The sequence below is a fragment of the Callorhinus ursinus genome, unplaced genomic scaffold, assembly GCF_003265705.2.
Source record: "Callorhinus ursinus isolate GAN/ISIS: 27379988/994484 unplaced genomic scaffold, GSC_fseal_2.0 scaffold69, whole genome shotgun sequence".
Lineage (NCBI taxonomy): Eukaryota > Metazoa > Chordata > Mammalia > Carnivora > Otariidae > Callorhinus > Callorhinus ursinus.
This window is the reverse complement of record NW_027397131.1, coordinates 3,062,546-3,174,726: the sequence shown is the minus strand read 5'-3', so window position 1 is coordinate 3,174,726 and position 112,181 is coordinate 3,062,546. Positions and strand designations below refer to the sequence as shown.

General features: G+C 37.4%; 1 protein-coding gene across 2 annotated transcripts; it reads right to left on the bottom strand.

Annotated features, from left to right (window-relative positions):
* Window positions 1-25,218: 25,218 nt before the first annotated feature.
* TMEM26 (transmembrane protein 26) lies at window positions 25,219-74,515 on the bottom strand. Of its 2 annotated transcripts, XM_073886200.1 has the most exons (8): window positions 74,478-74,515; window positions 73,478-73,595; window positions 72,772-73,393; window positions 57,587-57,665; window positions 49,942-50,055; window positions 47,819-48,039; window positions 32,245-32,321; window positions 25,219-29,301 (listed from the first exon to the last, which is right to left on the bottom strand). In XM_073886200.1, the coding sequence occupies exons 3-8, from the start codon at window positions 72,960-72,962 to the stop codon at window positions 28,877-28,879; spliced, it is 1,107 nt and encodes a 368-aa protein (XP_073742301.1). In that variant the 5' UTR covers window positions 72,963-73,393; window positions 73,478-73,595; window positions 74,478-74,515; the 3' UTR covers window positions 25,219-28,876. The 2 variants fall into 2 exon arrangements, with proteins under 2 accessions (XP_073742301.1, XP_025706051.1); XM_025850266.2 differs by having other exon boundaries at window positions 72,772-73,595.
* Window positions 74,516-112,181: the final 37,666 nt, after the last annotated feature.

The following is a 112,181-nucleotide window of genomic DNA, read 5'->3' as shown; positions in this document are numbered from 1 at the left end:
AGAGATGTATCAACTACCAAAATTGAACCAGGAAGAAATAGAAAACCTGAACAGACCTATAACCACTAAGGAAATTGAAGCAGTCATCAAAAATCTCCCAACAAACAAGAGCCCAGGGCCAGATGGCCTCCCAGGGGAATTCTAACAAACATTTAAAGAAGAACTAATACCTATTCTTCTGAAACTGTTCCAAAAAAATAGAAATGGAAGGAAAACTTCCAAACTCGTTTTATGAGGCCACCATTACCTTGATCCCCAAACCAGACAAAGACCCCATCAAAAAGGAGAATTACAGACCAATATCCTTGATGAACATGGATGCAAAAATTCTCACCAAAATACTAGCCAATAGGATCCAACAGTACACTAAAAGGATTATTCACCACGACCAAGTGGGATTTATCCCTGGGCTGCAAGATTGGTTCAACATCCACAAATCAATCAATGTGATACAATACATTAACAAAAGAAAGAACAAGAACCATATGATCCTCTCAAGAGATGCAGAAAAAGCATTTGACAAAGTACAGCATCCTTTCTTCATCAAAACTCTCCAGAGTATAGGGTTAGAGGGTACTTACTTCAATATCATAAAAGCTATCTATGAAAAACCCACAGCGAATATCATTCTCAATGGGGAAAAACTGAGAGCTTTCCCCCTAGGTCAGGAATGTGGCAGGGATGTCCACTATCACCACTACTATTCAACATCGTATTAGAAGTCCTAGCCACAGCAATCAGAAAACAAAAAGAAAGAAAAGGCATCCAAATTGGTAAAGAAGAAGTCAAACTCTCACTGTTTGCAGATGATATGATACTTTATGTGGAAAACCCAAAAGACTCCACCCCAAAACTGCTAGAACTCATACAGGAATTCAGTAAAGTGGCAGGATATAAAGTCAATTCACAGAAATTAGTTGCATTCCTATACACCAACAACAAGACAAAAGAAATTGAAATTAAGGAGTCGATCCCATATACAATGGCATCCAAAACCATAAGATACCTAGGAATAAATCTAACCAAAGAAGCAAAGAATCTGTACTCAGAAAAGTATAAAATACTCATGAAAGGAATTGAAGAAGACACAAGAAATGTTAAAATGTTCCATGCTCATGGATTGGAAGAACAAATATTGTGAAGATGTCAATGTTACCTAGAGCAATCTACACATTCAATGCAATCCCTATCAAAATACCATCCACTTTTTTCAAAGAAATGAAACAAATAATCCTAAAATTTGTATGGAATCAGAAAAGACCTCGAATAGCCAGAGGAATGTTGAAAAAGAAAAGCAAATCTGGTGGCATCACAATTCTGAACTGCAAGCTCTATTACAAAGCTGTCATCATCAAGACAGTATGGTACTGGCACAAAAACAGACATATAGATCAACGGAATGGAATAGGGAGCTCAGAAATGGACCCTCAACTCTATGGTCAACTAATCTTTGACAAAGCAGGAAAGAATGTCCAGTGGAAAAAAGGCAATCTCTTCATCAAATGGTGTTTGGAAAATTGGACAGCCACATGCAGAAGAATGAAACTGGACCATTTCCTTCCACCACACACAAAAATAGACTCAAAATGGTGAAAAACCTAAACGTGAGACAGGAGTCCATCAAAATCCTAAAGGAGAACACAGGCAGCAACCTCTTCGACCTCTGCTTCAGCAACCTCTTCCTAGAAACATTGCCAAAGGTAAGGGAAGCAAGGGCAAAAATGAACTATTGGGACCTCATCAAGATAAAAACCTTTTGCGCAGCAAAGGAAACATTCAACAAAACCAAAATACAACCTATAGAATTGGAGAAGATATTTGCAAAAGACATATCAGATAAAAGGGTAGTATCCAAAATCTATAAGGAACTTATCAAACTCAACACCCAAAGAACAAATAATCCAATCAAGAAATGGGCAGAAGACATGAACAGACATTTTTCCAAAGAAGACATCCAAATGGCCAACAGACACATGAAAAAGTGCTCAACATCACTCGGCATCAGGGAAATCCAAATCAAAACCTCAATGAGATATCACCTAACACCAGTCAGAATGGCTAAAATTAACAAGTCAGGAAATGACATATGTTGGTGGGGGTGTGGAGAAAGGGGGACCCTCCTACACTGCTGGAGGGAATGCAAGCTGGTGCAGCCACTCTGGAAAACAGTATGAAGGTTCTTCAAAAAGTTGAACATAAAACTACCATACGATCCAGCAATTGCACTACTGGGTATTTACCCCAAAGATACAAATGTAGGGATCCGAAGGGGTACGTGCGCCCCAATGTTCATAGCAGTAATGTCTACAAGAGCCAAACTGTGGAAAGAGCCAAGATGAATGGGTATAGAAGAAGTGGTTTATATATACAATGGAATATTATGCAGCCATCAAAAAGAATGATATCTTGCCATTTGCAATGACGTGGATGGAACTGGAGGGCATTATCTGAGCGAAATAAGTCAATCAGAGAAAGACATATATCATATGACCTCACTGATACGAGAATTCTTAATCTCAGGAAACAAACTAAGGGTTGCTGGAGTGGTGGGGGGTGGGAGCGATGGGGTAGCTGGGTGATAGGCACTGGGGAGGGTATGTGCTATGGTGAGTGATGTGAAGTGTGCAAGACTTGAATCTGGGATCTGTACCTCTGAAGCAAATAATACATTATGTGTTAAAAAAAAAAAGAAGATAGCAGGAGAGGAAGAATGAAGGGGGGGAAATCGGAGGGGGAAATGAACCATGAGAGACTATGGACTCTTAAAAACAAACTGAGGGTTCTAGAGGGGAAGGTATGGGAGGATGGGTTAGCCTGGTGATGGGTATTAAATAGGGCACGTTCTGCATGGAGCACTGGGTGTTATATGCAAACAATGAATCATGGAACACTACATCAAAAACTAATGATGTAATGTATGGTGATTAACATAACATAATTTAAAAAATGAAAAAAAAAAGCTTTTTATCTGGATGAAGTCCCAATAGTTCATTTTTGCCCTTGCTTCCCTTGCTTTGGAGATGTGTCTAGGAAGAAGTTGTTGTGGCTGAGGTCGAAAAGGTTGCTGCCTGTGTTCTCCTCCAGGATTTTGATTGATTTCTGTCTCACATTGAGGTCTTTCATCCATTTTGAGTCTATTTTTGTGTGTGGTGTAAGAGAATGGTCCAGTTTCATTCTTCTGCATGTGGCTGTCCAATTTTCCCAACACTATTTGTTGAAGAGACTGTCTTTTTCTACTGGATATTCTTTCCTGCTTTGTTGAAGATTAGTTGGCCATTGAGTTGAGTGTCCATTTCTGGGCTCTCTATTCTGTTCCATTGATCTATGTGTCTGTTTTTTGCCAGTACCATAGACAATTTTGAAGAAATGGATGCTTTCTTAAGATACATATAAACTACCAAAACTGAACGAGGGAGAAATATAAAACCTGAACGACCCAAAACCTCTAAGAAAATTGAAGCGGTCATCAAAAATCTCCCAACAAACAAGAGCCCAGGGCCAGATGGGTTCCCAAGGGAATTCTAACAAACATTTAATGAAGAATTAATACCTATCCTTCTGAAACTGTTCCAAAAAATAGAAATGGAAGGAAAAATTCTGAACTCATTTTATGAGGCCACCATTACCTTAATCCCAAAAGCAGACAAAGACCCCATCAAAAAGGAGAATTACAGACCAATGTCCCTGATGAACATGGATGCAAAAATTTTCACCAAATACTAGCCAATAGGATCCAACAGTACACTAAAAGGATTATTCACCTTGACCAAGTGGGTTTTATTCCTGGGCTGCAAGGTTGGTTCAACATCCACAAATCAATCAGTGTGATACAATACATTAATAAAAGAAAGAACAAGAATCATATGATCCTCTCAAGAGATGCAGAAAAACCATTTGACAAAATACAGCATCCTTTCTTGATTAAAACTCTTCACAGTGTAGGGATAGAAGGTACATACCTCAATATCATAAAAGCCATCTATGAAAAACCTGCAGTGAATATCATTCTCAAACAGGAAAAACTGAGAGCTTTACCCCTAAGGTCAGGAACAGGGCAGGGATGTCCACTATCACCACTTGGAAAACCGAAAAGACGCCACCACAAAATTGCTAGAACTCATACAGGAATTCAGTAAAGGGGCAGGATATAACGTCAATGCTCATAAATCAGTTGCATTTCTATACACCAATAAGACAGAAGAAAGAGAAAGTAAGGAGTCGATCCCATTTACAATTGCACCCAAAATCATAAGATACCTAGGAATAAATCTAAAGAAAGAGGCAAAGGATCTGTACTCAGAAAACTATGAAATATTCATGAGAGAAATTGAGGAAGACACAAAGAATTGGAGAAACTTTCCATGCTTGTGGTATAGAAGAATGAATATTGTGAAAATGTCTATGCTTCCTAGACCAATCTACACATTTAATCCAATCCCTATCAAAATACTATCCACTTTTTTCAAAGAAATGGAACAATTAATCCTTAAATATGTATGGAACCAGAAAAGACCCTGTATAGCCAGAAGAATGTTGAAAAAGAAAAGCAAAGCTGGTGGCATCACAATTCCAGACTTCAGGCTCTATTACAAAGCTGTAATCATCAAGAAAATGTTTTCATTTTGCTTTCACTCTTATAGTTTAACTGGGTATAAAATTCTAGGTCACAGTTATTGTCCCCAGCCCCTTAAACATTTAACTCCACCATCTTCTGGGGAAAAGAGAAATCTGACTGTTTAAATGCCATTTTCTACAGATAATATTTTGCCTCCGGCTTTTAGGATTATTATTTAGGATTAGGATTCTTCAATATTTCAGTTCTAGCTTTATGCTTATCTTGCACACTTCTCAAACTTAACAGTTTGCTATGAACATGTTTGTCTTTCTTACCTTTTTGAAAATTCATAGCTATATCTGTTCAGATATTGTTTTTTCCCACTCCTTCTATTCACATATTCTGGAGCCTCTCAAATGAGCCATCCACATTTCTTATCTGCTCTTTCTTATTATTCAGAAGTTTGGTTGCTCTTTGTGATATATTCTTTGTGAATTATCAGTATAACTGTCAAATTCATTAATTCTCTCTTTCTCCCCAGTGTTGCTTCATCTTTAGAATTGTTTCATCTCATGGATGTTGTTTTAGTCTTAATTTTAATGGTTATATTTTTCATTTACAGTCTGTGGTTCAGTCTGTTTCATCTCCCCTTGGGCTTATATCACTTATATATATTTATGTTTTATAGATTCTTGGTAGATAGGAATTATTCCTTCATTTGAAAGTGTGTCATTGTCTTCCCTCATTCCTATATGCTATAGTTCCAGGTATAAGTCTGCATTACTTGTCTACTCCTCCCTCTCAGCCTCAATGCCCAGCTTTATTTTTTGATGAGCAGGGTCACTCTACCCTAGCTCTGTTTTCAGGTAATGATTCTCATTTTGGTATTAATATCTAGAATTCAAATTTTAACTTTTTATCAGTAACGGCTACATACAACCTGAATCTGGACTCATAGATTCAGTTTTGCTTACCCATTTGCTTCTCTATTCTTTTTCTCATCTCTATGAGGTTTTATCTTGGCAAGCCTTATAATGACATTTGTAATGCCTACTATTATATTTTACCTCTTATTACTATGATTTTGGAACTCTTCATGTGGTAAAAATGTAAGCTTTGCTCTATTTTGCTTGAATTTGGAAATTTGTTATTAGATTGAGTTATAACTATGCACCTATTCCAAATCTGGTAGAAAGTACATTGTGCCTTCAGATAAAGTAGTGGAGAATATCTCTGAGCAAGTAACCAAGAATTCTTCGTAACAAAGAGATGATTTAGAATGGAAATAAGGAAACCTTATTGCCACTTAGAGTTCTGCAAGTGGAGTAAGCCAGTCTTGGAATGATATCCATGACCCTCAAGTTATCCATCAAATGGGATTTGTTGTAGATATAAAATGAATAAATTTTGAACACTGTGGACTCTAAAATTCTGATTTAATATCTCTTATTTCTAAAATTGTGGAATTCCATGGAATAGCAATGTATTTTATAAAAATAAACCTTCCTTGATCAGATAAGCTTGATTATTCTGGTTAAATAAATAATTGCTAGAATTCTTGAACTTTTAATTTGCTAATGATTAGGAGTCTTCTTGAGTGAGCCATCCATGCAACTTTTCAAATATTGACCTTGAAATGTAAAGTCAACATGAAACATGCAAGTGTTAGTCTAGGAGCCTCCCTTCCTTTGTTTTTCAAGGAATCCTTTTTTGAGAATTGGTATTCTATGAGACAAATGTTTAAAATTCAGTCTTTGAATTTCTGTTTTTAAGTTAGAATGTATTTTTTAGAAGAGAACTTATAAACTACAACTGACCATCATCTTAATTTTGATGGAATTAACTGGGTCAAGGCATGAACTCACAGAACAATAACAATAATGAAAAATCTGCCCAGGACTTCAGGCCATTATTTAACCTCATTAGCAACTTACTCTAAACACTTACAGAATTGAAGGTAAAAGGAAACTTGAATGGGACCTACCACATATTCAGGGTCAGGATCCTTAGGCTTGGAAAGAGAAAAATCAGCCAGCTAAGGAGAACAGCTTCATGGGGCGATGCTAATGGGCCCTGAAGTGCTAGCTCCCATTTTTATGGATGGCTACTCTAACCAGTTAATTAGGTTTGATGAAGCCAGGAACTCTATTTCTTAAAAGGGAACAGATGTCATTTGCCTATTTTTATCCAACATGATGATAAGTAACCTGGACTACAAAGACTTTTCAAATAGCACTAGTCAGCAATCTCTGTAATTATAGGATTTGGGGAATGATTTTTTAAATGGAAATGTACCAGATCAAAAATATGTGTATTAGTGAATATATAGTCATAGACTCAGACACATCGTACAAAGCACTAATGAGGTGTAGTTAATATATTTGCTTATATATCTATCCTTATATACTGAGAGTAAACATGGTTGTATTACTTAAATTAATATTTTTATGTCATTTGCATCTTTCTTATAAGCTTTTGTCTGGCTGATCTCCTGAATTCTATAATGTACTTTCCTGGAATTTGAAATCATTTCTGAGAAGCCCACTGTTTGCTATGAAGTAAGCTCTAAGAACAAAGAGATGTTGCAACACAAGCTGAGACTTGAGTTCTTAATTCCTCCTTTAGAGATACTTCCCTTCTGGCAATTCCTCAGACATGAGAAAAAAGAAAAAAAAAAGCAAGGTCATAATATTGGAATTTTGCAACTGTTACAAGAGACCCCAGAGGTCATTGACTTAATATTTATGCTTTCTGATTGTAATCTCTAATAATTATTTCAAAGATGCTTATAGCATGTATCATTATTTCTCATGACTTCTAAATACAACAAGTAATATCCTAATTAATTAATTTCCATAATATTTATTTTCCTGGCTTTTGCATCATTTCTCTCCAGGCATCAGGAAAACGGTAAAAAAAAAGAAGCCTCTACAGTTGAATAAAATCATTTATTTAGTTCTTGGTTGTTTGACATGCTCTGCCCACCCCTGCCCCCTTCCAAAAAAAAAAAAGGAATTTAAGTTGACTTAGGGAAGAATGGCTCCCTAGCGAGAGCAGAATTAAGTTCACACATCAAGCCCCCATGACTGGGCTGTAGCCTATCCCCCCAACTGCAACTCTCATGATTTGCTGTCTCAAAATTTATATTCTAACAACACTTAATCTCATGGAACTGGCTCATTGTTGTTTCTTATTCCTCCATCTAACAGGAATGATCTTCCTTCCAGCCCATGACCTTCCTGTCCCTTGGCCCAGTGAACTCCTACTTTTCCTCTAAGACTCCCTAAGCAAGACTTCACCAACCCTCTTGGATTGATAAGTGCCTTTTTTTCCTGGGCTTTCATAATATCTCATGCAAAAATTCATCTTTACAATTTCTGTAATGTATTATGTGTATATGGTTCTCCATGCTTGAAGAGAATGGCTGCATGTTGTTCTTTGTCTTACTAGTGTGTAGCACAGTTGGTGTCCAATTAGTGTTTACTGGGCTCCCGAGTGCCATGTGTGATAATTATACATTAAAATATTTTGGAGTTGGGTAGGTAAACCCCATGAAAATAAGGATTAAAAAAAAGCTGCATAAAGTAATGAAGAAGGTTTGAAAGATTGAAGATAGAAATTTCTGAGACTTTGGTGTGGGATAATTGCTCTCTTGCTTCAATGAGGTATTGAAGTATTCTATATAAATGAATTTATCGTATATGACACAGTGGATAAGTTACCTGCTAAGTGGGATTAGGTAGTTGGCTCTTTTTTTGTGTTCTTTACACCAAACTGCATTGCTTTCATGGTTTTCAGTTATATTCCACATCTCAAATATAAGTTCTTTTTGCTTGCATATATTTTCAGGGTATGCCCTGCTACACAATTTCTCTGGCTTACACATTGGTTTGGAAAGTGGATGTGCAATAAGGATAAATTAAATTCTGAATATGGTGGTGGAAAAGGACCAACAACAGATTTTGCAAACTTAACCATTTGCTCTCAGTTGACCTTAGGAATATGCCAGATTTCAGGCTCTCTGCTCTAAGCCCCTTCAAGGCAGGGACTGAATTTTATTAGTCTTAGCCTTATTAGGCTGTTCTAAGCATAAATGTTCAATGACTGATATGCTCTTCCAACAATTCATGCATCAAAGAATAATTTGTTAAATATTATTACAATGATCTCTATATTTATTTTCTGACTCAGAAGTTCCAAATGTTTTCAATAAACATATTTATAGATATAAAATGTTTTCCTGCTGATAGTATTTTATTCAAAGATAAAAGATATGTTCACCCAAATTAATTACAGAAAGCCAAGAAAGTCAATTGGGGCTTTAAAAAATTCTCTTGCTTCCTTTCCAAACCCTTTGATATTAAAGTATCATGCTATCTATAATCATAATTCTTAATCCACTAACTGAAAACATCAATCTTTTAGTAGGCCCAAGTGGGAAGCTCCTCTGGAGGTGAAAAGGGGTTGGGGGATAGAGAAGTCAGGAATATAAACCAGATCTCCAGTCTAGAAGTCTCTCCAAACTCTCATATCTTAGTCCTTACTTCTTAATTCACTTTTCTACTTAGATGTCTAATTGTTGTTTAAATTTTACCATATCCAAAATGAAACGCTTCTTTTTCCCCACTTCAGTAACTTCTGATCCTGTAATCTTCCCCCAGCTCATCAGCAACAGCTCCATTGGTTGATTTGGCCAAAATCTTTACTCTTTCTTTACCCCATCTTCTCTCAAACCCATTTCTAAGCCATCAGCAAGCCCTGCAGCATCTGCCTTCAAATCAAATGAAAATCTGGCACTTCTTTATTCCCCTATAGCCACCGTTCTTATCTGAGCCACCCAAATCACTCCTCTGGACCACTGCAGTGGCTCCAGGTAAGTTTCCTTGCTTCACTTTTCCCTTGACTCTCTGTTCTTCATGCAGCATCCTGAGAATCCTTTCAAAATGGAAGTCAAATCATGTCAAGTCTTTCTTCAAAACCTCTGTTTTCCACTTCACTCAGAATAAAGTTAGAAGTTTTTACCATAGTATAGCACACTCTCCTGGATCCCGTCTTCTACCATGTCACTCTGGTCTTCTTTCTGTTCCCCAAGTGCAATACATCAACACCTTCCTCTGGGCTTTTGCATTTCTTTCCCCTCTTCCAGAATGCTGTTCTCCAGATGGCTCCCTATTTCACTCCCTAATTTGCCTCATGTCTCAGATGTTATTGCATTATTGAGGCTTTTTCTAACCAATCTACCTAAAATAACAACCCTTCACCTCCATCACTCCTGGCCACCTTTACACTACTTTTTAAAATGTCCTTTTATTACTTGTCATACAATATATTTACTTGCTTTTTAAATTTTCACTTTATATTTGCCTCCTCCAGAATATATATTCCATTTGGCAATGCTTTATTTTATTTTATTTTATTTTATTTTATTTTTTATTTTATTTATTTATTTTTTTGCTCAGTGCTCTGCCCTTATGTCTAGGTTAGTGCCAGATACATGGTGGATGCCCAGTAAATACTTGTTGGCCAAAGGAATGAGCTTGTAAATGGTTAACAACAAAGAATGTTGTCATGAACTCACTTTCCCTTTCCACAAACCCATGATGAGAGTGGGTCAGGAATTTTAGTTCCGTGGTAGAAAAAGAAAAGTCAAGACTTCAAAGAGTGTCTTAGGACTTTTGTGGTCACAGGTCACAAAGACCCACAAAAATCTAGAAAAACAATAGAAAATGCTCCAGCACTAAGACATAGGGTGTCTCATAGAACCAGAGGGGAAGTGTGCAGCCAAATCTCAGGTAAGATCTAAATGAAGACTGTGGGATAGGAATGCTGCCAAGATGATTTTCCCTCCTTCCCTATGTTAGGTTAAGAAGCATTAAGATTCCGTCTTCCTTTCCTTATTTGCTCTTTTCTTCCTTTCTACCATGTTATTTTCTTCCTGCAGATCAGCTTTTCCTGCTTTGCTCACATGGCAGAAAGAAGCTTTTCACAGCTTACCTTTTATCAACTTTGCTGGGGGAGAAAATCTGATGGATAAAATCCAATTAGTTATGGGTAAGGAGTATGCAGACAAGACAGGCATGGCTTCCCAGAGAACTGGGAATTATTTTGAGCTGGGCAGATACCCTTAAAACTATCTACTAAAAAAGTAGGAAAGATATTTTTCTCAAGTAGGACATCTAAGGAGGGGCAGAAGCTGGGCTTGACTGGAGTCTTATATTCTATATCTTCTATTCTATATCTATATCTTGGGCTTCTTAAATTTCCCCACATGTATGCTTTAGTCAGTTACCTGTGAAGCTTTTATATCCCGTTGCTGACTGTAAGCAAGAGCAGTTAGGTTTAGAGAAAGGATAAAATAAAATTAAAAGGGCTTAGGGGAAGAAAAAAATCAGCATATAAAGAGGGGGACTTTGATGTACTGAGAACCCAATCCCAACGGCCATGCTGCTGGAAAGATGGCTGCCACAGCCAGGCAGTCTGCTCAGACTGCTTACTCATATCCGTGGTACTGGAGAGTCTGGGGCTAGGGAAGTATTTGCTTCATACATCATTCCAGAGATTGTGCCCAGCAGAGCATCAAGGGCATTGATCTGGCATAATTCCACCACTGGTGAGCATAGGCCTGCTCTGTAAAATATTTATTTTGTCAAATTTATTTCTACTTTATTCATTTCTGAAAAAGGAACGGAGGTAGCTCAGTGCTGCTATTGGTTTATAAAAAATGTAATTTACTTTACTTTCTGCCCACAGTTTATTTAGCCCCATTGTGTCCTTGCCCCAAGTTCATGGAAATGTGACTTCACTAGGGAAGAATCAATGTAAAGACTGTACATTATACTTTAATGTCCAAAAGGTGGGTGAGTTGACATCGTATAATGGAGAGTGTATCACCCTTTTACTAAGAGATGTAAGAGTAGAAACAGTCTTGACTGTGGAACTGCCATAATAATGCTATGCTCATTTTTTATTGATGATGGATAAAAATTCTCATAATACTGAAGCACAGTAACTTGCTGAAATATAGCTTCAGGCTGCCCCTGGGGCAGACTTTATTTATGCATTCCTACTTTCACTATTTGTAATGATAATGTTAATAATAATATTAACATTACTAATAATAAATATTAGGACTTTCTGAATTACAACAGGAACTAGAAGTTTCAGCTATTTCCCCCTCGACCTATCCTGCTGAATCTTCTTTTAAAGATGTAATGCACAAAAAACCATTATAACCCTCACCATTGTTCTGGTTGTTAATAGACCTATGCTAGCAATTTGGAACAGAAAGTGAAATCTGCCCACTCCGGGTTTTGCTGGTTTTGCAACTATTATTGTAGGCTTTTTAAAAATTATTAATTTATAAAGTGCCTTGAGCCTTACAGAATAGAAGCAACTGAGCAGGCTTGGCAAATAAAGTTACATAAATTGCTATGAAGTTAGTAGCACAAACCATAGTGACCCTACGATGGCTCAATATAGTAGCTTCGGGAGAACAGGCACAACCAGGAATTTTCAAAACTTAAAAAAGAAAGTACATTTGAAAATAAGTTTATTTGTCTGAATATTTATAATAGGGGTGTCAAATGGAAATTAATGAAGATTCCGAAGAATCCGGAAAAAAATACAATCAGGTCGGGATCATGTATAAAGTTCTTATATACTTAGATATTTTGATGACTCTAGATTTCTTCATGAGAGAGAATCAAAATATAGTCAGCATAAAAAGGACAACGCATAATTGACAGCATGCTTTCCTGAACTGGGCTTCCCCAGATTTCTTGTTGGAATGCTGATGAGGATGCCATTCAAAACACTGTGCACCAAGTAACTTTGACAAGCATGATGGGAGAGATTCCTGTCTGATCTTAGCACCAAAAACAGTGTACTTCCTCTGTGTAATGGGTTTGTTTTTCTCTAATGGGCCCTCAGAACTGTGTAGCTGACCAAGCTTCCATTGAGAGAGAGCCAATTTCTCATGTATAGTCTTCTCATGGCAACGTGTGTGTCCTTCTAGGATGTATTTTGTTATCATTTCTGAATCCATCTTATGTTCCCACAAGGTTTTATTATATATTATAACTATAATATATTATATTATAGTTAGTTAGCTTTATACATCCCATTAGGTGTCTTACCTAAATCCTTACTGGAAAAAATGTGAGGGTGTGAGGGGTTAGAGAGGAAAGAGAAAGGAAGAAATTGAAAAATTGTTAGAATTTTTTAAATTCTAGGGCGCCTGGGTGGCTCAGATGGTTAAGCATCTGCCTTCGGCTCAGGTCATGATCCCAGGGTCCTGGGATCGAGTCCCGCCATTGGGCTCCCTGCTCCTTGGGAGCCTGCTTCTCCCTCTGCTTCTCTCTCTCTCTCTCTGTCTCTCATGAATAAATAAATAAAATCTTTAAAAAAAAGAATTTTTCAAATTCTAAAATTGTTAAAACTTAGACATAAATATAATCTTCTAATGACAAATTACAAATTCTAATTTTTTTTGTATTTGCAAAAGAGGTAACTAAATTCCTCTTAAGAGATCCATATCCCTAATGCTAAGTAGCTTTGACAGTAGTTTTAATTTGTATCATGCTCATGCATGTAACCATATTAATCCACATTGAATATCACCTCAGAGTTTAATACTATGAGATCCTTGTTAGCTTTCTCAGTGTCTGTTTCAACTTATTCATCTATAACGTGGTGGTAATTTCACATACCTTGAACAAATCTTAACCTTCTTGCACCTCAGTTTTCTCATCTGTCAAATGGGTATAAAATAGTACTTATATTACAAGTAGGTTGTGAAGATTAAACAAGCAGGCATATCTAACACATTTAGGAAAATTCTCTGCACAGTATAAATGTAATTATACTATTATTATTCCTTATATGTTTATTTTACAAAGGTTTTATAAATACCCAACATTAATTTCCCCAACTTAAGGGCTGGAAATACAGGTTTACTAAAACCAGTACTGTAGTAGACTTCTTAATTGGGCTGAAAATGACCATTAAAAAATTACGTGGTCTGCCATTGCCTCCACAGGATTCTTTGTTCGTATTGATCCTAAGTACCACAAAAATTAACTGCTGTAGAGCAGTAGTTCTCAACCAGGTGATTTTGCACTCCCTCACTCCCAGGGACATTTGGTGATATCTAGAGTTATTTTTGGTTGTCACAACTAGGGAAGAGTGTGCTAATGACATCTAGTGAACAGAGGGCAGAGAGGCTACTAAACATCCTACAATGCACAGGATAGGCTCTGCAACAAAGAATGCTCTAGCCCCATTGTACCCTGGTTGCAAAATCCTGATGTAGAGTTTCATGACCAAAAGGGGAGTAACAGAAGGAATTGTCATAAGGCTGTTGGAAATAAAAATCTTTTTTACTCAGTTACTGCTCTTTCTGTATATTTTTTAATTTTGGTTTCCACTTTTGTCAGAAGCTTAATAAATATGGTAAAAAAAATAAGGAAATATGACATCATATAGTTTAAAGAGTCCCAGAGACTGCATTACTCACCTGCCTCTTAATTCACAAATAATTCTATTTTCAAAAAACCACCTAGACCCAAATTAAGAATCTTAAAAAGATCCATTAGAGTCTACATCTAACATACATCCTAGAGAAACTCTTGTGCAAATGAGTCTATAGAGCTGTGCAGAACAACATCATTGATAATGGTGAAATGTTAGACACAACCTAAATATCCATGGGGAAAAAAGTGGGTGGAAAAATAAATTTAAAAGTAAATAAACTATATATTTGTATCAAGTGGATAGAAGTCAAACATAATTTGAGTGAAAAAACAGGTTGTTAAAATGATCCAGATGAAGCGGTTCCAAGGTGCCATCAGTCAAATCCCACAAAGAGAGAGATGGGACAATTAACCAGGTCTGATCCAGAAGGGGAACAGGGTATATATGTGTCTAAATATGTTTAATTAGTCCACCTTTGTTGGAGGATTCGAAAAATTTTCAGAGGGGCTCAAACCTGCAGTCAGTATTTTTTTTTCAAGGCTTGTTGCTCCTTCTATCTCCATCTCTTCCATCCCCAAGATGACAAGATGGTAGCTTCCATGTCACATATTGCATCCATGCCTCAGATATGAATTTGAATATATCCGCTTTTACCAAGAAAACAGTAGTTTTCCTAGACACCTCACTTTCTAACCTTCTGTATAATACTTCTTGACCCAAACTAGGTCACATTCTTTCCTACCTGTCCCTCTACTCCTTAGCTGCACCAGACATTGGTGTGTGTGTGTGTGTGTGTGGTGTGTATGTGTGTGTGTGTGTGTGTGTGTGTGTGTGTGTGTGTGTAGACCTCCCTGACCCACTGCTTCCTGGATAGGACCAGGGTTCTGATAGAATGGTAGGAGGCAAAGTGACAATGATTAGGTGGGGAGTCAGAATTATCTAATTCAAGTATTATATAATGTTTTAAAGATAGTAAATATACTATGGAATATTATGCAGCCATCAAAAGGAAAGAAATCTTGCCATTTGCAATGTGGATGGAACTGGAGGGTATTGTGCTGAGCAAAATAAGTCAATCAGAGAAAAGAAGACATTTATCATATGTTCTCACTGATATGAGGAATTCTTAATCTCAGGAAACAAACTGAGGGTTGCTGGAGTGGTGGGAGGTGGGAGGGAGGGATGGGGTGGCTGGGTGATAGACACTGGGGAGGGTATGTGCTATGGTGAGCGCTGTGAATTGTGGAAGACTGTTGAATCACAGACCTGTACTTCTGAAACAAATAATACATTATATGTTAAGAAAAAAAAAAAAGAAGATAGCAGGAAGGGAAAAATGAAGGGGGGGAAATCGGAGGGGTAGTTGAACCATGAGAGACTATGGACTCTGAGAAACAAACTGGAAGTTCTACAGGTGAGTGGGCTGGGGGGATGAATTAGCCTGGTGATGGGTATTAAAGAGGGCACATACTGGATGGAGCACTGGGTGTTACATGCAAACAATGAATCATGGAACACTACATCAAAAACTAATGATGTAATGTATGGTGATTATCATAACATAATAACATTTAAAAAAATAAAAAAAGATAGTAAAGGTATAAAAATGTGGACTGGGAGATTATATCCCAAATTTCTGAAAGTGTGTGCCTCTAGAGCAAGAGAAAGAAGAATACAATTGAGTAGGAGTAAAAAAGAGGATTTTTACTTAATCCCAACTTTATTCATGTATTTAACATGAAAAAATCTAAAGCAAATATTGCAAAATCTTAAAATCATTTTGAGCTGGGTGCTAGATGCATGCATTTTATCCTTGGTTGTTTTATGTAATTTTTCTAAATTAAGTAAAAATCTTAAAGAACTTTTGTTAACCTTCAACATACTGAGGCTAGTGGTCAGTATTATTTTACCTTGGGAGAAGAGAGACATTAAAGTATCTGCCCAAATAATGAGACAGGAGAGTTCTGAGATGAAATTTCCAGGGAATTACATTCCCACTGGCCACTAAGCTGGACAACTTTTGGAAGCTCCAACTCCCAAACCCATATTGTATACAGCATCTCCCAGGTGAATACTCCGAAACAATTAAACTAGGATTCAAGCAGGACCATGGGGAAAGAATTTTAAGTATTCATGATTCATCTTGTTCTCACTGAAAGTCAGCATAAAAGCTTTCAAGCACAATGTTTCTAAATAGCTGACTGTCTTAACATTTTCTTTCATAAGAGATAGGTCATGGAGGATACTCATGCAAGAGGTGCTTTTATGAAACGTACTTTGTCCACCCCACCACCAAAAAAAAAAAAAAAGTATAATGAATTATTTTCTAAAGCTGATGATTTTGGAGCATTCATTTTCATGAAAGTCAAAGTCACCCCCACTCAGTAATGAATTCCTTTTGGATGCAATTCAGACTTTCCAAGGTTACCAATTCAGGTTTCACAGAAAGAAAAAAAAATCCTACTAGTCTGACAAGAGATATCTATGAGAAGTTGAGGGACAAAACGGAAACCGAAAACAGGATGAGATGACTGGGCATTTAATGAGTACTTGAAGAACTTACTTTCATGCCAAAGGAAAGAAGCCACTTTAGGATGGGTTTTAATTTATGCAAATGAAGAAGTCAGAGAAAGAGAAAGGAAGACTTACTGTCTTCGTTCTACTTTTACCTGCTGCAGAGTACTGTCCTCTCCACCTAAAGTGCTCTTATGAAAGGGAAGAGCCTGGAAGGGAAGGGGAGTGGAGGGAAGGGAGAAATCTGTCAAGGAGACTCAAAAGGTCTTTTGTATAAAACCCCACATCTTCCCTGACACTGTGCTTTTCTTTTATTATCTTACTTGTTTCAGAAAATGTGGAAAGGGTTTCTGTGAGGGAAAAAGGAAAATTGAGTTTTATTTTTCCCAGCTCCATTAAATATAGAAAAGGAGACAATCAAAAGAAAACACTCCAACGTAATTAATTCCAGTACCGCAGAAACAACAGCAACAGTTGTCTTTGAACAAATATGCACAATACCAATCTCCCTCTGGGAAGAGGCAGTCATATTACTTGAATACTCCTGAGGATGGAAGCTGCTGGGAGCAAACCAGTTTAGGGAACAAAAAAATAGAGTAGTAATTTAATCCCATGCTGATTATGCTGACAGATGTTGCCATTTTATGGATGCATGGCTTTGGACCCACTTCTAGGGACATTAGGACAATATTGCTGGTTAAGCTAAGTTTGGAAAATTTCAAACCAACTGGAAAAGCAAATCTATTTAGATTTTTAAGTTAGTTTGTGGGCAGTGCTGCTTACTGTTGGAATAGAATCATTTCACAAAGCAAAGTTTCTGGGAATCAGAAACTTCAGACATGAGTCCCTGTGCAGACCCCAAATCTTGACCTTTGCAAGTGTTCTGGCCACTCTGAGTGCTCATTTCCTCATTTGTTTAGGACAAAAAAATTGTTTCCAGAGCAGTTGTGAGGATTGAAACAACTGATGTGAAAACATTGTGTAAACTCTAAAATGTTGGGCAGGTGAGATTATTTTTAAATTATTATAGATATTAAGTGTTATTAGATAACTAAAGATGCTTAATTTTTTGTTTTGTTGTATATTTTTGTTTGCATTTTGCTTTTTTGTACAGGTCATTTTGGTCTCAAATTTCCCATTCATTAGAGTGTATCTAGGATGACCCTGCTCTTTTCCAGCTTTTATTTCTTCACTTTCAAAGAAGTAAGGAGATCTAACAATGTTTCAAGCTCAAACACTCCAAAGGTATGTGACTCAAAGTACAAATATAGAGCAGAATCTATCTTGAGAAAAATCCTGTGTGGACAACATCTGAAAGGAAGTCAACAGGACGACACTAAGTGAGGCACTTGAAGCTAAAATATAGAAATTATAATAGTTGATGTTTGCTTTGGTTTCTCCAAGAAGTTGGAGAAGTGAGATCTGCATTCTTTGGAAGATTCTGATTGAAAACAGAATTTTTATTAAGTTTTAGAAAAGCCATAAGACAAGGATGAATTCTCTGATAGTCGTTCAAATATTTCCTGAACATTATCCCTTTCGAGGGATTGGAGCTTTGATGAATGTGGCTGTCACCCACAGAGATGACATGTGCTGTATAATAAATGGATCAGCACCTGGGTGTTTAGTCTTCTATGGAAGAACACAGAATGCAAAGATTTGAGGGTAAGCTTATTTTGCTTGGTGCTGATTTTACATCTGTGCAGGTAGGTGTGCAATTTTAAAACACAAATTACCAGGATGCTATAGATCACCAGCAGTTGGGCCATGAAGAGGCACATGTGTGCAGCAGAATCAGAGATGTCTGTAAGTTCAGTCAGGTCTGACTCAACAGTCTCTAAAGTAGAAGCAACAGCAGATCCAGAAATACCAGCCATTGCCCACTCATGGCTGCTGACTCTCAAGCCAAAATAAACTGGGCTGACTGAACTTTTTTGTCACATCTGATTCAGCAGCATGCGGCTTAATGGGCTGCTTCCCCCAAAGAAAGAAGTGGTGGACATCTGCTCTTAAAAATGACTGACATGTTCTCCAAGCTAGCATTTTCTCTAAGGCTTTCATGCCATATATTGCTTCAGTAAAATTTTAAACTTTTTGAAAAGTATTTGCAAAAACTTAAGGAGAGATTATGATCTTCGAGTGCAGAACAGGCATGTCTTTCGTCTAAGACTGTTTTGCTGTAATGGAGATCGCTAGAATGTGATGGCCCCAAGTGTTCTTTCAGGCCAGTGAATGTGTAAAAATAAGCCTCACTGCTCCCTGACATGTAACAAATGAGCATCTTCTGCCTTGGACATCTGCTAGGAATACACTTTAGATTATCCTGAAGGTCCACATGATGCTTTTAAGTCTCCCATGGTGCTTTCACATGAATGGTGTCCCACCACTTTGAGCCTAGAAATATGGCTGAGATCAGACAGAAGCCTCTGCAGAATAGCTGAATCCTTTGAAAAGAAGGCAGCACATTATAGCCAAAATCATTATATGACCAAGATGAGCTCTTGCAATGTTTGAGGGATCCCATGGTGGCCATCCTACAGTGATCAAGAGCCATCAACCTACAAAACATGTTTTAAAAAAACAAACAATGTTCGTTCCTTTTAAATCAGTTCTCCCAGATCTCCTTTCTTTTTTGCATCTCCTCTCATATTTCAAAGTGCATGTTGGGAGCAAGACCAGGGACTTTAGGTTCTACACAAAACCCATAGAGAACCAAAAGGAACCCCTCACATGCATGAAGATAGGTGGGAGGGAGTGAAGTTTATGGAGGTTATAGTGACATTTTTTGGGAAAGATTATGGATATAAATTTCCTCAAAAGCAAGGGGAATGTCTTATTCATGTGTGTATCTCTCATATAGCTAGCAGTGGCTTGTGTATAGTAGGTATTAAAAGATATTTGTTGATGCCATTGATCATTCACAGAGCAAAAAATTGCTCCACATGTACCATGAGAGTCTCCATGGGGCATAAAAAGATGAATAAAATAAGGTCCCAATTCCTGAGTTTACCACAGGGGCACCATTTGGTCCAGGCTTCAAATTCACAAAAGGCCTAAAACGTAGGACATTTTTCATTTTGCACATGAGATTATATATATATATATATAGAGAGAGAGAGAGAGAGAGAGAGAGAGGTAAGACTGACAAGACTGAGGGCTGAAGTTGTTTGTCATACGAATTTAAATGAAGCCACAATTTTTGCAACTCTCTATGGTTTTTATTTTTAAGATTTAATTAGCCTATTATCTTATTTATGTAAAATTATTTATCTATCCAGATATTGTCCATCATTTTTCTATCTGAAATAAAAGATTCACAAAATATTAGCTTCCAAATTATTAATAATGAACATTGTAGTTAGAGGGTTGGGGTTCCTTGTGAAATTTTTACCCTCTTCCTTTTAGTTTTCTGAATGTTTGAATCATTACATGGAACACATATGACTTACATAATCAGAGAAAAGCAATAAAATTATATTCATTATGCAAAACAAAAAAAAGATTTAGCAAATGTGTGAATGAGGAAAGTCAATCAAAGATGACAACTTAGTTTGAGCTACAATGGCTGGAAGGATCGTGGTTTTATTAACAGAAATAGAAGGTTCAAGAAAAGGAACTGATTTGGAAGAGGACATGTTTTGAATCCAATTGTGGGCATATTGATCTGGAAGTGACAGAAAAGCATCTACATGGAAATGTGGAAGAGAAGCTTGTGGAAAAGCTGGCAATAGAGACCTAAGGGATCAATGATGAGAGCGAAATTGCAAAAGGAGGGACAAGCCCAGATGGACAAGATAGAACTTATACATTTAAAGAGTGCAAGAGTCAACAGACACATGGATGGAGAAGGAACCAACAATGAGAGAATATGAGAATCAGAGGTGAGGGTCTCACTTCACCACGGGAGTGGAGGAAGCCAAAAGAAGAGGCATTCCACAGCACCAAAGGCAGAGTGTCAAGAAGGAGGATGGCTGGGAAAGCCTATCGTGTTTGGTGATTAGGTTTTTTCTTTTTTTAAGATTTTATTCACTTATTTGAGAGAGAGAGTGTGCGCATGAGTGGGGAGTGGGGAGGGGAAGAGGGAGAGGGATAAGCAGACTCTCGGCTGAGCAGGGAGCCCGATGCGGGGCTCAATTCCAGGACCTTGGGATCATGACCTGAGCAAATGCTTGACGGACTGAGCCACCCAGGTGCCCCAGATGAGTAGGTTTATTTCTACGTTCACACAGGAGTAGATAAGCATTATGTTCTCAAAGAATAGTTAACTTTAGGAAAAGCTCAAGAAATGATAATAAATGAACAAAGAATGTGTACATAAATAGTATGATTTTAGTTTCGTAAAAGAATTAAACACATAAATAAGCACAGAAAAAATAACTCACTCAACAGTAGTTTCTGAGTTGCTACTATGTACTAACCACTGGGACACAGAGGTGAACAAAACAGATACACTGCACCTTTATATTTCCATTATAGGTAGGATAGATAGTAAATAAACTTTAAAGTAAAGATAATTTTGCCTACTGAAAAATGCTAGGAAAAAAATAAACATGTGTTGTGATGTGATGAAGATTATTGAGGAAGGCAAAAAGTGATGGGCTCTCTGAGGACCTTGCATTTAAGCTAGAATCCAAATAAGAAGAAAGAGCCAGGGTGAGGGTTGCTGGAAGCACCAGCAAGAACAAAGTCCCCAAGACAGAAAAAAAAGAACTTGTTTTCTGGGAACAGACAAAATTTCAGTATGTCTGGAGCTAGGTGGTTTTATGATAGAATATAAGACATGGTCTATGCCCTCATACAGCTCACAGGCTGTATGGGAGAGACAGACACATAAACAAATCATTACATATATTATGATAAACCTTGGGACAGAAACAAGTACAAAGTGCTATGAATACACAGTAAGGAAGGAGAGTCACTCAGTTCTGGAAGATGAGAAGATTTGAGAAGAAGAGAGGAAAACTTCTGAGAATCGCTGACCGGCTGCTTCTCCTGTAGCCTCTAGTCTGAGACCATGATAAACGACGAATCTCCCAGTTCTACGTAGCGTTGTTTCTTTGAAGGAAATCCTAGAAATCAGAGACCTGAGACTAGAGCATTCTCTACTCTCAGACAATCCCTGTGCTCACTCTCCTAGGGTTCCTATAGGGTGCAGAACAATCTTGGCCGATGGATTTTTCTTTCTCCCTAGAGCCATCAATTCTGGATGGTGAAATGGGCCACCCAAGAGGTGAGGGCTGAGTAGACAAAGAATCACTAATAGAGTGGTACTTGGGTAGGAAGGAAAAGAAAGAAGAGCTGAGGGTCAAGGATATCTCCAATTTTAGTGTGGGTGCCTGTGTGGCTGGTGTTGCTGTTAGCTATTATATGGAATACAGGGAGGGGAGTCTATTGGGAGTGGGCTGTGGTCAGATATGATTCTATATAGCCTGAGTGTGAGATGTTTGCAGAGCAACTGGAGGAGATGCAAATCCAGGCATGGAGTCCAGGAAAGGTTGAAGTTAGATATCAAAAAACTCCACAAGTTATAGAAGTTGTTTGAAACCAAGAGAGGATGAAATAATTATAGCTTTTGACCCAGCTGTTAGCTGTCATTCAGGTCATATGGGAACTTTTGAATAATAGGGAAGAACATTCTTTGCCAGAAGGTAGAAACAATCCCCAAGATCCCAGAACCACAACCATCTGAATTCTCCAACTATGCACTTGGCAGACGCTGAACAACAGCATCCACAGAGAAAACATATTTTGTCTTGTAGATTCAAGTTTCCTTGGCCAAAATTCTTAGTTTGGATACAAAGACTATATGATATCTGACATATGGTTGGTTTAGGAATTTTTGTTTTCCTCAATAATGTGATCAGATTTGCATATGATCCATTTGATCACTTACACAATCAATTGTAAGTTTAGTAAATATTTGACAAAAATCTAAAAAGCTTATATACACAAGTTAGATGGACTATGAATGTGGACTTGGGAACAGATGCACAGATTCTTTCTGACTTTTCTTTTAGGGCTCCTTCAGCTCTCTATCTCTCCTGGGAAAATCAGTTTGACTCTGTAATTCAAGTGTGAAATTCCTCTGTGGTTTTTTTGGTGCCTTCATAAATATAAGGGGGTGTAAAAGTATCAGACTGGCCATTGCAAAGTAGTCTCCGTGGTACTCATCAAGACCCAGTGAATCATTTTGGTCAGGCTGATTTTTCTGTGGTCTTATAGATCTATTCATTATTTAATTTAGCAAGGTTTGACGCTTCATAAGGCAAGCAGAATCTGACATGGGTTTTAATATTGATTCACCTAAAGCATCTAAAGATTGTTCTTAGTTATAATGGCAAAGTCTACATTTTCTTGGTGAAAATGACTGATACGTTTTTGCTTTATTTGCAAAATGGTATCAGTGTCTGTACATGGCAGAAGGCTCTGTAAATTGGTGAGTTTTCTTTTTATTAATAGTTATTTTTAAAATCACTAAAGTAATGAATACTTAAGACTTTCAAACTATGAAAAGTATAAAAGCCTAAAAAAAGCCCAGAAAAGGTGGGAATGTCTTTGATCATCAGAAACTTGGGGATCATTTTGTAGGTTTACCAGCCACTTGTAAAGGTATGAATAACATTTTTAAAAAGAGCAACACACTAACCTCAGTTTCCTCCCTTAGTTTTACCTAACAAAATATTGAAGTGATTGTTCCTTATCAGCACTTATGGATCTACTTCATTCCCTTAAAAAGTTACACAGTATTATGTAGTATGGATATTTCATAATTTAATAATGACCCTGTGGATGGACACTATGCTGCCACTATAGAAAATACTGCTTTGAACAGTCTTATACGTACATTTCTATGCACATTATCTGTAGGATACTTCCTTAGAAGTTGAGTTGCTGGGTATTTTTAATTCTGACTGATACTGCCAAATCATCTTCCAATTTATATCCTCACTAGCAATGAGTAAGAAGTCCTGCTTCCTTTGAGCCCCTCTAATGCAGCATCCTAAAACATTTTTGAATCTTTGCCAAGCTGATAATTGAAAAATGGTATCTTGTGGTTTCGTCTGCGTTTGAAAAATGGTATTTCATTGTGGTTTGATTTGCATTTCCTTGACTATTCCTTTTGCATTGAATCATATATCTTTTGTTTATTTTTACAGAGGATTTTTTTTATTTGTAAAAGCTGTTTGCTCATTAAGAAAACTAATGCTTTGTTACATTTGTTGCGAGACTATTTACCCAGTTCGTTGTTCAATTTTTGAATCCAGGGTTACGGTATTTTTATGATTCTAAAACTTTAATTTTACAAGTAGAAATGTATTCATTTCTGATGGTTTCTGGTTTTGTATCTTGCTTAGTTAACATCCTCATCATTGCAATTATGTTTTTCTTTTTTAACTTTGAATGTTTAATTCTTTGATCCATCTGGAAATGTTTTGGACATAAGGATTGAGGTAGGTATTTAATTTGATATTTTAAAAACCTTAAGCCACTTATAAAACTTTATCACCCCCCACTCATGATTTATCATATATCAAAATCCTATGTATTTCAGTCTATTTCTTGACCTTATTCTGTTCTATTTTTCTGCCTGACAGAATTGAATTCTCTTGGTTCTTGTAGCTCTGTAATATATTTAAATATACTAAAAGCTCTTTCTCATTTTTTCCTTATTTTAATATTTTCCAGGTATTCTTTCATGCTTATTTTATCATAAAATCTTTAGAATTAGCATGGGTAGTCATTAAAAATTAAAATCTGATTGCTGTCATTGTGGAGATTGTATTAAATTTATAGATCAATTAAGGAGAAATTAATGCCTTTTAAAACACCAAGGCATCTAACCACTTTCCAATAGAAATATAACCTTTAATTTGTTAAATTATCCACTGATCGTCTTCAAAATCATTTTGAAGTTTTCTTTACATGGATCTTGTACATTTACTAAATTTATTCCTATGTATTTTATGGTTCTAATTTATATCACAATGGAAATCTCCTTCAAATACATGTCTTATGTAATGTTTGTTTATATATAGAAAAGCATTGATTTTGGCATGATTTTAGATTATTACTTTTAATAGTTCTTATGTTTTTATATGCTTTCCTTGGATGTTCAAGATTCAGTCTTCTACAATTAAATGATAAATTTGACTCCTTTCTAACTTCTATAACTCTCATTGCTCTTGTATAACTGCACTGACACCTTTCTCCAGAAAGGAGGATAATTGTGATGTATTTCTGACACCTCTGGCCATTCAGAAATTTTAAACCTTTACGTAGGAAAATCTGTCCATCTTTTCTGTCAGAGCTTCTGGGTTTCATGTCTTGCTTTGGAGGATCTTTCCCATTCCCCAAATGCTAAAGACACATCCCGTATTTTCTTCTAATATTTTATAGTTTTCACTTTTATATTTAGTTCTTTAATCCATCTGGAATTTATTTCTATATATTGCGTGAGATAAAAATCTAACTTTATTTTTTCCAGATGGTTCACAAAATTCCCCAACATCATTTATAAAATTGGTCAGTCTTTCCTCGCTAGTTTGAAATGCCACTTTAGTCACATTCTAAATAGATCTGTTTTTTAAAATCAAAGCTTAAAAACGAAATGAAACGAATGACAGTAGAGAACAAAGACAAGAAATGCAGACAAAAAACAGACATCAAGATAACGTTGTACACAAACTCTTTAATGTATATAATAAAATACAAAGGTCATTCTGAGCAAAATAGTATTGATATAAATAATTCAGAGAAAATATTCTCACAAAATATTCTAGAAAGGATTTAGAGGATGGACACGCATAAAATATAAGGCTGCAGCAGTTGATTATTTGAACATTGTTTAAAGTTCCTCCCATCATATGGAATGTTATTTGAAGCCTCAGGGCTATAAACATCCTCCAGCTGCCTAGTTTTACCCCCAAATCAGAAATTTGCAAGAATGGATCAGAATGGCCAAAAGTAAAAAGAAATTAGAACAAAACAAAACAAAAAACCCAACAATCCCCCAAAACAAAACAAAACAACATAGCAATCTCTTCTTATAATTCAAGATTGTTTGTTTTTTTATGTATGTCTTTAAGGCTCTGCAATAAATTTCAGCATTTCACTTTCCGAGGGCCAAAGTAGAGTGAAGGTGGACAGACGCTCGACCTTCTGCAATTCTTTTTCTCTGTCAACAAGAGACTGGATTAAGAATCATTGAAATTAAGTGCCAAAGGGAATAGGGGTCCGTGTTGCAATCTGAAACTTGGGAGGAAACCTAAACCATGTGCACCTACAATGCATGCCTTTCCGGGGCTTTGGAAGCTTTCTATTAAATCACGAATTCACAATTAATATTACAGTAGTGAACCCAGTGCTTCTTGGCTGTGTCTTTCTGGTCTTACAGGGCCTGAAGTGCTGCGACATATTAGTGGAAGCACGACAAGCCCAACTGGTAAATTTGTGTAAGATTCTTCATTTTGGAAGGTTAGCTAGAATGTTATTGGACAATACAAATTTTTATTTTCCTATGTTAGCAGTTCCAGCTTAAATAAAAATTCACAGACTAATGAAAGATAAAGACAGTTTACGGATCTTGTAATGGGAAGTCATGTCCTTTGGGACTCATGCAGTCAGGGTCAGAAGAAAACCCATGCCATGGTTATAAGGTATGTTTCCATGCAGCATCATTAAAACATGTACTCTGTGTTTCCTCACAAGTAGAATAATATGTTTTGAGGAAGGACATTTGATTGAGCTGCCATCAAGCATTTAGGTAACAACAATAATGACATCACCACAAACGTGTTGTGGGTCTGTGAGCGTAGAGAGGTATGGCCTGCGACATGTCGTACATATGATCTGAACAGTTATCTGATTACACATACCATGGAAGCAGGTCCCGGGACATCAATATACATATGGTAACTGCTGTTCTAACCACTTTATAGCAAACGCTGGGCTGTTTTCAAACACTGCAGTGTTTAGCAATCCAGAATAAAAACAGACAATTAACTGAATACAAGTTTAACTCTTTTCATCTGGGGTCCTAGAGACACAACCTGGATTTAGGTTTTGTTTTTAAATAAACTAAATGACTATAGATTTTTTTTTTCCTGCTATAAAAATAGTCCTAAAGAGTAGAGGTACCAGCAGTTAGGTTAATGAATGATGCCCTTTGCAGATTTTCCTGGAAAACCTTGTCGAGCATGTGTCTATTTCTGCCACCATTCATTGCTGAGATGGTCCTCCGTGCTCTTTGCCTTCCTGGAACACTAAGTAAAGCCAGACTCTGGACTTCCCATTTCCCAGGCCTTTGGAGGAGTGCTAATTACAAAATACTTTACTGAAACACTAGGAACTCATTCACGAAGCCAAGCCAAGTCTCAGATTTGAAAATGTTTAAAAATACCCTTGCAACAGCCGTACTACTTTATAGTTTATCTATTTTTAGATGTTCAATGTTTGTTTTGCTGGGGAAAAAAAATTAAAACATGAAAAGTATGCCATGAGCAAATCTGCAATAATAAGCAGCACATACATGTTGTGGAGGAAAACATTAAACATAAAATAGTCAACAGAAAAACAGATTCTGTTGAGGCATTTTTATAAATAGTAGCACTTATTATTTTTTGCTTCCAATTGCTAAGCATTTTAAATAACATGCCCTTAAAAGTTGTCAAGTTCTTTACTTTATATAAATATAATTTCCTGATCTTAGCATTCATAAAATTATTATGAAAATTATAAATGTATTCCACTCATCTCATGTGTAATTTTACAATCATCATATTGTTGAAATTAGGAACACAAGGAAGAAACGGAAGAAATAGAAACATGCTATCAGATGCTGAAAAAGCCAGGGAGTAGAAAATATTAATTTCTCTGTATAAAAATAGCATTTGCCTATGAAACTTTGAATCAAATATTTTGAACAGATATCCTGTCACACAGATTTATAGATAAAATTGTCCCCATTGGTTGTCAAATGGTCACACCCAATTTAAGGTCTTACTCGGTCTTACCTTTCAATGTCCTTTTGAATTCCTCAGCATAATAACAAGGAGGAATTATGCTTTGAACCCTGAAAAAACAGCTTCAGTACTGCTTGTCTCAACTCAAATGTAATCACTGCTATACAGTCAGGTAAATTTTCACACTGTATCTTTAACAGCAAAAATCATTTTAAAATGTTCTGAATGACCTCCATCTGGAAAGTACAGAGGTATGTAAGGGGAAATTATGGCTGTTTCAACACTGGGGAGGTGAAGTCTTAATGCAGGAAAGAAAAGTAAATTTCCTGATTTCCACAATGCCATGGAGTGTTCTGCGCCCCGTCACCAGTCAAGGGCTGTTGGCTGCGTGTCGGGCTGATGCAAGCCTCCATCCCCGACACCTTCCCGGAGACCAAAGGCCGACTCAGTCTCCCATAGTGGCAGTTTGGAGGAGTTCCTTCTACTGCTGGCCAGCTCCAGAAACTAGGGTAACACTTAAAGCGCTTGAAACACCTTTACTCCCTGCTTTGTTGCTTCCTTGCATCAGCCCACATAATTTGACTTGGCAATATAGAAAATGGTAAAGAAAAATTCTGACGAATACCGCAAATCATGTTTCAGAGTGGAAATTGTGACTTTGTTAGCATTACCAGTATTTCCTGCCTCACAACCAAAATGGCTTGCTGTGAATTTTGCAGTGCCCAAGCCAAAAGCAGTAAAATTTCTGTAAGAGCATACGCACCATGACAGAATACCACATCAGCCCAGAAAAATGATTTTCCTGGGAAGGTCTGTGCAGCGATGGAGAGAGCTCTCAATGCTATGGAAGCTGGGCAGAGATCTTCACTGCTTCCAGCTCACAGTGAGGTAATTTTAAAAGCACTTTTCCCTTCATTTGTTCTGCATTCACTGAATGTACATTTTTTGATGTCAGAGACATGGCAGAAAAGATCAGATGAGATAGTCTGACAATGGAGCCAAAGTTCAAAGCTTCTCTATTTTCAGGTAACAGCCGTGACAGTTTGTCTGCACTAAATCTTTTGAGGGCATGTCACTGTAACCCTGTCCATAGCTCTTCAAACAGTTCAAGACAAACAAATCACTTCGTCGTTGAACAACTATAACATCTGATACAATCGCGCAGAAGTTGTAGCGATAGCCACTAATCAAAGTTCTTTCCATTCAGTTGAAAAAAAGAAAATTCCTCAGCTTTGGTTTAAGATCACTTTTTATGTTGTTCTTTGGAAAATTATTATATGCCAAAGTTAAAAAAAGAGGGAGAGAGAGGAGATTCTGTCTGTAAGAAGGACCAGAAAGTCAAACGTTCTAGCTGCCGGCCGCAGTCAGTAAGGAGCTACGGGGTGGATTGAGAGTCCTCGGGGGTGACTGGCAAGGCCTGCAAGGGTACCCCCAAGTCCCCCTTAGAGCCGCTCCCCGGATCTCCTGTTGAGAGCCCACTGGCGATGCGTTCACACGGGCAGAGGTGCTTTGCTTTCAGGCTTCCCGGCTGACGTAGCAAGGAAGTACGTACATCCATCGCCAACACTACCAGGCGGTAGAGTTGTAACACCACCACAAGGAAATTCTTGGCAGCAAAGAACACCAGCATCTGGTTTATCACTTTGAAGTAAGTCATCAATATGAGACGCACGACGAGGAAGGGGCCGTCTTGTATGAAGATGCTGATTCCAATGTTCCACAGATCTGCGCTGTATTGGCAAAAGAAGAAGCTGGGGAACCCCCTCATTGCCACCGACAAGGGGCAGACGACATGCTGTACTGAGAACACAAGACAGACCAATTAGCGCCCCTCTGAAATGTGTAAGACAGTATGAAATGTGGACAACTCATCAACCATGGGTGTTGTGCTACTTAACAGTTGGGAGTGATTCTATAATTTAATTCTGGGGAGGGGGGAAATGAGACCACCCTTAACATTGAACACCACCCTTAGCCACCCCTTAACCACTTAACATCCCTGGTCATTTTATGTTTAAAATCAATATTCTGTTGTAATTTCAATAAAACACACCAAAGAAAGCCAGTCCTCGGGTTTCCCTCCATGTCACAAATTTTAGATCACCTTCTAGTCCCCATCCTGAGGAAAGCACAAGCAACTGGGCTAGAGAGAACGAAGAACCAGAGAAACCACCTTGGCTGTCCCTGGGTTCTGCGGTGTAGAGAGAGAGCACAGCAGGGCATTTTAGGCCTCAAGCCAGGTAGCCTGGCTGCCTCGTTTTTTTGTTTTGTTTTGTTTTTTGTTTTGCTTGTTTGTTTTTTTAGCAAGATGCTGGCCAAGTTACTTAACCTTCCTGGGCCCCGGTTTCTTTCTTTGAAAACCAAGGTAACAATGATGTCTGTGAGGAGAGGGGCCCCTATTCACTGGCTCTTTTTGTTTCCATTAGAGTAACACCCCTGGCTCCTCTCTGATTTCTCCCTTCTCTCTTTCCCTTGGGATAGTGAATGACTTAGCTGACTGCTGAGTTGGGAAGATGGAACAGAGTATAGATACGTGGCCCAGATCCTTCTGAATCCTCCTTTTGGGATCTACCTGTTTCCTGGTTGACTCACTCAGCCATATGTGTAAATTATGTTGTGGAAATGCAAGTGTTTATAATTCAAATTCAAACTTAATTCATGTTAAACATCTTTTTCTAATGGTGGGGGGATAAAAGCCCAAAATAAATGCCATTGTTATTTTATTTTGCCTAATGCCTTATGGTTTTGTTTCACAGTTTACAAGAAACACTGGATATAATTACTGATTTTCCAGTTGAACAAAAGGAGGCCCAATCAACAGATAAACCTTTTTGTTTTAATTTCTAAAATGCTAATTTAATTCAAGGTCAAGGGCATAAAATAATCCTTTATAATAATGAAGCTTTCCATTTGGAATTTTCAAACAAAGAATGCCTTCGTCTACTGGAGCCTGCAAATATTATGAAGTTGCTTTGATATGGGTGAACATAATGTACTATTTTTTTTGAAAATACAATAGTGATTTAGTCAGAAGTAACATTTGGTCTTTGTTTTTCAAACAGCTGCATAACATTAGCACCCCTGAAAGTTTACAAAATTTCTTTCCCAAATAAAAATTTTCTTAGCAAGGCTATAAACCACAAGATATAAGAGGGTGAGGATCAGCAGAGTGAATTACAAAAGAAAAACCAACATAAGTGGCCTCTCTTTTTTTAAAAAGAAAAGATTTATTTATTTATTTTGTGGGGGGGGAGGAAATGGTGAGACAGAATCTCAAGGAGACTCCACGCTGAAGGCAGAACCCTACACAGGGCTTGATCCCACAACCCTGAGATCATGACCTGAGCCGAAACCAAGAGTCAGATGCTTAGCTGACTGAGACACCCAGGTGCCTCAAGAGTGGCCTCTCTTAAGAAGTTAGGGTCAGGAAATAGTTCCAAGGGGACCTCCTAAGACTGTTCTTCAACATTTAAAGTGATGGTACCTAATACTCTGTCAGGAAACACCACCTGATCAAGAGGTATAGATTGGGCACATTTCGACAAAATTGTGTGTGTGTGTGTGTGTGTGTGTGTGTGTGTGTGTGTGATTGGCATACATTTGTTTGTAATTATTAACTAGTAATTAAATTTTGGGTATTTCTAAAAAACCACAGCCACTCTTTCCATCAATTCTGGTGACAATTTTGTTTCAGAGAGTGTTTGCTAAATTCTAAAATTACCTCTGAAAGCTCTGGGTCTATTAAAGTAAGCCAAAAGAAGATGCAGAAAAGATTAAATCCTGAGTCCATTGAGGAGGGTGCCATAAAAAAAAGAAGTCAGGCTTAAGGAAAATGTAATTATTAAATCCTAGAATTTCTTTGGAGTAAAGTGGCATACTGGAGAATTCTCAAGTCAGAATTCAGGTATCTTTCCTAGAAGTTAAGGAATGACTCCAGATCAATGTTGTTCAATTGAACTTCCTGTGATGGTAAAAACATTCTGCCTACTACAGTAGCCATATGTGGCAGTTGAGCACTTGAATTGTGGCTAGTGTGACTGAGGAACTGAACTTTTATTTCATTTAATTTCAATTAATTTAAATTTAAACGGCCACATGTGGCTAGTGAATACTGTATTGGACAATGCAGCTCTAGATCATCACTAGTATGATATGCTTGGAAAACAGTTTCTTCTTACAAAGTCTTAGAAGTGTATCTATTTATTAATAGGACCAATGGAATATCAAGGGCCACTACTGAGGAAAATTTTAATTTTCCATGTGGCCCTAAAACTGCTCTTACTCCCTGTGATGATCTAATACATGGGTCTGACAAAAGAATGAAATTGAACCCCCCAAAATATCAAGAGCTAACATTTGTATCCCAGCAACTGTGCTAAGCACTTTACAAACTCTATCTTATTTCGTCATCACAAGAACCCATTTCACCGGCGAAAATTGAAGCACAAAGGTCTTAACTAATTAGTGGGAGATTTTACAATGCATATGTGATGGAGCCACGTTTTGAAGTGAATGTAAAGCTGTGCTCCAGTACATTCAACTATCTCAGGCTCACCATGTACCAGAATGGAGCCACTAGCAGCTTTTCTGTTTCAGTCGACTTTTCTTCTAAATTGAACTGGAACTAACACTGGGATATCAAAATGATAAAAATGATAATCTTCTCAAATGCCTCCTTAACTTCATTATAGTTTATAATCAAGAGTTATAATTTTCTGTTTGAGCAAATACTGAGACATTTACCTGCCAGGTCAAGTGGAAATTGCAGCATGCTCCAGGTCCATATAACAAGGATGGCATAGACTAGGGCAGGACTATTCCTAGAATGCAGACAAAATTTTAAATTAGTAATAAAAATATGATCATTTTTAAAGAAATATTTTCTCTTTTTTCTCATATTTGAGTATACCCTAATAAACTTTTCAAGAGTTGTCAAAATATCTTGGTGATATACGAAATCCATGAAAAAAATCCATTCACGATTATAATGGAATAATGTAGAAGTAAAAAAAAACTCCGAGACTTAAAATCCAACTTTCACATGGGCCAACATCTGTGTAAATTATGGCCAAGCCTCTTTGTCCCATATTGTTGTTCTTAGTTTTACAAAATCATGGAAACATTATTGGAGATAGATGCTAGGGAAAATGTTAGACTTTGACGAAGAAATTCAGAGGGCTGATTTCAAGAATTTTCAAGGAGAAAAAATAAAATTTTTTTTCTAAGATCATGAGACTCTAAATTAAAAATATATCTCAAAAGGACTACATGATGCCCCCAAATTAAAAGTTCAGCATGTAAAAGAAAACTACCTTAAGTCAGGAGAAAAAGGTGGGAAGATAAATCCAATAATAAAAAAATTTACACCACTTACTAGGATGTAAGTCAAGGAATATGACAGTTTCATTCACTATTGTATTCCCAGTGCCTAGAACAGCAAATAGTAGACCCTCAACAATTATTTGTGGAAGGAATTATTGAATGTACAAAAGAAGGGCCATACTTGGCAAATATACAAATATACAAATGTCATCGACCTAGGAGAATGGTCTTGAAGACTGAAGTCAGAAAGAATAGATGTTATACAAATACAAAGGATATAAAAGAAATATCAAAGTTATTTTTTTAGCAAAAATACAAAGGAAGTTAGCAATTTGAGATCAGTGGTATAATAGCAGATTTTATTGCCAACTTCTCTGTCAAGAGGGATTTTCAGATTGGAAAGGGATAGAAAGGCATCAGGGAGGAGAAGTTGAAACCAAAATAAATGAGGTGGTTGTAAGGGATATCTTTAAATGCTTCAAGTATTGAGGTCCTGAAAAATTAGATCTCAAAAACTATGAGAGAAATAATAAATGATATTTCTAAGCCATCATTATCTTGGCAATTAGTGGCAGAGACAAGGGTGATGACAAAATAAATAAACAAAGTCTTAATTTTCAAAATGAAGCAGAAGTGTATCTTAAAGTACAAAAGGCACATTTACTATTAATCCCTAGTTAGGTTATATAAGTGATTATTTAGAAGATTTCCGAAAGCTCTTATAGAAGACAGTAATTACTAGGAATTAGCACAGGTTACTTGGGACAATTACACTCAGCATACTAAGATTTTTTTTTCTCTCTCTCTCCTCAATAGAGTTAGGATTACCAAGCAAGTAATGATATATAAATTAATATTAGACATTTGGGTTTAAATAAGGCTGGATGATTGGCCGGCGAATAGTGGTTCTCTTTTCCTCCCTGGCTGCTTGAAGCTTGGCCGCCATCATGAACGACACAGTAACTATATGGACTAGTTCATGACTAACCAACTACTTCAGCGGAAACAGGTGGTCATTGATGTTCTTCACCCCAGAAAGGCAACAGTACCTAAGACAAAAATTCGGGAAAAACTAGCCAAAATGTAAAAGACCACACCAGATGTCATATCTGTGTTTGGATTCAGAACCCATTTTGGTGGTGGCAAGACAATCAGTTTTGGCATGATTTATGATTCCTTGGATTATGCAAAGAAAAATGAACCCAAACACAGACTTGCAAGACATGGCCTGTATGAGAAGAAAAAGACATCAAGAAAACAGTGAAAGGAACACAAGAACAGAATGAAGAAAGTCAGGGGGACTGCAAATGCCAGTGTTGGTGCTGGCAAAAAGTGAGCTGGAGATTGGACAACAGAAGGAGTAAAGATGCTGCAGTGGCTTTATCTGTGGTGGTTGTGCAGACTTTTCATGAGAGGATCAATAAACTAAGAATGTTAATGTGAAAAAAAAAATAAAGCTGGTGAAAAAGCCTCCTGCAGTGTTCTTATTAACAAGATTAAGAAATGTTCTGGGTGTAAGCACAGTTAGGTGGATTCCTAACTGTGTAAATGACTCCCCAAAGGGAGCTCTCTAAGGGTTGCTGCAGGCTCTGCCCTTGATTCTATTCCACTTCACATTTCACCAATGACTTGGTTGCCACATCGATGGAAGGCTTCTCATATGCACATATGACATGGAGGTTGGATGGGAAAACATTACCCCCGAAGACACAATCAGGATCTCAAAAGATCTTGACAAGATGTAACTGGATAACCTAGAATAGGACAAAGAGGTATCATTTCATAGCAGCTGCCGTAAAAAAGGCTCAAGGATTTTCCCTTACTATTATCTAATTTTAAGTCCACAGTATGACATGGATTTATGATTTTCTAAAATCAAATGCAATCATAGGTCATTTCATAAGAAGTATAAAGTCTAGAATTTTAAGTAGAGATACCTAGGAAATGCAGTCTATAACTTTTTTCCATCTTTGCAGTATCTTACATAATAGATCTTCAGTAAATGCCTGAATTTTTAAATAATTTTACCTACAGTTTCTGAATTCATACTGTTTCAAGAAGTTTTCTAATGGTTTAATTATGATCACACTTAATCCTCATACCAATTTTACAAAATAGTTATACTTATCCCTATTTGACCAGTGAGGAAACTGAGGCATAGAGTTGTAGAAACTCTAGTTGTCCAAAGTAATGTGGTTGTAAATGTTGGAAGCAAAAGTCAGAACTAGATAGCTTGTTTCAGCATCCACCCTTTTAACCACAGTACTATACTATTTCCATAAAGGAAGCGGAAAGTTTTAGCCCTGCTGTATTCTGTAATATTCAGAATATATCAGAAATATTATGTACTGTGCTTAATGTTTTAGGAGGAAAATTTATAAAGTTTTTGGTCCAAAGGAGAGAGGCTAGGATAGAGATATCAGAGCCATGTTATATGTGGGATAGCTCAAGAAGTTTTATATATTTAAAAGGCTATCATGTGGAAAAGAAATTAAACTTCTTTCTTGTGACTTCAGAAGTCCAATTCAGAGTGAAAGAATTTTAATGGTACCTATAAGAACACAAATTTTATCACAATAGAGATAAGTACTCTCTAATAATATCAACTCAAAATGGAGTGAGTTGCCCTGGGGTTAGTATAGTCTCTATTAGTGAAAATTTTCAAAGAAAGTCTGGACAAAAACTTGTTGAGAAAATTCTAGAGAGGATTTTGCAACAGATGTAAAATAGATTATTAAATAGATGGCTAAGGGCGCCTGGGTGGCTCAGTTGGTTGGGCGACTGCTTTTGGCTCGGGTCATGATCCTGGAGTCTCAGGATCGAGTCCCGCATCGGGCTCCCTGCTCAGCAGGGAGTTTGCTTCTCCCTCTGACCCTTCCCCCTCTCATGTGCTCTCTCTCTCTCAAATAAATAAATAAATAAAATTTAAAAAAAATTTAAAAAATTAAAAAATTAATAAATAGATGGCTAATTTGAAGTTTCTTCTAATCCCAAACCTCAATAATTCTACCAAAAACTCATGTGCAATTCGTCTGCAAGGCAGCAGAAATCAGTGGTAAAGCATAAGGTCTGGTGGTAGGTTGCCGGAGTTCAAATACCAGCTCCAACCTTCACCAGAGAGCTAGGATGTGGGCCTCCAATCCCAGATTGATATTTACTGACTACATGAACATGAACAAGTAATTTCACATCTATATGCTTTAGTTTACCCCTATTCAATATGCGGATAACAATAATAATTTAATAGCTACTAGATTTTATATGATAATTATATTAAGTACATTATAAAAATATATTAAGCATATAAAGTTCTTAGAACAGCACTCAAAACAGACTAATTATGCAAATTAGGTGTTGTTTTTTATTACCATGTAACTTTGAGATTTTCTCAACTTCTCTTGCCTGCCACAGTTCAGCTTATAAAATGGTGATAATGATAGTATCTACTTCATAGTGTATTGTAAAGTCTAAATAACTTAGCACAACTAAAACCCTTATAACAGTACTTGGAGCACAACAAGAGATGAATAACCATTACCTGGTAGTAGTAGTGGCAGCCGCAGCAACAGTAATGGTAGCAGTGGTATTTTTACTATGTGAACATATTTCTTAAATACTTTGTGTTTTAATTCTATCATTATACAAAATAAGAATAAATAATAACAATCCCTAGCCCTAAGTAAGCCAGATTCTAACACTACAATAATGAACATATATCTTTTGCACATGCAAATATCTGAGCATGCACAAAACATAGGAAAATGTGAGTGTTGAGAAACATATGAGTAAATTTATCAAAAATAACTTTGAAAAAAAACGGCCAGAAAATTTTTGAAGCAGACAAATTTGTACTAAGTCAGATAGTAAAAGTTACTTGGGAAGGTTAAAAGGAAAGTAAATGAATCACCGAGCTTAAACGGCAATTACTCAAAATGTGAAGGAAATTTGGAGTGAATTTATCCAACATTATCTCCATTGTGAAACTGTCTCCCCTAATTGTCTCACCCCATTTTCTCATGTGTAATGTCTTCATAAATGTCAACTGAGAAGCATGTAAGCAGACAATGGACTCTATTCATAAAGAGACAAAAGATCTTGACAAATATAATTATATATGTGAGTATCATTTCTCTACTTGGAAAATTAGGAGGATAAAAGACTGAATTTGGTAGATCAGTGCACCAAATTTATTGGGTGTAAAGTAAAAATAAAGTCATACATTGCTAATTTGCTTAACTATTTCTTTTTGGACATGTAAATGTTCCTGTAGATAAGAGATAATCAGTGGATAGAATTCACCTCATTTTTGTTTATTTTTTAAAAGATTTATTTATTTATTTTAGGGAGAGAGTGTGTGTGAGTATGGGGAGAGGGGCAGAGGGAGAGGGAGAGAGAAACTCAAGCAGACTCCACACTGAGTTGCAGAGCCCTGAAATAGGACTCAATCTCACAACCCTGAAATCATGACCTGAGCTGAAACCAAGAGTTGGAAGTTTAACTGATTGCACCACTCAGACTCCCCTAATACACCTAGTTTTTAGAAAACCATCCAACAAACCTCTTCAGAGAAGGAAAAAAGATAGAGGAGAGAGAGAGAAAGAAAATAAGAAAATGAAGTATTAACCTACCCTAGAAGAAAAGCAAAAAGAGTTAAATGAAAAGCAAACAGTGTAAACATAGGAAAATTCTCCTTTGTGTGGTCAAATACAGTGAGATAACAGTAATGTTATGAGAACAGATTTTTTTCTCTTTAATAAATGATCTGTGTTCAAAAAAAGACTGCACATTAAAGATTATCCCTAAATGTGTGACTAACCAGTTGGCTCTTCCTGGCAATGATACTGAAATTCAGAATTGTTAAAAATGTTGGAGGATGGCTGTAGCAGAATGAAAAGTTCAGCAAAACCTCTCTGTAACAAACATACTTGACAAATTGTCAAAAATAACTGCTTCAGATCTCTGAAAATCAATCAAAGGCAAATAACAAACCAAGTAACATTTATTTATGAGAAACTGGTAGAACTTCAATTAAGAGGAGTGGGAGTTTGAGGCATTCTTGTCCATGGGATATTTTCACACCCCTCCAGCTTGGCTATGTTAAAGAAAAATTGCATCAGAGTTAAACAGGCAAGGAAGACTTTATTAAAGACTATTGCAAAAGGAGAGAAATATTGAGTTCACCCCTACTGAAACAAAAGGCAAGAGAGTTTTGAAGCCCTGGAGTGAGCTAGTGCAAAAGTACTAGAGGACATTAGAGGGGGAGATTGGTCAACATGATTAGACCATTTTTTTTGTGTGTTTGCTAATTGGCACCAACATAAATTAGGCTTCTAACATCACAAAGAGACCAAGAGATAGCGGTGTTATCTTTCTTGATGATCATATTTCAAAGGGATGACTCTTACATCCATTAGAAAGATTTCTGAGTAGTAAAACAAGAAAGAGCCTGGGAGAAGACTTAATCTCAAAGGGGCAGAGAAAGAACTTATAACTGCAAGTTTTCTAAAGTAAATGCTGTAAGGAAAAGGAATTCAAAGGTCTATACTCAGCAAGAGACCTTTTTAAAAATTTTTTTAATTTATTACCATTATCCTCATTTTACTTAAAATTTTTTAAAGATTTTATTTTTAATTTTTTTCATAAAACTATTCTTTATTATTATTATTATTATGTTCAGTTAGCCAAGATATAGTACATCATTAGTTTTTGATGTAGTGTTCAACAATTCATTAGTTGCAACAGACCTTTTGAAAGTTTAGTCAGACTGAGAGGAATGTTAGGGCTGTCTTGGTCAGTCAGAGTAGTAGTTTTACTGGGGAGGGTTTGACAGTGAAAACCAGAGGCCCCTCATGGTCACAGTGTGCTAACTTGGCTTGGAGTAGATTCTGAAATCTTATGCTTAGAGGTGTGGTCAGTAAGAGTAATCAACTTGGTTGGAAATGAATGGGAGAGCCCACGGCCTTGCTACTTTATGGTTGCAATCCCAGTTGGGGTGAATGGTGGACTAACTTGAATTTTAATGGAGAGATTTTGAAAATAAGAGAGCCTTAGATGGGCTAGATAAGAGCTTCATGTACACCAGACATGTGCCAGGAAGATCCAAGAAAACCCAGTGGAAACTGAAAACTGAGTATATATGAAAACTTTCTGAATTTAAATGTGCTATCCAATCCACACACAGATCCATTGGCAGAGGGTGTAGGTCATAAGGGCTTGAAGTGTTTGATCACAAATCCTGTCCAAATCATTGGCTAATCACAAGCTATGTAGTTATAGGTATAATCCTAATAGGTCATGCTAAAAACAAAGAAGCAAAAGAAGGAATAAAAAAAAAAAAAAGCAGAGCCATCAGTGGCTACAATCTAAGGGAAGAGAGATTCCTTAGATTAAGTTCAGGCAATTTATTGAGACAACAAAAACAACATCAAGAAGCCTAAAGTTACAGGGGAAGCTTGAGGATAATATATTGCTACAAAATATAATCTAAAATGTCCTGTTTCCACCAAAAATATATAACATGCAAAAAAAACAGTAATGACTGACCTATACTCAGGAAAAAGAAAAAGTCAATAGAAACTGACTCCGGGGTCCAGATGTTGGGCTTAACAGACAAAGTCATCAAAGCAACTATTATAACTATGTTCAAAAATTAAAATAAAACTATGTTCCACAAATTAAAGAAAAATATGATTACAATGACTCAACAAATAGATAATCTAAATAAAGAAATATAAGCTGTAAAAATAATTAAATAGAAATTCTATAGTTAAAAATATGGGACCCAAAATGAAAAATTCAGTAGGTGTACTCTACGATTTGAGTCTACATATACATTTGAGATGGTAGAAGAAAGAATCAGTGATGTAGAAGATAAATCAGGAAAATTATCCAATTTGATGAAAAGAGAGTAAAACAGATGGAAGAAAAAACAGTCTCAGAAAACTATGGAACACACTTAAGCATACTTATTTATAATATGAGTCTCAGAAGAAGGAAGCGAGAATGGACCAGAAAATATGTTTGAATGGATGATGGCTGAAAATTCCTAAATTTGAGGAAAAACATAATTTAAAGATCCAAGATCAATAATCAACAAAGTTGTAGTAAGGTTAAAGGCAAGGAGAACTACACCTACTACATCACAGTCAAATGACTGAAAGTCAAAAAGAAAGAGAAAATCTTGAAAACAGCAAAAGAAAATGTCTCAGCTTGTACTGGGTAACAACAACAACAACAAAAATGGTTAACATCTCATCAGAAATAATGAAGGCCAGAATACAGTAGAATTATATATGTAAAATGCTGAAGTAAAAATTAACAACCATGAATTCTCTATCCAACAAAACTATTTTTTTGAAACATGAATGCAAAATAAACACATTTCTGGACAAAGACTGGGAGAATTAGTTGGTAGCAGATTTGCCTTAGAAGAAATGATAAAGGAAGTCTTTGTTCCTTTGTAAAGGAAGGCTGAAAGGAAATGATACCAGACAGTAACTCAAATTCACAAGAAGGAATAGAGAATCTTCAACTTGTGGGGAAATATAAGAGAACACATAAATATACAGTCATATGTTTTCTTTTCTTAATTTCTTAAAAATATTAAAGTCTATAAAAATAATTATAAAACTATTGTTTGGTTTATAACATAAAGATGTAATGTAATGACAATAGCAAAAAAGAGGAAGAAGAAATGAAGCTATTAACTTATAGTAGCATATGAAGACTTAAAATACATATTGTAATCCCTATAGTAACTACCAATAAAATAATAAATAAATAAAATCCCTATAGTAACTACCAATAAAAAATCAATTAAAATTGTTTGTTAAAAATATTTTTAAAGTAGTAAATGAGTAACACAGGAATGAAAAAACTTAAGACTCAGAAAAAAAAACAAATAACAAAATGGCAGATAGAAATCCAACCAAATCAATAGTTAGATTGCATATGAATGGAATAAATGCACTGTAATATATTGAGTGATGTCTTCCCAAAATTCATGTCTACTTAGACTTCAGAATGTAATCTTATTTGGAAATAGTCTTTGCAGATGTAAACAAGTTAAGATGAAGTCATATTAGATTAATTTGAGTCCTAATCCAAAGACTCGTGTCCCTCTAAGAAGGGGAAAATGTGCAAACACTGAGAGAAGCACTGAGGGGAATTCCATGTGAAGACAAAGGCAGAGATTGTAGCGATGTGTCTACAAGCCAAGAAACACTAAGAATTGCCAGCAACCACCAGAATCCAGGAAAGAGGCACCAAACAGATTCTCCCTCAGTGCCTCCAGTAGAAACCAACCCTGCTGACACTGATTTGGACTTTCAGCCTTGAGGACTGTAAGAAAATAAATTTCTGTTGTTTTTAAGACTTTCAGTTTGTGGTATTTCATTATGGCAGCCCTGGGAAACTAATATACACTCCAATTAAAAGACAAAGTTTGACTGGGGAAAAAGATGAAAATCCAACTATATATAGTCTATAAGGGACACAGTTTAGATGCAAAGATACAAAGAGTTTGAAAGTACAAGGATGGAAAAAGAAATATCCCATGGCAACAGTATCATAAGAGAATAGAGTACCTAAGTTCATTATGACACAAAATAGACTTTGAGACAAGATATATTACTAAAGAGAAAAAGAGTGACATTTCATGATGAAAAATAGTTACTACCTCAGGAAGTTGTTTTAAAAAATTAAAGTATACACACCTAAAAACAGAGCCTCAAAATACTTGAAGCAAAAACTGACAGTATTGGAAAAGGAAACAGATAATTCAACAATTAGAGTTGAAGATTTCAATGCCCCACTCTCAATAACTGATAGAACAACTAGACAAAAAATCAGTAAGGATACAGAAGAGTCAAATAACCTAATAACCAATGTGACACAGGTGACATTTACAGAACACTCAACCAAACAACAGATAAATACACATTATTTTCAAGCATATGTAGAACATTCTCCAGGATAGGCCATATGCTATGCCATAAGATAAGTCCCAATAAATTGAAAAGGATTAAAATAATTTAAAGACTGCAACAGAATTAAAATAGAAAACAACAGAAAGAAATTTGGGCCATCTCCATATGGAAATTAAATAGCTTACTTCTAAATAAGCCATAGGCCAAAGGATAAATTACAGGAGATACTGGAAAATATTTTGAACGGTATTAAACAATAAAAGATAACATATCAAAGCTTATGGGATACAGATAAAGCAAGTTAGAGGGAAATCTGTAGCTTTGAACACCATGTTAGAAAAGCAGAAAGATCTCAAATCAATATTCTAAGATTCCATCTTAAGACACTAAGGGAAAAAAGAGAAAATTAGATCCAAAGCAAGTAGAAGGAAGGAAAAATTAAACATCAGAGCACAAATCAATGAAATGGAGAACAGAATAACAATAGAGAAAAATCAATGAAGTCAAAAGTTGGTTATTTTAGAAGATCAACAAAATTGATAAATCTAAAAAAAAAGAGAAGACACAAATGACCAACTCAGAATATAAAAGGGGGCATAATAAGCGACCCTATAGAAACAGACACAAGTTTAAAGGAATAATATAAAAAATTAATATTAAAAATTTTATATAAAAAACTAGATAATTTATTTGAAATGGAAAAATTCCTAGGAATAAAAAAAGAAAAATGTAATCAGAGTTAACTCAGGAAGAAATAGAATAACTGAATAGGCTTATAATGAAATAATTATGTTGAATTAGTAATAAAATAACTTCCCCAAAGAAAACCCTGGGCCCAGATAGCTTCATAGGTAAATACCAATCCTTTGCAAAATCTTTTGGAAAATAGAGAAAGAAGGGATGCTTCCTGAGGTATTCATTGAGTCCGGTATTATCCTAATACTAAAGCCAGAAAAAGATATCATTAGAAAATATCACTATAGATCAATATGCTCATGAGCATAGATATATAAATTAACAAAATGTTAGCAAACCCACATCAGCAATACATTGAAACCATTATACAACATAACCAAGTGAGATTTATCCCAAGTCAAGGTTGGTTTGGCATCTGAAAGTTAGTTAATGTAATATACCATATTTATAGAATGAAAGACAGCCACAACATAATAATCTTGATAAAAATAGAAAAAGAATTTAACAAAATCCAATGTCCGAAAAAGAGAAAGAGGAAAGAAAGAGAGAAAGAGAGAGAGAAAGAGAGAAAGAGAGGAAGAGAGAAAGAAAGAAAGAAAGAAAGAAAGAAAGAAAGAAAGAAAGAAAGAAAGAAAGAAAGAAAGAAAAGAGAGAGAAGAGAGAGAGAGAAAGAAAGAGACCCTCAATAACCTAGAAATAAATAGGAATTTCCTCCAACTGATCTGTGTATCTGTGCAAAGTGTATCTGTGCAAAACCTATACCTAACATCATCCTTAATAGTGAAAGACAGAATGCGTACCCTTTGAGATTGAAATGCCCACTCTTATACTTCTATTTAAAATTGTACTAGAATCCTAGCCAATGTAATAAGGTAAGAAAAAGAAATTAAAAGTCATACACATTAGAAAGAATGAAAGCTACCTTTACTTACAAATGGCATTATCCTATAAGTAGAAAATCCTAAGGAATCTACAAAACTAATAAAGAAGTTTAGCATTATTGCTGGGTACAAGATCATCATACAAAAATCAATTGCATTTCTGTGTAGTAGCAATAAAAAACATGAAAATGATATTAAGAAATTAAGAAAATAATTATATCAAAAAGAAAAATACTTAAGAATAAGTTTAGGAAAATCAGCACAAGACCCACATATTGAAAATTACAAAACATTGCTGACAGAAATTAAGGAACACCTGAATAAATGGTGAGATAATTCATGTTCACACATTAAAAGACTTAAGATGCCATTTCTTCACAAATTGCTGCTTAAATTTAATACAATCCTTATCAAGACTCCAGCAGGATTATTTGTAGAATTTGACAAGCTGATCATAAAACTTAAATGGAATTACAGAGGACTTAGAATAGCTGCCCCCTGCCCCAAAATTAAAAGAACAATGTTAGAAGACTTACAATATTTAGTTTCAAACTTACCATAAAATTCCAGTTACAACAGTAGTGTGGTACTGGCATAAGGATAAATATATAGAGCAATGGAATACAATAGAAAGTTTAGAAAAACCCTTACATATGTGGCTAATTGATTTTTGACAAAGATATCAAGGCAATTTAATAGGGAAAGGATAGTCTTTTCAACAAATATTGCAGAGACAACTGGTCTCAGCTAGGACAAAAAGTGTTCTGGGATAATGCCAAAAACAAAACAAAATAAGATAAAACACAAATTTAGATCCTTACATCACGCTACACAAAAGTCAAGTCAGAACATTATAGAGGGAAATATTTCCAGTTTTGGGTGAGGAAAATATTTCTTAGATATGACTTCTAAAGCACTAGTTAAAATTTTAAAAAGTGATACATGGGACTTTATCAAAAATTTTTAAGAACTATTCTTTTTTTAAAACAGAGAGATGTAAACCATACCATAGGAAACAAACTGAAGGTTGCTGGAGAGGAGGTGGGTTGAGGGTATGGGGTAATTGGGTCATGGGTATTAAGGGGAGCACCTGATGTAGTGAGCACTGGGTGTTGTATGCAACTGATGAATCACTAAATTCTACCTCTGAAACTAGTAATATAGTATATGTTAATTAAATTGAATTCAAATTAAAAAATTTTAAAAAGACTTTTTAAATGACAAAAATGAAAAGCAAGCTGTATACTGGGAAAAAAAAAAAACACATTCACATTTATGTATCTAATGAAGGACTTGTGTCCAGAATATAAAGAACTCTTACAATCTCTTACAATTCAACAACAAAAAAATCAATCCAACCAAAAAAGTGGGCAAAAATTTGAACAGACACTTCACTGAAGGAAGATATGGGATTAGCTAATTAGCACATGGAAAGATGCTCATTTAGTCATTAGGAAAACAGAAATTAAAACTACAATATGATACCACAAGAACCCAATAGAATGGTCATAATCAAAATATTGAAAAAAAATAGTGAGGATGTGAAAGAATGGAATATAAAAAGGTACAGCCACTTTGGCAAACAGTTTGGGAGTTTCTTAAAAAGCTAAACATGTACTAACATAAACCCAGTCATTCTAATCCTAGGTATAGACCCAAGAAAAATGAAAATTGATCTTTCCAAAGGATTTTAGTGTATGTTCATAAGCAAGATCATTCTTTAATAGCAAGAAGATAGCAATACACATGTATATCGACTACTGAATGAATAAATAAAATGTGGTATATGCATGGAATACTATTCAGCAATTAAAAAGGAGCTAACTACCAATACATACAACAGTGTGACTGAATCCTAAAACATGCTAAGTGAAAAAGCTGCACACAAAATGCTATATATTTTATGATCCCATTTACATGAAATTTCTGGAAAAGGAGACTCTGTACAGAAAGAAAGCATATCAGGGGTTGCTTAGGGTTGGTCACGGGAGGAGTGAGAATTGACTCCAAACAGCCACAAAGAATCTAGATTCTCATGATGGTTGCACACCAATAAATTTGCTAAATATCATTGAACCAAAAAATTAGAATAGTTGAATTTTATGGTGTGTAAAGTCAAGCTCTTAAGAAAAATTTGCAGCATCTCACAAGTCCATGTAAATTCGTAAGAATTAGTCAAATGAACTTAAAGTGGACATATGGAAAGAAATTGACTTAAGTTTAAAAAAATTGGATTTAAGGTATTTAACAAGGATGCAGGAAAGAGAGGTAGACATCGTTGCAGTGTATGCATTATTGAAGGTTTTCTCCTAAATCTGTCAGCCTAAATTATGGAATAAAATAAAATAGAAAATAAAATGTTGTAAAAATAGGTAATGCCAAGTGGGTTCTAATGAAGTAACCTCCTTTGCTATTACAAGTGAACATCTTTTATGAGTACATTAAATTTATTTTTCATGATTGTCTTTTTTGAGTCCAAAGAGGAAAGATTTGCCACAGTGTGAGAATTTGTCTCTCCTTTGAAGAGACAGACATTTGCTGTGTCAATTCTTGCAGTATGGATGAGACCAGTGACAAAATTACAGGTCAGGAGGTGGGTTTTAAGAGGGAGAAAAAAATTCTAGGTTCTTTATGGGCCTTGACTTTGGAGTGTGAGTAGTGATGGAGACCTGAGGGAGTAGAGACTACACACTGACACAATGCAGTTATACTAAAAATAAAATGACTTCAGTCTGAGACCATGAAGCCTGAAAAGAAATTTTAAAACAATAACTATGGCATTCTTTATTTGACCACTTCTGAGGATATAATGCAAGTTTAAAATGAGAAAAAAAAAGATTTTAGAAACATTTGATTAATTTGTAGGTGGCAGAAGAAATTGCTGAATTGAAATCATCTGGGTTGGGAGAGGTCGGTGTGTCCAGAATTTCTCTCACCACTTACCATTTGCTCCCCAATCCCCACCCAGCACACTGCCTGGTACATACCAGATAATCAGTCTACAGTTGATGAATGAATGAATACCTCATGATTTTCAAAGATGTTTTTTCTGGGAAATTAAGATTTTAATGATTAACATTGAATATTTAACATCTATTGGCAAATACTGATCTATAAAATGCACATTGGTGTCATTTGTGGATGGACCTAATAAACAGACCATTTAAGTAGCCGGATTGGCATTTCTCACATTTTAATTACCGGCCCCACAAAACATATCCCTCTTGAATACTCTGTTTACTACCCCATATCTCTCCCATCTCACTAGATATTTAGCATGTATGTGTTTATTTCTATATAGGTATAGCTAGTCATAGTTATATTTTTATGTCCCTGTCACTGTGCCTGTAGTTATTTACTGTTTTTATGTGCTTGGTTATGATTTCTTTATGTTTTTCTTGTAACCCCATTGTATTACAAGTGTTTTAAAGTATCTGAGAATTTGTTTACAATGTACAGCACTAACTAAATATAAGGTATTAAAGTTACAAAATTAACATCAATGTTTTGAGGACAATGGATCAACTTAAATTGGATTATTTTTAAAATTCTATGTCTGCTTAATAAAGTATAAGAAAAATTAGTATAAATGAAACAGGAAATGATCATGTAAAAGTAACCTCTGGTTACAGATACACTTTGTGCTATAATTGGGATACTAAGTTTACTCAGTAAGTTAGTGTATTTTGTTCGGCTTTATGTTTCATTATTTGAGAAACACAGCATAAAGTAAACTGTAGCATTAGGAGCCAGCTTCATTGCAATTTATTTTTATGGCATAGCACAAAACAACCCAAGCTGAAAGTACATTCAGGCACTGAGACTTAAATCCCTAAAGGTAAGAAAGTGGTTCCATAAACAGATGTGATCATGGATTCTGAGTTTATTTGCTCGTGGCAAAAATAAAAGTACCAACTCAATAAGTTTTAATTTATAGGCATCTATACCAGAAGGCCTTTAGGCACTTTGAACAAAACTGACTAAAAATACAATTTAGTAAAATAAACCTAATCTGCCCCATTCTCCATTCACACCAGGGAATATAAATTCCCAACTAGGTAGAGGAGAGATTTCTCTATGTCTTTTCTAGGTCCTTTCCTGGACTTAGAGCTATGCTGTGCTCTAAAAGAGAATTTTATGATTGGCTACATTCCAGGACACTTGAGAACATGAGAGAGGAGCTATGGATGATCATTCCACCTCCTGAAGGTTTTTTAACAACCGTGGCCCCACCTAACCCATGGTCATGCAGAAGTGTAGAGCTTTTCTGTTCTCACCCAAAGGAAATATTATTTGCCCTTTTTCTTTAACAGGAAGTTCAGGTATATATACATATAAACTGGGCTGGTATCTAATATGTATCTGAACATTAGGAAATTCTATGATTCTATCATTGGACATATAATAGACTGAAAATCCTTATTTGTGCAGAATACAAATAATAGAACAAATAGACAAGTGTGGGAGGCCTGACCTTGTAGGCCTGCTTACCTCACATTTTGTTCTTCCAGGGTCTCACTTGTGAATTCCAGTATGTCAGCAGCTGTCCCCACAAACATAAGGAGAAGTTGAGAGAGTTGGTCCCGAGTGATCCCTCCTCCAATGGGTAGAAGCCATCTTCCAATTATGAGCATTAACAGGAATGTCTGATGGAGTCCCAAAGTCCAAACTTTCTCACATACTGTAGATAAGTTACTTACAAAAACTTTGGCCTATGTAACAAAAATGTCATACAGAGAGAAGATTGTGAGCTACCACCTTGGAGAGAGATGCCTTCTTCACCATGGTTTTCAATTAAGAATTAACTTTTGTGGAAGGTCATTTTCAGAAAATGATTCTTCACTTACTAAAGAAAATAAAACTCCTTTCAACTGGACACTCTGGGGAAAAAAAGCTAACGTGGTCCTTAAAAAAGGGGCAGCCTTATAACAAGAAGTAATTTAAACCTCACACTTGCTAGTAGGATTGTAGCATTTGATATTTAAAGGGCCAATTTCATGACTTTTAAAGATCATTACTCATTTTGCTCTTCTCTGTAACAAAGTAACAGCAAGGGCACCTGGGTGGCTCAGTTAGTTAAGCAACTGCCTTGGGCTCAGGTCATGATCCTGGAGTCCCAGGATTGAGTCCTGCATCAGGCTCCCTGCTCAGCATGGAGTCTGTTTCTCCCTCTGCCCCTCCCCCCTCTCATGTGCTCGCTCTCTCTCTCTCTCTCTCTCTCTCTCTCAAATAAATAAAATCTTTAAAAAAAAAACCAAAGTAACAGCAAAATTTTTTAAATACCATATTAAAATCACAAAAAAATCCTGTATTTTTCTTTCAGGGATTTCAAGTCTGAATTTATTAATCTGGGAATATTTTAACATAGTACAGATCTCTTGTTTTTTATTGCTTTAAAACACTACTACATCAAATGAGAAAATGTATAATAATGTTTATTCATTACCTAAATACAAGGAAAGAGAATAACTATAGTTATTATTTTTATTCTGAATATTTAACATACTATTGAAAAATCCATAAACTAGCAACCAAATTTTATTCTGCCCTTAATCTTGAACTTGGAGAAAAATTTACACCCCTTTCATGTATTCTGAATAATATCTCTTGCCCATTTAACTTCTAAATAAGTTTTAAAATATATCATTGGCCCTTAGAGGCTATAATCTTTTAAAGTCTACAGGAGTGTAGGTCTCCAGTTTGATAGTTTGCAACTTTGATAGTTGCTTCCAACTGATTTATACAAGTAACTTAACTACATTTTTTCAAAACCTATTTATCCCTCTTGATTACTTACTGATGTCAAGTGTAGAGGTAAAGGGAGGATAAAAGACAAGGCAGGATGCTAGCCCAATTGAAGCCAAGCATGAGGATCAATGATTTTCATTTACACAGTGTTTTATATTTTTTCTGTGAGACTTCACATACATCCTACTTGATTCTTACAAGAAGCATACTAGCAGGGTGAATATTAATATTTTCAATTATCAGATGAAAAACTGAGATACAGAGTGATTAAGTGACTTGTTCAAAGTGATGTCAGTCAGCTGTGATTGGAGCTTGAATTAGAATCCAAGGCTAATTCAATTAAACCTCTTAGAATCAATAATCTGTCTTATTGTTGAAAATGTGGCTCATTGGTAGGGGTCTGGGCCTTGAGTCTCTCCCATATACCATTTTATAATAGGCTATGGTTAGTTTCACAAATATCAGGTAAGTGAAGAACAAAGAAGTGATTCTCTTTTGGCTGGAAACCTTCCCTATTAATATAACACCTAAAAATATATAGGCCAGATCCCAATCTTTTATCATTCCTTCACAAATAATATGTATCTCGCCTTGTGCATATATTATCTGACCTAAGTGTTAAAGGCTACTTAATGCTGCAAATTAAATATATCTATTAATATATATGATATATATGACTATTATGCATATTAAATGTGTTTAATTAATAAAAATACAATTATTTTGCAAATTCCTGAGCCAAACAATTAAACAACTGGCAAATTTCCTTAGGAAAGAATGAGCTGAAAGGTGTAGAGAATGTTATCCTCACCAAATGAAAAGGTGATTTGCTAGATCCTTTAAAATGCAGTGGAAAAATCTCTCACCGTCTTAATGAGATCCTCTGCTCCATTGGCTTGTCCACTTGATATCAGAGTTTGATTGAAGTTTCCTTTGCTGCTGGTATTTTGTGACATTCCTTCAGAATGTCTACTGCAGTACTAAGAATTTTGTAAAAAAGCAATATGTTAAAAAAAACCCACAATATGTAGAATTTAAAATGGCTTCAATTATCTAAGGGATTATGAGTAGATATGTGGATTTACACAATATGTATAAATATTTCCAAAATTCAGATTATAGTCTTAAGATAGAAAACCACTTTTCAATTAATATGAGAAGTCAACTATACATGTTTTACTTTCCCACAAGTCTATGAGGATGTAGATGCTCCAAGTTCATTGTACAGAGCTGTAGAATTTGTTGTTTTTATTTTAATTTTAGTTAGTACACATACAGTATTATATTAGCTTCAGGTTTACAATATAGTGATTCAACAATTCCATACATCACCTGGTGGTCATCATAACAAGTCACTCCTTAATCCCCATCACCACTTTCCCCCACTCCCCTACCCACCTCCACTCTGGTGACCATCAGTTTGTTTTCTATAATTTGTTTCTTGGTTTATCTCTCTTTTTTCCCTTTGATCATTTGTTTTCTTTCTTAAATTCCATGAGTGAAATCATAAGGTATTTGTCTTTCTCTGAATGACTTATTTCACATAGCATTATAATCTCTAGCTCCATCCATGTCCTTGAAAATGGCAAGACTTCATTCATTTTTATGACTGATTAATGTTCCAATATATACATATATATGTATGTATATACATATATATATATATGCCACATCTTCTTTATCCATTCATCTGTCGATGGACACTTGGGCTGCTTCCATATCTTGGCTATTGTAAATAATGCTGCTGTAAACATAGGAGTGTATGTATCCCTTTGAGTTAGTGTTTTTTTATTCTTTGGGGAAATACCCAGTCGTGCCATTACTGGATCATAGGGTAGTTCAATTTTTAACTTTCTGAGGAAACTCCATACTGTTTTGCACAGTGGCTGTACCAGTTTGCATTCCCATCAACAGTGCACAGGGGTTCCTTTCTCTCCACATCCTTGCTAACACCTGTTGTTTCTTGTATTGTTGATTTTAGCCATCCTGACTGGTGGGAGGTGATATCTCACTGTAGTTTGGATTTGTATTCCCCTGATGGTGAGTGATGATGAGCATCTTTTCATGGATCTGTTGGCTATCTGGATGTCTTCTTTGGAGAAATGTCTATTCATGTCTTCTGCCCATTTCTTCTTCCACATTATAGTACATCATTATAATTGTTCTATTTTACTGTTAGTTATTGTTAATCTCTTGCTGTACTTGATTTATAAATTAAACTTTACCATAAGTATATATGTACAGGAAAAAAACAGTATATATTGACTTTGGTACTATCCACATTTTTAGGCATCCACTGGGGAATCTTAGAACTTACCCCTCATGGAAAAGAGGGGACTACTCTATTCCTTTAGCTGAGAATTAAGAAATATGGGTATGTCATTCACTTTCTTTATGCTATCCAATGCATTTTATTTATTTATTTATTTATTTATTTATTTATTTATTTAAGATAGCACGTGTGAGTGGGGTGGGGAGGGAGGTGCAGAGGGAGAGGGAGAGAGAGAATCCTACGCAGACTTCAGCAGGCTCAGCACGGAGCCTGACATGGGGCTTGATCTCAAGACCCTGAGATCATGACCCGAGCCAAAATCAACAGTCGATCACTTAACCAAATGAGGCACCCAGGCACCCCTATCAAATGTATTTTAAAGCAGTTACCTAAATGTGCAGTCGCTGAATTCCTCCCAACCTTCATAGTTAGCACTTAATGACTGCATCTGGACTATACCCTGAGGCTTTGCCTCCAATGATTGACCACAGACTATAATGAATAAGACATTTAGGTCTGGTGATAAAATATATGCCATTTAGGATTCCTTCTTAAAATGCTAATGAAGTTTTCCTTTCATTTTTCTGCCCATTTTTTAAACTGGAATATTTGTTTTTTGGGTATTGAATTTTCTAAGTTCTTTATATATTTTGGATCCTAACCCTTTATCAGATATGTCATTTGCAAATATCTTCTCCTATTCCATAGATTGCCTTTTAGTTTGTTGATTGTTTCCTTCACTGTGCAGAGCTTTTTATTTTGATGTAGTCCTAAGAGTTTATTTATTTATTTATTTTTTAAAGATTTTATTTATTTATTTGACAGAGAGAGTACAAGCGGGAGCAGCCAAGGGAGAAGGAGAAGCAGGACCCTGGGATCATGACCTGACTGCTTAACTGACTGAGCCACCCAGGTGCCCCTATTTTTGTTTTTGTTTCCCTTGCCTCAGGAGACAAATCTAGAAAAAGTTGCTATGGCTGGTGTCAAAGAATTTAGTGTCTGTGTTCTGTTGTAGGATTTAATGGTTTCAGGTCTCATATTTAGGTCTTTAATCCATTCTGAATTTGTTTTTGTGTATGATGTAAGAAAGTAGTCCAGTTTCCTTTGAATTTGTTTTTGTGTATGATATAAGAACGTAGCCCATTTTCCTTCCCATTCTTCTGTAGGTTGCTGTCCAGTTTTTCCAACACCATTTGTTGAAGAGACTGTTTTTTCCCATTGGATATTCTTTCCTGCTTTGTTGAAGATTAACTGATGATATAATTATGGGTTTATTCCTGGGTTTTCTATTCTGTTCTATTGATCTATGTATCCCGTTTTGTTCCAGTACCATACTGCTTCTAATTACTACAGCTCTGTAATATAACATGAAGTCTGGAATTGTAATGCCTCCAGCTTTGCTTTTCTTTTTCAAGGTTGCTTAGAGCTATTCAGCGTCCTCGGTTCCATGCAAATTTTAGGATTGTTTGTTCTGGTTCTGTGAAAATTGCTATTGGTATTTGAAAGATGTACCATTCATGGAGTGATAGTTGGGGTTTCTCTCTTGAACCCTGGACCAGTTTTAGAACAAATAAATAGTGGCAGCATTAAAACATGTATGATCCTGGTCAAAACATCTATTCTAAGAGTTTATTTCTTGTCCAGAAGGCTCTTTATCTAAAATACCATTTGCTTAAGTAGGTAATCCAATCATCTTCAATCTTGCCTGTTAAGCACTGAAACAACCAAAAAAATTAACATGTTCCTCTATCAAAATACATATTTTAGTGTCAGTTTAGAGGTCAACTTAGGTTTCTGGAAAATTTGACAAAGACCCAAACTAAATGTTTTTCCCTTTTTGTTCCTTCGTTTTGCATGTAAATTTCTACAAGTGAGCTGTGCATGATTTTTATCCAGATGCTGGGAATCTGAGGTAGAGAAAAAGTATGTAAGAGAGAAAAAGAGCAGCACTTGAAAATATAAGTGTAGCTAATGATTATTTCACAAGCTGTTTTAATAAAAAATGTTGAAGATTTTTTTAAATACCTGCAGGGCTAACATACTTTTGAAACATAGATATACATCTACACACATCACTACCATCACCACCGCATATCCATGGTAATATATTTGGATTTAAAGAGAAACTAATTTTTAAAAAAATGCTAACGCTGTAAGAAGCGTATTTTTCTTAATTATTCTGGATACTGCCTCAATCATTCTATAAGCTACTTGAAAAAGTAGAAGTCTGTCTAAGAAGCTATTTTTTTTCTACTCTCCATCAAAACAACTAGTGTTATAGGTGAAATGACAAGAACACTTAGGAAAAATGGCCATGTGCCATATCTCTAAGAGCAAAAATCCAGCTGCTTGCACACTTTTTTTCTGTACAGCTAAGGCTCCAAAAAAAGATAATGAAGATAAAAAATTAAATCTTTGAACCAAGCAAAAAATCCTCATTGCAGAGTGGCTTTTTGAGAATCAAATAGGCAAGAGGAAACAATTTTGACCACTTTATTCTGTAGGCATGAAAGCAGACTATTTATTAAAAGTGATGACCTTGATATGTTTTTTCTAACATCCTTAAGACCAAAAATCCATAGACATCTGATTATTACTTTTTTTAAATTTTTATTGTTATGTTAATCACCATATATTACATCATTTGTTTTGGTGTAGTGTTCCATGATTCATTGTTTGTTCATAACACCCAATGCTCCATGCAGAATGTGCCCTCTTTAATACCCATCACCAGGCTAACCCATCCCCCTACCCTCCTCCCCTCTAGAAACCTCAGTGTTTTTCAGAGTCCATCATCTCTCCTGGTTCGTCTCCCCCTCTGACTTACTCCCCTTCATTCTTCCTCTCCTGCTATCTTCTTCTTTTTCTTTTTTCTTAAAATATGTTGCGTTATTTGTTTCAGAAGTACAGATCTGTGATTCAACAGTCTTACACAATTCACAGAGCTCACCGTAGCACATACCCTCCCCAATGTCTATCACCCAGCCACCCCATCCCTCCCACCCCTGACCACTCCAGCAACCCTCAGTTTGTTCCTGAGATTAAGAATTCCTCATATCAGTGAGGTCATATGATACATGTCTTTCTCTGATTGACTTATTTCACTAAGCATAACACCCTCCAGTTCCATCCACGTCGTTGCAAATGGCAAGAATAGACATCTGATTATTAAAAAAAAAAAGTCATCTGCCCTGCAGTGGCAAATAGCTTTGTAGTCCATATTATGATATTGCAACCTGAGTCCCATTCCATTCTTGTAATTCTACTTGTTACAAATTGATGAGATTTTCCTTCAAGGGGCAGTCGCATTAGGACTCCAAAGAACAACTGGTTTGATTCCTACAACATAATCTGATTGTATTGTTTTTATGGTGATATTGTTTCCAGTTAGCAGTGTATAGGTGAGTCCATGTAGATGATCTGGGTACCAACAAGCCACTTTTTCATGGGCTGTGTCTTAAAAATTCTTATTGGCTTCAAGAATATTCCTTTGGGTCAAACCAGACCCTAATACCATCAAGACCAGAAAGTTTCCATTGCTTTAATTGTGCCACTTCATATATAGACCTAAGAGTGACAGTCATAACTGTTGTCATAATCATCTTGTTTCCAGTCATGTAGACCTAGCCAGATGCAGAAATGAAGGTACAGAACTGATCACCTAGGAGGAATGTCTTTATGAGGTAGTCAGGATGTTTTCCTAATGCCAAGACATAGGTTAGAACATTCAGGATGTAGAATAAATTGAAAATGTTAGAGGGGATTAAATCACTCTCCTGTCATGAAAAAAAAATCAGATGATTTTGGTGAGAACTCCTCTAAAATATAGAACACATAATTGAGAAGAGCAGTATGGTTTAACAGAGTAGAGATTAAGACCTAGGTGCTAAGCCCCAGAACTGTTGTTGATTAGCTGTGTGGCCTTGAGAAAATTATTTAACCTTTCTGAGTCTCAGGGTCCTCTTCTATAAAATAAAAATATATATACCATGCCGAACTTATAGAGTTGCTGAATTCATAAAGGAAAAAATGTATTTGGAAATACTTTGAAAGGAAAAGTGGCTATTATCACAACCAAATTTTTTTAAATGAATGGACTAAGAGAATTGCTGTACCTCCCTTTATTCTGCCATTTCTCATTTCTTTAAATGCAATTCCAATACTGTTTTGTCTCCCTTTCTCTTACTTTTTTCTACTTCCATCCTCTGCCCACCCTGCCCAATTCAATCTTTGGGCATTCACTTTAATTCTTAGTGTCAAAATGAGTCAAATCCTTTACTACAAAGATCCAATTTCTTTAGTATGAAAATTAGAGAGGTACTGCCTAGGGCTCAAAAATCTTTTTTTATTAAAAAGAGAGCTTTTGGTTGCATGCTATTTGTTGTAATGGGATTTGACCTGTATATCAATTAATTGTGCAATGCATTTATATTATAAAAGCATTTGGGGAAATGAATTGTTATTGTGGATGATAGTCATGTTATAGAATTGGATGTGAAGCAAAGAAATGATTCAAATCACCAGAGCTTATTTCCATACCCCTGAAAGTAGTAAGTAGTAAGGAAATTGAAACAGTCCTCTAACTCCTTATGGTATAGTTTTTTAAAAACCATGATAACTTGAACCAGCCAATTTAGTGTTACAAAAATATTTTGCTACAGTCATAAAGATAGCCTATGACTTTAATATTTTTTAAATAGGGGACTTAAAGCAGATAAATGTTTCTTCATGCCTATTTTACTGGTATGTGCTTGTGGAATTCTTCAGAAATAGTCCACATGTCTAAATTTCCCTGTGTGTGCCTAAAATTTAGAGCAAGCATTTTCCAGATAAGGTTTGAGTATCTGAAACATACATCAGAGGCTTAACTTTACTATAAAATGACCAACTGCAGCAAAGAAATCTGCATAGGGGCAAATTCTTATCTTGAATAATGCATTGTATCAATGAAAGTACTATAATAATATTATATCATAACTACCCCTTATCTGTAACATAGTCCCATAACCTGAGCCCAGAAGATGTGAAGTCCAGGCTGGAATCTGCTAGAGTCTGCCCTCTGCAGGGTTGTACAGGAACAGTAATAGCAATAGATTGTGAATCTAGTCCAGATCCTGATACCTAAGGTTGCCCATGTAAGAAGCAACTCACTTAAAAATTAGTAGCTCTTGCTGTGAATTGTGCAAGACTGTTGAATCACAGATCTGTACTTCTGAAACAAATAATGCAATATATGTTAAGAAAAAAAAAAGAAGAAGATAGCAGGAGGGGAAGAATGAAGGGGAGTAAGTCAGAGAGGGAGACGAACCATGAGAGACGATGGACTCTGAAAAACAAACTGAGGGTTCTAGAGGGGAGGGGGGTGGGGGGATGGATTAGCCTGGTGATGGGTATTAAAGAGGGCACGTTCTGCATGGAGCACTGGGTGTTATGCACAAATAATGAATCATGGAACACTACATCAAAAACTAATGATGTAATGTATGGTGATAAGCATAACAATAAAAATTAAAAAAATTAGTAGCTCTTTCTCTGTATATAGATGAGGGACTCTCATTGGAAGCCATTGTTTATTTTTTAAGTCAGTGTGATCCTAATACATATAGCCCAACTTTCCCAGTGGTGGGTCTCATACTCCTCTCCTTTACCCTTCATGTCTGGCTCCAGAGTAGAATTCCTATTTCACTAAAACAGCTCATGGGGGTCTCAAAAAGGAATCTTTTGTAATCTGTAAGGCCTGTATTTTAAGACAGACTGTTTCAAATATCCGTCCCAAGTTTGATTGCATTTTACATAGCAGAGTCTAGACGATGGGGTTTCTTTTTAGTTTTTGCTACTTTTAAAAATGTCATTTTATAGGATGCTAGATTATCGAGCCCTGCCCATTCTTAGTACAATATAGAAACTCATTGGATCTGCAAAGTTAACCAAATTTTTACACACAACCCTCCCCTACCCCATGTAAATGTTAGCATATTGGGGGCCGGGGGGGCTTAGGAACAAGATCTTTAACGTAAGTTGTTAATTAATTATGTAATCTTAAATCTTAAACATATGTAACATCTTTATTGGTTTTGATAGATGATGAATTCACTTTCTTTTGCTAATGGCCTCTTACTTATTCAATTCTTGATAACTCCAATTCCTTTGAAAAGTGCATTTCTGAAATAAATTGGATTATGGTATGAAAGTAGTTTACTGATGAATATTCCACTTTCCTACTTTCCAAAGGGACATACCTGGGTCTCATCGTGCATTTCAAGAAGCCATAATGATGGAACAATGCTAATCAGATATAAAAATATGGCTGGTGAAAACCTGTAAAAGAGAGGAAAAAAGATAGTTCAGTTTTTACAAAAAGATTATTTTTAAAGAAAGAAAAACAAATACACATACCCTGATCACATCAAGTCAAACCTTTTTACCTCAAATGTTTATTTCAATGGGGAAAAAAGCATTGTTATTTCTGCCATATGGATTATAGAGAAATAAAGTAACTGCAAAAGGCACTAGCAGCTGTCATTCTCACTGAATTTCTAATCCAATTAATAGAAGTTAATTTTAATATGATTTAATGGGACACTGCCAACTAGTTTCAGGCACAAAACTGGATATTTTGTATTTAATATGTTTTACAACAAGCAAATACAGCAATAGTAAATCTTGGATTTTTCAACATTGCAATTATAGGAAGATTGACTACACTTTTTAATATTAACCTAGGCTTCTGAAAGCTCAAATAGTAACATCCTGCTAGAACACAAAAATCAGATGATGATGAATGGGAATGAGCCAAATCAACTGACTTTGTGTCTATCTGCTAAATCTAGTAAAAATAAAAATGCAAACAAACAAAAACAGATGAAGTGCTTAGTATTGTTTTAAAAAGCTATCTGTATTCATTATTTTCTGGCTTAAAATTCAGAGGGCAGTCCAAAGAGTTTGACTTGTATAGTCAAACATATTCAGGTTCAAATACCAGTTTTGCCAGTGACTCTGTCTGCTTCCCAGTCCACAAAATGGAGACAGTCACTGTATTAGTCAGCTTGGACTGCTGTACCAATGTACCAGAGATTGGGTAGCTAAAACAACAGAAATTTATTTTCTCACAGCTCTGGAGGTGGGAAGTTTGGTGAGGTCTCCCTTCCTGGCTTATAGACAGCCACCTTCTTGCTGTGTCCTCACATGGCCTTTCCTTGGGGTATGCATATCACAAGCAGAGAGAGACAGAGATCTCTCTCTTCTCCTCTTAAAAGTCTACCAATCTTATTGGATTAAGATCTCACCCTTATGACCTCATTTACCCTTAGTAACTTCCTGAAAGCTCTGTCTCAAAATAGATTCATACTAGGGGTTAGGTTTCAACATAAGAATTTTTGGGAAACACAATTCCGTCCATAGTGGTCACATTTATCTCACAGAGGTCTTTATTATATTCTCTGTAAAGCAGTGCCTGGTAGAGGTGAGTATTCCATAATAGATAACTACTAACTACTATTAGTATTTTTATAGGACATTATACAATGAAAATATGCCCTTAGAAATTTGAAATGAGATAAAAATAATATACTTTCTAAATTTATTTCTTAAAATTGCACTTCATTTTAGATTGGACTATTGCTTTATAGGCCACCTCAAAGAAAAAATTGTAAGTTAATATAATTTTATTAAAATACTTTTAGTATATGCATGTGATGGTTTAAAATGACCTGAAAAATAGAAATGTTAATTGCTCAACAAATAGAATTATTTGAGATGAAATGGTATTAAAACCATATTATTATAATCCAGGAGAGAAAAGTGAGCAAACCTAAATGGAAGAGAACATCTAGAATGGACTTTTCCAAGGCTGTTAACCCTTTCACTAATATTGCCTTTCAGCTTCTGGAAAGAAGGAAGAAAGGACAAAAGAAAGTGAGGTCTTTATAAAAAATCAATATTTAATAGAGACACTCCTCCACCTTTGATTTCCTGAAAAAAAATCAATTTTGAAACAAAAGGCTATGGGCATGATATTATTGAAAGCTGAGGTGGAAGATGGCTGGGTGACAGAGAGCAACATAGCAAAAGCCCTCATGTTGAACATACTCTTAAAAAGAAAAGGGAAAATTAATTCCTTGACCTTACATATCAAGGGAAACACCAGGAGAGAGTATTTCCTTTGTGAGATTGAGAAAGGAAATGAATTCCAGTTGCAAGGACATTTGGAATACATAAATGTTTGTTCGGCTATGTCAAATGTTGACTGGATTGCAATTTTATTGACTCTCTTGGAATTAATTTTGGGATTGACTCCCCTAGAAATACCATTACAGTAATATCTAGAGAAACCATGGACTGAACATATAATAACTCTTGAAAGAGGTTAAACATGAAACAAACAACAACTCTTAACATCTTCTACGCATAAGACATTTCTATAATTGGGAAAACATACTATCCTATTTCAAGGTATTTCCTCTAAATAGGAATCTGGTTATGTAAAAAACAAAACAAAACAACAACAACAAAAAAACTACAAAACAACAACAAACTTCAAGATCCAAGATTTTCTATGTTATCTGCTACAGAACATCTAAATTCCATAATCTGACATTAAAACCTCCATATTCTAGTCTTTCCACTTCCTGTTTCTCTTCCTGCACTACATCCTCAAAACAAAACAAAAGGTTTTCTACAAAGTTCCCCTCACTTCAATCTGTCTTCATAGTCTTTTTTTTTGACATAAATGAGAAGGGGGTAGAAAGAAGCAATCACACTGAGAGCCCAGGAATTGATCATATTCAACTCAGTCCATAGCCTTTCTCCCCATATGTCCCACCCTCTTAACCAACACTACACCAGACAGGATTTGCTGGAATTTTAGGAGGCTTCCAGGTAGAGTTCCTGGGGACATGGATAGCACGTCAAAGTGATCAATAGCAAATCACCATCAGGAGCTTCCTCTTCTTCCTCTCTCTCTAATTCCCCTGTGGCCGGCCATGGTAGTTGTACAGCTGAAATTAAACAACAAACCTTATGGAGAAAATAGAAGTCTCTCTTATCTAGGGAAGTATTAAAATGTGTCTAATTATATTTTATTTTGGATATGAGGGATACATTTCAGCCACATATAGCATGTGTTTTGTTTGACCGTGCATCCCTCTTAAGAACAAAGTGCTCCATGCTCTGTCAGCTTGATTAATCTATGAAGAGAGGTTCTGAAATGACTTTAGAGGAAATGTCCTTCCAAATTATGACTGCCTGATTCGGAATGCTCTCCCCTTGCCTCTCTACCATTCAACATCTTACCTGTATTTCAGAGGCATAGCCGGAATTAATCTTAGTTTATATTTCTCTTGTGACCCAACACATTCTCCACTATTTCATGGTTATGTGTATATAAGCCTTAGCTTTCCTAATATAGGCTCCTTGAAGGCAGATTCTGTCTTATATATATTTATATCCCTTCCTTCTTTCTTCTCATTCATCTTTCCCTCTCCTCAGTGATATCAGGTGTCTTACTAAGTCTTTAATAAATGCTTATTAAGAAAATGCTTAAAGCCTTGAGTGCCTGAATTTATTAATAAAATGGAGGAAATGGAGGGTACTGGCATCTACAAGGACCTTTTTTATTCCCATGTCAGGAGATCCTGGAACAACTATGCTCCTAGAATTGTGGCCATGAGGAATTACTACATAAACCTAGGAGACCCAGATTTGAATCATCTGTTCCAAGGTACATCTTCCAAGGTAGTGGAAATTTGCTACCTTTCCTGTGACTCAGTCCTCATCTATAAAATGGAGATAAAATATCCAGCTCATAGGATGGTTGCAAGGATGAGAGGAGACAGTGTGTGTCATGGGCCTAATAGTGTACAGCTCAACACGTGTGTTGCTACCTTACCTGGGCTCAGCTCTGCAAGTAAACACACAGCTACACATTCAGTACCTACACTTAAAGAAGACCCAGAGGATACCAGGTCAGAAGGCTGTTTCTTCAAATAACTCACAATCAATCCTATTTTCAAACTATCATTCCCCAAACTGAACCTATTTAAGACATCTTGAATCAAAGGAAATTGTTTGCACTGCTGAGGACATCATTATCCCTAACTCCACATTTGGTGTTAAGGCAATTCCTGTCATAGAGTCATGGTTTGCCCATGATGGCGTACAAAATGCTGCACGCTCAGGGCCTACCTCTCGGGCTTTGTTGTGTGCCATTTTTCCTCACTGTGGCCCCATAACATTGTTTTTCATTCAGTTCTGAAGAAAACCTACATGCTTTCCCAACTGAGGCCTTCATACATGTATTTCTCTCCCTTGAAATATCTTTATACCCCCACTTTCCACCTGATTATTTTCTTATCATAGTTCATGTTGGGTATATGAGACTCCATGGAAGAACTTCCCTTGCTCCTCCAGTCTAAATTAGATCTCCTTGTTATATGTGTCTTACAGCACTCTTCACTTTTATCCTATAGATCTTCAAAATTTATAATTATATATGTGCATATGTGTGTGTGTTCACTGTCACTGAACTGTCTCCCAGCAACTGTAAGTAGTATGAGCACAAAACTTATGTGTTCATCATTATACCCTCAGGACCTCCCACAGTACTCGGCACAAGATGGGTTCCCCACAAATATTTGTTGATATGATAAGGCCCTGGTTGATTTAAAGTTTCTGTTTTCTTGACACTGCTGCTGGTTTGACTAGAAACCTCTTCTTGAAATATCACCATAAATTGATATTTATCAGAGGTTTTGCTGAGGGAAACTAATTATTCTGTTCTTATATGAATTTAATATTATTTTGCTACTATGAAAGATTTAATATTCCAAGGTGACATTCTAGCCATTACTTATTAGCTTGAAGGTTTGCCATATTCTAGATCATGCATTGTCAGTGCAATTCAGTTTTGGAACCAAGGAGAATCCGAACTCTAAAAATTAAAAACTAGGTCTGATCCTACCTTTTCCTATGTAATTAATCAAATTGCATGCCTTTCCTTAGGAGCTACCAAATAATTTTATTCCAATCTTTATGTCTCAATGGCATCAAAAGTAAGTCAATGCCAAGTGCTTTGGATAAAGTCTAATACCATAGAGGGGGCTAGCCAACCCAGAAATAACTTAAATCAGGTTTCTGGATACTTGTTTATGAAAATAAGATATACTATGTATTAATAAGCTAACAAAAACTGATAAACTTATGGTAAATTCATAAGACATGTCCAAGTGGAAAATTTTTATAAAATGTGTAATACCCTATTACTAATCAGCTCTCTGGCCTTAAAGACTCAAATATACTATGATACCAATTACCACTATCCTGTCAGAATACAAAGGTGCCCAACATTAATACTTTAATGACAAATTATTTTGCTTAGTTTTTTTTTTCAAATTAAAATCTTTCCAAAGATATTCTTTCTCTCCACAGAAGTTTGGTGTTTTTGTTTTGTTATTTATTTATTTATAATTTTTTAAAAAGACTGTACTTATTTATTTGACAGAGAGAGAGAGTGCACACATACGTGGGCAGAGGGGCAGGCAGAGGGGCACGGAGAAGCAGGCTCCCCACTGAGCAGGGAGCCTGATCATGACATGAGCCAAAGGCAGCTGCTTAACCAACTGAGCCACCCAGGAACCCCCCTGTTTTGTTTTTTAAACCACAGCCTTTATCCAACTCACCGGTTCTCTTAAAGTACATGGCAGGAGCAACGTCTTACAGGATTTTTTTCTCTATTTGTTTATGTACTCAGTTACCTGCTAGACACTGCCCTGAGCTCTTAAAGAGCTAGTCTCATTTTTTTGTTTCATCCAAAAATAAAATATTATTTATCATACAAAGTTGTCATTTCAACAAATTACAGTGTTTTTCACAAAATGATGATGTCATGACATTTAGCAGTTTAGCCCTACAAGGGGTCTTATTTACTTTGGCTCACCATTAGTCTAAAATTAGGGTTCCATTTTCTTTTTTCTAAAAAATGACAGTTATTTTCTTATTGAGAAAGTAAGCTTCGTTCCTTTTAGAAACCTATTACAATATAAATAAGCAAATAGAAAAATTAACCATAATATCCCCATTATCCTGTTTGGCTTTTCCCTTTGCAAACAGTGAGGATTCTAGTCTTCTAATCATATGCATAGATCTGAAAATAGATAATATTTAAGTGAAGCAAAACTAATGTTCCAAGATTACTTTGGTGTGGATCACCATTTTATTTGTACTTCATTCCTCAGTATTTCCTATGTTAGAAAGGCAGATTGGAGTTGTAAGGATACTAGACCCAAGTTTCACAGTCTCACATTAAACTGCCTTGAATGTCCTCAATAAAATTTCCAGAGCACCTTATAATAATAGTCCTATTTTCATGGAAATGAAGAAACTAGGTCAAGATACCCTTTCATGAGCCCCCGAACAGTGTCTGACAGTTTAAGGATTGTCTAGACGTCCTCCTTTCACAAGACTGCTTTCTGTAAGTGGGCCTCAACATCCGCGATTTCCATCTGGCTGCTCAGCAATGGCTTAGTGTCAGTCCACGGCAGCAAGAGTGGACTGCATGACAGCCTCCACACACACCTGAAGATGCTCTTGTAGAACACAGGACTCCAGACACCCGGGAAGGCACAAATCCAACCCCAGATACCACCCATTTGTCTCCGTAAGCAGACACCCTCCCAGCCACAACCTTCCCAGAGCCTTTGCTTGTGCCTGGCCATTAGGGAGGGGAGGGGGCCACAACCAACTGGACATAGGCTCATGAGAACTCCCTCTGAAAGGAAAATTGGATAAGGGGTGAGCATGTTTTAATGGTAGCCCAAGTCAGATGATTGGTTTGTCTTGTCCATGATCTTCTGGGAGAGCAGGTGAAGTACAAGATCACAGGAGACCAGGAGGAATTTCACATGGGCTGGGAATGCCCATTCTTTATGCCTTGAAAGCCCTTCACAAATGCCCACATTTAGGTTTTGCCAAGAGAATACTTCTGAAGGTGAATAGTAGGGCTCTTCATTGTAATTTTCATTGTTTGTTATTGCCAGTTGTTTTTCTAATAAAGTCATATTCCCAAATTATGATATAAACTGGCAGCAAAATTAGTTCTAGATACTTCACTTAAAATTTTCCAAAAGGATATCTAAAGCAAGAACAAGTTTTATTAAATTTCAAGTTGCTCACCTTCAAAACTCAGCATATGCTTTAGTATGACTAAACAAATTATAGGAACAAAATATGCATTAATTTTAGGATCTATGTACTATTTTTCTCACTTCTGAGTCAAAGAAAATCATGACATCTTCTTAAATGAATTGGTTCTAACTGAAACCCTAAGTACTGCCATCATGATGTTCCCTCAACCTGAAAAACCCTTCTTTCTTCTCTTCGCTCTTGTAAAATCCCCAGCTACTACAAAGGCCAATACATGACTCACTTACCTGAGAAGTTTTCCTTGTCTAACAAGCCTACCGTAATGATCGTATCTTTATTCTGCAGACATTCTGCAGTCTTGGACTTAATTTGTAGAAAATTATTTGGTTCTCAGGGTGTTGTTTTTTCCTGTTCTCATATAACTGCATGAATTTCTATTCCTTCAAGAACATCATTATAGCACTTAGTACAATAAATGATTGTTTAATGATTAAGTGAACTTTAGTGCTAATGACTACAGGAATTTTAATGGTCTCTGAGAGGATAAAATGCATGATGGATGTTATTTATGTAATGCTGTAACTCATTTCATTCTATAAAAGACAGTGGTATTTCTGTTCTGTAGAAGAGATTGTTTCTTCACTTTAGGACCAAAAATAAAGGCGCTCGAGGATTTTCCCCCTCTTCTGTTTTGTTTTACACCCTGTTTTGGCTTTCCAAGCATGTCTGCTTATGCAAGAGTGTTTCTGAGCCATGTCCATGTGTAGTCTGGACTTTCTACATTCCATTCTAAGCAAAATCACCCCAGGGCTCACTTTCAGGTCACCCCAATTTTGAACAAAATACTTTGACCCTTTCCCCACTATAGGGAATCCTTGATCCTAAAAATCTATGTAGTCGTATTTTCCACAGAAAAATCCCAATCTGCTTATTGAATGCAGAGCACAAGAAATCAGCTGATGGAGTTCAGTGCTGGGTTGGGGACATCTCTGAGCTTTTGCTTCCTTCTGTGCAGGTAGAAGCAAGAATAGTACCTCCAGGGCTCTAGTGAGAACTGAATAAGGTAATGCGGGCAATGTACCTTCCTGGCTCAATAAATGTGAGTGCTCACGGGATGTTAGGAATTGTTTTTGTGATTTAGTGTAACTAGTTGTGGCCTTAGACAAGTGATAGAGCCTTGCTGGGCAGCAGTGTCCTCATCATAAAATGGTAATAGAGAGAAAAACTATCTCCTAGGGTCATCATGAGGATCACTGACATAATGGATGTAAAGCAGGCTTGGAGCATTGTCAGTACCCAGTAATTGATAACTGTTTCCACCCCCATTGTCACCATCACCATCACCTTCATCATCATGCTCATCACTACTATTAACGGGCTGTCAGAAAATGGCACAATTTATTAGGAGGCTATTCGACGCAGATTAAAACAGGTATGTGAGACAGGAGGCTCAATCAGGGACATAAGAAAGCAAAGGAATACTGAAGGGCCTGACCAGGGCTGGCAGCAACGCTGATGGTAGAAAGGACTATTTTCCCCTAAGGAATACTAATTTTTATTCTAATAAGCATTCAACATTATGTCAGTTGTACACCCGCTGTCTTTTTGAAATTAGTCGGACAAACTGAAGATAAAATACAACACCTTTCCCTAAACTACTACCCTAGGTTTGTATTCAGAGGAAAGAAACCAAATCAGTTCCCACCCTGATTTTTTATATTAACAATTTGTATGTGCTTAATATTACTTCAATGCAACTTTTAAAGAAAGTTCAATTTTTGATACCTGCATATAAAAACCCCTATGTTATTTAAAAACAAAACACTGGTTTTCTTTAACAAAATAACTAATATTCCCTAGATCTAACTCTCCTGACACCAGTACTCCAGAGAAACTTCTGGAGTAATGAGGGACATGCACCTGGGGAGAAGAAACCTTGAGGGAAAGGTGAATTTTCCATTGTTGGAAAAGAAGTTAAACTATTCAGATTTGTCCTGATGCTGTATGCAAATAATGGCACTGCATGAGAAGGAGAAATGCATGAAATTCAGAAGGAAGGATATATTTATACTGGCTCATGGGAGCTGCCCACACCAATTTGCACTTTGTTTTTCTCCCGGTCAAGTACAAGAAGTTACAAAATATTAGAACCTTAATTTTTAGTTCTAAATGTCTCTGTTGAACATACTCTTGGAAAAAGCATGGAAATCACTTTAATGGTTCAGTTTCCTGGGGGTCCCATTCTAAATACACACATAATTATTGCTTTGATCCCAAGTCTGTTGTGAAATAAAAGAAGAAAATATGACTTTTTCTTAGGAGTGAAGCACAGTACTAATTCAAGTTAAGATAAGACTCTTCTTCTTAAACCATGACTCAGATAACTAAAAACAAAGTCATTAACTAATAACATTCAATGTGTGCTTCCAAAAAAGATGCAAACCTCAGTCATCCTTGTGCATTGAGTTCAAGGCTCAGGATGTAAAACCCATACACACAAACAACATGTGAAGACAATGAATATTATAAAACTCTGGATACACACTGCAGACAGGGCTGATAAATCCAATGCATAGTGGAAAGTGTTCCTAAAATAACTTAAAAGCTAAACAGAGATTTCAAGAAATCTGGATAGCAAGTGTGAACAATGAGAGAAATAGTCTATCTGCTGGGAGAATTTCCATTGCCCAAGTTGGTCATATGGAAATCATAGGGTCTCCTTCTAAATCCCTCCATTTCATCCTCCCTGACATCCAAAAAGATAAGCAGGAGAAGAGTGCTTTTATTTCCCAACTTTCTCACTGGCATTTTCATAAACAATTTTGATGAAGGAAGATACATATTGTCAAACACTACAGAATGACAAAGATTCTCCTACACTACCCAAGACTTGTTCAAGGTTAGGCTTCATACAGTTTCTGTCAAGTCTAGGTTTCCACTTCTGCTATTGTACCTTCTAAATACAATTGAGTATTCAAAACAGATTTCATTGAGTTGTTTTTTTTGTTTTTTGTTTTTTGTTTTTTTTTTTACAAAATTGGCTTAAATTTGAAATCAGTTTAGGATAGAATCTCCTCTGATTCCTAATTTGTCTTTCCTGTTTTTAGTTGGGAGCCACCCAGACATTGCCTAACACATGGTGTTTCAAATGAGATACAGTAACAATATAAAATTTAGAGGGAATTTTTCACTTGGAGCAAGGACATGGGGAAGAGTAGATATCAGGAAGAAGAGGAAAGAAAGGCAGTTTTATCTGTCTTCTGGGGGGTATGTCAGAAATGTCCCAGGGCACACTTGGCCCTTCTCTCTCTCTTTTTTCATCACCCTGGCTCTTCCCACACTGGCTCCTTCTCCTTTCTAAATAGATTCAGCTCAGATGTCCCCTCCCCAGCGAGGCCTCTCTGACCACCCAGTGGAGTCTTCTCCCTGCTCCTTCATCCCTCTGTAACTGCTACCGCTGAGTCCTCCGGAGTTCAGATCACTCATTTGTTACTTATTAGCTCACTTGTTTCTTACTGACTTCTTTATTTGCTGAGTCCCTGGACTAAAATGGGAGTTCCTTCAGGGCGGGATTTTACCTGTTTTATTCACCTCCATATTCTTGACACTCAAACAGTGTCTAATACCTATTAGCTGTTTCACATATGTTTGCTGAATGAAGACTGATAAGGCTGTGTGCTTCCTCTAAAGATACCTGCTCAAGGTTCCTACACTCACCTGCCTCAGGATGTCCTTTAACTACACGGCCTTTGCACTCCTGTCTCTTACTCATTTCTCCTGCTCCAGCTCAAATGCCATGATGGCCCTTCTCCCTACCCAACCCACCCCCGTACACTTCATCACATCCTTTCTCCTCTAAACTGTTGGACCCCTGATACCCCTCCTACTTCAGTTGACAGCTCATAGCTCTGTGCCTCAGTTTCCTCATCTAAAAATGGGGGAAAACAGAGAAACAGGAAATCATTGCAGCTGTTGTCAGGAACGCATGGAATAATCTGTGTAGGACACTTGGAAGAGCCTGGGCATCAGCAAATGCTAAATATTCATAATTATTCCCATATATTTGAACACTTAATCAGAATGCTACCTTTCATTTTAAAATCTCAAATATGCTTGTTGTCTGTTTCTTCTGCCTGTTCACACAGCGTCTAGCAGAGTATCACATGTACTTATTGGGTAATTCAACAAATAAACATTTGATTAAGCTCAATAAAGGAAAAAGGAAAGAGATATAATGAAGAAAGGTGACTAAGTAAGTGAGGTATTTTATTAGCTCAATTATATTTACCTTATATTCTTGAAATTCTGATGAGGAAAGCTCAGTGCTTCAAATTCAGTACTTTTGCCAATAAATTCAACTTAGATCTCTATTAATTCTCAGATACCACCTGCTTTCAAGTGAACAGTCCTCAAACTTGTCACAATCTTGGTCATTTTTCTAACACCTGAAGACTATTTTATCAGTATTGGCGAATAAGCAACAGAAACACTGTCTCGTGTTTGACTTTACCTAAATGGTAATTCATAGATCTATTGGATTGTTACCTGGACAAAAGAAAATAAAATCAAGAAACAATAAAGCAAGTGATACTCATCTCCATCTTATAGGAGTGTAAGTGAAATGTGCACGTGAAATTAATAAATACCAGGTAAAAAGGAGCCAATTCCACCAGCACACATTCATTGGGCTTAACAAGGGATGTGTCGTTGGCTTACCCTCTCTATCCTATAGGATTCCAACAAATTAAACTTCTCCAACTGCAAGTTATTAGTGTTGACGTAATGTTGCTGTCGCTGGACAGCTGAGCTCAGCAGCACTAGTTCTATGTTTCCTTTCCAAAGGAGAGCTAAAGAAACATTCCTTTGACAAGTGTAATATGTTTGCTATGTTTCAGGAAATTTTTTTCACATTTTCCTCTATAGGTCAATGTATCATTCCAATGTATCATTCCACTGATTTATGTGGGGCCAGGTGCAAATGTTGGTAAAAAGCACAATGTTCAAAGTAGACCAGAGTAGTCTAAAGGAGGTTCATGGATCTGATGTTCCTGAAAAGAAATTTTCACCTTCTGTGTGTACGGAGTTTGATCTACCATTCAGGCATTATTTCATTGGTTGATTGATTTAAAGTATGGGAAGGCTTCACCTTCTTCTTCTTCTTCTTAATTTGTAAATGGGTAATGTATTCAACTAATACAAAGGATAATTCTTAGACAAGTCCTTTAAAAAATTAGCCCATAATATACATAATTCTGTAACTTTATTCTCCTCACAACATATCACAGAGATCCTTTGAGGTCAATAGCTAAACTCTAGTGCATTATTTTTAATACCAACAAAATATATACAATATGGGTATATTATAATTTTTCAATCAGTCTATTGATGGATAATCAGATTGTTTTTAGCTTTATTTTTTACTTACAGGATGGAAATTAATATTTTTGTATGTATGCCTTTACATATGACCACCTTGGGTTCTATAGAGTAGTTCCCAAAATATAAGACCAATGGATCAAAAGACATATAATATATAGATCTGCATATAGCTCTGTTTATTGACATTCCTAGAGAGATGTCTAGATACTGTCATAATATTTACTTAGCTTTTTTTTTATTTCATCAGTCTTGATTTCCCAATGGAAACTGTTTTTTTTTAACACTCAAGAATAACAAAAATCATGCCTTGCCTTCCTCAGAAAACTTCAACCTAGAAATGAAATATGTCTGAAATCAAATACTTTTTAATTGTTACCATGTTATATCAGGGATAATTTTCTATATTTTTTCAGCATCCCATCTTCTGACTTTTTTCCCCCCTCAAACTTATGACAGAATAGTGTGTGAGTTTTGTCCACCACAAAAATGACCACATTTGCAGGCTCAGTAGAACAAAGCATTTAGTAATATCAGTAGAACAAAGCTTCATTAATCAGCTTTCTATTTAGATCATTTACAAAGACTCATTTGTTCCTGAAATTTTACAAGTCAAATCCACTATTTTCTTTGCTTATTTTCAAATATTAGTCTACGTATTGAGCCAGCACAATTTTTTCAATAAATGCTAAAATATACAGTACACATCATGGCCTGTTCTGAAATAAAGGTGAGAAATTTTTTTCTACTTTTTGATTCTGAGCCAATGGTTTATTGTCCAGTCCCTCAAGTAAAGTTGTTGGACTTGTATAGACAGAAAATGTGTCCAGTTGACACATAATATTTTTTAATAAGAAGAAAAAAAGAGAAAAAATCCTGGGATCTAAAAAAACAATTCTTTTTTAATTCATCAACCATGAAATATATTATTTCATTTAATTTGTAACAACGTATAAGTACTTATAGATGAGGAAACCAAGGGTCAGAGAGGTTAAGTAACTTGCTCAATGCCTCAGAGCAAATAAGTATTGCTCCATTGCTCCATTTTCCTTCTGATTTTGAGACCACACTCTACACACAAATACATCCTCAGTTCCCTATTTAACATTGATCACCCATTTTTGCCCCAATCTTTTATCTTCTCGTAGTTGTAAGTTGCATACCAGTTAGAACCAGCTGCCAATGATGGTATAGACATGAAGGTAAAGTTTCAACTGGCTACGGTATTTCTACATAACTGGAGGGGAATTTTGACTTAACATGAACGAGGACCTCTGGTCTACTCTTGGAACATGAGGGAGGATATTTTGGGGCCCAGTGGGTTGGTCCCCCTTTTAAGGTTGACCTCTCTCCCAGAAGCTGTGCTGGTTGGTGACAGGACTACCTTCCATGGAGCACTTTTCAGCCTCAGACCTCATGCTCCTGTTACTGAAGATATTTTCTACCCTAGCATCTTAAAGCTATTCCGTAAAAATTAAATAAATCTCATATGACCTGCTGGATGAACATTTTTCTCTCCTTCTGTTTCTTTAACCCTAAGGCTTATTGGGGAAGCTAATGCCATTTTTCTTTGAGGTTTTTAAAAGGCACATTGGAAAGTACTTCAAATCTTTACTGCTTAATAAGCTGATCATAGCGTGGGGGAGGAGCTATAATAGTCCCATCCTTACCGATTTACATTACGATTCTACCTGAATAATTTTTTCACTGATAATTCTAGTAATTTTTCAAGAGTGGAAAATTTAAGCAAGATTCACATCATCTTAAGGGACACAACAACACATTCTCACCCTTCGACTGTCATGAGATACACAGCCTTTTGCAGTTTAGTATGTAAAACTGTAGAGAGGGTTTTTTTTCCCCCTTAACATGGTGGCTTACTATAATGCCATTTTGTATGTAATTCTTTGACTTGACTAATGGTATTTCTTCTAGCATTAGGTATTTTTAAAAGTATTGACATATATGAAAATATTGCCTTACTTTTTTTTTTACTAATATATAGCATACATTTTATTGGATTTTTATATGACCATAGTTTTACTGTTTTTAAAAATTAATACAGGAAGAGGCCTAGCTTGGAGAAGTTGGATGAAAATCTACTGGGAGTGAAGGGATGGAGGTGGAAACTCTCCGTAAATGGCAAGAGAATCTTTTTCTCAACTCTTCTATTGTCACTCAAGTCTTTAGGGAGGAAATAAAATATCACACAGAACCTTTAAGTTCTTGCAGATTGAGGTTAAGTTTGAACCCTCCTTGCTGGTCCCTCCACCAGCGTGGCAACCCTTCTTTGACAAGATGAACTTCCATTAACCAAGCTCCGAAGGAACCCACCTGGGGCACCTGAAGCTGGTGCCATATGTCAGGGCGCCAGGCTGAAGGGAGTGGGGCGGCACAGAAGTGCTTCGAGGGGCTTCTCGCCCTGGGAGACTGTTCTATGCACACAAGCTCTTAACAGAAGTCGCTTGTACCCAGCGAAACGCATCCCCACACCTGCATGCACCGAATAACGAGCGCACACCCACACACCCCAAGTTCAGAAAGCAGAACACATGGACATCCCCCTGGCCCCGTGACTCCCCTGCTCTAGAGCACCTTCTGCAGAGCAGGCAAGCGCTGCCCTTCTTTATTCAAATCTTCCAAGTTGCTTGGACTGGGTGACACTGGGCCGCGACTGAGCCTTCCCTGTGTTGCCCCGGGAGAGGCAGCACCCTGAGGCACTCCGGCGTGTCCCAGAGATGCGCAAGCATCTCGCGCTCCTAGGAAGCTCCGGGCGAGGACAAAGAGGGTCCGGATCCGAGTAAAGAATAGGCGGACTGCGGGGGAGATGAGCTCTTGGGCTGCTGGCGAGTGCCATAGGGAAGAGTGCCCAGGGACTCCGCGCGCCCTCCCTTTCCCGGGGTGCGCTCACCATTTGTAGCCTCTCCCGCGCTTGAACTTGAGGGTGAGCCCAGTCTCCAGAAAGAGCAAGAGGTTGAGCAGCGCGAGCAGCCAGTACCGCGGTTCCTTCTTCACCTCGGTCACTCGCCAGATCCCAATCAGAGAGTGCAGCACGAACAGCAGCCGGGTGGCCAGGGCGTTGAGCAGGACCAGTCCCTCCATGCCGGCCCGCGCGCTCTGCCCGCCGCCCCCGCCCCCAGCCTCCCGCCTGCGCCCCGCGGGCCCCCTCGGGAGCCCCGGAGCCCGCCCGTGGGCGGGAGCGTGACAGCTCGAGACCCGCTGCTGCCGCCGTGCCTTCTCAGCCTCCCGAGCCCGGAGAACAGGAGACAGCGGCTCGCCCCTCCCCCAGACTTCCTGACAACTCTCCCAGAGGGGAGAATCTAAACCCAGCCTGTCTAGACTGCTGGGCTTTCCAGGGAGTCTGGGGCTGAGCCTCCGGGGGCTCCGGGGCGTTATTCCCCCGCGCTGCCCACTTCCCTCTCAATCCCGGGAGCCATCCCTGCAATCTACCCCATCCCACTCCCGCAGGGTGTCCTCCAAAACTTCCGGACTCCGAGGGATGGGGTGGAGTGAGGGTCGAGGTGCTACATAGCCTGAAAGGGGGGAGGAGGACGCATCTGTGGCATCTCCTCCCTGGCTTTTCCCCCCAAGTAGTTTAATTCACTCACACTTCTTACGGGAACAAGCTGTCATAGTGACTCTAAGCTGGAACGGAGGAGGGCCAAAGAATCCGCTGTCCAAGCAGTTTTAGAAACACTGTTCTTGCGCAGTTTGAAGAACGAAAACTTCACAGGACTAGAGGAAATCAGATGGGGGCTTTCTGAGAGCTGTCCCTGCGCCTCATTTAAGTGAGTGGGTAGCCCGGGTCGCTTCCACTCTTTGGTCATGGTGTTATCAAAGCAAAGGGATGTTCTTTATTATGTCGTCCCTACTCTCAACCCCCTCAACCCCCCACTAATTTCTTCTGAAAATTGGAGGGTAGCAAGGCAGGAAGGCAGAGGGGAGAGTGAGGGAGGAGGGAGAAGATAAAGCCAGGGGTTGGACTTGTGGGAGCAACTGGTGCAGCTGGGAACTGTACCCTTGAGGTCAATGACCAATGAATTCAACTCTCGTCTTTCCAGTATCCAAGGTGAAGAGGAAACTGAAGTCAGGGTTTCCCAAAACACCTTCATGATTTCTGTTTCCTTGTTTGGTTTCTTACTGCCTGTACCACCACTTATTTGACATTTTTCTTTAAACGAACTCAAATTTTTACTGAAATAATTTTTAAATGAAACTTTACATCACTTATAAAAGGAAAAACCAGTATAGTAGGTCATAGATGGAAGGTAATCACAAAAACAAAATAAAATGAAACTAAGTTATTGAAATCTCACTAGATATTAATTATTGCCTTCTAAGGCTCTGTACCTCAGCCCCCCTCTTTTTGGGGAGATAAAGAAATGCCAGTCATATTATTACCAAGCAGGGATATTCTCTTGACCACATTAGTAAAACAGAGAAAAACACAAAAGGAGTATCTTTCTTGGTTAGGTTTATTCAATTTATGGTCATCCCATACCTTTCTTAAAATTAGGTTGAAAACTCTGAATTATATGATTAATGTGTTCATGAGGTGAAAAAAATCCAGTTGCTTAGAAGCTCAGTTATTTCTGATACTGTTATCAGGAAGATTACCTTTTCCCTGTGGGTGTGCATTCTTCCATATCTTAAAGGAAACCCAGCAGTGATTTCCTGGGACGGCTTACCATAGTGCTTTTCATTGTGGGGTGATGGCATAGTGACCAGTGACCTCACACTATTCAGTGACCCACAAGAGCACAGTGCACCAATGCAGTGGGAGGCAGGGTTGTGTGGACATGGGAGCCTAGAGCCAGGCCAGCTGGCTGCCTTGGAGTCTTGGCTCAGCCAATTGGTAGTGCTATAAATTTTGTACCTCAGTTTCCTCATCTGTATATGGGGTACTAAGCCTATTAACTCACAGGGCCATTGTGAAGATCAAATGAGTTAATCCATATAAAGCACCTGGCAGGTAATAAGTACTTGGTAAACACTGGTGATTATTGCCTGGACCAAGAAAGTTAGTTCTGGGGAACCACTCTTTGATGATCCAAAACAAGAAATACTAGGAATGGAGCAGACAAACATAACACTCATAAGACCTGTCAAACCCTCTGGCTGAACACTACCAGGAACACATCTGTTGCTGAACAAGTTGGGTTTACTCATCTTTTAGGGAGAAAGAGCACATTCCAGGGAGAACTGTGGGCATCTCAGGAAGAAGGCATAAATTAGAAGGATTAGAGAGGACTTACTAGAAAGGATATGGGCTTGTGTTAAGGTGATTTAAGGTGGGCTAAGAAAGTGGGGCTTCACTTTAATTGGATGCTCTCAGGAAGTGGGGTTAATTCTGTGATGCGGTGTCTTAATAAAGCTTATTTAGATAGGAGACTATTAGGGCAGTTAGGGCAATGTTCATGTTTTGTCTGAGTTCAGACATAGTTACAGAGTGATCCTGTATTTTTTTTTAAAGATTTTATTTATTTATTTGAGAGAGAGAATGAGATAGAGAGAGAGAGCATGAGGGGGGGAGGGTCAGAGGGAGAAGCAGACTCCCTGCTGAGCAGGGACCCCGACGTGGGACTCGATCCTGGGACTCCAGGATCATGACCTGAGCCGAAGGCAGTCGCTTAACCAACTGAGCCACCCAGGTGCCAGAGAGTGATCCTGTTTTTGTCTTGATCCATCAGGCTCACAGAATGGCTTTGCTTGATGTTCGTTCTCTGTGAAAGTTTTGCATTCAACAGAAGAATGGCAAGGCCTGGCTGCGGGGCAGACCAGTTGCCTGGTGTCAGGGCTTGCTTCCCTCTTTCTCAGGCTTCCTAGGAAGGGCTCCAGGAGAAGGGCTTAACAAGAAAGGAAGGAGGTCAGTCTACAGCTTCCAAACATCTTTGTTCCTCTCTGTTTTGAAGGTTTAGGTTTAGTATAGTTTCCATTACCTCTGGGTCTGAAAAACAAAATCGTCATTAAATAGAACTTTAAGGTTATTTAAAAAAAAAAAAATTCTCCTAAGCTCATTTTAGAAGACTGGAGGTTAGGGTGCCTGGGTGGCTCAGTCAGCTGAGCATCCAACTCTTGGTTTCGGCTCAGGTCATGATCTCAGGGTCGTGAGATTGAGCCCTGCTTCAGGTTCTACACTCAGCGCATAGTGGGCTTAAGATCTTCTCTCTCCCTCTGTCCCTCCCACCCCTGCTCATGTGCTCTCTCTCTAAAATAAATATATCTATATAAAAAAAAGACTGGAGGCTTCGAGAACTACCTTGAGATCTCCAATCCAATAGAGCAGCAAGCTTTAAAAAGAAAAAAACTAAGCAGCTTTTTTTTTAAACTACTCTTCTTAAAAAAGCAATTTCAGCCTCATGCACCCAGTTCTTGTGGTATAGGGTGGGGTTGCACAAAGTGGAGCTCACCCTATTGTCCCAGGGGACAGCAGTCACCATGCCTCTCTTGCCTTTTGAATGCCAAGTGAAATTGTTGTCAGGCCTTTCAATTAGAGTGATTTGGGTTGCATGGAAGAGTCTGTCTCAAGCTAATTCAAGTAAAAGGAGTAGTTATTGGAAAGGTACGTATGGTCTTACAAGGAGATGGGACCCCTTGGAAATCAAGCACAGAACATACAGTAGAGCCTTGGGCAACTGGAATTGTAGGACAGCTGTGGACTTGAGCGGGATCGCCTGGTTGCAGTTTGTAGGGATCTCACAGTTGCAGTTTGTAGACCTTTTCACAGCAGCTCTCTAACCCTGTCCACTTCCAGGCAAATCTTTCCACGTTCTGAGTTCAAATTCCTGAGAAAAGGAATTCACTGAACTTTTTCAACTCTAGTTACCAGATCACACCATGGACCAGTGAGTAGGCTATTGAAAGAGTGTAATCCAGTCATTTGCCATCCCCAAGTAAAGACCAACATTGATGCTGCTTTCATCATCTTTCAACATCGCATTTTGGGTAGGGCAGTTTGAGCAGGGCAGGAAGGGTCACAGTAGGCACATTGACTGATGCATCTAGGACCATGCACCCCTCAGCTGATATGCACACATCTTATGCCTATAGTGCTAGAGATGTCCCTGTCTGAAACTACTTAAACATTGTACATGCAATTATGGGCTCACCTATGGCCTCCCAACAGCAATGCAATCCAAAATCACATCTGCATCCCGAGGCCACCAAAGCTGCAGTGGATCTCAAAAGCCACAGCTTCCTAGTAATTTTCATTCCTCCTTTAGTTCCATTTTGATCCTATTCAGACATCATTCTTTTAAATTATTTATTTATTTATTATTTATTTGAGAGCGAGAGAGAGAGTGTGTGTGTGTGTGTGTGCACAAGTGGGGGAGGGTCTGAGTGCAGAGCCCAGCATGGGACTCTATCGCATGACCCTGAGATCATGACCTGAGCCAAAACCAAGAGTTAGAAGCTCAGCTGACTGAGCCACCCTGGCGCCTCCAGACATCATACTTACACATACATACACATACATATATATATGTGTGTGTGTGTGTGTGTGTGTATAATATGATGTATGGTAAAAATCATACACTATAGGAAAGTATACTTCTACTTCCCAGAGAAATTATTCATAATTAACATTTGTATTTATTCCAGTAGTTAAAATTATATTTTTAAAAATATACCTTACATTTCTCCATTTCTTAATTTGCCAACTTATAAAATTGTTGACTTCTTGGTTTCAAAGCTGGGGAGTCCCATACTTCCACAGTATTTTCTTTCTTCTGCACTCCACCTCTACTACCCAAATTTTGTTAATGATGATGTTGTTTATAACAATAACATTCTGTTCTCTACGTATAATTAAGCATACTATGCTGATGCTAAAAATTGAAAATCAACAAAAAATATTTAAAATATGTAATTATTATTCAGTGTATTTTTCATATGCAATGTATGTTTCCCCTGAACTTTGAAGACATCCATTATCTTCTGGAATCCAGTTTTACTGATAGGAAGTCTCATGACATCTCATTGTCTTCTCTTTATAGATAAGTACTTTTTTAACCTCTGGACTTTTTAAGGATATTTTCAAACCTTGGAAGGCTTATCATTTGACTATGCATAGATATTGGACTTTTTCCATATACTCTATCCCAACAGTAGTCATGTGTCTTTATGTGGGGAAGTTAAATCTTCTGTTATTTACTTGACAATTTCTTCTCTATTGTTTCTGTTTTCTCCTTCTGGAATGCTTTATATTCTCCATCTTTGTCTTTTTGATCTATGTTCTAGTAGAGTTTCCTAACCTTATCTTCTTGATGTCTAACTTAACCTTCAGATGATTTTATTTTATTGTTTAACTCTATCAATGATTCTTTTGGCCAATTTATTTTGTAACAAGCCTTTCTTATTAATTGATTAATTAATTGGTATCTCATGTTTTTTCATTGCAGTTTGTTCTTATTTGATGGATGCAATAGCTTTTAAAATTCCTCTAAGAATATTACTTGTAACTTTTAATTTTGTCTTTCTTGAATTATTTTTGCTTTTACTTTATCAATTGCTCAGTTTATTCCATTCTTTCACTTTCAGGGTTTTATAATCTGGTGATCCTCAAATAATCAAATGATCCCTTGTTATCCATTTATATTTGCAAATCATGAACGAGGATGGCCAGAAGAACATATTTGTTATAGGTGTTCTGAGTTGCTGTCTACTGAATGGGAGCATTGGTTATGGTGCTAAAGACTAGGGCAGGGTACTCTTGTCAGGTCAGCTTCCCTTTGGGATTCAGTTAGGGGAAACAAGCTGTGGTGTCAAGGTAAGGAAGGTTCCTCCGACAGCTGGTGATTAGTGCACTTCATTCTGTCCTTGGTAGAGCTTCCTTGATTTATCTTCTCTACTTCATCCCACAGCCCTGGCTGTTGTGCATATCCATATCCAGCCCCCCTCCCCCAGGGATGCTCTGATTCTCTTTATACTTTTACTAGGAGTTTCACCCCACGCCCATCTGTCTCTAAACAACAGCTCTCAGATTTAGCTGGAAGTCATTGATAACTCTGAGTAAGGAAGCAAAGAAGATCTTCAAGCATTTCTGCTGTGCCAAATACAATTATTTCACAGATACCTTGAGCACGACTTTTCTTTGCTCTTGCTGGTATGATTTCAGCTTCTTGGGGGCTCTCACAGAAGAACCATGCTCACCTCTGCAAGCTTAGGCTATTTTCTTCTGCTCTGGTTTCACCATGGACCCCAGGCCTGTCTGTCCAATGCTATATTCCTGGAAGTCCTCAACATTTCAGGTCCACCCCTTCATACTTCCTAGTACTGGTTTTGTTGTATACTCTTTGGCTTTAAAAATTATTTTTATCATTTCAAAGGTGAAGTCTTAGTTTCTAGGCCAAAATTTGAATCAGAAAACTCACAGATTTCTTTGCTGTTGTGAAACGTGGATTAAATAGGATCAGCAACTGCAACTGTTGCACATTATATATGATAGTGGGGGAAAGCAGCAATTAAGTTAACGATGACAATAATGTTTACTCTTCTTTTAAAAAAGTAAGTAAATTTCAGTGGAGTGATCAATTTTCAGACACTCCCAAAGCTAGCAAGGAAGAGAAATCTAAAGTACAGGTAAAGGACCTGGAGAGAGGTTGCCTTCTTCAAATTGCCTTCTTGGGCCCTGGCTTCACTTCCCAAATGATGTGACTGTAGATCGCAAATTCCTTAATCTCCTTGAGCCTTGGTTTCTCATCTTTAAGGTAAGAATGATAGTATCTTTGTGTCTATTGTAAGGATTAAATTGGTTGATATTTCAAAAGTGCTTATAAAAATGCCTGAAATATAGCAGGCACTCAGTAAATATTTGTTGTATAAATAACTGAAGATATGAGTGAGGGTTGAATGAATAACTTCTGAAAACAGAAATGTGTTATTCCCCAGCTGGTACCACAGCTGAGTCTTCTTCTAAGGCCAGCTGCTTGTAAATAATAGGGGAAGTTATAAAGCCAGTAAATGTCATTGGTCTGAGCTCAAGGCCTCAATCCCGGAGGAGATCTTGAAGAGATCACAGATAAGTAGAGACATTGTTGGTGGTGATGATAAGCAAGTTTAACAACGCTGGTGGTTTTACTACCCTGAATAGTGTGAGACTTATCTCCCAAGAGTGCTGAGTAGTTTTGAGTAGTTAGGATTTTGACTTTGGAGTCATATGACTTGGGTTTGAATCACAGCTCCTGTTATGGACTGAATTATGTTCCCCCCAAACCCACACGTTAAATCCTAACTTCTAGTGCCTCAGAATGTAACCAGATTTTAAGATAAGGTCTTTAAAGAAGCGATTAAATAAAAATGCAGCCATTAGGCTGGGTCTTAATCCAGTTTGACTAGTGTCTTTCTAAAAAGAAGAAATTCGGGCACACAGAGAGACATCAGGGATGCACAAGCACAGAAGAGACACATGAAGACACAGCAAGAAGGGCACCATCTGCAAGACAAGGAAGGAAGCTTCAGATAAACCAAACCTGCCAACACCTTGGTCTTGGGCTTTCTGTGATCCAGGCTGTGAGAAAGTAAATGTCTATCGCTTCAGCCACCCCATCTGTGCTGTTTGTTGCAGTAGCCCGAGCAAACTAAATGCTTCAAGCATATGATCTCAGTAAATGTGGGTAGGTTTCTCTCTCTCTCGGAGCCTCAGTTAACTCATTGGCAGAATGAGAATATTAGCAAGACTTAATCCACAGATTTTGAGGATAAAATGAGATTCACACTTAGCACAGAGCCTGCCTCATGGTAAGAGCTAAATATGTTAGCTATTATTATTATTATTGCTATAGTTATAAACAGTGATAATTACTATTGTTGTTATTAGTATCTTCAGAGGGTACAGTTATCAGGTGCCCTCCCTATATGGTTGGGAAGTGAGTGACATGGTTATACACCCAAAATGTTGCATCTTTTTTTGTAATTACAAGCCTATTTTACAGATGAGAAAACAACCTTCTTTTGAATGATATTTGGGGTCTGGTAAGAAGGCCTGAATATTTAAATAAAGTATGACTATAAAAAACAAAATAATCAGTTTGACAAAGAAGGTTTATCCCAAACAGGAATTTAAATCATGATGCTTAGTTCATGTAGTTTGTGTACACAGTTGGTTAAATGGATATTTTGATCCATTTCGAATTTGTTCGAAGAAGCCTAGGGTTATAGCTTAGTTTGAAGATACTACATATTATTTAATCATGAAAATTCTTTTTTTTGATGTGTAGTTGACATACAATATTATATTAGTTTTAGGTGTGCAACATAGTGGTTCAACAATTATATACATTACTTGGTGCTCACCATGATCGGTGTAGTCCCCATCTGTCACCATACAGTTATTACAATATTATTGATAATTTTCCCTAAGCTGTAGTTTCCATTCCAATGACTTATTTATTTTATAACTGGAATTTTGTTCCTCTTTATCCACTTTACCTATTTCACCCATCCCTCTATACTGCTCCCTCTGGCAGGCACTAGTTTTTTCTCTTTAATGGTGAGTCTATTTCTACTTTTTGTGTTGGTTCATTTGTTTTGTTTCTTAGATTCTACATGTAAGTGAAATCATATGGTATTTTTTTCCCTGTCTGATTTATTTCACTTAGCATAATATCTTGTAGATCCATCCATGTTGTTGTGAATGGCAAAAATTTCATTTCTTTTTTACGGCTGAGTAATATTCCTTTGTGTTGATATACCACATCTTTTTATGCATTTACCTATTGGTGGACAGTTAGGTTGCTTCCATATTTTAGCTATTGTAAATAATGTTGCTATAAACATAGAGGAGCATATATCTTCTTGATTTACTGTTTTTGTTTTCTTTGGTAAATACCCAGAAGTGGAATTACTGGGTCATACTAATCATGAAAATTCTTTTTTTTTTTTTAAAGATTTTATTTATTTATTTGACAGAGAGACACACAGCAAGAGAGGGAACATAGGCAGGGGGAGTGGGAGAGGGAGATTCCCGCTGAGTGGGGAGCCCAATGCGGGACTCGATCCCAGGACCCTGGCTGGGATCATGACCTGAGCTGAAGGCAGACGCTTAACGACTGAGCCACCCAGGCGCCCCAATCATGAAAATTCTTAACCACAGGAGCACTGAAATGAATTTACCCTGGAAAGCATTGTAAGAAGTTGCTTCCTATAAATGCTTCTTTTAGGTATGATTTAGAAGTGGTCATGGTGCTAAGAAGACATTAGTGGGGTAGTAGTCATAATGCCTTAGTTCTAGCTCTGTTTCAGGATCTTCCTTTATAAAATGGAGCCTAAGGGGCCAGCCTTGTACACTCCATGATCCTTAAAAGAATCACATGAAAATGCTCTGTGAAAATACATCGAGGTCAATGTTAACATACTAGTGCTGAGTCATGTCCATAGTATGTACCCTTGATATGATGTGATGAGAATGGTATTTTATCTCTGTGGTCTTCCTCCCCCAAACCTATAACCCGAATCTAACCATGAGACAAACCTAAATCAAGGGACATTCTACAGGATACCCTAACAGTACCTCTCAAAACTCTCAAGGTTACAAAAAACAAGCAAAAGACTAAGAAACTCTCACAGACCAGAGGAAATTAAGCAGACACAGATTAAGTGTATTGTGGTATCTTGGATGGGATCCTGGAACACAAAAAGGATATTAGCAGGAAAATGAGTGAAATCTAAATAAGATCTACAGCCGTTGGTAGTAATACACTGATGTTGTGTCTACAGTTGTGACTGATGTAATGTAGTGATGTGAGAAGAAGGAAAACTGGGTGGAGCATTAGGGGAACTCTTTGAATTATCTTTACAAATTTTATGTAAATCTAAAACTGTGATAAAATTTAAAAAGTTTATTTTAAAATGCATATAATATTTTATTTGGTTATTTCATTTTACTTGAAAGTAGCTTAAAAATTCAAACACTCACTTTAAAAATGTCTGAGAAAGGAATTATGTGATATTGTGAGAATACTTGTAGAATAGCAGAGTCAATTATTCATTTGCTGTCTCCCATGAATAGAGTCTTTGCTTTATTATCATAGTAATCCACAAAATTATCTCAGTGCTGAGGAGACCACAGAGTTTATCATCCTCCTCACTTTGCAAATTGAGGCCCTGGATGGGCAGGTGACTTGTCCAAAGTCACAATTCATTTAGTTTTTGGCAGTGCTAAGAATGTGAAAGAAAAGATTTTTTTTTAAATTGCATGTAGAGTACTAAAAAAGTACAGATATATATGTTTGTGGTTGTGCAGAAATATGTACATACACATAATATGTATTATATATTGCATTATGTATATAATCTTTCTTTTTAACAGAAGTAAGATGTAAATGCATAATACAGTTTCCTTAGTGGGTCTGTTAGTCTGCTGGGTTTGTTTGGGTTTTTTTTGGTCTAGACCAAGAAGGAAATACATCCAGCTCAGTTAAGGAAGGAAGTTTGAGAACAAAAACAAATAAAACTGTGTCCCTTTCGTGTGACAGGCCTGTATGAGGTATTGAGGATTTAAAGGGGTGCAGATCTGGTCTCTAATCTTGAGGACCTCACAGCCTGGTCTAAGAAGCAAACACCCAAGCAGCTTTCCACTAGAACCTCCCAAGCACAGGGACAGACAAAAGCACTGAGAAAACTCTGAGGAGAGGCATCTGACCCAACTACAGGATCAGCTTTAAAGAACACTCATGGAAGAGTGACCACCGGAGATGTCTCAAAAGATGAGTGAAGAGTTGGCCAAATGAAGAGAGAGCAGGAAGGGATTCCAGGCAGAAGGGACTTGTCCTTTGAGATTGCAAGGAAGGAAGGAAGGATGTGAGTTTAGATAAAGCAGGAGCTGAAGGGCTACTGGAAGTCGGCTGAGATGAGGCCTGAGGATACCAATCATCACAGTGAAGTAGGATATGAGGCCATGTGCTGATAGTGAGGGGTGGACATTGGGTGGGCAACTTGGTGAGACAGGTAAAGATTTGGAGCTGTGTCTGAGGGAAAAGAGTAAAATGTAAGCAAAGGTAAATGAAGGGCTAATGAACAATTCTGAGCTGGCATTAGTACAAACATATGGGAATATGGAATTTCCTCTGGCAGCGTTCAGCTGTCCAAGTGTAGAGAAAGTACAGAGGAAGTGGACTGTAGCATTCATTTTGGGTTCACTATTCCCAGGCAGGGCTGGCAGAGTATAGGGATCTAAGGGAACCAAGAATGGCTGATATCATCTGTTCAGACATCAGCTATAAAGCCCAGGGTGGGCGGGGTAAAAAGGGAAATTAAGGAAGTCAACAGACTAGAAGAAAATCCAGGTAGCAGGACATATGATGTCTCTATAGGGATAAGGGAAAGTAAAAATCTCTTAAAACTAAATGGTAGAAGACTAATCCACATGTGGAGTTCCTGAGGTAAATCAATCGAGATGCCCAGATGGCTGAGAGAGGCAACGGACATTCAACCCAGGTGACACTGACTTCAACAGAGGATGACACTTACAGATGGTAAGAACTCGGTAGGGTGCCAGGAGAATGTATCCCGGGTGTTGCGGTTGTCAGGGCTGCAGAACGGCAAAGCAGTAAGGGATGGGAACGCACCAAGGAGAGGACATGGGTAGAAATGCCTTCTGTTTAGGGACCAAGGATCACAGAAATGGGAGGAATGGCTAGAATAGATTGCTTCTAATACAGCCAGGAGGGAATCAGTTCATGTTGAAGGCATGGGCTTTGGGATCAGGCCAACCCACCTGTGTAAATACAAGCAAACCCATTAACTCCCTAAGCCTCCCTTTCCTTACTTGTAAGAGCTCTGCTCTAAGAGGCTGTCGTGGCCCTAAAGAAGTCCGTGTGCCCATACCTCAGTACATGGGAGATACATAATAACTGAGAGCCAGTGGGTTTTTTCTCCATTTGACTGTGCCTGGGAGTCCTGGGGGGCTGGCCTGAGTGAGGCCTGCACACAGTGGACAGAGAGCCCTAGCTGCTCCCCTTGTCTCAGGCAGGCAGAGTAGCAGTGACAGTTTCTGATAGGACTGAAGGCTCTGCTTTTAAAACCAGTAGCAAGAAAGAGTTTAATATTGAAGTCTATTTTGAGATACAAAACATGGGAGAGGCCAACATCCCCAATCACTTCTGCAGATATGTGTTCTGAAACCAATTCCCATTGGGGTGCTGATTATTCTCCAAAGGGCTAATCTATTGTCCATAGGTAGGGAGGAGGCATAGACACAGCAGAAAATAAGGAGAGGGGAAAGAAGTTGAATTGAGGAAGGTGCAGGAACAAAGAGATGAGAAAAACCTGTAGAGAGGCAACACTGTCAAGTGAACTCAATCGAATTCCATAGCTCTGGGCTCAGGTTGTGTTTATAATGAAAGGGCCATTCACAAGATCCATGGGGTCTTTTATTCTCATTATATACAACATGTTGGTTATATTTATAAAATAGAATCATAACTACATCTGGAAACTTTACACAGAAATTAAGGTTGACGTATGTGCCAGATTGATTTATATTCCCTGATAAGATGGTAAAGTAAAGATTTATTTTACTTTGCACTCTTACAGCTTGGATTATTATTCATACTTTATTTTGCAAATTGGTGGTAACCCAACTGCAGCCAAATCAAGACTTCACATGCCAAGTTTTGGTCTGAAAAACTTTTTGCATCCAATATATATTTGGCCACAAAAATAAGGAGATCAAATAATAGAAGAGAAAAGAAAGTGCTTTAAGTACTCTGGAGGTCAAAAACATGTGAATGGGGTTCTCATGGAGTGTGGCTAGCTAACATCTGGTAATCACTAACGCATTTCACTGTCCATTTGTAAGTTTCCCCCCAATGTTTAAGATCAATAGCTATACAGGAATGTAGTGACTTGCACAAAGAATAAAATTTATAGATATCAAGGACAAAGCCAGAAAATTACTCTGTTCTTGGCATCCATCCTTCCTGGGCAAGGACTTCGCATTTTCTTTCTGTTGATGCTATGTTTAATAAAGCTATGTGATTGGTTAGATTTCGATTGAGCTGAACATGTTTTGTTTTGTTTCTTTTCTATGACTCAGTGACAAAAGAAACATAAAATCTTCTGCATACTTTAATCACAGACCTCAGGTTTCTTCTATGTAATCTGAAGAAGAACTGAGAAAATATCCCCAGAAGAACTCGTTGTACCTATGGGGGTGGGGGAGGGTAAGAAAGGGATGGTGAGGAAGGTGGATAATTTAGCTTATTTTCTTCTTTTGGCATGCAATCTGTTTGATTTCTTGCTCCCTTTCGAATAACTCTCTTCTGCAAAGACAACTCCCATTTGTAAGGAAATTTGCAGATAAGAGCAGACATGTCTGTATTTCTGACCACAAGGGTTAAAATTGCTGAGCGATATGTGGCAAAGCAGATGAAGAAGTTATGATTCTCATTGCTAAATGCAGTCAGTAGCTGAGATTAGATATATGTTCTCCACCTCATCCACAGATCCATATTGCCTTACATAAATTAACAGTAATCTACACGTTCCTTTGACAGAACAGGCTGGCCCACAGAATTGATGGATTAGTAACTAACTCAGAGATGACAACAAGGTATCAACTTGTGTGCCTACTCAGGTCCACTGGTAGAGGTTGCCAGGAATAGGAGGCATTAGAAGAATCCTAAAGCTCTTCAGAAAACTCCTGAGAAAGTGCCTAGTTGGTAGGTTTTGGATGTCTGCCAGGGGAGTGGGCAGAGAGAGTAGCAGCCCACAAGCTACCTAGTTACTGTCCCTGGCTTCACCAAGAGAGTTTGTCATAATAAGATCTGTTTCCCAAGGTTGGGAATTTTTATTTTAAGATCAACCCACAGTAACAAATGCATATGTATATTATGTAGTAATAGTAATAAATCCAATCATATGATGATACTTTCCATCTTCAAAAGAACTTTCACATGTATCATCTCATGAGATTCTAAAGTGATTTCATGAGATAGAAAGGGGATGTATTTGTATTCCCATTTCCAAATGAGGAACTTCAGAAAAGATAAACAATTCATGCTAGGGTCATACAGCTGGTAAGTTAGAGAATTTAGGAAATATTTTGTAGTCATTTGAATATTTTGCAATCACTCAAATTTCTGACTCAAATTAGAAGTCAGAAAACTATAGGATTTTCTGATTCCTAAATTGTGCAACAACAAACTGTAAAGTTGACTACATAGGAGACATTTACAATAAATATGTGTGTACGTGATTAAGTGATAAGTCAGAGATAGCTGACCTTTGAAAGGTATGGATGATTGTATTGGTCAAGTCCAGAAAAAATATATAAAGAGATTTACTATAAACAATTGGTCCATGAAATTATGGTAAGACAAAAATCTGTAGAGTCCATGTCCCAGTTGGAGTCTGAAGAATGGCGGGCTGCTATAGAACCAGGAAGAACAGATGTCCCTGTTTGAAGGCCATGAAGCAAGAGAATTCACTCTTACTTGGGGGAGGGCCAGCCTTTTGTTCTATGCAGGCCTTCAACTGATTGGATAAGGTTCATCCATGTTATGGAGAGCAATCTGCTTTACTCAGTCTACCAATTTAAATGTTAATCTCATTCAAAAATACCCTTACAGAAAAACCCAGAATAATGTTTGACTGAATATCTGAGCCCATTCAAGTGGACACATAAAATTGATCATCACCAGTCTACCCCTTGTCAACTTGTCACCCATACACTTCTCCTTAAACCGTACTTAATCTCAAAATAAAGCAAATAGCAAGATCACCAACATGATACAACTATCCTGTGTACAATCAAAATACACTGACCCTTTTCCCAGAAGAGGCAACAAAGCCCTTGAGTGATATTTACTCTTCTCTTTGATATCTCATAATTTAAGTACTATGAGAGTGAGATGTTATGGACTGAATTGTGTCCCCTCTCAAAATTCCTGTATTGAAATCTTGATCGTCAATGTGACTGTACTTAGAGATAAGGCTTTTAAGGAGATAATTTGAGTTAAATGAAGTCATAATGGTGGGACTCTAATCTGATAGGACTGTTGGATAGACACCAGATCTCTCTCTCTCTCAATCTGCACGTGCACAGAGGAAAGATCATGTAAGCACACAGCAAGAAGGTGGCCATTTGCAAGCAAGGAAGAGAGGCCTCATAAAAAATCAACCCTGTGGGCTCCTTGTTCTTGGACTTTCAGCCTCCAGAACTGTGAGAAAATAAATCTCTGCTGTGTAAGCCGCCCAGTGTGTAGTATCTTGTCATGGCAGCCCCTCCTGACTAATACGATGACCAAAGCCCTACCTGAGATATTTGTTCCCATCACAGAAGAGGGAAGTTATTTGAAGTACATCAGTCCAACAATTGTCTGCATGTGCTGAACCATTCCATTAAACTTCCAGGTGGGCATAAACCCTAAATTAAGCTTTTTTATAAAGTATCTCTGAAGACATCCTTTCCTGGTATTTTGAGAGTTGGATTATACCTTGTAAACTGCTAATCTTTCCATGTTTTCTCAAAAGCAGCATGGCAAAGTTTCCAATAGTAAGGGGATGACTGGCAAAGAGAGGAGACAGTCAATTCTATTGAGTGTTTGTCATACTCTGAGCCTTGTGGATACAATGGGGAAAAGATAAACATTATCTTTACCCTCAGGTACTCTTCTAGTGTAGAAGTGCCCTAGGCTCCAGGGTTGAGATAGAGTATTTCTTCCTCTGAATCTATAAGGTTGTCATTAAAAAAAATGATTTTAAAAAGTTATTTGGAGGGTCTAGCAGAAAGCCCAGCTATGCGTATAGGCTTAACTGGAGGTTATTCCTCCCTGGCTGGGGGAAGTGTTTGTTTTTTCATTTATTATCTTTGGCTATCAGCAGGAGTAGCACTTGCCTTAGTCTGGTCACCTTGACACCTTGTGCTACCAGCTGGGTTATAAAAAACTTGATTTAGGTCTGAAGAGTTTGTAGGTTTGCAGTCTGGGGTGTGTGTGTGTGTGTGTGTGTGTGTGTGTGTGTGTGTGTGTCTCGTGTTTTCAATTATACTTACAGAGCCAACTTCTAATTTGTTGCGAGGCCCATGTATATATGGAGGTGGTTTTCATTCTTTGGGCTACTTTTTTGACAAAGTTGAAGAGAGTTCTTGAAATATTTTCAATGTTAATATAACACCTTTAGGCAGTATGTCTTAAAGAAAAGCCAAACAAAGGCTGGTCTGTAACAACACTAGGTGTTTCAAATTTTCACTGTGCTGCAGTCATAGATTTTGGAGATGGCCTATGAAACTGTAAATAAAAGCAATACGATTTTTCTGTGAAACAATTTCTAAACTCTCCAATAGGTACAATGTGAGATTCATTTAATAGACTGGTACAGACTTTCCTTGGAGAAACTAAAGTTTTATTTTTCCCTCGTTCTGTAGCAAAAGTTGATAATGCAGAAATATTGCACAAATGCCATGACTACAGCATCTTTTCCTTTTATTGAACAGCAGCTGTAACTTGAAGAGTAACTGTCTTCAGAAAATTGTGGAGACTTCATAGCAATGGCTGAAGCTATTTGGACTTGCCAAATTACCTAATGGAATAGGTAAGCTTTATGTCTTTTTTTTCTTTGAAGTCTCTGGTACAGAAGTTTTCAGCCTATAATGTTCTGTATTGAGTATGAAATTGACTGCAATTCTTAGTGTTTCATCTTTTCAAAACCCCCAATACAGGCAAAAAAATAGTTGGAATTTTTTAACAACCCAAGATCTAAGAATTACACACATGCTGCCTTTGTTTCCCATAGAGCCTTAAGAAAAGTCATGTATCAACATGGCTACTGCTCAGTTACTAGCTCCTATCAACTTCTACAACAACTATGACGACAAATTCCCAAGGTTGTGGTAGTAAAATGAGTGATGAATGATGAATGGAAACAGTAGGGAGCAGATTAACGGACAGTGGTACTTTTTACAAGCAATCTAAGAAACTTCAAAAATAGTCTCTCATGAACCAACCCAATCCAATTTGGAGTCAAGGGCATTTAAGACAATTTTTATCCTTTTCTAAAACTATGAAGAGTTGAACATTTACTCACAGATAAAGATATCCTTAGTGGACTTAGCTGAACATAGATTATAATAAAAAAATCTTTTTTAAAATTATTATATTTTTTAAAGATTTTATTTATTTATTTGATAGCGAGAGACATAGTGAGAGAGGAAACACAAGCAGAGAGAGCTGGAGAGGGAGAAGCAGGCTCCCCGCTGAGCAGGGAGCCCGATGCGGGACTTGATCCCAGGACCCTGAGATCATGACCTGAGCCGAAGGCAGATGCTTAACGACTGAGCCACTCAGGTGCCCCAACACAAGAAAATCTTAATATGGCTGACCACATAAACCTCTCAAGGAATTGGGAGGTCAGAGCTGAGGCTTGAGCATGTTAGCATCGGAGGTAGATGACAGGTCCCTTGGCCCCACACTTCAAACTCCCTTTCTACCCTACCCTTCTGCCTCCCTGCCCCCTCCCCACTTCCAGTCTCATCCCAAATGGAGCTAAAGAAACTCGCTTTCCTGCCTTCAGAGAGAGAAAGAGGCTGTTTATTCTTCCCTTGCTAACCCACTCCCACTTTGCACACTCCACACTAGTAGACCTTGCCATGCCCCAGGTTTCTGTGGGACCCACAAGTCTCAAAAAACTTGAATTCCATCCACAGCAGGGATATAGTCTAATGGGGGGTGAGTGTATAATGGGAGACATTGTAGGAGAGCCACTGCAAGGAGGGCCCCTGAGAGAAATCACTCACCAAAATTGATGAAGGATTTTGGCTCTGTGAGTCAAACTCACATGAGTAGCCTGAGCAGGTGAGGAAAGAGTAGTCCTGTGTGCTCTGTGAGGTGGTTCTATAACTCCTTCTGCCCTGAGTCACCTGCTTGCTTTGGGTGAGTGTTACAACCAGCTATGACTAAGGAAACAGGCCACTCCACTATGGGACATCACCTGTAAGCATAAGGTGTGAGTTCCTACTGTCTTACAGAAAAGAACCAAAGAGGCAAAGGCAAGTGGTGATGAAGCTTCAAGGGCAGTGTGGACCTGATGATGCTCCAGAGGGGAGCATCCATGGGTGATCAACACCACCACATGAGCCACTAGAGCAGGAGCCTCAGTCTGGCACTTCCGGAGATGATCTGTCCAAAGGGCACTAGCACTCAATAGAGTATCAATTATATGCAGGGCAACCATCTGCCCTCAGGGACTTGAGGGAAGACTTTTGATGACTTTATCTACAAGCTGGAGAGACCAGGGGACATTTGAGTTACTTATGTCTTAAATCACATTAGATCAAAACTTGTTTATTATTATAGAGCAAACCACAAATAGTTTAAGAATCTGTTTAAGACCCTTTACTGCTACTCTGATGGGCCATCTGCTCCCATTATCTTTTGTTTTTCATTTGGCTTGCTTCATTTTTAGTCAAAAATAGACAAAATTGGGTCTATTTAATTTTTAAGTCTACATCTTTTCATAGCAAAAGAGAGACCTTGTTTTAAATTCTACACTCCTAATCAAATATTGTCCCTGTGAATTAAGACTTGTGCCTTGAGGTCAAAACTCACAGTAGCATAAAGACAATCGTTCAATTCTGAAAATAGAATGTAAAGAGAAAGTGCAGAGGGTTGAGGACTCAGCCTTTGGGGACGCTTGCTGTTAGGCAGTGGAGGGAGCCCAGGAGAAGCAAGAGCTTAAAGTCAGTTGCCTCAGGCAAAGATCAACCAGTCCAGATGTCTACGGTTACTAGTAAAAATATTGGTGTGTATATACATGTATATACACATGAATGAGGAATTTCCCTCTCTATATAAATCTATAGATAGTTGATAGATGTATCGATAGATGTATCGATAGATGTATATATACCATAGATGCATATATGTGAGGTAACGCAGGAAGCAGGAGAAAATAAAAGTAGAGGAATTTATTTCTTCTAATTCCTTCCTGTCCCACCCTATTTCTGCCAGTGACTGCTTTCTGGGTTTACTGTTTCAATTTGATTGACTCCGTTCTTTGGCTCAAACTGCCATCTGGGCTTCTTGCCCCTTTCCTACGTGTAGGCTTAAAGGAGATAATAGCTTCCCAATGTTACCAATGCCTGGATGCTTCAGCATTCTGTATTGGCTCCTTTAATTTTACCAACAACTTTGTGAACTGCTTTTCATTAAACTTGTCTCAGTTAAGCTTTTGAGGGTGCCAGCTGCCCCATGATGAGATCCTGAGTGTGATAGGTGCCATGTCCTTGTTGATTTTCCTACAAGACATCCAAGTGAAGATATAGATAGGCAAATAAAAATGAGTCTGGAGAAACGCTAAGGCTGGGAAAGTTTGGATTAGGGAAAATAACATTTAAGAATCATCAGCATACAGATGCAGAAGGGAGTAGTTTTGACCTTTTGCTCTTCAGGAAAGCAACCCTCCCCTCTCAGTGAACTGCCAACCATCTTGAATTACCATCTGGTTGAATTTAAGGCAGTCTTGGACTGCCCCATCCTCACATTCAGGAAGCCTGAGATCTAGGATTAAAGCCTAAACTAATTACTTTCCTTTTTCTTAGGGTCTATCGAGACCAATATTCCCATGCCTAACATCACTGTTTACCTTGGTTATGAACAGAAGCCCAAATATCCCAGGCATCCATTTTGGCCAAGACTCTCATCTCCTTACTGCTGTGTAAGTCCCCACAATATGAACTAATTCCTCCTTCCTCTTCAAACTTTTGTACTTTAAGCAATTGTAGATTCTTAATCATATATTTAGTCTATGTCCATTATACACTATTCAAAAAATGGCTAACATTTGTCCAAAAAGAGCACAAAATAAATTCACTTAAGCCATTTCTTCATAATTACAATAGATACAATGTACTTCATCATTGAACAAACTCCATGATAAACATTTGGCCAATGGAGACAATGAGCCAAATTATACTGATCATTTCTTTACTATTTTGGGTTTGCACTGACATACATAGCCATAAACAATTAATTGGATCTATAAATACTCCCAGTTAAGTTTAATTAGTTCTCTGCATAGAATCTAAGGTTATGATAGCTTTGGTGATGATTTTGAGTAATATTTTTTTAATTCCACAAGATGTTTGTTTTAAAAAATTGACCTAGAATATGCTCTGAGAGAAAAAAAATAAAAAGAAATTGGATAAAGGAGTGAGAAATAAGAGTATGAAAAGATTAGTTACTCTGTAAAAAAGCCAATATGATTGTAGAAGTATTAAAATCCCTGTAGGAGATTTACAGAGAAGTCTGCCCTGGATTAGAATTTGATATCAAATAACTTAACTGAAGTCATACAATTTCTGTGCCATTTGTAGTTGAGTTAATAGCATATGTTCCTGGAGGATTACAGCCAATGATTAAGGAAATTAGGTTTTGTTTGAATTTAATTTAGTTATATAAAGCTGCTACTATAATTTACAGCTTTGATATTTAATATTTAATAACCCAGATCTTAGAAGAATACTAGATATAGCTGTGTCATTATGCCTTGAAATATTATTCCCATAAGTCATTTATATTTGCTGGCTGATAAAGATGTTCATCAACTAGATGGACTCAACAGGAGTCCACTGATAAAGGCAATGCAGTTTTACAGTTTGCTGAGTCCCTTGTACGTTTCCACTCCATTTCCCACACCTGTAACTTACTGAATCATAATTTATCTGGCCGGTCAATTGTCATAATAAAGAAACATTGCAGTCTTTACTTCAGCAGCCAGCTGTGGGAATGACTCAACTCTGCCTTTCTCTCACATTTTATGTATCTGTGTCATTAAAAACCATAGGAATTTCTCTGTGAATATTGCTCCCTCAATATTTTTCTTTCTTGTTTTTCTTTCATTGCTTTGCCGTACTTTTTCCCTATCCATCTCCTTGACTTTTTGCTTCTTTTTTTCCTTCATTTTTTGGAGGCTTGTAGTAATAATTTCAATTTCTTTCCTGTATATATCTGTACCTCTTTGTAGAAATTCATTTTTTTCTTCTGATTTATAATGATTAATTTGAAATTTCTGTTCTTACAGATTAACTTTTATTTAAAAGATTTTATTTATTTATTTGACAGAGAGAGAGAGAGCACAAGTAGGGGGAACAGCAGATAGAGAGAGATGGAGAAGCAGTCTCCCCGCAGAGCAGGGAGCCCAATGCAGGACTCGATCCCAGGACCCTGAGATCATGACCTGAGCTGAAGGCAGATGCTCAACTGAGCCACCCAGGTGGCCCTGTATAGATTAACTTTTATTTCCAAACATTCCTAATTTTTTACTCCCCTTATAAGAATATTTATACTACTTCAACTGCTTTTCTCCCTCAGGACTTGTGATTTAAACCTTTTATCTCTTTTATTCACATGTCTTTTATTATCCTTACAACTATGGAGAATTCTTCCCATCATTGTTCTGGTTAGTTTTGTTCCTCTTAGTCACTTTTACTTCTTAGTTTGGACTTCCTTCTAAGATAGGTCATTTCAGCCCTTCAGGAATTTCCCAAGGCACAGTCTCTAACCTCAAAGATTTTAGAGGTCTGAACAGAGAGTTTACTCAGGAATACCTACCCTAACAATTTATTATATCTATATGTATACATATATAATATATGATATAATTAATATAATACAATATATACATATACATATGCACATTATATATATTCTTTACATAGATAGCAAAGAGTAGAAATTAATAAAAATGAAATATTTAAAGTTGGCCAGCATTTAAACATGCAAGTTAAAACAGCAGAAATTTTTTTGAAGGGAAGAAAGAAATGCATTAATGCATTCTAAGAAATGAGGTTTTTTTAATGCTTTCCTGCCATCTCTCTAAAAATTTCAACTTGGTGAGCACAATTAATGATAATAATAATAATGTTGGCAAAGTTGTTGTGTAAAATGTATAAAATACCTGGAATCTTGTGTAGGATACAGTAAACCCTTAATAACTGTTAGATATTGTTGTTTACTATATTTTTGTTATTGTTACTCCAAAATAAAGCACCAGTTAGTAGGAAATAGCAGATCAAAGTGAACATTAAGAAACAAACAAGCATTTGTAGTTTCCTGACTTGTTAATTTTAGCCATTCTGACTGGTATAAAGTGGTATCTCATTGAGGTTTTGATTTGGATTTCCCTGATGCCAAGTGATGTTGAACACTTTTTCATGTCTTTTTTTGGATGTCTTCTTTGCAGAAATGTCTGTTCATGTCTTCTGCCCATTTCTTGATTGGATTATTTGTTCTTTAGGTGTTGAGTTTGATAAGTTCTTTATAGATTTTGGATATTAACCCTTAATCTGATATGTCAGAAACAAGACAGAAGATCATAGGGGAAGGGAGGGAAAAATGAAACAAGACGAAAGCAGAGAGGGAGACAAACCATAAGAGACTCTTAATCTCAGGAAACAAACTGAGGGTTGCTGGAGTGGAGGGGGGTGGGAGGGATGGGGTGGCTGGGTGATAGACATTGAGGAGGCTATGTGGTTTGGTGTGTGCTGTGAATTGTGTAAGACTGATGAATCACAGACCCATACCCCTGAAACAAATAATACATTATGTCAATTAAAAAAACCAAAATATATGAGTGAAATTCTGCAAAAATTAAAAAGAAAAGAAACTAGTATTAAGGCAGTAATTGTAGTCATTTACCTAATCTGTATCTTTTGACTTCTTTTTTGCTCTATTCCTGGAGTTAAAAATTCTTAGGTATTCTTTGGAGTAGTCCCCAAATAACACAAACTAAGTCACCAGTCCAATATCAGCAGTCCCTCTTCCTGGCTCAAAATTAATCTGCATGAGTTGAAGAAAAATCCTGCAACAACGTACTTGAGATGCAAAATCTTTTTCTTTTTTTAAACTTCTAATTTTTGGCACCTGAAGATAGTGAGTTGCTTAAAATCTTGAAAAGCTTGAAGATCTGGTGGTTGTTAAAAATTTCAACCCAAGAACAACACAGAAATAGTATGTTTGCGCTACTGTAAAAACAAAACAAAACAAAACAAAACAAAAAAAACAGAACCATAAAGTAACCTCCAGAACTAGATCAAAAGATCCCACGACTCAAGTTAGAATTCCTTAATTTATTTGAAGAGAATTCATAGATCATTCACTCAGTACTGATTATAGTCACTGGCCTTCCCCCATTAAGGACATTAAAAACAGAAGAGAAGTTAACTGAAACAGTTTTAATCCTTAAAATCTAATACAAAGGAAAGGACAGAGTTTATTGTGTCCCAGTAAATCATGAAATAAACCAGAACACTCCCTGAAAGAAAGAAAGAAAATTCAGGTTGATCAAGGAGAGAAACAATATTGACTTTCTCTAGCTGTGTTTTTATTTATTCACAAACGGGACCCAGTGAAATACTAGAAAGGGTAAAAATCTGCATAATGACTAATACCGAATAAAACATCTTCAGCTAAAGGGGTTCAGGCCGAATCTGTGAGATATAGAAATATAGCAGCAGGGGCTATTAAGAGATATTTTAAGTTATTAAGGGGAAAGAGACTAATGATGGGCATTCCTGGGAACAGATTGCCAGTAATAAGACATAAGGCAGTAGAACCAAAGCCTAATAGTTATAAAGTTTTAGGAATTGCCAATAGTTTTGAATCAGAAAATTTGAGTATCACATCCATGCTATTTATTAGCTCCCTGATCTTGAGCAATCATTAAGCTTGCAGAGCCTCTTTCTTTCCACAAGGAAAACAGAAATAATAGTATCTACACACTTCTACCTTATAGGTTTTGTTTTTTGTTTTGTTTTGTTTTGTTTTACAGAGGAAGGGAGGGGGGTCAAGGGAGAGGGGCAGAGGGAGAGAGAGTCTTTTAAGCAGACTCCACACCCAGCATGGAGCCCGATTAACCAACTGAACTACCCAGGCACCCCCCACTTTATAGGGTTTTAAGAGTAGTCAAATCTAATTATACTCTGAAATTATAAATATATAAAAGTATAAATTAAGTTTATACTCTTTATACATAATTTGTTAATATCATTCAGCTTTTGCTTCATTTTTCATTGGTGGAGATATTTCTTACTTTATCATATTATTTATGAATTGTTAAAAGGAAATGTATGTTTAATATATGGAAAAAAATCTAATTCCTACACTGGTCTTAGCTATATCCCCTAGTGCATCAGAATTAAACTTAATCCACTATATAATGGTATTTCTTCAAATATTAAATGACAGTTCTCATGATACCCTTTAAACTTTGTATTCTGTGTATTAAGAAAATTCAAGGATTGTTTCATCCAGTTATTTAATGACATCAGAACTCTGAATTGTGCCTGGTTCCATTATTTACTCAAAATATGATACAGTTTCCCAGCCCTGGAAATCTTGGTCATTTTCTTTTCTTTTTTTTAAGATTTTATTTATTTATTTGACAGAGAGTGAGAGAGCACAGGCAGAGGGAGAGAGAGAAGCAGGCTTCCCGCTGAACAGAGAGCCCGATGCGGGGCTCGATCCCAGGACCCTGGGATCATGACCTGAGCTGAAGGCAGACGTTTAACTGACTGAGCCACCCAGGCGCCCCACCCTGGTCATGTTTTTCTAGATTCCCTTGAGTTTGTTAATATCCTTCTCAAAATATTGTGCCCATACCTGTGACAGACTCTTGCACAGGTACACATCCCCACTCCAGTTGCCCCTTCTCTTTGCCAGCAGGGACCAAATTTGTTCAGGTATTAAAGGGTGGTGCTCAAGAAAGGCATCCTTCCCCACCCCGACCCCCAAACCAAGAGGTGAATATTAATTAATTTAAGTCAATCCTGGCAATTTTATTTTCCTGCCACCTTCACAGGCATGTGATGCAGTCTTGGCCACTGAGATACAAAAGGAAGGCTTCAGGTTTTTTTTTTTTTTTAAAGTTCTCACTCTTTAGAAAAGAACCGAGACCAGGTTTCTATCTGTGGGATGCTTATTTCTGAAGTTGTAAGGTTTGAACCTGCTACAGAGAACCTGAGATGATGCCAGGAGGACAGTCAAGGTTATTGCAGATCCACCAACCCATGGCTCCTTATCCAGGAAGCCGCTGAATTCACAAACATCAATTTTTCCCTTTTCCAGACATTCTTACTCAGGGCAATCAATTTTAGTCATTGCTTAAGCTCCATTTAGATGTGTAGCAGAATCTGTTAATGCCCCAACCCATTCCTTTTCCCACCTGAGATGATCTGTTGCTGCAATAGCTAGTTGCCAGCACTCTGATGTTTTTCTACCTCAGATGCCTGTGCCTCTTCTCTTCCAGAAGGTGCAATGCTGTGGGGGGAAAGAAGGAGGTTAAGCCCCTTCATCCTAACCTTCAATCAATAGAGAATGGGATTTAGTGGAGTTGGGGATCAAGCCTCCCCACACTCTGGTGGGACATTTCTGAAATGCATTGCACACAGTTTCGCAGAGGAGTCCAACAGAGTCCCAGTGGCCTACAGCAGAAACCCACCTATTAACATACCCTTTGCTGGCTTATTTGCCTTCTTTTTCTCACTTTTTATCCCCTCAAATTTGCTTTTCTTGACCTTAGTAAAAAAAGGTCTTCCAAATAAATTTCATTGCTTGTCCCAGGGTCTGTTTTTGAGGAACCCAGAATAAGACAAGTTGGGTATTGTGTTACCTGCAGCTGTAAGCATTCTGATGCAAATGTGGTGGAGTAGTATTGTCCAACAGAACTTTCTGTGATGGTAGGAATATTCCTATCTGCATAGTCCAGTATGGTAGCCATGAGTCACATGTAGCTATTGAGTAAGTGAAATGTGACTAATGTGACTCAGGGACAAAATTTTTCGTTTCATTTCATTTCATCCATTTAAATTTAAATAGCTACATACGGCTAGTGGCTACCATATTGGCCAGTACCTCTCTAGATCCATTCCAGTGAAGATCAAGTGAATGCAAGAATTCTCTCCTTGTTTTTTTAAACACCAGAATTATATTCCACAACCATATATTTCATGCAATGAAGAATTGTAATTACTAGGCTGTGAAGAATACAAAGATGAATAACATAAGCAGCTTCTGCCTTCCAAAACTCAATCCAGTCAGAGAAACACACTAACATATAAATAGATAAAAGCAGGTACATGTTGCAAGAGCGGTGTAAAGAAAGCACTATGGGAAATAAAAGGATGCATGATTAATTTCTTCTGTGGAAATCCAAGAATACTTCACTGAGGTAGCATTTAAGCTGAGTTCTGAAGTCGAATACAGTGTCTTTAGGGGAGACAGAGAGAATTACATTTATAGATAGAGAAGAGACACAGGAAAGCAGTACAAACAAGAAGGAGAATGCAAGCAGCACAACAAAGCTATAGAACAAAATTCCAGGTGAGACAGAAAGTACACAGAGCTTTGAATTCCATATTAAACACACTTAAATTTTATTCTATGAGTGATAGATAGTCTTCAAAGCATTTGAGGTTGGGTGGTCATGGCTTTTTTTTTTTTTAGAGACATAACTGATTATAAATAGGAATAATTGGAGACATAGAAATCAGTTAGACATTTACAACACTAGTCCACATAACAAATGATGTTGATGTGAACTTTGTCTATAGCACTGAGAATAAAAACAAGAGGCGGGTTCGGACATATCTAACAGGTAGATGTGGTAGGTTCTGACCACAAACTGAAAGAGGGCTATGAGAGAAGAGTTGGAGATGGTCCCAAGAGACTAAGGGAGGACAGGGTTTGGGGACGAAAGATACACAGACATGAAAGATGAGTTCAGCAGACAATTGGAAGGACAAATGCCAGATGTTGGTAATCAGCTGTGTCAGAAGATGCAGAGTGGGGGCAGGAAGAATGAGAGCAGGCTCTTGAAGTTTACTTTAGCTCAAAGAGGATGAAGAGTTTGGAAAAACCAATGGGAAGCAAAGGAAAGGATGAACTTTTGTTTTGTTGTGCTTTAAGAACTACATTATGTTGTTAGCTAATGTTGGGTAAAAGATGGCCATTTATTTTTGTTAAGTTCTCTTGTTGATTTGACTCATCATTGCAGGCTACTGAGTTTATTTTTTGACTACCAGTTATTGCACAGAAAAGTTACTCCATTTTTCCAGTTGTCTGCTTTTGTATTTTTAGCCTGAGAGGGTTATTTAAGATACAAAATAATTGAATAAGAGGAAAGGCTAATCACTTTCCTAGGAAAGGAAGCAGTATGGTAAAAATTGTGCAATGGTTGCTGTGGTACACCGCCCGTATCCCCACTGGGGATCAAGGCTCTCATTCCCAGAGATTGAGAGGGTTGGCTACTGACAGTTTACAGCTGCATTTTTTTCCCCAGGAACTCTCCTTGGCCTTGCCCATTACACTTCTTCTTTGGAGGCAACCTGTAACCATTGGCTGCTTGATGTAGCCCTTTTGTTTCAGTTCTGGTCAGTTGGAAGGATCATCTCAGCCCTTAGCTCCCTCCAGGATCAGCTGAAGCCTGTGTTGCTACTTCCTGGCAGGTCACCTTCTCCTTTGCATCCCTCACTCAGTCTCTCACAGGCATTCTTACCACAAGCACTACCTCATGAACTACCTGCATGCAAAAATCTCCCTCTCAATGTCTGTTTCCCTGAGGAACCAACCCCAGCCAAGATGAACTGTAGATCAAAATCTCGATATTTTTTTGACCTGATAAAACCATTTTAACATCATTTGAAGTATCAGGATTCCTTTTACATTTGAAAGAAAAGATTAATGAGGGTGACTTTTTAAAAGTTATGTTCATTTAATCTGCATGGCACTGGTGCAACAATATGGAGACAAATGAATAGATGAGAACAGATATCTCAGATACAGATCCTACTATATACAAGAATTTATTATATTATCAAGGCCATTGACATGACAAAAATATGATAAAGATTAATGGCATAACATTTAAAGAGGAAAGGAAAGATTATTCACTAAATGGTGCTAGAACAACTGGATAGGAAAAATAAATTTAATTCTTACATACTTCAATAAATGGATGGATTAAAAATGTTAATTCAGTTTCATTAATCATCAAGGAAGCAAATTTAAACATCAATGGGATATTATGTTTGACTTGTCATATTGATGGAAGAGCATATTGAGGAGAATATGGGGTTAAGAATCTCCTTATATAATGTTAGTGGAAATGTAGATTGCTACAGCTTTTGAAGGGTAATCTAACATTTACTGTGAAAAACTTTCACAAAGCTTAAGAGTTTTTACAAATTCACTCACTTGTGCACATGTCAAAGTAGATATGTACAATCACATAACCACCAACCGAATCAAAATCAAAATGCTTTGAGAACCTTAGAAGTCTCCTGGGCGTTCTATCTGGGATAATATTCCCCTCTCAATAAGTGAATAAGACAGACAGTTCTCTCATGGAGCTTATGGTCTACTGGGGGGAGACAAATACTAAGTAAATAATTACACAAGTGGTTATTAACAACTGATGTCAATTTTAGAGTGGAAAATTAAAAGTGCGAAAAGAGAAATACTATTTAGATTGGGGAACGTAAGGGAAGACAAAGCAAAATAAGTGATATTTAACATGAAGGACGAGGAGGAGTTAGCCAGGGAAGGAAAGTGGGGCAGGAAGAACATCTCAAGGAGAGGGAACAATATGTGTCCTGAGTTGGGAAAGAGCTTCCAGGGTCTGAAAAATAAAAATAGTGTTGGTAAACAGAAGAGTCAAGGCAGGAGGCAGCAACCAATCCCTGCTGGGGATTATAAACTGGTTAAAGATGCATATTTAAACCTAATTGTAATGGAAATCCACTCAATGGTTTTAAAGGAAAGTACAAGTTAAAATGGTCATTGGTGGGCCACTGTGAAGACAATGGGTTGTAGGGAAGATAGAGTGGAAACTGCTAGACTACTAATTAGGCTACTGCAATAACTGATGATAATTTGGACCAGAAAAGTGGCTGGGAAACAAAAAGAAGTAGAGAATTCAAAATGTGTTCTAAGTGCACCTACTGAGCTTGATGACTGGAAAGATGAGAAGACTGAGGGCGATTGAGATTGTAAATTCATGTAAAGGAAGAGCCTTGAAGGATGTACATAAAAGTGTTGGCTGTTATCTCTGCTTTGGGTTGGATGAGGGCAAAGGATTGAAGCAGATTTTCACTTTCTATTTTGTATATTCTAAATGAAAATTTACAATATTGTTTAAATTTAAGGTATTAAGGTAAGTTTAAGGTTTATTTGATGCACATATTACAAAATGATTACCACCATAGGTTTAGCTAACACCTGTGTCACATTACATAATTACTTTTTTTTTTTTTAAGTAGGCTCCATGCCCAGCATGGAGCCCAAAGCAGGGCTTGAACTCAGGACCCTATGATCAAGACCTGAGCTGATATCAAGAGTCAGAGCTAGACCAACTGAGCCACCCAGGTGTCCTAAATTACCATTCTTTTTGTGATGAGAACATTTAAGATCTACTCTTTTAGCAACTTTCAAGCGTATATTACACATTAACTTTAGTCACCATGCTTTATTATTAGATCCCCAGAACTACCTTATCTTATAACTGGAGTTTGTACTTTCTGCCCAACACCTCCCCTCTTCCCCAATCCTCCAGCCCCTGGTAACCACAATTCTAGTTTCTTTCTATGGGTTAGACTTTTTTAGAATCTACATATAAGTGATGTCCTACCATATCTGTCTTTCTCTATCTGATTTATTTCACTTAGTATAAACCCCATAAGCTCCATCTATGTTGTGGCAAATGGCAGGATGTTCTTTCTCATGTCTGAATAACATTCCTTTGTATAGATATATCACAACTTCTTTATCCATCCATCCATTGATGAACGCTTGTGTTGTTTCCATATCTTGGCTATTTTTAATAATTCTGTGATGAACATGGGAGTGCAGTTATCTTTTTGATATCCTGTTTTCATTTCCTTTGGATATATGCTCCTGAGGTTGGATTACTGTATCATATGGTAGTTCTCCTTTTAATTTTTTGAGGAACCTCCATATTATTTTCCATAGCAGCTATACCAAGTTACATTTCCATCATATCCTAACCAACACTTGTAATCTCTTGTCTTTTTGATAATAGCCATTCTAACAGGTGTCACCTGATATATCATTGTGGTTTTGTTTTGAATTTCCTTGATGATTAGTGATGTTGAGCATCATTTCATTTACTTGCCATTTGTATGTCTTCTTTGGAAAATGTCTATTCAGTTCCTCTGCCCATTTTTTAATCCCATTGTTTAGATTTTTGCTATTGATTTGCATGAGTTCTTTATGTATTTTGCATATTAATCAAACTGGGAATGAGGAGTCAGAGGGGAGGTGGAAGAAGCAATGAGATGGGCCATCTCAAGCATCAGTCTTATAAGTTAAATTGTTGTGAGTCTGGAAGGTGGCACTACTGTATATGTGTCATTACAATTTTCATATTCTTTGACTCAAACTCTTACCTCAGGGGCTCTATTCTAATGAAATAACACAAATATGAAGAGATCTTTATGCATTCTCTGTAGCCATTATTCATGATACAACATTGGAAACAATATAATGCACAAAAATGGTGAATGGTACATCTGTGATTATCATATAGTCATTTAAATTTACATGGACAAATGCTTAAGTTTCAATATTAAATGAAAGTATATTTTTATGTCTGCTTGATTCATTACCCTTTTATGACACCCCTGCCTATGCAGACGACTATTCGTAGACTTAGCTCTGCCAATAGCAGCAACCAGATTTTACCACGATGCAGCCGTTTGATTTCAATCTTGGGCAATCTTTGGTAGGCCCATTTACATTCCTGTCTGCTTTATCTAGTCTCTCAGATCTCCAGGCACTCCATTTAAGATGGATGGCATTTGCTGTCTTCAGGAGACCTACAACAGGATTCAGATACATTTGACTGCTGTAATAAAATTGACTTTATATATGAAATAACAAACACATTCCAGGAGAAATAAATTAAAAAGGTTAAGCTAACTGTGAGATAATTTGAAAGTCTATTAAAAACAAAAGGAGGGGTGCTAAAAAAGAAAAAAAGAAGGGACATTATAATGGTCAACGTAGATAGAAAAGAACAACGGCCTGCATGAAGGTTAGCAAAAAGGAGAGCTGAGAGTTCATATTTGCCACTGTATCTGTACCCTGCCCTGTGCCTAACACACACTCCAAATCTGTTAATGGCCTTGTTCCAAGTTAGTTTTGTCTTCCCACAGGAAGGCAAAATATTTGAAGGTCTTTACCTGCTCACTTATTTATATAGACACTTGTATAGTGTTGAGCTGTTTACATTCAAAATGTATTTATTCTGCTCCTAAAACAACTGGCCCCGAGAGCTGTAGGCTGAGAAAGTACAGACTGAGTCATCTCTGGGTAATGGGACTGGGAAGGGGTAACAGAAGACACTCATTCTCCAGTTTTTTCAAATACTTCATACTATTATTTTTTGACAATTTAAAGAATTGATATTCATTGATTTTATTAAAATTCATATATAAAAGCAGATTACTATGTTTTACGTAATCTTTCCTTGGATGTTGGAAGAACGTATACATGTAGTTTATCTGTATATTAATCCTATTCAAATCCAGGATGAGAAACAGCTGCTTGAAGCAAGCCTCAGAGAAGAGTAATGCTGTTGTTGGTGGTGTCAGTAGTTCTAATACCAGTAATTGTAGCAGGAGTATTAGGAGCTATAGGAGTAGTAGTAGAAATTTCCATGTATCTATTCAGCCCTGTGGATTTTTGTGACCTTCTTTATCACCTTTTTCCTAAAAACAACACTGTGATGTCATCATGAAATCATTCTCATTTAACTAAAGGGAAAAATGAGGCTCATAGTTTTTGCCTAACAAATTTTAGAACTAATACAAAATTCTGTCATTTAATTCCTAGACCTGTTAGTTTCACCATTTTTCTAGGAACTTTCATATTTATTCCTCCCTAGTCAATACACACAACAAATTGGCACATTTAGGCTAGTATATTATAAATTCAAGTGTGCTATATTTCTCAATATAAAAAAATTAATAATTTTTAATTATTTAATTGATTTATTCTAATCAATAAGCCTAATAGAATATTGATGAGTATAGGATCTTCTGATTTTATTTGTCTCATTGTCAATGACCTTTTCCCAGAGAAGGTAAAACTGGAAAGGTATAAAAATGAAGTTCAGTGTGTCCTTGGGACACATTATCATTTTGAAGTAGTTCTGAATAGGAAATGATCTACTATAGTGGCTGAAAATGAAAATTGCTGCAGGGTCATCTGGCTTTCAAAAATTATTCTAATGAATCCTAAGCTTAATATAAATTTTAGGTGAATTATCACCTTATAGTAACTTGTGCTTAACAGATGCCATCCCTAAATACTATCATTTGATGACAATTAATAAGCTTTATAAAAGTTTTGTTCCTGACCAACTCACCTCCTGCTAAAGAAACTGTAAATCTTCACTTTACACTGCAATTTTTGCTGAGACACACACTTCAGGAGTTAAATTGGTGACCATTTTAGAATTGTGAATTTTAGCATCCGTGAAGTCTGCCAGTTTGTTATTTTCATGTTGCTGTGAATCACTTCCGAACTGTCATTTCCTTTTACTTTTCCTGTCATTCCTAAAGCTTTGCCACAGCCTGATACTCACTGGAATACTTAATACTCTGTTGTTTCTGTAGTGGCCAAGCCCTTTTCTCTGTGACATGGGAACGCACGCATGCTTCTGTCACCACCACCATCACTACCACCACTATCAATCAAGAAACACTTTCTTCATTCTTAATCTCAGGAAACAAACTGAGGGTTGCTGGAGTGGTGGGGGGTGGGAGGGATGGGGTGGCTGGGTGATAGACATTGGGGAGGGTATGTGCTATGGTGAGCGCTGTGAATTGTGCGACTAATGAATCACAGATCTGTACCTCTGAAACAAATAATACATTATATGTTAAAAAAAAAAGAAGAAGAAGAAGATAGTAGGAGGGGAAGAATGAAGGGGGGGAGATCAGAGGGGGAGATGAACTATTAGAGACGATGGACTCTGAAAAACAAACTGAGGGTTCTAGAGGGGAGGGGGATGGGAGGATGGGTTAACCTGGTGATAGGTATTAAAGAGGGCACATTCTGCATGGAACACTGGGTGTTATATGCAAACAATGAATCATGGAACACTACATCAAAAACTAATGATGTATCCATTCATCTGTTGATGGAAATCTTTGCTCTTTCCACAGTTTGGCTATTATGGACATTGCTGCTATAAACATTGGGGTGCATGTACCCCTTTGGATCCCTACATTTGTATCTTTGTGGTAAATACCCAGTAGTGCAATTGCTGGATCATATGGTAGCTCTATTTTCAACTTTTTGAGGAACCTCCATACTGAATGGATAAAGAAGATGTGGTTTATGTACACAATGGAATATTATGCAGCCATCAAAAGGAATGAGCTCTTGCCATTTGCAATGACATGGATGGAACTGGAGGGTGTTATGCTGAGTGAAATAAGTCAATCAGAGAAAGACATGTATCCTATGACCTCACTGATATGAGGAATTCTTAATCTCAGGAAACAAACTGAGGGTTGCTGGAGTGGTGGGGGCCTGGGAGGGACGGGGTGGCTGGGGGATAGACATTGGGGAGGGTATGTGCTATGGTGAGCGCTGTGCATTGTGCAAGACTGTTGAATCACAGACCTGTACCTCTGAAACAAATAATGCAATATATGTTAAGAAAAAAAAAAGAAGATAGCAGGAGGGGAAGAATGAAGGGGAGTAAATCGGAGGGGGAGATGAACCATGAGAGTCGATGGACTCTGAAAAACAAACTGAGGGTTCTAGAGGGGAGGAGGGTGGGGGGATGGGTTAGCCTGGTGATGGGTATTAAAGAGGGCACGTTTTGCGTGGAGCACTGGGTGTTATGCACAAACAATGAATCATGGAACACTACATCAAAAACTAATGATGTAATGTATGGTGATTAACATAACAATAAAAAATTTAAAGTAAAAAAAAACTAATGATGTAATGTATGGTGATTAACAGAACATAATAAAAAAAACCCCAACACTTTCCTCGTACCTCCTCTGGAGCAGTCTGGGTAAGGCCTGCTTCTTTCCTTGCAAAGGGACCATCCCTCTTTGCCTGTGCAGATGTTCTTCCTTAAAGCATTTTAATAGCAGTTGTACATCTCTTTTTTGCATCATTGGGCTATATTTTCCATTTAGATTTTGATCTCATGAAGATATAGGAAAAGGATGAAACTGATGATACTGATGATTTTGAAATCCTAACATTGTGTAATGAGCATTTTACTAGGACTAAACATTTATGCCATGCATTTAATTTGAGCAGAAGGATGAGAAAATGAAGCATCAAGAAGGAATACCTCTTGAGTGAATACCATGACCAAGAATTCTGAAGAGTCCAGAAATAATTTCCAGCAGAAGGATTTTCAGAAGGGAAACATGGGATGAGAAAATACCCCCCTTCTTTAACATACTCAGATTTTGTGCTCCATGTTTTGGTCGTTATATTTTCTTCTTAATCTAACATTTTTGGGGGGGAAGGGAGGTTCATTATGTACCAAAAATGTGTCCGAGCATTTTACATGCAATATCTCATTTCATGTTACAATAATTTTAAATACAAATATTATTATGTATATTTTATAGATTGGAAACAAAGGCTTAGAGAATTTAAATACCTTATTCAAATCAAATAGCTACTAAGAAGCCAAAGCCAAGACTTAGACACCAATCTTTCTCTAAATAGAATTTAAACCTTTAGTCAATTTTGGATAAAAGGTACCAGAAACTTCTACTAGATTCAATAATTTTTTTGTGGGACATATTGTCTCTATAATATTTGAGTTATTTCACTCAGTAAACATATCTTAAGCACCTATTGTGTATTGGGCATTATTTAGATATTGGCATTAAGGTTCTGGCATTCCAGATATAGATAAAAAATTAAACACAAAGGAAATTATACAAGATGAACTATAAGGAGGTGAATGTCACAAGTTATGGCATAAGATTATGAAAGGCCTAGCTGTGCACAAAAATAGTGGAAATGATATGAGGCTTGTAGCAGATTGATTACAAGTGAAGGTGTCAGTCAGAAATATAATGCTGCTTGAAAATAACACAGACTTAACATGTAGTAACTGCAAAAATCTTCTATCTGTATTTAGCATTGGCTGAGCTCTTATGAGAACAAGTTGTGCCAGTGTGTCCACATTATAAGCAAGATATGGGAAGCTTGGAGAGAGTCCAGAGGTCTATAAAGAAGTTAATTAAAATGTAAAAAGGAAAATCCTTGAGGAAATATTTGAGGATTTGGGGCTATTTTGTCTGAGGAGAGTAAAAATGTGCAAGGATAACCTTCATAAGTATTTCAAAATACAAAAAGAATTTTCAGAGGCTGGGAAATAGTTGTCCCCCTTTTACACGAAAGAGAGAACAAAAGAAATGTGTATTCCCCAGATGGTAACACCATAAAAATGATATTATCCTATTTAAGTAGAATCATCTTAATTTTCCCTCTTGGGACTTGTAAATGGGCAGAAACGAAAACTGTAAAATGGCTAGAGGACAGAAATTTCTCTTCTTACAGCTTTCCTGACCCACACAGCCTGAGAGTATCCATCTAGATAGCAACCAAAGACATAACCGTGCAACATAAATGTTGCCTCATGCTCTGAGAAAACATACAGCATAGACTAGGGGTCTGAAACTCTTTTAGTTGGCCACATATTTTATAAAATTAAATTATTTACCAAAATAAAAAATGTATATTTTATATAATAAATCTCTTATTTCTCTAATTAAAAAAAATCAGAATATTGGGCAAACCTGGTGCCCATTCTTACTGGGCTGAAGGTGTGTAGTGCAGCCCACATTCAATAGTCCCTGTGCCTTCCAGCGTGCCCAAGTCCCCACCATCCCCCACCATCTCCTAAAGCACTCACACCTGGCCAATTTCACTCCTTCTTGCTGCTCGCCTACTCCCTTTAGATGTTGGACTCTATAAACCTGGGTGTAAGTTAAAAGGAGCAGTGAAAGGGGGACCATTCAGTGACTTTGCCAAACCTAACTACCTTGCAGAGTTGCCCTCCAACCCCACCCACGGTTCTCTCTTGCTATCAATTCATTTAGAGCCATGCAACCAAGCCCGAGTTAGTACTAGAGTCCCTGAGCAATAGTGCACAAAGAAGAGGTACTAAAAAGAGATAATCCTCCTGGTCTTCCAAGTATTCTATGGGGCCAGGCTTCTCTAACTTTGGGGCAGTGTAATAGTGTCTCCTTAAGACACAAAGAACTGTAGCACTGGATTTTCTAGGAGAATCATTTTTATTCGATGATAAGTCATTTTAAAAAATGATTATTATACTAAAACAAAGTATTATATTATGCAGAATTCAAGAACATTTACAAGATAAAGCACAAAAGATAAAGCCATTTGTCACTAGTAACAGTGAACCAGGTTTGCATATTTCTGCCTTTGTTGATAATTTTGTTGGCAGAGTTTGAGGAGCATGACAGATTTCTGCCAACTCCAAATCATTTTAACTTCTATTTCCTGTGGCCTCAGCCTCTCCTGAATCTCTTCTTGGAAGTCTTATAAGCATAGGATATGTGTCCAAAGCACAAGCAAATCCTAATTAAAATTATTGCCACAAAAATTAAGCAACTTTTTTTAAAGATTTATTTATTTGAGACAGAGAGCACAAGTGAGGAGGAGGAGCTGAGGGAGAGGGAGAAGAAGCCTGATGCGGGGCTGAATCCCGGGACCCTGGGATCATGACCTGAGCAGAAGGCAGATGCTTAACAGACAAAGCCACCCAGGCGTCCCCCCAATTAAGCAACTCTTAATTTGAAATCTTATTTTATTTATTTTTTAAAAAGATTTTATTTATTTAACAGAGAGAAACACAGCAAGAGAGGGAACACAAGCAGGGGGAGTGGGAGAGGGAGAAGCAGGCTTCCCGCTGAGCAGGGAGGCCTATGCGGGGCTCGATCCCAGGACCCTGGGATCATGACATGAGCTGAAGGCAGATGCTCAACAACTGAGCCACACAGGTGCCCCTGAAATGTTATTTTAAAAATTATCTCCACTTGAAGAACTATTTCAATAGAATGTCTTGGTTAAGGACACATTTCTTGAGTCAGATGGCCTGGGCTCACTCTCACTCAATAGCTCTGTGACTTTGAACAAGGTTTTTAACCTCTATGATCTCCAATTTCATTGGTCCTTCATAAGATTGTTATGAGATTTAAATGCGTCAACCTTTGTAAGGCATCTAGAAAAACACTTGGAATATGATCAGTGGTACAAAGCTTCTTGTGGGGGAAGTTTCATTTTTCTAACATTTTATTTTCATGTAAAAGGACTCTACCAGAAGAATGTCCTTTCTCCATGGAAGTGGGGGTGGAGACGGCCTCTGGTCATTTCTTTGCTACTTGGAGCAGGGAAATAAAGGGGTGGTGGTTGGTTTCTAATGTCGGCTGGGGTAATTGACTGTCAAAACAAGATCCTCAATGGGGTTAGCAAGATGGCGGAGGAGTAAGAGACCTGGATTTCGTCTGGTCTTAGGAATTCAGCTGAATAGAGATCAAACCATTCTGCACACCTATGAACTCAACAGGAGATCGAAGAGAAGAATAGCAACAACTCTCTGAACAGAAAAGCGACCACTTACTGGAAGGTAGGACGTGCAGAGAAGTGAATCCAAGGCAATATTCGGGACGATAGATGGCGGGGGAGGGGGCCTCCGTCGGCGCTTCTGGCAAGTGATAGAGCCGCGGAGCACAAAATCGGAACTTTTAGAAGTCGGCTCCTCTGAGGGACGTCGCGCCAGTGGCTAAGCAGGGGGTGGAACCCTCGTGGGACAGTGTGGTCTCAGGACCCTCAGGGTCACAGAAAGATTCATTAGTTTTTCAAAGTTAATTTTTTTAACTGTTTTTTTTTTGGAATTTTTCTTTTTCCCTTTTTCAACCAACATCTTATCAATCCCTTTTTTAAAAAACATTTTTTACTTTTCATTTTTAGAATCATATTTTATCCCTTCATAGTAGTTACCCTTATTTTTGGCATATATATATGTTGTTATCTCTTTAAAATTTTGAGATACAGTTTCTTCTAACAGATCAAATATACCCTAAGCTCTGAGTGCAGCAGAGCTCCCAGGTATCAGAGCGGGGAAGCTGGCTGCAGAGACGGAGCCGAGGAGCGGGCTCTCAGCTCGGGGTGGCCATAAACTGTGATCCGCGGCCCAGTTGGACCACTTTTCTCCCAGCAGGGACCCAACAAGTGGCAGAGCCGGGGAGACTCCCCTTCCTCCCCTGGGAGGAGCAGCGCAGGAGCGCACCACAGGGATCTGCTGGGTTTGGAGACTCCAAACGGGGTTGGGTGCCAGAGATAGAAACACTTGGTCACAGGTCGGGTGACCACGGAGTGCGGCCCGAGACCAGGGAGACGGGAGTGACCGCTTTTCTCTGGGGGCGCACTGAGGAGAGGGGCCCCGAGTTCTCAGCTCCTCTGGGCGGAGATTGGGAGGCCACCATTTTCACTCTGGTCCTCCAAAGCTGTACTGAGAGCTTGCAGGGAACAAAAGCTCCTGAGAGCAAACCCAAGCAGATTGCTTAGCCCTGCCCAGCAAAGGCGGGGCAATTCTGCCCCTAGCAGAGACATTTGGGAACCACAGCAACAGGCCCCCCTCCCCCAGAAGATCGGCACCAACAGCCAGCAAGCCAAGACCAAGTTTATCGATCAAGGAGACCAGGAGAACTCCAGCGCTAGGGAAATACTGTACATAGAATTAATGGCTTTTTTACCATGATTCATTAGTTTTTCAAAGTTAATTTTTTAAACTATTTTTTTCTTTGAATTTTTCTTTTTCCCTTTTTCAACCAACATCTTATCAATCCCTTGTTTAAAAAAAATTTTATTTTTCATTTTTAGAATCATATTTTATCCCTTCATAGTAGTTACCCATATTTTTGGCATATATATATATATAAGTTGTTATCTCTTTAAAATTTTGAGATACAGTTTCTTCTAACAGATCAAATATACCCTAAATCACTAGTGTATAGCTTTGTTCTAGTCTGCTGCCTGATCACATTCTCTCCCTTTTTTTTTTAAATCTTCTTTCTTTTTTCAAACAACTTCTTATCTTATCACTTCCTTTTATAAAATCTTTTATAATTTTCATCTTTACAGTCATCTTCCATGCCTTCATTGTATCAACCCTTATTTTGTACATGTATAAGTCTTTCTTTCTTTAAAATTTTAGGAGGCACTTTCTTCTAACAGACCAAAATACGCCCAAAATCTAGTGTGTGGCACTGATCTATGCACTAGCCTGATC

Bases quoted from the DNA above. Each gene is read 5' to 3' on its own strand.
- TMEM26 (XM_025850266.2), bottom strand. From the start codon at position 72,962: ATGGAGGGACTGGTCCTGCTCAACGCCCTGGCCACCCGGCTGCTGTTC. The intron at 32,322-47,818 runs GTAAGCAGGCCT...TCTGCATTCTAG, and splicing joins CTGGAAGAACAAAATGTGAG to GAATAGTCCTGCCCTAGTCT. The intron at 29,302-32,244 runs GTAAATGTCTCA...TTGTGTTCTCAG, and splicing joins ATTTCCACTTGACCTGGCAG to TACAGCATGTCGTCTGCCCC.